Source organism: Coloeus monedula (assembly GCF_965178545.1).
Source record: "Coloeus monedula genome assembly, chromosome: 7".
NCBI classification, from domain to species: Eukaryota; Metazoa; Chordata; class Aves; order Passeriformes; family Corvidae; genus Coloeus; species Coloeus monedula.
Genome location: NC_138787.1, coordinates 26,212,252 through 26,339,023, shown reverse-complemented (window position 1 = coordinate 26,339,023; position 126,772 = coordinate 26,212,252). Strand labels below are relative to the sequence as shown.

The 126,772-nt window shown below is 39.3% G+C and overlaps 3 protein-coding genes across 4 annotated transcripts; all 3 read right to left on the bottom strand.

The window, feature by feature from the left end:
• Positions 1-10,682: 10,682 nt before the first annotated feature.
• On the bottom strand, positions 10,683-35,717 carry CYP27C1 (cytochrome P450 family 27 subfamily C member 1). Its single transcript, XM_082284587.1, has 9 exons — positions 35,225-35,717; positions 30,465-30,655; positions 28,612-28,811; positions 26,595-26,804; positions 25,148-25,311; positions 16,721-16,887; positions 15,882-15,960; positions 14,994-15,197; positions 10,683-12,533 (listed from the first exon to the last, which is right to left on the bottom strand). The coding sequence occupies exons 1-9, from the start codon at positions 35,546-35,548 to the stop codon at positions 12,417-12,419; spliced, it is 1,656 nt and encodes a 551-aa protein (XP_082140713.1). The 5' UTR covers positions 35,549-35,717; the 3' UTR covers positions 10,683-12,416.
• Positions 35,718-47,529: 11,812 nt separating this feature from the next.
• ERCC3 (ERCC excision repair 3, TFIIH core complex helicase subunit) lies at positions 47,530-67,664 on the bottom strand. The gene is made up of 15 exons (XM_082285353.1): positions 67,620-67,664; positions 67,332-67,537; positions 66,163-66,399; positions 65,484-65,533; positions 64,244-64,379; positions 63,870-64,034; positions 62,675-62,879; positions 61,371-61,685; positions 60,040-60,224; positions 57,150-57,352; positions 53,609-53,705; positions 53,302-53,419; positions 52,031-52,149; positions 48,826-48,978; positions 47,530-48,467 (listed from the first exon to the last, which is right to left on the bottom strand). The coding sequence occupies exons 1-15, from the start codon at positions 67,636-67,638 to the stop codon at positions 48,333-48,335; spliced, it is 2,343 nt and encodes a 780-aa protein (XP_082141479.1). The 5' UTR covers positions 67,639-67,664; the 3' UTR covers positions 47,530-48,332.
• Positions 67,665-68,749: 1,085 nt separating this feature from the next.
• On the bottom strand, positions 68,750-121,395 carry MAP3K2 (mitogen-activated protein kinase kinase kinase 2). Of its 2 annotated transcripts, none has more exons than XM_082285171.1 (17): positions 121,120-121,395; positions 101,886-101,955; positions 99,439-99,557; positions 97,832-97,872; positions 95,255-95,354; positions 93,340-93,453; positions 92,610-92,709; positions 91,623-91,753; positions 89,632-89,711; positions 87,676-87,743; positions 84,648-84,743; positions 81,910-82,116; positions 81,038-81,186; positions 79,085-79,216; positions 77,818-77,947; positions 76,569-76,746; positions 68,750-74,834 (listed from the first exon to the last, which is right to left on the bottom strand). In XM_082285171.1, the coding sequence occupies exons 2-17, from the start codon at positions 101,887-101,889 to the stop codon at positions 74,609-74,611; spliced, it is 1,875 nt and encodes a 624-aa protein (XP_082141297.1). In that variant the 5' UTR covers positions 101,890-101,955; positions 121,120-121,395; the 3' UTR covers positions 68,750-74,608. The 2 variants fall into 2 exon arrangements, with proteins under 2 accessions (XP_082141297.1, XP_082141298.1); XM_082285172.1 differs by having other exon boundaries at positions 84,648-84,740.
• Positions 121,396-126,772: the final 5,377 nt, after the last annotated feature.

The window sequence follows — 126,772 nt, the reverse complement described above, 5'->3', positions numbered from 1 at the left end:
CCCTGGCATGATCCACATGCATTGCCAGTGGCCATGCAACTGAATGACCATATAAGCCATTTCAGCCAGGTAATACATGCAGGAGGTTGTTGCTTTGTGAACAAGAGTGGCTTCAGTCTTGTATCTATCCACCATTGTTCTGATCTCAAGCTTACTGTGTTTTACAAGCTTATAAATGTAAATAATTTCAATTGGACTGCAGTCCAATTGTATCTGGTAATAAACATACAGGCTAGCACCATAATGCTTGTATTTGTTTATGCTTTGTGGCATTGTGAGACAGAGGCTCAAAGAGGCTTTTGGAAGCCATTAGTGACAGATTCTGCACAACTGGAGTTAAAAGAAATCAAACTTAATGCTTATGAGTATCTCCTGCAATGAGATTCATTAAGTTCAATATGTGCATATTTGTCTAATCTGTTTTAACACTGGACCCCAGAACACTTCATTCCACCTGACTGTAGCCAGCTAAACATATTTAATTTAAGCTGAGTCACCTTGGCTCCTTTTATAGTCAAAAGGGAGATATCAGTACCTACAAAGCTGAGGAAAGGTAAACTAAAACGTCTCCCTTCCCCCTTAGCTACAGAGGGAGATTAGCTGAATAGCTTAACTAGTTAAGAAAGCCAGATGGGTTATGAAACCCACCTGTAGTCCATCTCCCTGGTGACAGGATGACTCATTTACACAGTTCAGAGGGAAGAAGCAAATCTGTCAAACACTCTAGCACAAACAGGCATACTAACATGTACATACCCACCACTGCTTTTTTTATGGCTTTCTTAATTGATTAATACTCTAGTCAATAATGACTATGTTAGGCCTCAGCCCCATAAGTGTATTTCACTTCTCAGTTGTCTCATGAAAGGGAGATAAACTGTTCACCTGTTTACAACTAAACATATGCTTAAATGCTCACTGGCTTGGAGTCTATTATTTTGTAGCTTAGGTGCAATTTATTCCCTTCATTACACAACTTGTTGTTCCACCTCTTTTTTTCATTATTATTAGTAGTCCTGTTTTGCCAGTTTTGTCGATCTTGGAGCACGATGTTTTCTTCATGATTCCTAATTTAAATTGGTATAAAAATTTCTTTTTCCAAAAGTGATTTCAGCAATGTATCCATTAACTTATTTTTATTTTTTCTGCCTTGAATCTTCTAATTATAGTTCGTGTGTTTAGAACTATGAGCTGTGATAACCGAAATCTTCCCTGTTACTGGTGGCAAAATCTTTCATGTATAATCCCATTCATTTAACTAAAATAATTCTAAAATTACAAAAGTAGTGGTCTCTACCAGTCATGGAACTAGGAGTATATATTCTCTGTTCCAGTAACAAAGAAGATTAAAAGCCAGTTAAATTGATTTTTGTTTCTTTTCAGCAAGGAGTTCTGATTTTAAGATAATTACGGTTTTTAGAAAATATTTAGTAGAGTTCCGTTAATTAAATGTTTATGGAAAATATAAATATATCATTACTGAATTCTTTAAATGCTTGTATTTATACTAAATAATATTAATTGGAGTAAGCTCTTTGAAGCACTCTAAAGCCCTTCACCCCAAGTACTAATATAATGCAAGATGGGTCTATTTCAATCATAATTTCTTGTAGTATTCAAAGCTGAAATTCAGATATTAAACAACCTGGGTTTTGGATCCACAGTTTTGTTCTGGCTAACTCTGGCTATAACACTATGGGTCAGTTGGCCTCACTCCCTGCCAGCACCGCTGTCTTGCTTCAGTGATGTCAGGTGAAGGACTAACTTAAGACAGTAAATCCAGCATCTTGAGAACAACAAATTGCACAAAATATATTATGTGGCAAAATCTAATCAAGTTCTAACCCCAACCTTGCCTGCCTTTTTCTTTCCATTGCAGATCATGCATTCTTCTTGGGACAGCATTCCAGAAGATCTTGCAAAGGTGACTTCTGTCTTTTCTTTTAACCTGATAACATTGTCAAGCATAATTTGGTTATCAGTTTCACCATTATCTAGTTTGCCTTAGAATTCTTTTCTGACTAACTATATTCTCTTGTAAACTCTCCCTTTGTTCTCCCACAGAAAGGTGCAGGGAAGAATCAGGAAGTTTTTGCCTTAAAAATAATAGAGAAAACCTCTCTGATTATGTGTTCTGTACTTTAAAACAAGAGCAACATGAAAGAACTTTGATTTTAAAATAATGTCCTGAAGGTGTTCTCTCCCACACTTGTCAAACACTCAACTCCTGCTGGATCTCTCCATTATCTTTTATGAGAAACACAAGATGATACCCAAGTGACTCTTCTCATGCTCTAAACACACAAAAAAACCACCCAAAAAATTAATACCATAGCACTGGAAAGGCTCCAAAGCTGAGAGCTTTGCCTGTGTAATTCAGACTCACCTGCTCAGAAACAGGGAGAGGCAGGAAATAAAATGACAATAAAACTTTGTCTCATGTCTCACTGAAGACTGTCCCTTGATTGCAAGCTTGCTTGAATTCTAAGAATTACGTGGTATTCATGATGTGTCTTACTGGGACCTCCAAACTTTGGCAGATTTTTCACTGAACTTCAAAATTCAGATAATATTTCTTTTCGATCCACGTGCCCGTTTGGATGCTTGATACCCCTGCATGTAACTATTTTTTTCTCTGCCTTCGTGGATTTAGCCATCACAAACTGGTCTTTGGCCCTGAATTTGTGACAGATTAGCTACCCTTTGCTATTAAATGAAGTGAGTAAAGAATGGAAATGGTCTGTAAGCTTTGCACAAATATACTTCCAAGAAGCTTATAAAAATTTCTATGTACCCCATTGTGCAGGAAAAGAAGGGATTTGGTACATATGAAATAATTTTGGTTTTACTTTTTCATTATCATCAATCAGCAAGGAACAGGCAAGTGAATCATGTACTTCCTTTGGAAAATATTATGAGAATTCTTGAAGCCTTCGATATCTAAAACATCTAAAAAATCAGAAATAATTGTATACTCAAATGGATGGGCCAATTTATCCCCATCTATAGCTACAGTAGAACACATGGCCCATCTGGTAGAATCACACAAAGGATAACATATCACCAGGACGCCATATCAACAGCACAAACTGTCACTGAAATACAGGAGATATTTGATATTTTCTATCAAACATATGTCCACAAGGTTCCACACTTGTGATAACCGTGCCAGGTGGATTATGTAATGGTAACAGTTGTCCCAGTTGCAATGTCTTCCTCCTTACTTCCCTTTACCAGGAGCCTCATTTTATTTCCTTGGCAACAAAATAGGGTGACTTATTCACTGCACATTACTTACAAGAGCCATCTCTCCTTACTTTTTACTTTTTACTGGAAGCTTACTATCAGTTCAGATCTTTTCAGTTTTCAAAATTATCCAACGCTTTGCTTTTGAGGTTTGGGATTTGATTTTTCAGAAAAGGAGGATGGTAACTTTCCAGTCTGAGCAAATCCTGTTTTCTGCATATATCTAATAAAACATTGGATACAATTTATTCATACAATCTATTCTATTTAATAATTACTGACATTTACAATAATGTTTTCCTAGACCTGGATCAGGGCTGCAGAAAATGCAACACAGAAAAATGCACAAAAAATTATTCTTACCTGCAACAATTCAGCCATTTCCAGAGCTCTATCAATTCTGTAAAAAGGCTTTCATAAAGATTCAGCAAAAAACAGCGAAGGCCTCAAATTGTTAGAATTTGTTAGAACTGATATATTTCTCTTCACAAATTATGTGACATTTTAATGTATCATTCGATGCTCTGACATCTTCAAGTCTCCATGCCAAATTTAGCAGAAAACATTTACAGTCCAAAAGTAAGCATCCTCTAAAGTTTAATGAGTCACAGCCCTGTGTATACAGATATCAGGGTCATCAGCATGCTAGAAGAATAAACATAAATTTCAAGTTAAATTTCTGGTTTGTTTCCAAACTGTATTTTGAAACAAGGCAACACTACCAGATAAATCAACCAAACATAGTAAATTGTGAACATTTTTCTTAACATGTCACTGCACAAGTGATGGAAATACATGTTGTTTCTACTACTGTACTCTGAAAGCTGAAGCACAACTCTGGAAATGTTGCAGCATCTGAGCACCTTTACTAGGAATTTTTCAATACAGGATGTTCCCTCAAAACCCCACCTTTTGGAATCACAGGAATAGGTGTCCAGAAAGGAAAAAAAAGTCAAAATTTGAATCACAAAAACTGAAAACCAAAGAAGGGCAGGGGGAATTAAGCCATGACTTCAACATTTTCATTTATTTTAGGGAATTCACAGCCTTGAGTCACAAGCTAAGGAAAGACAAAACGTGACACTTCTCTCTTGGACATGGAGGTAAAGATAAATTTATTATATATGTTGCAGAGATGTGCTGCTTGTAAAACAAGCTTCTAGAAACTGGTAGCAAATAGAAACCCAAAAGGCAGCTATTACAAGAGAACAGTCTTTTTAGTCTACATAACACTGGTGAGCTACATCACAGCAAGACAGAGCAAACTGCCTGGATAAGAATAATCTTGCACAGCATTATCCTCTGGCTGTATGTGTGCTGTCAGATCTTTTGAGATCCTAGATTTAAAACAACCAACCAAACAAGCAAAAATACCCCTTCCTAGCATGTCAACGTGATCCAGATTTACCAAGACTTACATAGTAAACCTTTAGTAAGGCAAGCAACCCTACATTACCTAGACAGAGCAACAAATAGATGCAAGCCACTTGCAAATCCTACCAACACTACACCTACTCATAGCCCCATAGGGGTGTGGTAATCCTAGAAACCACACAGTTCTTTCCTTCTGAAATTACACATTCCCATTTTATTTAGAAAGCTTTTCTTTATGGGGGAGAACAAGAAGGTTTGACCTTGCCATTAATGAAATGCTTCCTGGAAATATTTAATTAATGATCCTATCCTATCCTATCCTATCCTATCCTATCCTATCCTATCCTATCCATTATCACAGCAAACAAGTCTTCATCTTCTTATATAAATACCAGAATATATATACAGAAACACACACGATTTGTGCTTTTATGCCATATAGGATGGAACAGTTCCTAGACATGTTTTGATAAAGATAATCAGATCGGTTTTGCTCTTTTTTATAAAAAAATATTTTACAGGTTCCTGTTTGTTTATATGCAATATTAGAGGCAGTTCTTTAGTTACTAGTTCCACATTATCTTGCAATTAGAAGTTGCTATTCATCCCACAGGAATGTCCCGCTGATCACAAAGACTTTATTGACTCACTGCTGTCTTTGATGTATTTCTCTTGGCCCCTTGGTTACAATCAGTAGTCACTAAAAACACCAATCACAATCACAAAAACCAACTGGAGGAAGTATCTTCTAGCTAGCAGTTTTTAACCTTTTATGAGTTGCCATCCCCTTAAAAAATACTCCAAAAAACATTAAAGCATGACAAAGTCTTCCTTGTTTTGGTCCTTCTTTACAGATCCTGGAGAAATAAATAATGGATTTTCATTGCTCCCTGGTGCTGACACTAAACATCCCTCTTTCCAGTCACACTGTTCAACATTAAACTTCCAAACTTTATATGTGAAGTACATGATGATAACCAATAAAGTGGTTGCTTCTATTTGTTGCCTAAAGACATCTAAAAATAATGAACTCTTTTCTCCTCTCTTTTTTCTTATCACTATGCTGTTGAATAATAGTCATAGAAGTAAAGCAAAGGCCTAGGAAAGATTTTCTCCTCTGAGAAGTAAGTAGTCAATTCAGTGGAAAAGCCTTAGGACCCTGACCTAACCCAGCATCTGGGAAGTGTAAGGTTATTCCCCATCCACTATATGTTTTTCCATAATTTAATTAATTCTAATTTTACATGAATTGAACAATTGATATTTTATCACTTCTCGTGTCAGAAACTCATTAGTAGCCTGCTATTTTCTGTGCCAGTAGAAAGAGGACAATGTGCTATTTATAGCCAAATAATAGCATAAATTTCGTTTGGTCTTGCCTATAGTATTGTGTGGTGAAATGCCAACATCAAAAATAATAATGAAAGTACTTAATACCAAATTACAGATCAACACAATTGCAGTAATTACAAGTGGCACTCTAGCATTCCGATGTGACCCAGAATCGTGACAGATGAAAACATTAATCTCTACTATGCATTTGCCAATGAAGCTTTGTCAATCAAGATGATCCAATCTCAGAAGATGCAGAAAGAGGAATTTAACACACTGAAACTGTTCATTGTGGGCCTAAAATTTACAGCTTTGAAAACATACAAACATTAGAGACATCTGCTTTGATACAGCAGCATGGCTGTATTAGATCTTTCCTACCTCAATTTAATCTGACACAGCCGGTGGATGGATAAGTGTAGCCATTCCCTGCAGATGTGATAATTGATCTCTGCATCACAATATGTGCTAGAAAGCTTTGCCAGCTGAGATTTATGTCTCAGAAATCTGCAAAGTTGGGACGTTTTGTAACCATCTTTAAAATACAATGTAGCATAGAGGTGAGACAAATGGCTGCCCACACTTTCTGGAGCTGATACCTATTTATATTGCGAAACTAAGCTGACTAGCAACCAGTGAATGATTATTTCTTGCATGAATTTGGTGCCTTCATTCTTTGTGAAACGGGTGTTTGATAGAGTTATCATGATTACTATGCATTTATTATTTATGAATTTGTGACCATAAAAGAAGCATCTATAACTGTGATAGTGAAATGCTGATTGCTTTGTCAGTGGTATCTTCCTAGCTGAAGATTTTTAACCAACTCCTTCCAGAGATGTGTAACTGATTCCCCACATACCTTTTTGATTCTCTAATCAACTAGACTTTATGCTTCTTTTTTGCATCTGGAATGAGACTGTCTCTGCAGTATTTGGGAATCTTCAAGCAAATTCAGGTGTTCACCCCTATCTGCATAAAGGAGACAAAGAGCTTATCAAGCTGAGCTGCTGAAAGTAAGGAAGATTTGTCTAAATGTTTCTTATCCTATACTTAACTGTGGTGGCAAACATTCTCTTGCAGTCCTTTATCTCTTAGGCACTCCTTTCTACAGTCCCTGACTCCAACCTTTTTTTCTGAGTAAAGTGGGCTGCTTCAGTGAGTTTACACTTCAAGGTAATTCTTTCCCAACTAGGTAAACACTTGACAGCAAACACTGTGTTACAAACATTGCCAATGTTGGTACAATACCATTTAAATGGTGTCAGATGATCTCCTGTTTACTGCAATGTTTGCTGCAATAGTGTCTGAAACACACAAATATCCCCCTCAGCTATTTCCGGTCTCCTTTACTTTTATCTCACCTAGACTGTGATCTCTTCAGAGTAAAAACTGGCTTTATTTTGAATTTTGCATGATAACAGGTAGACTGTCAAAGCTCAATGATTAACAAACTGTTAAAGACAAATCTCAGCAGGAGCCATACAGGACTGCAAAGGCTGGGTTTTCTATAACGAAACTTTTCCCACACAAAACTTTGGACAGAGTGTACTTTTTTCAACATGAAAATTCCCATTTTGAGCAAGGATATGCAAAAGATGAACAGAAATTGAGAATGTTTACACGTACAGGGGCTGAGAGTCCTCGTCAAACAAGTATAACCAAACCCCTCTACCTTTAAGAAGCCACAGTAAATACATTGCTCTTAGCTATATATATATATATTTTTTTTTTTTTTTTCCCCCCCGTAGATACATAATCACAGACTTTCACTTGGGAATACTATAATGGCAGCACCACCTAGTGGTACCAAAACCACAGTGTAGTATTTTCAGTAGTTCCCTGAAGAAAATCCTATTGGAAACATAGGGGAAACTCAGCTGAAATTATTTTTGAAATACCCAAACGACATCTCCATGTTTTGGTTTGTTTGTTGTTTTTTTGGTTTTTTTTTTTCCCAGAAAGAACACGAATAAATATTTGCAAGCTCTTAGCATAGATATACATATACAATACATATACATATTTTCCATTGTAAGTACCCTTTGAAAGGGCAAAAGGTATGTGAATGTGTGCATTAATCACAGAGGATAAAATATTTTTCTTTTTATTATACATACATATATATAAAATGAATAAATATATATATTTAAGTGATCATGTACTAAAATAATTAATACTCACACCTTCCCATCCAACTTTTTAATTTACTACTGCATGTGTAAGGTTTAGATGGAAACCTATACATACAGGAATAAGAAATACCTAGTGACTTTGGACCACTTCCGAAATATTTTCCAACACACATTCCAGGGAACCATAGTTTATCTTGCTTCAATATATATAGTCCATGGCAGAGATGATCACTTTGCATAAAACAGAAGGGTCCAATGTGTAAGAGCAGTTGTCCTCCCCAGTGGTTGTATTGGCTGGCATACATATTTACATCTGTGTTCAGTAGCTGTACAGCGCTGGGACTACCACTTGGTAGCATTTTAAATCATCCTGCCATCTGCTTTTCACTTGCCCCTGTAAATCCTCTATTGACACTTCTGTGACACTTCAGGAGGTGAAAAACCCTCCTGACGCATCTGCCACCGTGGGAGCCTGCCAGTGCAGACTAACATTGTTCTGAACACTGAGAATCAGTGATTTGTAACAGCCCTTCCGAATCTCTCTCTGGGCATGTACTGGGGAAGTTTGGCATTACCAAAGATGTAAACCTCTAGTAATTATATGATAGCATTTTTTTAAGTTATAAACATTATGTGACAACACAGCGTAGTAAGGAAAAAGCTCAGTGATAAAACCAGTAGTGGGCTTTTTTTTAATATGGTGCAAATAGTACACGTCAGGCACCCAAACCACTCCTGCCTCATCCCTTTTCTCTCAGTCTGCCCCATCCCACATGCAGTCCAAAGCTCACCTCTCCGCTTCCTGAACTTGCACCCCATGTGATATTTGGTATAGCCCCAAAGCCTCCACTCTGTGTGGCTTTCCCACTCCTCCCTTCCCAGCCCCAAATACCAGCATGGCTCTTCTGTTCCTAGCTCCAAACACACCCCCAGTGCCTACTTCTCTCATGTTCACAGCTTCCAGGCATCCTACTCTCCATCTTCAGTCACATCACTGCTGGGCTATTTAAGAAGCTCCTAAGTTTCATTCACTACTGGCATACAGTGTTGCTGGAGTTGTGACTATTTCACCACTGACCTCATAGATTCCTTCCTTGCCAGAAGGAAAAACAGAGAACAAAGTGACTGAATACAGTCATTCTAGTTAATACTTTAGGGAATTCTTTTTACCGTGCTTTATCATTTCATGGTTGGGTTTGGTTTTTTTTCAGTCTTCCCCGTGTCTCACAGTGACTTTATTCTAAACTCTAATTCTCCCGATAGCTTGAAACTTTCCACACCAGTTTATTTATTCATTGTTACTGGTGATAGTTGTTTTGAACAGGCATTGTCCTTTACTTCAAGGACTAAAGAGCTTAACCTGAAAGTATTTGAAGAGATTTATGATTTCTTACAGTATTCACTTTTCTAGACTAACTACATGAACTTTCTGAGGATAAATTTAGTCTCTTGCAGACATCCGTGTCTCCACTACCTGTTATCTAATCCAACTGGAAGAAGCAAAATCAACTCAGCAGTTTTGTGTCCAACAAACCAAGTTCTCCTAAGCCCATGGTTACATAGCTTCCAGGTGTGCCAGGGCTTGATCTGCCAGCAAACCACAGGGAGGCAGAGCAAAAACCATTGCATTTTAACCTGATAATCTTAGTGTTTCCTTACCTGCCCAAATCAAACTCCACCTTTCTTGAACACTTAAGCACACTGTACGTAGCACTTAAGAAGTATCTCTGATAGAAATTGGGGAAGAATAGGCGAGCTCCTCAAATAAATTATTTTTATTTCCTACATACCTATATTTTGCTATTAAATTACAGCCCATTTCTAGTACATTCTGAGTTCTGTTTTTGTCGTTGTTTTGGTTTGATTTTTTACACTTATGCTTTTTTTCTTTATGTCATTAATACTCTTCTATGTATTAAGCAATTAATCAAAACATTAACATTAGAGTCAGTCCTAAAGTATTTCTTGGATAACTTTGGCAGTAACTTTCCTCCACAATGACAGTACACTTAAAACAATGTTATCTCTCCTTCTGCCAGGTCATTATATACCTTAAATTCTTGTACGAATCCTCATCTTTTCTAGCTGAACTATTAAATTCCCATGGAGCAGTGAATCTTTCAGTTCTATACAACAAGTTAAAGGCTTTAAGCTGCTAAAGAAAAATGCAAACATAAGTAGTAATTAAAATAAGAACCAAGACTTGTAAATTCTGTATAAATATTTTATTATGTATAAAAGACAACTTACATGGATAGATGCGCTATTAGAAAAAAATACTGGCTGTTTTCATGAAAAGATTCAAATGTTATAAAAAGTATTTTAGAATGTCTCTTGCATCTTCTACAGTGATGTATTACTTAGGGACTGAAACCAAGTAACAGATGTACTGCAACATAGCAGTGGCTGGTGCTTCTAATGATGCTGTGACAAAGCAAAAGAAAGGCACCATATGGCATCCAAATTTGGATTCAACAAGTCAACAAAACCAGGCAGAGGTATGGAGTCAAATACTCAGTCCATAGACTTTTAAACAGATGTTTGAAAAACATCTCCTTCGGGATGTCAGCTGGCTCTGGCAAATACAAATCTCTTCATTTGATTTAAGATGGAGACAATTGAAAATAACAATGCGAAAGAAAAAAAAAAAGATAGAATAATTGGAAGACCTGGAAAAATCAGAAGGCAAATTTGTTCAAGGAAAATACTCCCAAACAGAATACCTGGTTTTCTTACAGTACACATATATGCTCAATACAAGAATAACATTTTAAAGTCCTTATGTAAGCATTTAATCCTCTCATAGATCAGATCAATTTGGTTTTTCTTTTGTCTAAACCTTGAAAAGGCACCACAAAAAGGAACAAAATACCACAACAGTGTGACTGTAGTAGCTAGCTATGTGAAATTTCATGTATACCATTAAAACTACAGTGTGGTATTTAATTTCTAACCTGTCTTTGGCTTCCAAAGGCTAGACAAGCAAAGAAAAATGTTGTCATTTTAAAATGCAAAACTTTTGCAAACTTTGCTGAAATATTTATGATTGTCAGTATGTAAACTACCTCCCTAACAACAGTCAGAGCCTGACATGTAAACAGTTAACGATACATAATTACATATGTATCATATTAGGATATGCAGGTTTGAGCACCATTCAAGGCATAACATGGACACAAGGTACAAGGCTTCTCTCAAAAATGAGAATGTAAGCTTAGTGCATTGATACTAAAGTTATCCAAAGTATCATGCAAAAGAGAATTTTCTGTTGGCTGTCATAGGAAAAATAATAGCATTTAAAAACCAACCAAACAGACAAAATAACCCCCTAAAAACCAATCCCAAATTTCCAGATGTCCACACTTTCTGTTAGGCACTAGACAGTAAAAAAATCTCTCTGAATACTTCAGTAGTCACATTTCCATCCTACAGAACTTTGTATTTGCCTATGGGTTCAGCAAGTTAAAATGGGAAGTTTCCAGTTCTTACTGTTGAAGAACTATGAATAAAAGTAGCATTTTAATTAAATGATAAAAATGTAACAACTACCTCCTTTTAATATTTACATTTGGGTTTGGCATATTAGCTAGAACAGTGACAGTGGCTTGTGCTTTGGTGATGAGAACAATGCCTGGCTACAAGCTCTCCAATGTGATATTTAAACTTTCATTTTTAAGACTTTTAATTTTTTTTAACAATATAGAAACATTTTATGGGGATTAAGTTTAGATAAATTTGCATATGTTCTGTATTTCAAGTCTAAACAATGTGACATAAGTTGTATTTTTTCTATCCTTGCTTTTCATATTACTGGAATTTTTTTTTTAATACATGCAGAGTAAGTGTTTTTACAGATTTTAAAAAAATCAGTGTTACATGGAAACTTTTAAAAAACACTGGAGGAAAAGAAACAGGAGAATACAAACTTATACATGCAGCTAATTTTCACATATATAGTAATCCCCTTGCTCTCAAATACAGTCACTGAGTAGCAGTTTAACAAAACCACTGAATGATACTGACATGTCTGAACTTACTTTTGGTTGGCTTTTTCAATGCATGTGTTGTTATTACTAGGAATTCTCCCAGATAAAAGGAGATCCTCAGTGCAAGAAGGATTTTTTTTTTTTGGTATATATTTTCATATGTGTAATTAGCTGTTACGGGAGAGGTAACTGCTGTTATGTACTGCTAGAACTAAGGCAGAACATAATACTTCATTATATTGTCAAATACCTAGAAACCAGAGAACAAACATGTTTTAAACTTCCACAAAATGCAAACCTGTTTCCATGAAAATTGCATAAGTACTTCCAAAACATTTGAGTTTCATTTTCTGTCAGAAAATCTCACATTGATGGAGTTTCCAGGAGTCAAAAGTCCATGAGTTTTGGCATGAACTGGTTCTGTTTTGGAAGAAATCTTGATTTCAAAATTCTGAAGTAGCTGTGAACATAAACAGGACAAGTATTAGAAAAATTGCAAAGTTACTGATGAAGATTAGCCTTTAAAAAAGAGAAGAGACTGTCACAAGCAAAATTTGCATTGCCAGTTCTGCAGAGTTTAAGTGCTATGATTCCCATCCAGGAAAATAAAATAAGGTATTACAAGGTAAAGATTATAGTTCAAAATCTTCCTCCTCTGACTGAGGGAGGACTGAGCAAGTCCTTTCTGAAGAACTTCCAGATTAAACAGTCTGAACTATCAAAGAAACTAAGGTCTCTTTCAAACCTTGTGAGGTTCCTCTCTATGTGTTTTTGATTTCACTTCCTTTAATATCAATCAATATGTGAAATTATTAAGAAAGCAATAGGAGTCCCAATCTCATCAGACACATTTTTCTGAACAAAAAATACCTCAGCTATCTACTTTTACACCTTCAGGAGGGAAATACTGCAACATCCTCAACTTTTCCTAATAATAAATCTCAAACAGTTTTTTCTATAAATTAAGTAATTGTCTCTTATCCTTCTCCTAGTATGACTGATGACCAATGCATTATTTTCCTATATATAACTGCCTTTTTCAGTGTCAGATGTTTGACAAAAATGTTATCTAACTTTTCTCTTTTTTAAGTCCTTCTTGTTATTCTCTTTGTCTTCCAAATTTCCTTGAATTTGCCTATATTGTCCTTAAAATGCAGTGTGCAGGGATGGCTGTTTATCACTGCTTAGTGAGGATGCATCAGTGTTTGGCAAGACTGAGTAATTTAGCTCATCTTTCTGACATACAAAATGCTTGCTAATGCTGCAAATATAATCTACAATCACATTGCCTTGTCAGAATTGACTGATTTTTTACTATATCCCTCCAGTATGTTCCTATGGTACTAATATTATCCAGACGGTTGTTCATAAATTTGTATTTATGCATTTATTTCTTCTCAAGGGCACTAACTTGCAACTGTCATTAGTGAATAATTTTATGCTGTTTCTGGAACATTTCTCCTTTTTATTTTCATAATTCTATATTTACATCCCCTGATTTTAACTTAATTCACATCAGCTTGGTATCCCATGCAAATGGTAAAAGTATTCTCTAATCCATCACTTACACTGTTAATGAAAATACTATGAATGAAATGCCTAAATGAAAATAAATGCCATAATGAAAATGCCTAAATCAAATGCAGGACAGACTTTTATAGAATTTTAATTAAATGCTTTCCCAAGTTCAACAGCAAATATTTGATAGCTACTACCTCCAGCTATTTCCTTTTTCCAACCAGCTGTGCATGCAATTTATGGACACTTCCATGTGGAACAAATTTTATTAATTTAATATAGAGAAAAACATACAGGACATGTGAAAATACTTCCTGAAGTCAGAGTACATGACTTACTTTATACTCCCACATTAGGTAAGTGATCAAGTCAAAGAAGGAAATCAGACTGGTCTGAAACAATTCCTCTTTGATGAGCTCTACGTGTTTCTAATTTTAAATCACTTAAATATCATCTCGATGTTTGTAAATAGGTTATGTGCTGGTTAGTTCTAGTTTCTGTCCAGAAAACAAAGCAGGTTCTCAATTGCTTCCTTGAGCCTCTTTCTCAAAGAGATGGAAGCATGTTTTTTAACCCAGCCCCCTGGGAGCTCTCTCACTCTCAGGTTCAAAAGACAGGTGCTAATTTTTCAGAGATTGCGCTAGAAATTTCCTGAAGGAAATCCAAAGACAAATTCAGTCAAGCTTTGCTTTGAATACATAAAATGGATCTAAATATTTTTATACTTAAATAACTATAAATAGTTACCAAATCTTCGAGATTTGATTGTACAATCTGGACTCATTATTTGAGCTGAAGGGGGTCTTGTAAATGACAAAAAATGTAGTAGCTGTTGGGAATGTTTTCTTTATTATATGAACCAATCTAAACCTATATATATCAATATGTACCAACTATTTATATAACTATGAATTATGTGTATCTAAAATGATAATGAGTTAGAAGAAAGAACAAGAAGAGACAGAAAAGCACAGAACACAGAAAAATTCTACTATTTGTCATCGCACTGTGATCAGTACAAGGATATAAAATCTATTTTACATCTTTGAAAGTTCTGAATTCTTCTAACTAAAAAATAGAAACTGAGCAGGTAACCATTCTAATATACATTAAGGAACACCTCTGGTTTTCTTACAAAAGCCTTCTGTACCAAATCCATATATTTCCTTAACAAACTTACCTTTACCATCATGTGTACTACACCATCTACAATGTAGTTTAAATACTATGCTACATTTCAAGCATGATTATTTTCAATTTTCCAAGTCTTTGTAGGATGAGTACATTAGACAATAGTCCAAAACAAAGGTTTTGAGCACTGTAGGGTATCCAGAAATGGCATACATAAAAAAAATAATACCAATTCACTTTTCTTCTTGAAATGCTGTCACATAGTTCTAACCTGAATCAGTGCAAGATGGATTTCCAGCTCTGCAATTCTTTTTCCTACACAACTTCGAATGCCATAACCAAAGGGGATGGAGCCAAAGTTGTCTACTCTGTCCAAATTATCTTTTCTCAGCCAGCGCTCAGGTCGGAACTCATTCGCCTCTGAGAAATTTTCTTCACTGTATGAAGTAGCATAATGACAAAGTGCCAGTTGAGTCTAAGGAAAGAAATGACATTTATGTTTAGCTAAATCCAATGCATATAACAAAATTTAAAAGCACTTGCAATTACTGTAATTTCTGCAATAAGAGGTGATAAAAATTAAGTATCTTTGAGTAATTCTAAAGACAAAAGGATACCTCAAAAATCAAATCCCTCTCTCAACTGGTCAAAGGAAATAATCTTCAAATTGTTCTCAATCTTGCTGGATACATTAGAGAAGATGCAGTGGGGAAGGAGATGGGAACAAAAGTCACAAGTATTGGGAATTGTTTCATGAAGTTGCTACGCGAAAAAGGAAGAAACTCTACAAAGGGAATTAACAGACAAAGAATTAGAAAACTGCAAGAATAATGAAATTCATGCTTTTTTAATTGAATTGTACCATTTACACAGAGATGTTATTAATAGACGCCACCCTCAAGAATATTAAGAATAAGTCATGATGATAAATTTCATTTGCCGGTGAGGACCCAAATAAAAAAATATCAAAACAACAGCAACAAGTCAATCATAACATCCATTTGTGGCATATAAATGGGTATTACTGAAATACTTTCCTCTTAATGTTCTAGCGTGGTGAAATCTTTTAAAATCAATGAAGTGTGTACATGTTGTAGCAGATCATATTTCACACACAGAAATTAAACTGCTCTCTGCAGAGGACTGCAACAGAACCTACCCCTTTAGGTATCAAGTATCCTCCAATGATCAAGTCTTTTTGGGTCACTCTTCCATTTCCTGGCAATACTGGATATAACCTAGAGAGAAATATTTATCTGAAGTTCAACAGTAATAACTAATACAATTTTTAAAAGTTTAGATTCCAATTTGCATTCACAAATATGCAGCATGAATGCCATATCCATTCACAGCAAAAATGTTTTTCAGAAGTACAGAACACCTTGGAGCTTCAAGGACTTTGAATCATCTGTGAGAACATGACCATCATCTGAGAGAAGTTATTTATTGTAACTGAAGGTTGAGTTATTTGGTCTATGCATTTATTTGCTTTACATATGTACAAGCACAAAGTTAGGTGGTCAACCTGGAGACATTTTAGCACTACTGCTAAAGCCAAAAAAGCCTTACTGATGCCTTCTTTAAATCCTCTTACTCTCCTCACCTCATGATGAACACTCAGTATAAACATACTAAAAGAAGGATGTCACATGCCTTTAATTTAAATCAAGAAGCTTAAAATTATTGATGTGGCACTGCAAAGTACCAGTGGGGGGGAGGAGGTTTTTACATTTCATCATACAGACTAAAGGGAAAAAATCAAGCCTTCGATTCCGGACCTTAACAGACATGCCATACATGTGTGATACCACTGAGAAACATTAACATTATATAATCTACCTTATTCACTGCTTGAGTATCCTTGGACACAATACTGCTACAAGAAATAAAAGTAGAAGCTGCAAATAGCAGTAGCAACAATTAAATAAAAATGCTAGAACCGACTCAAAATCCATTAGAATAACATGGAATTAAATCTTTCAGTTGTCTGCTACTTACCTCAAGGTTTCTTTCAGGACAGCCCTAATCAAAGGCAATTTTGGGACATCGTCAGCAACTGGAACTTGATCTTTCCTCATCTTATTGACTATTTCCTCATAAACACGTTGCTGAATCTCTGGGTGTTTCGCCAACAAGTATATTGCCCAGGACAAAGTAAAAGAAGTCTAAGGAAGAAACCACAATCATCATCATGAAGGCCAACAAGACTAAAAATCATTTCAAGCCAAGAAAAACAATCGGCTTTCAACTATGTGTTTTATATGTTATGAAACAGACTGGCAATGATTCACATCTGGATTCTGTGGGATGTTGCCAGACTTCGACATCTCCTCCTTCATCCCTTTTCCATCTAAAAGTCCACCACATATCAAAACAATCCATGTTGATATTTTCCCAGTGAAATATAAAAAGCAACAGACAAACCAAATGCAAACCCAATTATGTAAACAATATTGAAACATAAACACTCTAAACAGTAATGGATTAAGTTAGTTGTTAGTTTTCAATATGCATTTCACCATTACTTCCAATAAAAACACTTCACAGGAAACAAGACAACAAAATACTACTCAGAACATTTCCAAACCCTTTTAAGCATATGGTGGTCCCCTCATAGCATCCACAGAGCAGAACAGATATAATCTCTGCTAATATTATATTTTATCCTTTGGTAAGCAATGCTACATCACTATGTTGGGGTTTTAGGAGTTCTCCTTTTGTTTTTCTTTTTCTCCTAAAGAATTTTCCCCATATGTGTTGCCAGGAGACAGTAAGGGCTGGATACTTAAGAGAGACAAAAGACCTGGCCACAGCAGGATAGGTCCAGCTGACTGCTCTCTTTTACCTGGGGTTTCCTCATCTAGGGCAGAGATGCCATGAGATTTGAACTGGGAAAAAGGGATTGGGTGCAGCCCCTAGTTCTCTTGCTCTCTCAGAGTTTGGAGGGGAGAGAGGATGTGGTCGCTGTGGGGAGAATTCATCACTACTGTGGGGTTCTACCTTCTGCTGCCTTCCTTCTACCATGAGTGGAGCTTGCTCGCTGGAGCAGCCATTGCACTGGGACCTTATTTAACACCCTACCTCACTAAAAGAGGGACTTTTTCACCATCTGCTGGGGTGCCTCAGGAGAAAACCCCGGGATCCCAAGCCCGCCTTTCCCTGCCCTGCTGGGAGCCAGGCTGCCGCTGCCCTGCCCCTGCCATTCCTTTGCCACTGCTCTGAGCCTTTGCCACATTGTAGCTCCGCATCCCCTGCCTGCCCAGATGTCCTGGGCTTCCCACTGCAGCTCCAGAGTTTGATACATCTCGTCTACCACCCCAGATTTGTGCTCCTCCCTGATGCTCCAGCCTGCTGTTCCCGAGGGTCTGGCTGGACACCGGGATCGGCTGCCCAGGGGTTTGTGAAGCCTTTGTCCCATCCCTTCCCGGCATCCCAGGCCGCCAGTGCCGCGTGCTCCCCGAGCTCGCTCCGGAGCGCCCCCTGCAGCCGCGGGGGAACCATCGCACCTGCCCTGCTCACCGGGAGCCGCCAGCGCCCCTGCCGGCTGCGAGCGGAACTGCACCCGAGGGGAAAGGGCCCGACAGCCGAGAGGGATGAGACTGGGTTTGGGATTGTTTGCCGTTACTGCCATAGTTACTGCTGTTTGTTTGCCTTGTTATCTATATATTAATAAAGAACTGTTATTCCTATTTCTCATATCTTTGCCTGAAAGCCCCTTAATTTCAAAATTATAACAATTTAGATGGAAGGGGGTAACATTTTCCATTCCAAGGGAGGCTTCTGCCTTCCGTGGCAGACACCTGTCTTTCAAACCAAGACAGATCTTGGCACCCAATGTGGGGCTCGAGGGCATTGGGAGAAAACAGTGAAAAAGGAATAACAGATCCTGGATAACCTCATTTCTGTGTGCTGAACATTGAAACCTTGTTAGGCAGCACCATGTGGTCTAGCTTACCCTGGTTCAGGTGGCACGTGGTCGTTTCTCCCCTTTGTACCTCCTTATCTAAACGTGGTTCCTATGACTAAGGCCACTGTGGCTGTTACCTAGTTTGCACTATGGGTCAATAAAGTGAAGAATTCATGGGCTTTTAACTTCCTCCAGAATGTGGGTACATGGATAAAGGGCTATCACACACAAAGTGCATGTTTTTTGGGGTTACATTAAAAGTGGTACCTTCTGTGAGGAAATAACACCAGGGTAAGTTTTCTCCCAACCCTTCAACCAGTTCTTTAGGCCTACCCCACCAGCTTTCGAAGGGTTTACATTTCCTCTAGATACTAACCAAGTGTTTCTGATAGGCCTACTCTATTTAGCATTTTATTTACCTCTAGCAAGTATGGCCAGGGAGGGAATGATAACCATGGCTAGAAGGGTCCTTCCTCTAGCCATGAAAAGGCACGGGAGAATCAGTGTTGCAAAATAGAATTATTGGGATCAATAAAAGGACTGTACAAGCAAAAACTCTGCATGAGAAAAAGGCCTGTATGAGAAAAAGGCCTGGGAAACAAAGAGGGAGTTTTGAAGATGTACAGCTGTGCAGATAAGACCTGGAGAGGGGAGGTGAACTCTGAATTCTTTTAATCATAACATACCTGTAGAAGCTAGCCAATGTAAGTCCAATTAGGTAGAAGCAGAAATGCGCTTTGATAAGTTTTAAGCCACTTAAGAGTTAACAAGCTGGTATACTATATAAGTGCCTCTGGATTGCTAATAAACGGAGCTTGCTCTTATCAACCACATTGGTTTTGGACTGCAATTTCTCCTCCCGCCGGAGCCACCAGGCCTCTTTATCAATTCTAACAAATCAGATCTTTTGGATGGTGTGGATCCAATGGCCCGGCACATCAGAAATACAAAGAAATTGGTTGATACTGGTGCACAGTGTACCCTAATGCCATTGGGACACGTGGGGGCAGAACCTGTTTCTATTGCTGGGGTGACCAGGGATCACAGCAGTTGAACCTATTGGAAGCGGAGGTGAGCCTGACTGGGAAGGAGTGGCAAAAACATCCCATTGTGACTGGCCTAGGGGCCCCATGTATTCTGGGCATAGACTTCCTTCAGAACAGCTATTACAAAGACCCAAAAGGACTCAGGTGGGCTTTTGGGATTGCTGCTGTGGAGGCAGAGGGCAATAGGCAATTGAACACCTTGCCTGGACTATCAGAGAATCCTTCTGCAGCTGGGCTCCTGAAGGTGCGAGAGCAACAAGTGCCAATTGCCACCTTGACAGTGCATCACCAGCAGTATCGGACAAATCGAGATGCTGTGATCCCCATCCATCTGGAGATGGCTGGAGAGCCAAGGGGTGGTCAGCAAGGCCCACTCACCCTTCAACAGCCCCATCTGGCCTGTGCACAAGTCAGATGGAGAATGGAGATTGACTGTGGACTGTCATGGCTCTGCCATTGAGCGCTGCTGTGCTGGACATGTTGGAGCTCCAGTACGAGCTGGAGTCCAAAGCAGCGAAGTGGTACGCCACTGTTGACATTGCTAATGCATTTTTCTCCATTCCTTTGGCACCAGAGTGCAGGCCTCAGTTCGCCTTCTCCTGGAGGGGCATGCAGTACACCTGGAACTGACTGCCCCAGGGGTGGAAGCACAGTCCCACCATCTGCCATGGACTGATCCAGGCTGCACTGGAAAACGGTGAGGCTCTAGAACATCTGCAGTACATTGATGACATCATTGTGTGGGGGAACACGGCAACGGAGGTATTTGAGAAAGGAAAGAAAATCATCCAGATTCTCCTGGAAGCTGGCTTTGCCATCAAAAGGAGCAAAGTCAAGGGACCTGCCCAGGAGATCCAGTTCCTGGGAGTAAAGTGGCAAGATGGACGACGTCAGATTCCCACCGAGGTCATCAGTAAGATCATTGCGATGTCTCCACCGACCAACAAGAAGGAAACACAAGCTTTCCTAAGTGCCATAGGTTTTTGGAGAAGGCACATTCCTGAGTACAGCCAGATTGCGAGCCCTCTTTACCTGGTTACCCACAAGAATGATTTCCACTGGGGCCCTGAACAGCAGCAAGCCTTCGTCCAGATCAAGCAGGAAATTGCTCATGCAGTAGCCCTTGGCCCACTCAGGACAGGACCAGAGGTGAAGAATGTGCTCTACTCTGCAGCCGGGAGCCATGGTCTGTCCTGAAACCTTTGGCAGAAGTGCCTGGTGAGACTCGGGGTCAACCACTGGGATTCTGGAGCCGAAGATACAGAGGGTCCGAAGCCAACTACACCCCAACAGAGAAGGAAATCTTGGCAGCTTATGAAGGAGTCCAAGCTGCCTCAGAAGTAATAGGCACAGAGGCACAACTCCTCCTGGCACCCTGACTACCAGTGCTGGGTTGGATGTTCAAGGGAAAGATTCCTTCCACACATCACACCACCAATGCCACTTGGAGCAAATGGATTGCCCTCATCACACAGCACGCCCATATTGGAAACCCAAATTGCCCTGGGATCTTGGAAAAATTACAAACTGGCCGGAAGGTGAGACTTTTGGATTATCTTCTGAAGAGGAGGAGTAACTGACATGTGCCAAGGAAGCCCCACCATATAACGAGCTACCAGAGAGTGAAAGATATGCCCTCTTCACTGATGGTTCCTGCCGAATTGTAGGCACTATCTGGAAATGGAAAGCCGCTGTATGGAGCCCCACACGACAAGTTGCATGAGCTACTGAGGGAGAAGGTGGATTGAGCCAACTCACTGAACTCAAAGCCGTCCAGTTAGCTCTGGACATTGCTGAAAGAGAGAAGTGGCCAAAGCTCTACCTCTACACTGATTCATGGATGGTAGCCAATGCTCTGTGGGGTTGCCTGGAAAGGTGGAAGAAGGCCAACTGGCAGCATAGAGGAAAACCAATCTGGGCTGCTGATGAGTGGAAAGGCATTGCCACTCAGGTAGAGAAGCTACCCATGAAAGTCCATCAATATCCCATGTCCCTAAGAGTCAGGCTAATGAAGAACAGCATAACAACGAACAGGTAGATCAAGCTGTGAAAATAGAGGTGTCCCAGATAGACTTGGATTGGAAACACAAGGGAGAGTTGTTCCTAGCTCGATGGGCCCATGATGCCTCAGGCCATCAGGGCAGAGATGCCACCTATAAGTGGGCACGAGACTGAGGGCTGGATTTAACCCTGGACAGCATTTCCCAGGTTATCCATGATTGTGAGACATGCGCTGCAATCAAGCAGGCCAAGCGGGTGAAGCCTCTGTGGTACGGTGGGCGATGGTCCAAATACAAGTATGGGGAGGCCTGGCAGATTGATTACATCACACTGCCTCAAACCCGCCAAGGCAAGCGCTATGTGCTCACAATGGTAGAAGCCACCACTGGGTGGCTGGAGACCTACCCTGTGCCTCATGCTACTGCCCAGAACACCATCCTGGGCCTTGAAAAGCAAGTCCTTTGGAGGCATGGAACCCCTGAGAGAATTGAGTCTGAGAATGGGACTCATTTCAAGAACAGCCTTATAAACACCTGGGCTAGAGAACATGGCATAGAGTGGGTGTACCACATCCCCTACCATGCACCAGCAGCTGGGAAGGTTGAGCGGTGTAATGGATTGCTTAAAACCACCTTGAAGGCACTGGGTAGGGGGACTTTCAAAAACTGGGAGAGGCATTTAGCAAGAGCCACCTGGTTAGTTAACACCCGAGGCTCCACCAGCCGAGCAGGCCCTGCCCAATCCGAACCCCTACAAACAACAGACGGGGATAAGGTTCCAGTGGTGCACATGAGAGGTATGCCTGGAAAAATTGTTTGGGTTAATTCTGCCTCGAGCAAAGACAAACCCATCCGTGGGGTTGTCTTCACTCAGGGACCAGGTTGCACCTGGTGGGCGATGCAAAAGGATGGACAGACCCGATGCATATCTCAAAGGGACCTTGTTTTAGGGTGAACTACCCATGGCACTGTACTTGTATCTGTATCTGCATGTATATATGTATATAATTGGGGTAATGCATGTATGTATATAGTTTAAAGGTTTAAGTTTGATGTAATATGCTAATATGGGAAAAATGCAGGGTGGATAATGTTGGGGTTTTAGGAGTTCTCCTTTTGTTTTTCTTTTTCTCCTAAAGAATTTTCCCCATATTTGTTGCCAGGAGACAGTAAGGGCTGGATACTTAAGAGAGACAAAAGACCTGGCCACAGCAGGATAGGTCCAGCTGACTGCTCTCTTTTACCTGGGGTTTTCTCATCTAGGGCAGAGATGCCATGAGATTTGAACTGGGAAAAAGGGATTGGGTGCAGCCCCTAGTTCTCTTGCCCTCTCAGTGTTTGGAGGGGAGAGAGGCTGTGGTCACTGTGGGGAGAATTCATCACCACTGTGGGGTTCTGCCTTCTGCTGCCTTCCTTCTACCATGAGTGGAGCTTGCTCGCTGGAGCAGCCATTGCACTGGGACCCTATTTAACACCCTACCTCACTAAAAGAGGGACTTTTTCACCATCTGCTGGGGTGCCTCAGGAGAAAACCCCGGGATCCCAAGCCCGCCTTTCCCTGCCCTGCTAGGAGCTGGGCCGTGGCTGCCCTGCCCCTGCCATTGCTTCAAGCCTTCGCTACACTGTAGCTCCGCATCCCCTGCCTGCCCAGATGTCCTGGGCTTCCCACTGCAGCTCCAGAGTTTGATACATCTCGTCTACCACCCCAGATTTGTGCTCCTCCCTGATACTCCAAGCCTGCTGTTCCCGAGGGTCTGGCTGGACACCGGGATCGGCTGCCCAGGGGTTTGTGAAGCCTTTGTTCCTTCCCTTCCCGGGATCCCAGGCCGCCAGTGCCGCGTGCTCCCCGAGCTCGCTCCGGAGCGCCCCCTGCAGCCGCGGGGGAACCATCGCACCTGCCCTGCTCACCGGGAGCCGCCAGCGCCCCTGCCGGCTGCGAGCGGAACTGCACCCGAGGGGAAATAGCCTGACAGCCGAGAAGGCTGGGACTGGGTTTGTGCTTCTGTTTGCTGTTACTGCCATAGTTACTGCTGTTTGTTTGCCTTGTTATCTATATATTAATAAAGAACTGTTATTCCTGTTTCTCATATCTTTGCCTGAAAGCTCCTTAATTTCAAAATTATAATAATTTAGATGAAAGGGGGTTACATTTTCCATTCCAAGGAAAAAACTGTCACACACTAAAAATGGAAAATTAACGGTCCGAAAAATTAGATAATTAATGGGATGAATAACTGCTTTTCTTAACCAAACATCAAAAGCTCTACAAAGTCATAAGCCCTTGGGATATTTAACCAATGGAATAATATTCAGGACATAAAGATTTACATATGCTCCTTATTTTGGAATTCAAAAGTGATACTGTTGGGGTTTTTTTGTTTTCTCAAGAAATGTTAAAAACCTCCTTAAAACAACAACAAAAAATTCTGAATTCAATTATCCAGGGAGTTTTAATTTTCTCTAAGAACATTTTACTTTTTAACTTATTTTAAGCTTTTCTACTGTATGACTATTAAAGTTCTACATAGCACTTTCTTTATCAAATTAATATAATTTCTTTTAAAATTTTGTTCCATTACAATCATTATAATAGCAGCGTTCATTGATACATATAACTCTGTATACATTGTATATACAATAACTCATCTTTCCTTATTCTTCTGATTGTCATGCTACAGTCAGTACTGAGTTACACTGATTTCATATGATAGGAGTGAGAGGAGGGGAAGATATACACATGACGTTAATGTTTCTTCAAATGATCTATATGGCAAAGCAGAAGAATAAAGAATAAGAGACACTTAAGACACATTCCTAGATGTTAACATATTGGATGCACCAGCCCCATTAGTCCTGAACCCTTACCACAGCTCTTTGCCTCAACATGACTCTATGTTGCCAGCAGAAGCAGGGGTAGAGTGAACTTATGCCTTACCCACATCATTGCTGGCCTAACATCCCCCTCCTAATGGATCCCAGCAGAAATCAGGTATCTGATCCATAATGTGTGTCCCAATTGATTTAATTAGCCATACATGAAAATCCTTTACCAAACTCTACATAGGAGCTTGTTGATCAATTTTTTTCACACTACCTTTCAGCTAACTTTTCTATTGTGGTCTACCTAAAGTAGCACAAACACCAACCTGATAAACAAACTAGTAAAAGAAAATGTGTAAAATACAAGCTGAATGTAAAGACAATTGCTATTTTATCTGTTTAATAAGTCTGTGGAACAGACTCCCAAGTGATGGGTTCCTTCCTGCAAACCACAGCTAGAACAGAACACTGACTTCATTCCAGTGGAGAGATTACACAGTACAGGAAATATTTTGTATCACTTTAAAGGCATCAAGGCTTAAATGTGTTAAAAATTACATCCTTATAAACAACATAACCCCCCTGAAGAGAGCTGCTAGTGATACTGGTTTCTGAAAACAGCTATGCACAAGAAAAACGGTAACAAGCTTACTGTGTCCACTCCTGCCAGAAGCATTTCAGTCATGTTGGCATAGATCTCTTCCAAAGTAAGTTCCTTACGCCCTAGGAGGTCTGTAAGTAGCCCACCATTCACTACTTCTCCTTGGTCAAGCTGAGACTGAATAGCCTTCAATTTGTTGTCAACATGGATTTGACCTTTGGGATTCAAAATAATTGTTAAGCCTCCATTTTTATTTTTCTGCTGGTTTCATTCAGTAATCACATTGCTCACTTATGCTACACTGCACATCCAGGGGAAAAAAAAACTCTTTTCTTATGGAAAAGGTCTTAGAGTGGTGGTGGAGGTCCTTGGGTACTCATGGCAAGGAAAGATTGAGCTGACAGGAACCTTGGAAGCTCACAGCATGAGAATGCTGAGCACAAAGAAAGGACACAAGAGACTCCAGTTTTCCCTTTTCTCCAGGGAAGCTCGAGGCCAAGTTCTTACACCCACCTGGCTTTTTTTTCTGATGACTCTGCAAGAAGTGGTGAACTCTGCAGAACATGCTGCAACCCAGCACAGAGAGGCTGCTACAAGATGCTAGCAGCAACCAGAAGGTCAAAGCCACAGAACTTAATTACTCTGAGGACAAAGATGAGGAGCACCAAGTAGTAACAAAAATTGAAAAACTTCAGTGAATGACAAGCTGAGCAATTTCACCCACAGTTCCATGTATACCTTAGTGACTGCAAACAGCATCTTTGGTCAAACAATGGATTAAGAGGAGAAAAGTTCCTCAGAAAGTTCATGACTCACAGAATGATCTTACAAAAAACTGAAAATGCATGCAGCTTTCTAATATTTGAGAGAGAAAAAGGATTCAGGTTTTTTTAACACTCAAGAACATTAAAAAAAATTGCAAAGACAACTCCTTCTGCCTACTTACATGAACGTACATGAAAGCTGATTCATAAAGCAGCCTGGAATGTTTTATTTACCAAAAACCCCCATATTGTAGTACATCAATGTACTTCGATGTCAACTTATACACTTATATATATATAAAAATAAAATTTTAAACATGTTTAATTAGTTGCCAGAGCCTAGTTTATTAACTTTCTAGTCAGTTTTAGTGGTGATTATTTGTCAGGGTGCTTAACTAAAATTTTGCTGAAGTCAATGAAACTACCCTCATTAAAGTGGCTTAAGATAAAACCTTGGCAAAGAACTTGGACCTGGAGTGACAAGTGGGTACTGAAACAGATGGAAATAAATAAAGAAAGAGCAGTATAAAAAAGGAGAGTTTTGAAATGTACTAGTAAAATTTGTTTTCAGTAGAATATTTTTTAAAACAGTTCCCCTGTCCAGCCTGCATTTAATATGAAACTTCTGCCACAATATCTTCTTACAATTTTAGAAGAGAAATGCAGCTTGTCCCATTCAATCGCACACAGAACCTGCACAAATACAGCTGAACTTTTCTACTACTAAGTCTTACTAAATTTGAAGAGTCCATCCCAGGATCTGCAAAACTCTCTCCAAGGTTTTGGAATAAGTGGACGAAGCCATTTGGGAATAGCACCTGCATACATAGTGGTCTTAAACATGCTAAACATCAATTCCAGAGCCTCAATATATTCAACAGTCTGCTGTGGGACGTTGTTTTCCAGGCAGCCCAACCGACATTCGTACAGAATAGTCGCCACACCTGCACGTAAAAAATCAAAGAATTGGCTATACATATGCATCACTATGTATTAATAATTTAAGGAATTAACTAACAGAAAATTTAACTACCTTACAAGAAATTATTATTATTATTATTATTATTGTTGTTGTTGTTGTTGTTGTTGTTGTTATTACTACTTCAGTTGGGGAACAGATAGAACAGAAATTCAAAACACAGTAAAATAGCCCAGCTAAACAATGTAGCAAGAGAGTAGTTGCTATGTCAGTAATGTTCAGCATGAGAAGACAGCCAGGAATTCCATCAGAAGTAGAGCAGCCTCCAGCCTGTTTGCTGTGTTTTACATTGCACTACAAATCCTGAGCCTGCCCTGCTGGCCTCTGAACCCACAGGGACACGCAAGTCCAAAGACATTTCTGATAACTGGTGACAATGCAGGAGTTTCCACCAGTGGCTGTGTCTGCCATCAGCTGGTAGCAAATGAATACAGAATCTGTATAAATGGATAGAAAGCTTGCACTCCAGACAGTGCTTTTACTGCACACACCATACTCCACCCAGCCCTGAAAAACAGCAAGAGTGACACTGTTGCAAGTGATGATGTTGACTGTCTCTTGTTGTGACTTGCTGTAATTTTCACAGATGTTTTTATGCAGTACTGCAGGCACCCCCACTAGAAATTATCTTTACTGACAAAAATGATTTTAAAATTTGGTTATTTTCAACTCAATCTTCCTTCCCTAATTTTCCTCCCTGGGAAGATATTTTTCTGTGCCTTTTATTTTTTTTGTGCCTCTTTCAGAAACTGCTAGTTCTTATACCTCCTCTTGCTGCTTAAATGGTCCTTTTGAAGAAATCTTACATATTGGTTCCCAAAGAGTTACAGTGTAAGTTAAATAAACAGCAAGTCATATAGAAAACAAGTGTGTGCCAGGCACAAGTTATAAATGAAAAACTAAAAGAATGTGAAGAATTTACACTGACCCATCAGTTATAGTGAATCTGTAAGCTCACAGTTTGAAATTCCATAAACTGGTAGTTAAATGCCATTTTTAGACACTATTAATGTGAAATAGACCAAGCAGACAGCCAGCAATTTGATACATCTTCGTAAGTGAGCAATTTGGAAATTCTTCAAATCCCAAATTACTCAGCTGCCTGTCAGCAAAGAGTACCAATGTTTTTAAAAGGCATTACATATAACAAGATGGGGTTGTAAGCAGTCAGTTAAAGAAATACATGAAATAAACATCACCAAGAGATTTCTGTAAGAACACAGGAAATGCCATCCAGGCTCAGGCCAGGGTTCCGTTCAGCATTCCCTCATTAATGGTAGCCAGTAGCAGATGATATTAAGGCAAGCATAACAATCCCTCACTTGGCATGCATAAGCAGGGAAAAGCAGTATCTTTTCCGACATTAAGCCATGAACTGAATTTAGAGACATCACATGGGGATTCCCCATTGGAATTTGGCTGGTATATTGTGAAATTAACATGTCTTAGAAGTCACCTGTTAGAAGGTCAGCACCCTTATTCTTGAGAAATCAATACAGAAATACAGAGTTACTGAGACTGTTCAAGGCCTTGCTTGAACATTTCACCTATACAACAGCATTTCCATGGGAATTGCTCCTTAATACAAGGTATCAGGTCTTTGGACTCTGCAAAGGAATTCTACCGATACCCACTGCACTAACGAGGAAGACACACGAATGCAGAATATCAAACTTCCCTTTTCAGATTAACCACAATGGGGCACGGTCATTTGACAGAAATGCCTAACCACAACCACACTGCTTTTCTTTACAGATCCAGCCCAAGCTTACCTTCCATTGAATACTTGAAGAAAAGTTTGTTAACATTGGTCACCGTTTCTCCATCTTCCTCTTGACTTCTGAGGCTGTGGATTCTTTTAATTAAGTCTGCGATAACTTCATTGACTCCTTCAGAGTAAACAGCTACGTCTTTGGGTTTCAGAATTTTTTGGCTCAGTACACTTCTCATTTTTAGCCATTGCTCCCCCTCCCTAGAAAAAATTATCAATAATATCTATACATAGTTTTCCTTAACAATAATCAGCTGGATAAAAGCTCTGCAACCAAACCATTTGCAATTTTTCATGTCATATGAAAGCAAGTAGTAAAATGAAAATCATGATAATGTATATTTTGTATTATGCTCCTACAATTTTATTCTGCATTTTTTGCACATCCTCATTAAATTTCAGTGTTGCAACATGTATGTTCAGGTGTAAGTCAATCTCTGGGTTGAGTGACAGAACTTGCCCACTCGGTGCTCTGAATTTGACAAGTGTCCCTATGTTAGTCTGTTAGTAGTAGCTAATGCAAGAAATTAGTAGAATATTCTATTAAAATTATTTTAAATAAGTATTTGAATGGGTAGTCTGCAAAACTGCTTGTACACAGAATCAGTACTTAATTACCAAATAAAGGTATCACATTCAGATCTGACAAATCAACAACTTGAGCTGGTACCATAAATCCCATTACCGATACATCATTTTCAGCTACCCCAATTCTAAACCATCAAAGTAATAAGAGAGAAGATCTACCTGTAGAGAAACAACTTAGAGCTACAGATTCTGCTTCAGATGAGCTATGCTTGGAAACCTTTGTGCTGAAGACTAAAAATCTGAATTGCAGTATCTAAATGCTCAATATGAGCTGAGTATTTGGGAACAGTGGTTCCAGGGATACCTTTCAATTCCTTATGAAAACGGGAAATTATCTTTTAAATGTTTATTTTAAATTATCATATTTCCCATTACTTTTTTTACCTAGAGCAATGCCATTGCAAGGCACAGAAACTTACTGGCCAGCAGAAAAATTTGATCTCTTTAACAGGTATTTTCTGAGTCTCCTGATTTAAGATCTCTTTCTATTAAGTATCAAGGAACTGTTAGTTTGAGTCTCAACTGCAGCTTAAGATTTGAGTCTACAGTGCAATATATAAAGCCTTTTGCTACCATGAAAAAACAGACTGTCCATGACTCAGGAAATTATCTTCCCTCTAAATAAACATCCTATGTCAGTGGGGACTGTGAGTAGGTCCCAGTGGGAATTAACCACACCCACAGGCTCTGCCAGGTTATACAAGCTGAACAGACAGATAACTCCTCTGGAATCAGCCAGATTCAAAAATATCTGTGTGGGGATGCACTACGGTGTGAATTCACCATCTCTGCATTAGTCTACTGAGAGGGCACTTCGGTGGACAGTAAAGCCAAAACCAATCTGAGCCAACAATTCCGCACAGCACACTGCCAACCAGATGGAACAGTCTAGAACTGATGCAATAAACCCACATTCATGCAGTGCAGTGCCGAAGATAGTAAGCTCTAGTCTGTAAAACTGCTTGTAGGTGAGTGAGGCAGCTCAGACAACTCCTGTTTATCAACATTCCCAAAGATTGTCTTCATGCAAAGTAGCTCACTTTGTAGTGTAGTTCAACTACACATCATTACCATCCCTTTGAAACTTCACAGCAGAACAGACAAATTCACAGCATTCACCACAAATACCTACTCAGTTCCCCCCACTAGACACACTGATTTTCCCACACAGAGCAGCCTGATTTCCCAGATGACCTGTGCAGTCCTTCAGAAAACCACTGAACTTATACAAGAAAACAAGGCAAGTGGAGGAGTAACAACACTTACGCAGAAATGAGCCCCGTGGCTTTCCCCCGTAAATCTCTGTACTCCTGCCAGGATTCCATGTTGGCTCTTTGTGGTGCTCTGCCTTCTGCTCGGAGGACTTGAGCAACCATGTCTCGATCTGCAATGGATACAACAAACTGGGGACCAAAGCGAGACTTGAAGATCTTTCCATATTCCTGAGTGTGCTTTTGCTACAGCATCACCAACAAAGAGAAACAGAAGTCAAGTATTACTAAGGAAAACTATCACAAAAGGAAACTGACAATTTGTCATACACAATCTCTCACATCTCAAATTTTATCTCCAGCCTTCCAGTCAAGGAATAGTCTGAAATGTCAGGAGAAGCATCTAAGCATTACAGTGAAATATTCACAAGGAAGAGAGGTCACACAGTTCAGGACTCCTGACTGAAAGGACCAAAAGCTCTAAGGCACAGAGTGTGAGTGAAACCAAACACTGAGAAGATGAAAGGACCTGGTGCACTTAAAAATACATCCCTTCAGATCAAAGAGGTTAGAAAGAATGTCTGCAAAAATTAAAAACATGGAAGCATATAGGGTTAAATTAACAGCATAATACAAAGATATAATTTAACATCTTTTGTAAATCACTACTTACTCTACCATTTAATTGCTTATAGAAAAGCTACGTGTAAGTTTCTTACACCTAACCAAGAACAATGACAGCACAACAGCCTAGTGAAAAACTGCATTTTGGAACAGATTTGTCAGCAGTGAACTTGAGAGAGACGTATGCTAATTCTGCAAAAGAAGGAAAAAGGTGGGGTCTTATTCTTGCAGTGAAGTTTATTGAGTGGTTGATCCACAAATCATGTGATTCAAGCTGAAGCAAGAGGATTGGAAATTAATAAAGAAGATTGGAAAACATTAAACTGTGTATATATATTAAAACAAACAAAACCAACCCAAAAAGTTTTCCAGTCAGAATGCACTATCACTGTCCCATGAAACCTTACTGATTATTTCAAATAAATTTCATTTTGACATGGTCATGAAGTGAAATTCTCAACTCTTAGAAATCCACTTGGAGTTGAGGTACATCCTCATTTCAGAGGGGAAAAAAACACACCAAAACTGCAAAGCAGTTATTAAAAAGACATTATCAAAACTTAATCAGTTCTAAAGCCTTTATTTCTGGTTAAAGTATTAAGACGTAAACTGACCAAAGCTTAACTTTGACACGTTACCTACATTCTAATCCAAAGACATCTGCACACAGAGTTATGCTGAATATAAACCAAAGGTGGTGGACACCACCTACACTTGTGAAAGTCTAGTATTGACCCAAGATTAACTTATGTGAAATATATTTTATTCAATCTTAGTTACGGAGATGAATTGTTTAATTGCCAACAATTAGTTTAAGACACATTAATCACTCTTCAGAATATAATACCAAGTGCATATAAAAAATGTAACACTTTTTGTGTAGTTTCCAAATAAGCCATGAGTTCTGCAATTGTGGTCTCTGCCAGTCACCTCTCAACTACTTTTGGAACACAATGGCCAACTTAGACTGAAGTTCTAAAGGTCTCCCACAACGATATTCTTACCATTTTCGAAAGTCATTATCTGGATTCATGAGACACACAGTCATCCTGCTGAGGGAAATGCTACAGCAGGACTCAACTGCTGTCCTTTCTGCTTGGTCTGCTCCTAACCAACACCACGGGGAGAGCAATGTATGAACAAGCACTCCCAAAATCCAAAGTATCTCTTGCCTTCGAGATATTTTAGGGATACTGAACTTGGAGATAATAACTTTGAGAGTATATGCCTTTAAAGGAAGACATGAGTTGGGAAAGGAGTGCAGCAAGGAAAAATCAATGGAGTGAGAGGAATACTGGCCACCAGTCACAGAAAAACAGGTTCAACAAATGTTGCTATTTATGGAGCAGTTTGGTTTTTTTTCACTGATGGTGAGGTTTACATGGGACAACGAACTTCAACAGAAAATAAATCAAGTGACAAGCTATCCAATCAACAAATTAAATACTAGTTTTAAACCAGAAATGGATAGGGACAAAGTATTTGGACATTTCTTTCTTTCAATAGAATGAACATCAGTCTATCAATTTCACATATTAAAAAATGCCCAGGATTTCTTTTTCCATATTTTCCATCATAACATGGGTTTTCCTTTCCCTTGTTCCAAACCTTGAAAATGTTCCACTCTAGTGCCTCACATACCATTCTCATGCCAGTCATTCTTTCACACACCATAAATTCAAACTGCCAGCATCCAAATCCCTCCCTCCTCACCTTTCTTTTCTTCATCCTTGCATAGCATGAGACAAAAGAGATCTAACCCCATCAATTAAAAATACTTTCCCTTCATCATAATTGCAGTAGGCATTACTACTTTGGCCAGGACTAACTGGAACCATGTTACTGAGAACAGAACCTCCTTTGTGAAAAAGTGCTCGGCTTCCGCACACCTTCTGCATATAGTGCACAAATATTTGCATGCACTGAAGGACAATGTTTAAGTAGCTGTGCTGGTTACCAAAGGGTTTGGTATTAATTCATTCCTGACATTCACTGTATTGTTAAATTTAACAGACTGTTATTAATTCAGTTAATGCCTGCTTCCATTCTATGTGTAGGCAAACAGGGCATCTTGTGATTTTTGAGACTCAAAACAGAATAAATACTGGTATTATATTGCAACTTCTCCTTATCCTTCCTCACACTTTGCTTTCTAGGAAGAATATTCACTAAAGAAAGAAATACCCATATCAGCTAGTTGTAGCAAAAAGCATACACTATTTAGGATGTCTTACATTCTTTTTATTATTTTGAATAATTTTCACTGTTTTGACAGGGAAAGAACTTGAAACCAATGGTAACATCGTTTTTAGTGTTATGAAAATATGATGAGTACCTCTCCAATTCTGTACACCACCACGGAGTTAGAGAAAAAAAAAGAAAAAAGCTTTAGTTGTCTTCAAGTTTCATATGCATGTCTTGGCTAGCAAGCAATCAAATTCATCATCAGCAATCTTGTTTGGGTGCCATGGAACACAGCATACACCCTAACATTTCTTCTTAAAAATCTAAATGGTAAATAGAACAAAGCTGGACAAAACTAAGCAACTTATGCAATTCTTTTTTTTCCTGACTCCTGCTTCTTTCTGGTGTTTTTAGGACCTCTGTAAATCTTAACTTTCGAGTTTTGATTCTCAAACCACTTAAAAGTTCTGTTTTCTTTAGTTTCCCTTTTCTGTTTTTATCTCCCTTTCTCTCTTTTTCTTTCTGAAATTTCAATAATTTTCAGGCAGCAAACCTCTTGGGGCTGACTGTGAATTTCTTCCTAGCGATTTGGGAAAGATCACTAAAAAAAGCAAAATAATAAATCCGCCATTTGAGGTATTCTCAACGAGATCTGCACTGCCGGTGGAAAGCGTTATGGATCCACAGCTGCAAAAGGGTGAAACACACCTCTTTACTCCCTTATACACAAGTGCTTCCTTTAAAATAGCTTGGACTACACAGGGAAAGGGCCCCAGGAGACGCACTGTGGCTTTTTAGGAATGAAACCCACATGTTTGGCAAGCAACCAAAACAATTCATCTCTGGATAGCGACAGCCTTACGGTAAGAGTGCTGCCCATGCCAGCATCCCCGAGGCGCTGCACAGAGAAGAAGGATCCTTGTCCACCCAGCTCCCGCCGTGCCACGCAGGGATAACGCGCCCCACCCACCCCCACCAGGTGCGACCGACGGAGGGGACCCGCCGCGGCCCGCGGGACACCACAGCAGCAGAGGTGCCCAGACCACAGAACGCTTCTCAAGCCCCACCCGGGCTCTGGCTCCCTCGACCGCCTCCCCCCACTTCAGCACCGCCACCCGCCAGGTGACAGGAGCCGCCCTCCCCCCTTGCCTCCCCTCACGCCGCCATCCGGCCCCGCTTCCCGCCACCCGCTCCCCTCCCCCGCGCCACTGTGGCGGCCGGGGAGGGGGCGGCAGGGCCGGCAGCGCCAGTCGCCGCCACTCCCGGGCCTGTCCCTCACCCCCGGAGAGATTCAAACCGCCCGCCTCCTGCTGAAGGGACGGGGGCGGACAGCGCTGACGGCAGCGGGGCCCGGCGCATCTTCCGCCTCGTCAGGGGATTGATACAGGCAAAGTGTGTTTATTTAAGGGGAGGCCGGGGTAGGAGAGACAAAATGGTCTCTGAACACAGCGGAGCAGCGCCGGGCCGGGCTGAGGGAAGGGCAGCGGCGGTGGCGCCTCAGCCGCGGCAGGGCTGGGGCGGCCCCGGGTGCCGGCACAGCCTCACGGCACGGGTGGGTGCGACGGTCTAAGATTCCGGGAAAGCCCACGCTTCCCAGCCCTGCCTGCCAAAAATAAGCCCTCTGCAAGCTTGTGAAGCAGCCCACTTAAAAATAAATAAATTATACCTTTTTTTTTTTTTCTTTCCCCCCCCCCTTTCAGCCTGAGGCACCTCCCCAGCGGTTCAAAACGCGCACAAAGATTAGCGGGGAGCGCTCGCGGGCACCGGGGCACGGGGAGCCGGGATCGGGGATCCCCTGCGAAACAAAACTGCCGGAGCCTCCGGTGCTGCGGGAACGGGAGTGGGGGATCCCCTGAATCCTGCCTCTCCCCAGCGGGAAGGCGGCGCGGCGATGCCCAGCTGCGGTGCTGCTAAGCCGGCGATTCACCGGTGTTTAGGAGGGGAGGAAAGGAAAGGTATAAGTAATCCTGGCGTGATTAAAGCATTAAGTAGCCGAGTGAGCTGTACCTGGATTTCATGAATGCGGCCGAAGCCGTCCTTCCAGAAGAACTCGTAGAGGTTATAGAGGGTGTTGGGTCCGGGCATTTCGTGCAGGCTCTTCACCCTGCCCAGGCGGCGCGGGGGAGGCTCCAGCAGCTCCGCTCCGCGCCCTTCGCCTTTGTTCCCCGCCGCTGGCCGCGGGCTGCTCCTCATCTCCAGGGACTGGCTGCTGCAGAGCCGGGACAGCCCGGGAAACCTGCTGCTGGCTAAAAGTGCCTGGTAAAAGTAAGTCCTCTCACATTCAAGCGTCTGCTTGCATTTCATCGTCAAAACTCTGGTGAAGAACGACATGTTTTTTAATTTCAGAAGGGTCCAGTTTGCTCCTGCAGCTGCTTTTCTGGTTGCTCTTTCTTCAGTGCCTGCTTTAACTTGTACAAGCAGCACTTCTCTGTGGGGATAAGAAGCGAGCAGAGTCCTCAGGCAGATGCAAAAGGGTGCTCTTTATTGCCACAAATCAGGCCTCTTTAAGCAGTTAGGCCTTTGTAAGTTACATATTTTCAAAGGACAACAAATATAATTCAACCAACCACCATAAGCCATGATGTGAGCATGTGACGGTTATATAACTTGTTTTTTAAGGTTACGTAACTTGTTTTCTACCTCTGTTCCAGCTGAGTCAGTCCCAGAATCCTTTTCTACTTAGCTGAAGTACAAGTGATGCCTGAAGATGCCACCTAAAACAGACTAAACAAGAATAAGACCCCAAGATGGACGGCAAGTTCTTCTTCTTATAAGTTCGGTTCATTTGCATATTAGGGATAATTCTCCAATTAAAGCTTCAGTTAATGATGTATGAAGAAAATGAGTACAAAAGCTAAATTTTTTAGCAATATAGTATTGAACATTTATTAGTAGAACAAAGGGAAATCACAGCGCTGGGGTGCTTGGCAATATTGCCAGAGGTGCACTCCATTCATTTTACTGTGGACTTAAGTACTCTCTTAAACTGTTACATATTCATTAAGCCCAGAAAGTAATTTACACTTCACTCAACTTTGCCCCCCTCCGGTTTCTGCCCCTTCCGCCAGCACGACGCCGCCTCGGTCCTCTGGATAGTTTCAGAATTGAAGACAGGCACCCTCTCTCCGGTGCCTCCTGCCTCCCCAGTCTCTAGCCTAATTTGTAGCTGACAGTTTCCTTGGGAGATGAGGGCTTTGATGAGATAACATCTTCCTGGGATGCATGGGGTTTATTTTCTTTGTTTCTCTAAGATATCTTGCTTCCTGGCTCTATAGTTTCTCAGCTCAAAAGACATTTATTACCATGTGTTTATTAATACATTTCTTAACATATTACAACTATTTTGAAGTTACAATTTACGTTAATCTCGTTTCTACTTAACTACATTTTACCTTATTAACTTCACACAATTTCTATGTAATACATCGTCACTTATAAATGTTAAAAATCATATATGCGAAAGACAACATTTATCATTCACTCATTTATCACATGTAGTTTCCCCAAGCTTGTCCCCCCCTTTAGAGGCTTTTGGTTTATACTTTTTGGGCCTAGGACGGTCTGGGCGTCCTTGGAGAGCAGGCCTGGAGAGGCTTTGTTATGTCTACCTAGCATGAGAGAGCAGAAGTGAACAGGCTACAGGAAACTGCAGTTACACACCAAGCAGTACAGGATTTGAAAAAGATGGAAGTTAAAACCTGAGGCATCACAAGGAGTCAGCCATGATTTTACAAAGGCCACAGGACCCTTGTTCTGTAAGGCTTTGCCTGTCTGTAGCATCTCTCTCTTCTTTGTTTGTGTGTTCTCTTGCTGAAACAACCTGTACTCATAAAGCCATTATCTTAAGGCTACTATCAATCATTCGTTGCACACAAGATAAAACACATGGGATGCATATCACAATCAATAAAAATACACCAAAGATAACTGTGCCATACATTACCAAACTTTTAAGCCATACCCCGAAGCTGAGGTTGTAGATCCATGGAAACATCCCCCACCAATCACCCTCATCGTGCTGCTGTAGCTGCTTAGTAAGGTGCTTAAGATTACTGATACTTTCTGAATTGATTCTGAATGATCACTTAAGTTCATGCAACACATGCTGTCAAATTCTTTGCATCCATGGCCTTGAGGCAACAGCAAGAAGTCAATGGCTGCCCTGTTCTGCAGTGTTGCATGTCACACTGAGTTTACATAGATTAGCATTGCTGAAAGAGCAGCACTAGTGGCGTTAGCTTCCTTTGCAGGCCAGCAGCCAAGCGTGCTTAAGGAAGCCAAAGCGTGAGCAGTACCAGTTGATGGTATCAAGCTGACAGATGTGCTCCGCAGTGTTCCAAAAGATTACCTTTGCATCGCATTTCTTGTTAAGAACGTGTGTTCTGCACCGAACCCGATGCTGTGCTGCAATAATTAAAGCAGTCCAATTTGGATGAAAGAAGGTTAGTTGGCCTATGGTACATGGTCTGCCAACAGCTTTGCCTGGTATACCTTTCCAGACATACTCTCCACATATTAGGAACAAGTCTGAAGGGACAGCAATAGCACTGATGCCACATGCCAGGTGACTTTCCAAGGTTCGGTTGCACCACAAAGAAGTGTTGCTGAAAATACCTTTAGGAGAGACATCAAAGTTAACACTGTTCATATAAATGTCAGGTGTACAATCAATGTAGAAGCATAGCGAAGCATCCAAGGTCCCCAGCGTATTTAGTTCTTGTGGCTGCGAGGCCAAAGCCAGAAAGTCATGCATCCTTCTCATATCTTTGTACCATGTTTCATCCCATCCTGCAGTCTTTCACCAGGTGTCCTGGCACCACCACCAGGGCTGCAATATACCTGGTGCCGTGCAGTTTTGCAGCACGGTTTCATTATGCAGCTTGCCAAAACGCTTTTTGTCAGTGGGTACTCCTACCAAGCACGTGCAGAAAGGATCACTGGGGGTTGTCACAGAGATGCACATAGTATTGGTGCACATAGCATTGGCAAGGGTGATCAATCCATACGTTTGCGCTGTCCAGTGTAGGGGCTGCGACACTTGCAGTGCTCTCACCAATCAGGATGATGCAACCAATGGTCACACACACCACAAAGGAACCCATTTCACGTGGTGACCTGTGGAGACACAAACATAACCCCTACCCCACGTTAACAAATCTACAGGTCCTGCTCACTGCCCTATTAATGGGTCCTTTACAATCACTGGAGGCCTAGGATGAGCCCTTGTATCAAAAGACTATTGCCTTTCACATGCTGTTTGGCCAGTTTCATCTTGATTTAGAAAATTAAGAACATACAGGGCTTTTGCTAACCTGTAATGTGGGCAGTCCAAGTCCCCCTTCCTTTGTTTCTCAAGCATGGTTTTCAATGTTCTGTGGGCATGTTCAATGATAGCCTGCCCAGTGGGAGAGCGGGGAATACCTGTATTGTGGGAGACACCCCACTGCTGTAAGAATTGGCAAGTCCATTCAGAAGCATAAGCAGGATCATTGTCTATTTTAGTAGTGTGAGGAAGGCCTAAAGTAGCAAAGCACGTGAGCCAGTGTTGAGTAACATCACAAGTCTTCTCTCCTGTATGTGGCTGCCATTAAAAAGCATGAGAAAGTGTCAACAGTTACATGAACATATTTTAAATGACCAAATTCTGGAACATGAGTAACATCAGTTTGCCAGATAGAATTGGGTGAGGGTTAAGGATCATTGTCATCAGCAAACCACTGAAACAAAACTACAAAAGATTGAAATTTACTAGCTACTATGGCAAGAGAAATGTGTTTATCAGGGTCCCATCTCCAGCCTTGGCTCTTTTCCAGTGCCTGAGCACAATGCTCAAGGGCCTTTTTAGCCTCTGGAGTCAGCTGTCAGGGAGAATTAAGAGCAGGGTCACTTCTGAATAAATCAAATAGAGGATGCAAAAGCTCTGTGGATAAACCTAGAATGAGATGTAACCAGTTCAGGGAACCTAGTAATTTCTGCAAATCACTGGAGGTCAAGTTATCTTTAACACAAAGCTTTAGTGGCCGAGGGCAGATAGTCTGCTGAGTGATTTTCCACCCTCAGTAATGCCACGGGGCCTGCTGCTGCACTTTCTTGGGTGCAAGGATCAATCTGGCTGCTTGAACTGCCTGAATGACAGCCACCTGTATGGAACACAAAACAGAATGATCTTTAGCTGCAAGTAAAGTATCATCCATGTAGTGGTATATGGTTGCATCAGGAAATTGGCGGTGCACAGGTTGCAGAGTAAGGTCAATCACTCTTTGGCATACAGTCAGGCTGTTGCACATGCCTTGTGGAAAAACTGTCCAGTGAAACCTTTTCATCGGCTTGGCATGATTTAGGGTAGGCACTGAAAAGGCAAAACGAGGTGCATCATCAGGGTGCAAGGGAATGGTAAAAAAGCAGTCTTTTAAGTCTATAACTATGAGAGGCCATTTGAGAGGAATCATTGCTGGAGAGGGAAGTCCAGGTTGTAAAGCACCCATCAGCTCAATCCCCATGTTTAGCACCTGCATGTCATGTAACAGTCTCCATTTACCACTTTTCTTGGGAATGCAGAATACAGGAGTGTTTCAAGAGCTAGAGGATGGCTGTATGTGCCCAAGAGATAGCTGTTCATCTACAAGTTGCTGTAAGTTTTGTAGCCGTTCCTGATGTAGGGACCATTAAGAGACCCAGACAGAGCCATTTGTTTTCCATGTGAGTTTACATATGTTCAGTATCTGTGTTCAGAACGGCTGATCAATGGCTCCTATGAAAAAGATCTTTACATGAATCGAGTCAATGCTTACAGTGGTTCCAAACTGGCCCAAGACATCCCGCCCCCACAACGTGCATGGAGCAATAAGTGGCACAATGCAGGCAGTTTGACCATCAGGGCTGAGAGCAAGACAAAGGTGAGTGCTTTGTCTAGGGTGTTGCAGCCCTTCTACCCCAATCAGAGTCGAGGCAGGGTCATCTGTGGACCTGTGTAATTGAGATGTCAGCTCCAGTATCACCAAGTCCTTTGTATTTTTTCCCATCTCTAATACGTACCATGGTCGGCTGAGCTGCTGTGATAGCACTTGTCCAAAAAATTTGAGGCTGGTCAGTGCTGCCAAAGCTGCCAATGCTGCCTAATACACCAGTGCCATGCTTACCTTTTCCACCTGGGGTTGTGCTGGAAAATGGAACAAGCTGTGCCAAACGCTGGCCTGCGGGTATAGAGCAAGGTGGCACGGGTGTCCAGAGCATAATTTGTATCTCATCTTCAAACTCAGAATCGATGACACCAGGTAGCACAAAAAGTGCTAGTTTAGTGGTAGACGAACGTCCAATTAGCAAAGCATTTATGTTGTTGCCAATAGGTTCTCAGACCCCTGTAGGAACTAAATGGACCGAGGTTGTATCAAGAGTCACTGACCGGCTGGCGGCCAGGGCCAGCTTGGCACTGCCGGAGGTTGCGGGGACGAGCCGGCGTGCCAGACGCTGTGCTTCCCATTTGTTTGAGTGTGCGGGGCACGCCGGCTCTCCCCCCGCTGTCGGTTTCCGGACATGACGGGCTGACCCTCTGCAACCCGGTCAGCGCGTAATGCATGAGCATCAGTTTACACAGACCATCATTAAACACTCCTCCCCTAGGGCTGGAAAAGGGGGGTGGGTCTGGGATGACACTTGAAGAGAACAAACCTATTATTTAGTATAATTCAAATCAGATAAATATACCCATTATACATGCAACCAAAGTTCAGTTTTTGCCTCTTTCACCCATTAGTTTGGTGAAAAGCTCACACCATCTTTCTCCTACTTCAAAAAGGCAGGATTGAGCCTATTTTTTCCTGTGGCATTAATTCATTCCCGTGTGTTAGAAAATAGGGTATTTTGTGCAAGAAATTCTCTTAGAACTGCTCATTATCCTGTAACATATATGAAAAACATTTGTGCATCCACATGTAAGTAGCACTGGTCTTACACAGTAACCTTACAAACTATTCCTGTAAATTACAATAGTCAGGGGTGTTACTGGTAATTGCAGAATGATCCATCTTTTGGACAGGATATATTCCATAAGCAGCTCGTGTCAACTTTCATAGAAGTCTGCACAGTTTAAAAAGTATTTGTGTTGTTTCCATTTGTGTTTCTGTATAATTCCAAAGGTGTTAGTGATAATCTGTAAAATGTTGATTAGTTTCAGAAATTATGTAGAAGAGACTACCTTGGTTTTTAAGTGAATCACAGATAAAACTTGAGGAGAGAGTAAAGTCTCAAGGACGATCCACTTTTCTAGAACAGAATTATGAATAAACTGCTGGAAAAGCAAATCTAGTAAGCTTCAAAGTTAATAGCTTTTGTTTTCCTTATTTAGCTTTACTTAGATTTCGAGGCTGTATTCTGATTAAGCTGTGTGTACATGCTTCCTTTGGGCACTGATAACTCCACTGAAACAAATAACTCTGAAGTTAGGTGCATCAGTCTTTATAGATACCACAGTAAATCTTACAGGAACAAAATCTGTTAAAGTACATGCTGGTTTAAGCTAAAATCATGTCTTCAGAATGGGCTTTATTGTACTTGAAAGGGTCCAGAGAAGACCAGCAGGAAAAAAAATGAGAAGGTTTTAAAAAATCACATAAGAAGGTTGAGAGACTTATTTCATCTGGGAAAGACAACTACCACAACCATGACAACAGCCTACAGATGCTGACATCTTCTGTTAAATAAAGGTGCGTGTCAGAGAGAGAAGAAAGAAAATAATGGGCCTAGTTTGTGGCTACAGATTTCTTGGTTACTTTTTCAGGTAGCCAAGGCATCGCAGGATGTTACGTACTTGCTATCACTGAGCTTTTTAAGAACAAGTTTGAGAACATCATCAGGGAACCTCTGGTTTTCCTTCCCACATTTCTATGTAGTGTAGCTATGTTATTTCTTTGATATTTATCTAAAGATGCTTTGAGAGAGACAGTTACACAGATTTTAAAATTATATTAATATTGTAATTTCTAGATTGCTGGAGGGAATATGTGCACCCTTCCTAGAAACTCCTGCTCACAGCTATCAGTATGGTTGATTTTTATTTTTTTTTTTTTAAGTTTGAAATCAAATATGGTTAAGGTAAAGCATCTGCTGCTATTAGTATGCTAGTGAGATAAACTTAGATACATTATGCTGTAAAGGTTACAGTTTTGCAACTGGTAGTAGCTTTCTCTGAGTGTACTTTTTTCCAGTTTCCATATTTGGAATTCTCCATTATTTTCCCCTGTTACCACTTCTCCATGAAAATCATTGTAGGACATACTCTTTCTAGCCAGGATACTTGGAAAAGCTTCAGAAGCTTTATCCCTTAAGGATTTCACCAGAACAGTACCTGCTTTCCTGCTGAGGAATTTCTGGAGGTAGCAGTAGCCCCAGCATAGGAACTGTGTTGTACAACCCCACCTGCACTCAGTTTCTTTTCAGTTTACTTATTGTTAGATTTCTGTTTGTTTGCAATGAAATGGTCTGAAACACAGACTCCATTAAAAAAAACCAGCATGTAAAAACTCAGAGAATCTGCAATTTCAGTGAAGCAGGGAGCTCACCTGGTGCAGCACATAAAACAGCTGCAGGCATTCAGATCTCGTCACTGGCAAACCACAGCAGATTTTTAATACCAGTCAAGCATTCTGTGATTACTGGCTACCAGGTTTCTATGTGCAGCTTACACAATCACAGCAGAGCCAAATTCATGAAAAGATTCTAGCAATCCATTGTGCTATGGCTCCTGAGGAACTGGATGCATTCTCTGCTGTTTGGATAGACTGTTGTTGGGTTTTAATACGGCACTCAACAGTGCAAAGTCTAAAACAGTTTATTTCATTAGTCATATGCAAATATTTATTAATGTGAAAAAAGAAAAACAAAAATTACAGAAAAGCCTAAAAGAAAAAAACCCAGAACCCACCAAAAACCAAAAAAAAAAATTACCCCGACGTAAAAAATTAACTTTGAATAGGATTTTATACCCGGTCTAGTTTTAAAGAAAGAGTGGAATGTGCCATTTGAGAAGAGTCCTGACCCAGGAGTGTCTGTGAGACACCTCCATTACTATTTACCATAATTTTATTACAATGAGCCATTAGTGTTTTATAAGCAAAGCCAAACCACACCATCCTGAAGAATTTCCTGAGTACACTATAGGCAATAGCTGAGTATAACAGAAAGAAGTAAATGAAGAAAGCACAAAGTAGCAATGCATTAATGATGAAAATTACCAAATTACTTTGATATAACAGAAGGATTTAAAGGGGTGTAAAGGTGCCATTATGCAAATCTGTATAGAGCACCTTCCTTGCACAAAGAGAGATGAGTGGATTGACATCCACAGAAACAATTTTTATGTAGTGCAGGTGGTGGACCAGAGGTAGGTCTGATGACCACTGGGCCGAAAATATTATAAATAATAGATATTTCTAGGCAGTTTGCTAGATGGAGTAGAAATTCAGAGCCACTAACAGGTGCAGCTGTGGTGCACTACTAAAACACTGCTCTACAATAATTATCAGTAATACCATAGCAACCCATCAGTGCAGATACAAGTTTTCTAGATAAACTGTACAAAAAGAATACTCAAGACAACAAGAGCCAAATTGCAAGGCAGTTCAATAGCTGAATACAGGAAGGGAATGTTTATGAATGTGAGTGAATACATGTGGGCTACCACAACTTGGAACGTGTAATTAAACCATTTGCTTCTCTTTGCTATGCCAGATCATAATTGTGTGGTTCTGTTTGACTTTCAAATTAGAGTTTTAGTGAACATATGTGCCACTAATGTTCCTGCTTCACATCCTTCACACTTCACATCCTTACTACTGCAGAATCTCAATTGGAGGTCAAACTTGCCAACTGCAGGATGTTCAGTAGTCAACATTATGAGTAAACACCAAAATTTATGTGACAAGATAGATGAAACTGCAATAAGTTTCCTAGAATAGACTTGAAGAAGAGAAAGGAAGAGTGAAGGAAAGGAGCCAACAAACATTTGAAAGAGGAGCAGAGGGTGAAAGGTTTAGAAGGTAACCTAAAGTGGTGGAGGGGTTAGTATTGTCTGGTCCCATTTTCCTCCCAGATATGAACACTTGATACACAGATATGAAGACTTGTTTCAGGTAACAGAAGTCCTGTAGTAGTGCCACAGAATTCCCAGGAATAGTGGTGAGTATAATACCCATTATACAAAACTGCCTTCCAATCCAAAGCAAGCCACCAAACCATAAAGAAGGCAGGAGTTATGCCATCAGCACAAGCCAACCAAAACACATTTATGTGGCTTAAAAGATAAATATTTTCTCCTACTTGTACAACCTCTCGGTACATATATTTATCAGACATCTTAACACTGACTCGGAAACACACTCAGAGTTCTTTAAACAATGACATTTGTCCAAGCCTGTTGGTCCTTAGAGTCTGAAAATATGCTTTATGTAACAAGTCAGTTGGGACTTTTGTTATTTCAAACAAGTTGGAGCACATGTGCCTTCACAGCAGACATGCTTCAGTTTTAGTTAACTTTTGCTATGTTACAGGATCACAGTATAAACTAAATTTGGCTTACTGATAATTTAGACTATGTATTATTTTTGGATAGTATGTCTTCAAATCCACAGTCCCGCTGTTCTCCCAGTCTAGACCCCCTAATGGTCTGATTAATTATACTTTGTTACCTTTGTTTAGTTATTTCTAAATCCAATTTAAACTTGCCCACCTCTTTGGATGAACTCTGACAAAGTTCAGTCAAAGCCCTTTGTGTCAGTAACACTGGTATTCAGAGACAATGGTTACATTATCATCTTACCAGAAATTCTGTTTTCTTAGAATTATTCTCACCTTTTAACAGTCTTGGGCTATATCTGGTTTGTAATAATTTGAACATCATTTTATGATATCCAGTATAATATTGTACTGTATATTTTACATAACTGTTGAGATAGCTACAAGTATAAATAATTTCTAATTTATGGAAGTAAAAGAGATTTGATAGGAGGGATTTAACTTTGCCCAAGTAACACCTTCAGTTAAGACTACACAGACAGGCTCTTCAGAACATTTGCAAATAAAAGCTGAAAAAGGGCTGCATTGTCAGAAATGTAAGCAAAAATTTTCAGTGTAGTTTAAAACTTTTTCACTGAAAAAGCCATACAGTTAGTCATAATTTTTGCCTCTTTTGACTGTCCTCAAATCCATCTTCTGAAAAATCCTTTCAAGTTGTGGAGTTACTTCTTTGGAATTTTAAATGCTTTCTGAATTCTGATTTTTTTTTTTTACTTAAAACAGGACAGATTTGAACTTAACAGGCTAAATACTAATTGAATATTGTAAAGAAATAAGATATTTAAATCAGAACAAGCAATCCAATGCCACTGTGTGCGACTTACTGTTCAACCCTTAATAAAAACCCCATGAATCAACAGTAAAGAATTCAGCTCTACTTGCAGACTTCTCACAGATTTAGATCCTTGCCCTGTGCCTCTTGGGGCATATGACACTAAGTTATACTGAGAACCACTTGCCTTGAAGTCCAGAGTTTTTAAACACAAAGTATGGCATTACAAAAAATGACCATCAGGAGAGCAGAAGGAGCCAGAGAAACAGGAACTGGCTGTAGTTTGGTGCTTTGGTGAGCTGTAACACTGTGAAATTGCCACCCCATCATCACTGTGCCCTTTTAGTCTAGAAGGCCATTTTAATGAGTGACAGCAGCATCCCTCAGGGATTAACATCTTCATTCGGACACTTGCTGGTTTGCCACAAAAAGGAAGGGCACATAAACACAAGCTTCAGTATTGTAGCCTATCAGAAACACAAACAGCAAATATTAAAAAAAGACAATTCCTGAAGAAGATTAAGTTTCCTCAGTATGGAATTCAGACTAAGGAGGTGGCCAGGGAGCAGAGAAAAAGCTTTTCTTCCAACAAGGAAACCTGAATTACATCCAAGAAAATCACACCTCCTCTATCCACAGATTTCCAAGAAATAATTTACTTACCCCTGAGTTCACCTGCCTCTGAGACCACTCATAATCTGAATCACAGTTCTGCCACACTATCTGTTCTTTTATGGACAATTTAGTTTCCTAGAGGGCTGGGACTGCAGATCTGGAGCTGTGACCCTTGGGTGCACTGCCAGAGTGCAGGAGCAGCGAGGGGTCAGCAGTTCCTCAGTGACCAAGCTGCCCGGAAAGCAGAGCTGACTGACCCTGTTATGGTACAGGTGCTGCCATGTGCAGCAGCAACTCAGCTGTAGAGTGAATGTACCAGTCTGCCACTTGCTGCTACAGCCTGGAGTAACAGCAGGCAGCAATTACCATACTTAATCATAGCAAAGTAATGAACTCTGAAGTTTGAATACCAAGATGCTATCACTGATGCATGGAGCCATTTATACCTTGTAGAATTATTATGCTTTACTTGATGCTGAATGTACTGCATCCCACACAGACATTAATTAGAAGAGTGAGATCATTAATCATTATTTACTACACAAGAACTACAGCGCCATCCTAAATCCAGCTACTACTAGTAATTCCACAATTACAGGAATCAGTATTAAGCCATTTGCATTTTTAGAGCTGGTCCAAACTACTATCAGAAGTAAATAGTGCTTTAAACTGGGGAGAGGAAATCAGCACCAGAATACTGCACAATTATCTCTTCTATATAAGCCACTCAAGCACTGCCATGGCTGGTTCCAGGTTGTGAGGCAGAAGACTCAGCACAAGAGAAAGAACCAAGTATTACAGGGTAGGACTCAGAGCCTAAACAAAGTTTAAACTGAAGCAGATCAGTTTACCTGATTCTGATACAGAGACCAAAACCAAGCACCATCTGTTCTCAATTATGCTTCCAATATTTCTAGTCTTGATTTGTGAATTCATGCTAATAAGGAACAGAATTCAGTATTCTTTTGAAGCACATCTGTCATACAACCAGGATGGCTGTACCATGCATGCTCCTTCCAGTATGGTAAAGATTTATATCAACCTATTTTGAACCAACAGAGGTTGTTCCTAAAGCTCTACAATCAGTGAAATAACACCTCTTAATACAACACCAAGCATCATGTTACATTATTAAGTAGATGTTATTTAGAAAGCATTCTTCTGCCACAAACCACCACCATTTCTCCTATAATTTTCTAGAATTATACTGCAGCCTTCATTAAAAAAAACAAACTCAGGAATCTTTCCTTCACACATTCTTCCAACTCACCTTGTGAGAAGTCAAAATGCTTTTTGATTGAGTAATAACTTCTGTGGTGACAGTGCACTGTTTAGCAGTTACGAAGGTTTTATTGCATGGTTAATAAATAGAATATAAATAAAACAGAAAGAGCTTTTATTTGAGCAACTTCTCAACACTAGCAAGAAAAATGAGGAGAAAGAGAACAGAAGTTATTTGTATTTACTACTAATGCTTTCCTTGAGTTTACTTTGGAGACAGAGTCCCTATTTCTTCTTGTCTTCAAACTCTAAAACATTTCTGACCAATCTGTTAGAATTTTAATACAGGTTAAGTCATAAGTATAAATTAGCTCTCGATTTAAAAATATAATGTAAAGTGCTCCTCTTGGGATTTGTTCAGCTCATTGAATGATTTTATTTAAACATTTTGAAAAACAGTATATTGCTGAGCAGACACAATAGTCACATAAATAATATTTCAAATATCACTACAAACTTCATTTACAAAACCTTTTCAGGACTCTTCTGAAAAAGGATCTTCAGCTGTTAAAAATAAAATCTATTAATTACCCTGAAAACCAGACAAGTACTTCTCTTGAACAAAGTGGCCTGTATGCTTCTGCCCTCTGGGGATGAGGAAATGAGGGCATAAGACAAGGAGCCAGTGCCACACAAAAAAATATGTGCTGTGACATATTTGTATCCTAAAGTTTGTAAAAATATTTTCATGGTAAGATTTAGTTCCTTCGTTGCTTTCCCATTCACCTATAAGAGCACATACATTGGTAAGTAAGTGGCTATAGAGATGCATATAAAGAAGTCTTTTAAAGGACCTGTCATAAATTTCAACTCCATCTTTTCAGCTACAGGAACAAAGACATGGATCCACAGTTTCAACAAAACGCCCATGTGAAGATGTCACTTCCGGAAGCGTTTGAAGAGGGGGTGGATGTGTTTGTTTGAAGATGCCTTGCTCCGTGAGGAGTGGTATTCCATGTAAACTGTATCATCTGCTCCGGACATGGAGCTCATGGTGCCTGTACGACGGGACACCTGCAAGTACAAGGAGTGTAAGTACCTGCTTAGTGTGTGATCAGAGGTTTTAAAAGTATTTTCATTGCATATGACTTAAAGAATGACTTCAAAATCTGTAACACTAGATCTGTTACCTTCTTCTTCAAATATGATGGAGAAAGACATGAATTACATGTCTAATTTCTTCCAAGTGCCCAAAAAGTGAATTATTCCAATAGCTAAAGGCTAATGCAGATTAGAAAAATAAACCTGTTCTTTAATGTTTCATAAAGATACCAGGTCATCAATGACAACATCGCATTTAGAATTGGATGGAAGTGAAATGATCCAATTCTGCCCCACCTGTGGTCATCCTTTTCAAAGAATTCTTCATTACCTGAGCTGACTTTGAACCATATTCTCCAGCAACTACTTCCTCCTCAGCATCCAGGTCAGATGCTTGCAGGACTTTCTGGAGAAGCTGCTGCTGTTCTTCTTTGGTTGAAAATGAAAGTTCTTCCTCTTCCATGCCTGCCAGCTTTGTGATTACCTAAGAAACAGAGCACAGTACAAGGTGAGGGTTCTTCCTCCTCACTGTTAGCTATTCAAAGCCAAGACAAGGATTTCTGATTCCATATCCTGTTGGAACTGCCTTCAACTTTTATTAATGGTTAGAACAACTTCACACTACAGATAGCACAGACACATATAAAATCTTGCTAAGTGATGTACATATACATATACACACATCTCTTGTTATATTCTAGCTGGAAATGCAAAAGCCGAACCTTTAGGGGGGGGAAAAATGAAAAAGAAGAAAGAAAAGCTCTGGGGAAAGGATGTCAGCTAAACACTGTTTATACCAGCTTGACCAAGAACCTGACCAAAGCACATATAACTTGGATATGCATTCAGCTTACTGCAAAGTTAGTGTCATGTTGAAGGCTCTAGATTGTCTAGTTTAAGAACCAGCATTTTATATTTAACAAAAATAATCCACTAGCTCTGCAGAGACTGAGAATTTTAGCAAGAAGCATTCAGGACAATGGGGAAAAAAATCCTAACAAACTGAGATGTACAGCTGTTGAGAGACAGTGCAGTAACCTGCAACAGAGCATCAGCAGCAGAGCAAAAGGACTCTTCCAGCTTTTGAGTACATAGACACTGGGTAACTTCAGTTAGGTTTGCTCTCCTTGGAATTCTCAGTAACTCATCTGGTAACTGTGGGTACAGGGCACATGTGACCTACTGGCAATGCAGAGCCATGGGCTCCACCAGCTGACAAACCTCCACTTCTGAAGAACTGAAAAGATCTCAAGCTTCTGTTACAAAGCTTTGCAACAGGCAGCTTACTTTAACTAGAGGTATTTTGAAAACTTCACAAGAATTTTCCCTGTAGTTAAATGCATTCTGTAAGTATATGTTTATACATAACAATCAGTTTTCCCACTGTTCCCAACTTGACAAGGTTTTGAGAAAGACATTCTAATTCAGCCATTGATTATATGTAGTGTTTCCCCTCCTCGTCTTTCCTGCTTACCTCTTGAGTCAATACAATTATAAACTAATTACCTCAGCAGTCTCAGCTGGAGCAGATCACAAAAACACTGTACGTAAAGTTAAAGGTAAAACAAATCCATACTAGTGGCCAAGTACTGCTTTTAAAAAATAGGGTAGGGAAACACTGGAATGAATAGTCAGTGCTGTGAGCTGTTATTTGTGGCAATTTCTAATTTGAAAAAAGGATGTTTTCCTGACAAAATGTCTGAGTCTGAAGAATCCACTCATGGAAGCAATCTGTCCTACATGGCTAAAGGAACACTATGGTCCTCCTTGTTTATTTAGGAGGATATGTGCTATGGTCATCTCAAAAATAAAGAAAAAGAAGTCACAAAAATCAGTTTTAAATTGCATTTGCCTGTTTCCAGCTCTGGTTGCAAAACAGTACTAGCATGACTCATAGAATGGAAAGAATTCCCACTGCATCATCTTTCAAGCTGTCCAACTGATGCCCTGTTTAAAGTTACCACCAATTCTTTAATATACAGAGTTCTTCTGCTACTGGTTTAAAATTCAGCTAACCAAAAAAACCAGCTAGCGGTACACTCCAAGCAGTAAACTGTAGTAAGGCTGATATTTAAGAAGCAAAGACAAGATATGTGGACTTATCAAAAACATATTACTCCAGTTCTCTTTTTGGTGGAAGGCAAAGAATGGAGCTATTAAGAGATGGCAAGAAGAAAGTAAGTCCTAAACAAAAAGTGAAAACTGTTACCCCTTTGAACTAGTAATGAATTTTTAGTTATTTAGCAACACAAACTCTGATGGAGAAGACTTTAGCATTGAAATAACTACCTAAAGAAGAGGTAGAGTCTCCTATTCTTTGATGACTAAGTTTGGCAAACAGAAGAAAATAGATATTCTAATGTTTTGTTTCTGATCTGCAAATAAAGAACATTCCAGTACTGGTCAGCAAAAACGTTGCTCCAGATACTCAGCTGGCCACTTGCACTGCTTTTGTCCCACATTACACCAAAGCTCCTAGGACTAAGAGCTCCTTCCTTGCAAAATGAAATCCCTCTATTTTAACCTCTTAGTTCTAGAATCCAAGGCATTCAAATAAAAGTAAAGGGACTGCTCTCCTCTTTCTGGCTACAGCCACATAGATGCATTTGCTGTAATTATTTGCAGCTTAGTACTGATCTACAACTTTTGTTAGAACATATTCACTACAAAGGGAAACAAAGTTTTCACCTATAAAGACTCTGACATGTCTGTTTCTAAAGAGCTCTTTAATGGACTGCTCTTTCCAGAGCAGTGATTTACTCCAGCCCAGCAGTTCAGGGGGATGTCCTGTACTGGTGCCTCACACAGACAAGCTCTTGAACAGCCTTATTTTTTATTCTTCTCATCAATGCTTCTCATTGGGAGGACTTCAAATCAGAGCAGTAAGCTCCAGTTTTGTAAAGGAATCATTTACCTAAACCCAAGAGCTGTCATGACACTCTGCTGCCTTTAGCAGCCCAACAGATGAGCATATGGGGCAGTCCATGCATTAAAAGAAAAATAAATGAGATACACCATGAAATCTATCATATAGAGGAGCTTTGGTAAAATGAGATGTTATGTTTGGAAGATGACAACATAGTGGAATATTGGTCTGAGACTGGAGCTCTTTGGCACTTATTTGTCACTTCTTAAGTTTTGCAAGTCTAAATTGCTGCTGCCCACTCTGACACACTAACGAGAACACCCAACACTGCTTTATGCAGACTCAGTGTAATAACAAATAATGGGAGGCCTGCACAGATGGACAACAGAACAGCACAAACATAAACCATGAAGGACCATGCACTGCACTCTGCAGGGTGCCTGGTTTGAAGTTAAAACCCCTTTCCAGAAGCTGTACAAAGCTACCTGTACCTGCCCTCACAATAATACAGATAATAAAACAATACCTGAGCAGTTCCACTTGTGAGAAAAAACTTCATTAATGCATTCCACAACTGGAATTCTCAAGTACTGGATTAAATACTAACATTAAACAATATGAAAATTACATTCTTAGGCCCCAAGCATAATAAATAGAAGGGACAAGTTACCTTGAAGCTATAACCTTGATCTACAAGAAATCGTTGCCGTTTTGTTGAATATGCCATTTCCTGAGTGTCTTGGGATACAAGGGAATAAAAAAAGGCATTGTATTCCTCTGCAACCATGCCTAGGAGACAAAAGCACTCAGTGATTAGTTCCACTTGGAACACTGCAACAGAGAACAACAGTGGAATAAATACTGAAAACAGGTGTAATTTAAATTGTCCCCACAAAAACTATTGCATTGTTTAGCTGCACCCAGACCTTGCATAAACTGACACAGCACAGAAACCCCTACTTTGGTGCTCAGTAACTTAAGGATAGGTGAAAAGACAAAAACAGAAAAGGAAATGTAGACTAACACAACCACACAGGTGCTCTAAGAAGAACCTGCTGCTTTATTCTGGTAGGCAAGGTGAAAGATAAAATTGTTTTAAAGTCTATTATGTCAAGAAGAAGTGAAAAGCCAAGAGCAAGGTTGCTGTGCATGTCAAAAAAGCTCAACAGAAAAAGGGAAAGTTTTACCCACGTAAACTAGAATTTGCAATGGTTTTGAATTAAAAAAGTGAGACAAAGATACTTAGCTAAGAATTCATAGGACTATCTGAAGACCAGCATATACCAGGCTGTGTATAAATGATCTTTTTACACTTACAGTCCTAAAGGCCTGTTACCCCGGTAACAGGGTTCTCTTTTAAAATCCAGGGTTTCACCAAGACTTTGTCAATTCACTAGCATGGGTTTTGTTTGCATTTTCAAACAAAGCCTCACCTGTAACAAGCACAAACTGCACATGAAGTGTGTGCAGAGCTTAAGTGTGAATAGAAAGTATTTTAAGAATAATTTTTCTAAACAAAAAAAAATTCCTTTGGCCACGTTTTACAAAAACATACGAGTCAAAAACCAAATCCAATTTTTAAAAGCAAGTAGTCCGCAGTATCAAAAAGCGATTTCTACAGGCTTGCTTGTTAGAGTAATACTATGATTCTTTACAAACAATTTCATGTTGAAGGAAGTATCAAGGAATGAAAAAGTGAGAGAACTGTCAAAGAACAAAAAGTCAGTTTTCTTTCAGCTTTTTTTGTCCTTTGGAAGTTTTCTCATCACTAAATTTACTGACCCAGAAGATGCTTCATTTTCATTCACTGGTATATAGGTATATTCTCTTTGACTAAAACATAATCCAAGGACAGTATAAAGATACTTCATGAGCACCCAGTTTCTCCTGCTCTAGGATACGATGATCCAAGGCCCAGAGCCCAGCCACCACCTCCTTTACCTTTTTTGGCTCTCAGCACCCGTCCCAGTCTTTGAGCCTCCTGCCTTCGTGACCCACCATGGGATGAAATCTGAATGAGAACATTGGCTTCGGGCAGATCGAAGGATGTGTCCCCTACCTGCAACAGAGCAGCACCCTCTGAGCAGTCTTTTATTTCCACATTTCCCCAGCCAACATGAAATACAAAGCACAGCTTTCTTTGTGGGCTGTGATACAAAGATGTCAAATGCACACCATGCATGTGCAGCTGACTCTTAAAGTTCATTCTGAAGATAGGCACAAGGACACAGTGAATGTACTCACTCACCTTGGAAATGAAAATAGTGTTGATTTTTGGATTGTGCTTGAAGTTTTGTAGAATTTGCATTCTTTCCCCTTGTGCAGTAGGACCATAGATATAGGGTCTGAAAAGAACACAACATTTGCAAATTAAATAAATTCAAGATTTCTCACTCATTTCTTATGAGGTACCATGGCAGGGAGTGCAGTACACATTTAAGCAGATATGAAAACAAACCAGATTCTGGTACAGATTTCAGTTTACTTTTAGCTTATTTGGCTCTTCATGGCAGCTTCCCAGGGGTTTGTGGAACCCTCTGCAGCAAGCCAGTCAGGCAGAAAGAAATTCTGACAGTCACAAATGTTTTGCAATTACGTGCACCAATGAAGCTGTGTATCAACAGACTGAATACGTTTGCTAAGCTTACATGAAAGACTGAAGGCAGCTGTTAAAATAAGGAGATTTTTTCTCCTCAAATGTACTGAGTTAGCACACTGATGGCTGCAACCTTTGCTCCCTATTTAAACACTTGAAAATCCAGGTTTCTCTATCAAGGATACACTGGGTGTCACAACCAGGCTGCTGGGTGTTGTTCTGGGAAAATTATTTTTGCTTTTGAAGCTAACCTCTTGCCCCTTCTAATACCTTCTGGGCCTACTGAAATGAGAAAAAGGCCCCAAACATTCCATGAGCAGCTCACAGTGGCATTTCACCTGCCTTTTCTAATGTCTGACAATGAATCACATGGAACATTTAATGTCTCAATCCCAAAGGCTCACACAAACTCTCAGTCACCCACAGACTTCATGAATAACTTGGATGGCTAGAAATTTTCCAGGGTCTGTCTGTTTTATTCCTGCCTAAGCAGAGTTAAAAAACCAAAAAGCTAGAAAGAGCAAAGCCCACACAAAACCAGTCAGATGCATGCAGGATAGCACAGCCACTGCTTTGTCATCTGTTGCACTAATTTTCCAAATGCTGGTTTACCAAGCATCTCCGAACAGTACGAGTGAAGTTTTGCAGTTATTGTTTTGTTCACATTTCCATAAATTATTTCTAACACAAGGTACCAAGCTCAATTTTTTCATTTAGTATTGCACATACATGAATGGTAGCTGAATATAAACATGGCTGTGCACAGGACTAAGGTTTTCTATTCTTATCAACTAATTTCTGTGCACTGGCTCCTCTTGCTTTCTCTACTATCAGCTTTATTCTAGGGTTTTTTACCAAACAATCCTAGTTATCTCTGATTCTCCTCTTTAGTGTATTTAAGCAGGCTTTCAGAAAAAAAGCTAAAAAATGAAAGTGGCAAATGAGTCAACTCTGAAAAAGTACCATCATTATTCAATTAGTAGCATTCAGTAATATTTTAACTGTTATTTTAAATTTCATTTAGTATTTAAATTGTGAAGTTAAATGGCAGATTTAAACTGCACCTACAGCACTTTTGAGCCTTCTTTTTCTTAAGACCACCAAGAAAGCATTCAAACACATTTTGTACTAAGAACAGAATAATCCTCAACTCCTGGCTATCAATCCTTCATTTTAACTTGCCCTGATCCTACTTGACAGTAATTCATTGACACTCCTGAGTACTTTTCTGAATCTAGAACATTGAGTGCTAAATGGATTCTTTTTTTAATGACTCATTTTCCTTACTGCAAAAAGACACTTGAGGGATTTGCAAAGATAGATTCCTCTCCCATTAACTGGCATAACTGACAAAACGACAGAGACACAGTCCTTCAGAAACAGAGGTTTAAACATGTTCCTAACACCAGTAAAACCAGTCAGCACACGAGCTGTGCTATACTGGATGACAGACTCATGACAGAGGGAAAGCTGGCTAAGCAAATTTGAATTCTATGGCCCCAAAAATTGCAATCAAAATAATTCCTGTCATGTGCACGGTCTTTCTCTGACAGTTCCCCACTACCAAGGGCAAGGGGGTTAAGGGAGGAGCCAGCAGAGGCAGCCGGACCGTGGCCACCTCTGCCCCCATCTGGGAGCCCATTCACCCCGCATGCTTCCGTCAGGCCACGAGAAGGGCAGTGGGAGCTGTACTCCTCACGGGCACACAGCCACAGCACTCCTGCTGTACCCGCTGGGCTGCTCTCTCCTCCACATACAGAATTCCTGTCCTGCACAAACTAACAGTTCTCTTTGGTTTAGCCTGCTGACAGCAAACTGATACAAAACTCTCTAGTTTTGTAAAACAAAGGCTCCCTCACCTTTGTCCAGCACTGCAAGCCTCCTCTCTTTCTAATAGTGACAGCTGGATAACCTGGAGCTCCATAAATGATGTGAGAAACACAGAACACACGCCAAAACATAAAAAGGGGCCCCCTACTATTTCTTCAGCTGGTTTTCCTGCCACATTTCCACAGCATCTACACCACTTACAACTGCTGTGCGCTGCAGCATCCCCCCCTCTCCCATCATCACCTGTGCTAAAGACTTTGTCTGTGGTGCACCGAACAGTGCTAGGACATTCCAGAGGCATCATTACAGCTAATCTCGGTCCAGACAAATTAAAAAAATAATGAAAGAGACCATGGATGTTGGAATTCATCCACCACCATTAGCTCTGCTTGCTATTTAATGTCACAGCATGCCAGCACAACACAGCCCTTAAACTGCAGTCAGACCTGATCATGAATTTTGGAAAGTGCAAGGCTTGTTTGTGGTTTTGCTAAGGAGTACTGATGAAATTCCTAGACATGACATCATACACCATCAAAATGCCCCACAGCTTCCAGCAAGCAAGGCATTATTTGGGCTTGTCAAAGAAAGGATGAGGACAGCTTATATGGTTATGTTTCCCAATAATCACTCTATGCCTGACCCTGACAAACTCTCCCTGATCATCCCTCCCCAAATCCTACCAACAGACTGATGCTGACCCCTCATTAAAATCTGTTTGCACAGCCTCCTGTAACTGCACTCATGTTACAGTCATTTAAGGTAACCAAGGAGCTCTAGGGAGAAACATCCTCTAGTTTATTAAACAATTACTGCAGTTCTAGGTAGTGCACTAACACAGCACAGATCCCAAAAAAGCTTGTCTTAGGTTTTTTTTTTTTTTGTCAAGGGTAAGACCTTCTGAGAATCTGAAGAGGGAGGCCCTGGGTCTCAGAACATCTTGAAAGATCCAGAGTGTATATATTTGAAAACCTTTGTCTCTGAGAGACAGGGGAAGCTGCCATCCATTAAAGAAATACTTCTAGTGATATTTCTAAAAGCCCCTCATTTTTCCACTGGCTTTTACTAATACAAATAAAATAACTTAAAATAACATAACATAACATAAAATAAAATACTAGATCTTCCAAAGAAATCTTGGATGTAAACTTTTCTGAAACAAATGCTAAACAGAGACTCTTTTCAAACACTGAAATCATGTCACAGGGCCAATACGGTTCATCCCAAAATAGCCTCTTGAGCTTTTTATGCAGGTGGACTGGAGTTACAGCATTACAAAAAATATCAAAGACTACTGAAAGCTGTGAGATTGCAAGGAAATTGTCATGGAAGGAGGATGCCATCATTGGTAGCAAACACTTACTTCCCAAGTCTGACTGCATATTCCTTCAGTGCAAACACATTGTCAGCAAAGACGATGATTTTGTCATTCCGTCGCTCATGAAACTTAATCAGGAACTGACAGGCTCTGAATTTATTTGGGTTCATGGTGTAGAGCAGTATCCTTTTCTTTGTTTTGATAGCTACATATTCTCTGTAAAATTCAGGAGACATTGGGCACCAGACCTACAATTAGAAAACATACACACAAAGTAATGCTCCATTATTTACTTATTTAATCCCAGTGGGAATTGAAAAGATATTGGGGGATGATCATGCATTAGGACTTCCTGTATAGTGCAGGCCACAGATTTTAACAAAGTAATTTCTGTAGCAAAACAAAAGCTGCCAGTCAGTGAAGTCTCCTGCACTGCTAAAATCTGTTTAACCTCATCAACATTTCAGTGTTATGCTCTGGCATTGAGATCCATGACAGAAATAGACAAGGGGACTGGAGCAAGACTGAAAGATAGTTCCTTTATGTTCACACTTAAATAATGTACTGAATGCTACTACATTTTACAAAGCAGTAATTAAGGGAATGAACTGTCTGTGTAGTCTCCCTTTCACAGCAGTCAAAGCGTTTTCCAATAAAGACTAATTTTCATCCATATTCTGAAAGCTGAGACACATTTTGTCTTCATTACCGAACAAATTCACCCATCTTTCTTCATATACCCACATAGGAGTGACCTTTATTTTAACAGCTACTGAGTCTGGAATATCCAAAACACTAGGATTGACTAGAAGTTTTCAACAGACATCCCTAAGCAGTTCTTTCATTATGTAAATAACTACCACAGTACTTCAGTAAGTCTGGGCTTATTTTTTCTCCTGTAGCATGAAAAAAGAAGACATTATGAAGTTTAAGCCAATGAAATGAGACTGTTGATAATGTATGACACTATCCACAGGGCACATAATTTAGGAAACACTCACTGCTGTACACGTGTTAATCCCTCATGTCCATTACACAATAGAAATTAACAAAATACTGCAGAGAAAAGCCTCTTTCATAACCACCATTCAGCTAAGGAAGTTAACAACAATTTACAGGAGTTTATTTAAACAACATGAATTGTTCTGTACTGATAAGAACTAATTTTTGGTTTCAAAATATTTTGTCCAGTGAGTTAAATGCCAGATGATGCTTTTATTATCCTTTGACTACAATAAAAATAAATCCATGCACTGAATAGGCTCTATTGTTATTGTGTGCTGTCTACATGAAAGACTTAAAACTCTTGAATCAGAAGACAATCACATCAAAGCGACAGTGAGATATGAATACTGAATATTTGACTACAGTAAAAAATTTAATCTATTGCTCAGTGCCTCTCTGAGTACATGGCAAGCCCATGTATTTTGTATTTACACTCTCTTCTGGATTAGGAAATGGGCAAGATCTACTTCTCACCCCAATGATATTTTAATTTTTACATTTTGCAAGACATGCACTCCAATCCAAAGACTTGGTATGGCTGCTCAGAAAGGGATTATTTGTAAATTACAAAACACTGAAAGAACAAGTGAAGAACAGGCTTGTTGTCTGTTTTTAAACTTTGTGTAACTTTTTAAACTGTGATGCTCATTCTCTTTTAGAGCAGCGAAAGAGCAGCACCTGCAACAACCATGACCTGCCCTATGAGACATCAGCACTGCTCTCTCTGGCCACGTGGAAAGAACTGCTCTTAAAGAGTGAGCCAGACACCTCTCCTGGCTGTGGGGAATAAGCCAAGTGATGCTACTCCTTGACATGTGCCAAGAAAATCCAAACAAATCTGCAAAGCAGTTGTGCACGTAATGGACTCATCATTTATCAGTCATCAATACTGGGCTTTTTTATTCTTTGCTTTTGGTAGAGCCATCAAATGTTAGTTCAAAACACTGGCCCTAAGGAATATAAACTTGCAGAATTTTCCCATCATTCAGTACAAAAGGTAGCCCATGCTTCATTTTTCAATGACTAAAGGGCAGTTCAGGGACTGAGAATTATACTTGCATGGCAGAACTAACCAAAGTGTCTAAATGCAAACCTGAATTTGAGGACTGGTTACTCTCCCTTCAAAGGTTATTTTCTAGGTGCCTTTCACTTGCATTCTATGAGTTCAAAACAGTGGGGTTTTTCCTTTCTACAACCTCCAGTTTGCACAGTGGTCAAAAGGAGAACAGCTGACCTGCATCTGCATCTGTTATTCCAGTACCACAGCTAGGGAAAATTGCATGGAATTACCAAGACAGGCTTAAAATAAACCACCATATAAATAAACACCATAAACATCACAACAACAAAGACAAAAAAAACCCCCAAACCAGCAAACAAAGACAGAAAATCCCCACAAACAATGGAGATGAAAAACCCCAAACAGAAAAGAAACTTTTGTAAAACTCTACTGTAACACACTGCAGCTGCTAAAACTACTTCCATTCAAGAGACCAGACAAGTTCATGAAAAAGCAATCCACTAATGCTTACACGGAAACCTTGTAAATAACAGAGAGCCTGGAGAAATTTATACTCTTCCCTAGGTATCTTCCATGTGAATTACCAGAGACAATACATTGTGTTAGACTTTCCATCTGACCCAGAAAGATTACTTTAACTTTCGAATGTGCCTGTGTGAAACCAGATTTGCCTCTCACCCCTATGCTGGAAAGAACAGAGGTCACACCATTAAACTGGAAAGAATGGTGAGATCCAGTCCTATGTTTTCAGGTTTCATCCTCATATGTTCAGGCTTGAAATAAAGAGGTGTTTTCTTACAGTTTTTAAAATTCCTGCTATCATTCTTTGTTTTAAGAGCTGCAAGAATTTTTCTCAAAGTTATAAGCATACTAAATAAACACTAATAGTACCAAAAAGCAGAGCATCACCTCAGCACACTGGACTTTAGCAATGTAGCCACTGTTCTGCAGCTCCATCCAGTTGGCTTCATAGAGCTTTGGTCCAATCAGGAAGTTCAGGTCAACAATTTTATCATCTTCTCTGACCAGGGTAGCAGTCAGCCCCAGCTTACAGTGAGCTTGTACAATAGTGAGCACACGTCTGAACATTTTTGCTAAGAAATCCAAGACAAATTTTTTGTTAGCTTTCCTGAATGGTTTTAGAAGATAAATACTGCAACTTTAAAAGACATTTTCATCAACTCCTGAACATAAGGCAAGCACAGCATTTGGAAATTGTACCCCATTCCACATACACTCCTAACAAATCTGTGTTACAGCAAAACTTCACCGTGATTACAGCTTTAGTTTGCATCGTCAAATGTACTCTGAAAATCTCAGTAAACCTTCTGGCATCTTTATTATTTCCCATTCCCCAAGAGAAAATTAATATATTCAGAGATTACATGGCTTGGTTTAGGTCTGTATTATTTCCTGGAAAGAACTATGACACAAGGACTCTTGGCTGACTGCCACATTCAGGACTGGCAGGATATAGCAGAATTATTCATCTTTAGTATTGCTAGAGATCACAGAGGAGTTGCTATACCTTCATTTCTATAAAACCAAGTAAGAACAAAAGTGACAGAACAGTGCCAGCACTGTGCTACTTTGACAAAATGGCAATTAATCATCAAGGTCCATTTCTGAAATCCATTACTTCTGTAGACACCAAATTATATTCAAATGAGAATAAGGCAGAACTGCTAACAGAATCCTGGGTGGTATTTTTATCCAGGATCATTCCACAGACACTTTAATACTACATTATTACTTTCCAGTAGTATAGATATCAATTACGTTGCAATTTCAAGGACAACAGCTATTTCTGGATGACAATCATTACGGTCACTCATAAATATTAAAAGCTGGCCTGCAGTGCCACTGCATGAAAGAGAAGGCGGCAGATGAATTCCTCTCCTGTTCAAATATGTCTGCAGCAAAATTATGCAAATGTAATTCAGGTATTTTAAGAGCACTTTATCAACCCACACGGAGGAACTTGTACTTTACACTGCCATTACAAAAACACAGTGTCTAATTTGAAGGATTTCAGAAAACTAGTGGTCTGCTAAACTATGCAGTATTGAGGGGAAAAAAAAGAAGTAGAACAAGGCAGTTTACTTGTCTCAAAACCCTGAACCATGGGTTTACTTACTCCACTAATCATGAGAAGAACAGCAAAAAAACACCACTTCTAAAAGAACAGAGAGACATCAACAATGCGTGCAACGTGGAAGGTTTGCACGCCCTTTCCTTACCAGGAATGGTATGGACTTCATCCAGTATCATAAGGCCCCACTCTTGACTTTTAAGCCACTCCATTACTCTTTCTGCTTCCCAGGACCTTTTGGTCGTGTGCCCCAACATGGAATACGTGCTGATGGCAACAGAACAGCCAATGGGCTTGTCTTTGGCATCAGACGTGAAGCGACAGATCTGGCTGTCGTCGATGGTGGACCACATCTTGAACTGGGCCTTCCACTGCTCCACAGACACCGCAGAGTTCCCCAGCACCAGGCACCGCTTGCGCACAGTGCACGCAGCCGTCACTCCCACCAGAGACTTGCCAGCACCTGCAGGGCAGGAGGAGTGACACTCATTAGCCATCTCTCAGACACCACTGGAGTAGGAGGAAAACAAAACAAAAAAACAAAGGAGAATTGTGAGAGAATATGAAATCATGTAAGGGCAAATTCTTCACTGTTTCTCTGCTACAATAGCCTTAAAGAGATCAAGTATTTGCTTCTTAAAAAACAGCTGGATTGTCTACTAAACACAACTGTATTTCCTCAAGAAAATAACTGTAAACAATGGCTTTGACAATTAGAAGTAACCATTTTAATGCTCTTTAATTTCAAAAGAATGTTAAATTACAGTTGGCTACAGAAAGCTTTCCTAAGGGCAATCTATTCCTCTGTCCCTGCCAGTTATGCACATTCCCCTACAAAGCAAGTCTGTAAATCTTCCCATCCTTCACACGCCAGCACCCCTTACGCACTCTCAGGCCCTCGCCATATCCCATGTGCTTTCCCCTCCCCCAATACTGAGAGCACTGGCACACAATCTCCTGTTTGCTCGTTTTTTCCCCGTTTTCTGTAGATTGCCTCAGTCTGCATGTTTCTCATTTCTTCCTCAAACTCCCCTGCCCGGCACTTGTGCACACAAGCTCTTTTCTTCCTTGGACGCCCCTTTATGCCACCTTTGTATTGCCAGCTCCCTGCAATTTCCCTATTCCCAACCAAGGAACAAATTCCACTGCCAACAGCTTTACATTTCACGGGAAGATGAGCAGAGGTGGCAGAGGGCACAGTGGAAGCACAACTGGCAATGTGAAGGTACCACAGCTGCTCCCCAGCCCCTGCCGGGACACCGACAGCTCTGCAACCCAGCTCTCCCTCAGCACAGCCTCGCCACCTGCTCACTAAAACCCACCAGGACTCTGCACACTGCGACCAAAACAGTCCCTGCTGCTGTGTGAAATCCAGGCAGCTGTCATCTTTGGAATTCACTTTACTACAAGCAAATAAAGAACAAGTTGTCTAAGCACCAACACAAAACTTACCACATGGCAAGACAATAACACCAGACCTGGCTCGTCCATTCCCAAACATCTTCCTTAGGCTTTTCTCTTGATAGGGCCTGAGGACAGCAGTAGGTTTCAGATCTATATTAATATCAGGATTCACAGAATCATTTCTGAAATCATATTCTGCCAGCAAGGGGTACTCCAAATGGATACAACGCTTCTGAAGTTCTTCAATCATCTCCTGAAGAGGAAACAAAGCTTCAGTTAATAAATTCTCCACATCTGAATTAAGTTCTTTTTCCCTAAAAACAACTATGTTATATAGTACCAAGTGAAATTGCATTATTTTTTATGCTTATGAAGTCTGCAAGAGCTAAGGTTTACTCCGGAAACTTTACCTGTGATCAGCCCACCCCCTAAACATTTTAAACAACAGTTAATATTAGAGAGGGCTCTTCAGGGAGATGGAAGAACACAACACATTCAGCTCAGATTATTGCTTACCTGGCAATGACTAAGCTACAGCTTGAAGTCCTGCAACGAAGAGCTCAGTAACAGACACAAAAGGTTCTCTATATTACACAAAGTTGCACATCTGTTACCTTAAAAACATCCATACCCTGTATGGAAGTTATTCCAAGACAATGACAGGCTGAATCAATCACCAAGAGGTTGTTGGTCTGCACTGGCTTTTTTTCAAATAAAAAAAACAGCTACTAAGTTGTCCTTTTTTAAATTCCTTTTTCCCCTCCTAAGGCATCGTTAGAATCACTTACTCCAAAAACAACTTGAGAAATTCTATAGAAGCTCTCTGAAGGTCAAGCAAGGACTGTGCTACAACCTCCAGCTCCCTTTCTCAAGTGATGAACTTGGAACCACCAAGAAAGAGTTCCTTCTGCAACCACAAATTACAAAACAAAAGCAAAAGGGGAAAAAAAAGCTCTCTGAAAGCAGCACTCCACTGAATTCTCAGTTGTCTTGCACTAACTAATAGTCAGCCACATTTGACGGGAACCTCCCTGAGTCCCTGGAGCCTCTCTGGCCTGTGAGCATCGTGCTTTGCAGGCTGGGAAGGAACAATGCCCAGCCTACCACCCTATAAGATTCTAAATTTTGGAAGGTAAAAGGAAATAAATGTTAATGACTTCCAAGGATCTCCCCTACCAAACTAAGAGCCACAGTACTTCCTAGTAAGTTCTCATGCTTATGTCCTTCTGTGCAATATTCATACCTGCTTGACTTCAAAGGACACCGTCTGCGTTTCCTCCTCTTCCTCCTCATCTTTGTCCATCTGTTCATAAAACTCAAATAAGTCAGCTGGGACGTCTGGCTTATTCTGAGCATCTGTTCCCTGTGAAGTTGATGGACCAAGGCCACCTTCACTGGATTTGGAAATCTGAAATAGAGGAACATCAATTTTCATGAAAGGTTTCATTAGAGACACACTTGGGCTCCCCTCTTCCCCCCAGATTTGGGCTCATTAAAGTTTGTTGCTGGCAGAAAGAAGCTGATACAAAAAGCAAACAATAACCAGTCCAAACTACTCAAGAGTCACTGCGGTTACCTCCAGTCACTGCAGTAATTTCAGAATATGACTGGACATACCGCTGATTTACTTGTGAATGTCTCTGTAATGAGCTCTGTCTCTTCACCCTCAGCATTTCTCAGGCGGCATTCTTTAATCACATGGTCTTGCAGAAGCTGCTGAATGACATCAGGGTGGGTACTTTCCACAAAATACCTAAAATTAAAGAATAAAAGAAAGCATTTTTATGAACTCATCAACTGAATAACTCACAGGAATAGTGGCATAGATGATTCAATGCACAGCTGTCCCAGATCACTCTCAAGCATCCAATCTTGGGGTGCTAATTTAAAAATAAAGACATTATGGCAACCTAAACGTTTAAAAGATGCCTCATACCAAAAGCATCATGTACTGTGCAGTTATCCATCCATCTTGCTCAAATACTCTCTAACATAACACCAGTGGCGAAACTCCAGCAAAACTGCCTACACGGATTTCTCACATACAGGTCTCAGTTGTGACATGCAAGTGAAGTAAATTGTTTTGAAGCTGAACTGAGGCAAGTTTGTGAAAATGTTGCATCTGGTGTTTTCAAGTCCTGTCCACAGCACCAAAAAAGCCCAAAAGACAAAACCCCAAACTTCCAAAACACAAACCACCTAAAAACTTAGAACTAGTGCATTCTGGGAATTCCTCAATGATGATGCTGGTTGGAGATCATAGTTAAAATATGAGGCTTCATATTTTACTTCTCCAGGCCCCTTCCAGCATTATCCTCTAGCTTTAAAACAAATCAGATTCAATCCAGACACAAGCACCCACCTCTTGTCACTGGATTTGCTTATCTTTCCTGAATAACAGAACACATGTCAGAATACACAAGACTGCAGGACAGCTGTGGAAAGCTTCTCTAAAAGGAAGGAAGGAAGGAAGGACGGAAGGAAGGACGGAAGGAAGGACGGAAGGAAGGACGGAAGGAAGGACGGAAGGAAGGACGGAAGGAAGGACGGAAGGAAACAATTATTTGAAAACCCCAAGGACATATTGCAAATCCAAGCAATAAAGAAACAAGCTACAATATCAAATTTGCAAACTACTTTTAAGAATGTGATGACAACCAGCACTAGCTCAGGACAGCCAAACACAATTCACCAGCTAATGTATTAAATACTTCCAAAAGCTGTAAAAGTGATACCTGGGAGCTGTTACACTCAGCTGGCAGCTGTGAGACTCCAGAGCTCCTGAGAGCACTCACTCACGCACAAGTGTGCACTTGGAGGGCTTCCTGCCACAAGAGCTAAGGAAGAAGCCACCTACCTGTTATGTTTCAGAACCAGCTTCACCTTCCCGTAGCTGACGGTACACAGCTACAAGCAAAGAGAGCAATCATTAGGAACATGCAAAAGAGAGATTCCATATTTAGGACCAAACACTGCAATGGCTTTAGGTCTTTATGAGGAAACACCATGCCACAAAACATTTACTTGCAATGCTGGTATGCTCATGGAACAAACCTGAAAAGGCATTTTCAAAAGACACTCACATCATCTCATGCAGGAGATCAGGCACAGATATTCACTTTTTATACCTCATTTCAATCTACTTCCAGGACTGTGAGAGCACACTTGCAGGATAAGGCAGGCTGTCTTATAGTGCCCCACTATTACAGACTGTTTCCCACATTCTCAGTTATCCTTCAGGGCAAATCTGAGGAAACTTTCCCCATGTACAAGTCATACTGGCTTAAAGTATCTGCAAAGACACTTTAATGGACTTTTAAAAATAAATCCTACACAGGATACATTATGAAAACAATGCAGCAATATGCCATGCAAAAAGACAGGAAAAAAAAAGTTCTCTTGAAACAGTAACAGAAGAATAAGGCAGTTAAAAACGATGAATGATCAAAAAATAATAAATCAATTAGGCAGGGGCAGCAGGAAATGAATTCATTAGTAGCAACAGATGTATTTCCAATGCCATAAAATAGCCTTACCTTAATAAACTGAATTATTCCATCTGGGACACCAGTCTTGCTGAGTTTCTGCAAATACTCAGTGATGTCACTTGTCTGCAAGCCCACACTCACGGCAGCGTACAGGGAGTAGGCAGTCAGCTTGTACTCATGGATGTGGGTGGGTCTGCACACAGGCTCAGCAATGGCAACTAGAAAGTCCTGTGCGTATTTGTAAACTGGAGAAAAGGCTTCCAGAAATATATGGCCATCGGGAGCCTGCAGAAATAAAAAGAAATGCTGAAAGCACAACAGTGCTAGTTGAACTGAATCTTATAATGAAGTTACAAGAAAAAGAATAAACATGTAACTTTTGTCTTCTGAAATGGTCCAGGCATGTCCCAGGCATTGTCTGTGTCCCTTCCACGGCACTATGAATAAATCACACCTAGATCGATAAAGGCTTTTCCAGACTAACACGCTGGGGTATTTCTCCTTTTTTAATGCTAAACAAATTGCTTGTGTAGAGGTAAGCTTCCAGCCCCATTTGCCTGAACAACATAACTCCTTGCTCATTTTATGGTGAGTGAATGAATGAATGAATGAATGATAGCACTTGGGTGTCAGCACTAGGTGCCTGTACAGCACTCAGTGACAGGCACCCTGCAGACGCTGGCTGGGCAACCATCTCTTCCCTTGATGCTGCACCACTCGCCAGGCCTTGGGAAAGTTTACTGACGTCCCTTTCAAAGGGCAGAGAAAACAAACGGCTCCAGTTACAGAAGATGAGACCAGCCTGTCTTAAAGCGGTTTCACTCCAACATACAAACCCCGCTGCAGTGTCACTGCGCTGACAGATCCCTCTCGTGTCATCAGCTAACGCGCTGCTCTACAGCCCTCCCTGAGACGCGTGCCGGAGATGCTCCTGTACTCTGCCCGGTCCGCAGCGCACCCGCGACAGCGGGGGCCCCGCGGGGAGGCTGTTGAGGCTGGAGCAATTCCCTGGGCATTCCCGATGCTCCCGTCTCGGCAGCACAGGCGCCCAGGGGACGCACCCGCCCCGAACCGCAGCAAATCCCGCTCCAATGCGACCCCGCGGCTCTCCACCCGCACACCCCGGCCCGCCCTGCGCGTCCCCGCCTGACGCCGCAGCAGTCCCGGCTTCTCCACGAGAGAAGCCCCGCCCGGCCCCGCCGCCCCCGCGCACGCACCACCCAGAGCGGCCGCGAGCTGTGGTCGGCCTTCAGGGGCATCTGCAGCCGGTAGTCCTTGGCGCCGTACTCGTCCACCTTGGTGCCGCTCTCCTCCACCTGCTTCCCCGCCGCCGACGGCACCGCCTCCTGCGGCTCCTTCCCGGCACCTTCGTCCTCATCGTCTTCGTCGTCATCGTAATGGCGCTTCTTGGACTTCTTCTTATCTGGGAGCAGAGCGGGAGCTGTGACGAGCCCCCGCCCAGGGTCCCCCCGCCCCGGCCCGCGCCGCCTCCCGGCCCCGCTCACCCCGCTCCTTCCTGCCCATGGCCGCCGCGCGCCGCGCTGCGCCCGCCCGAGCGTCACTTCCGCAGGGCCGGGCCGCGAGGGGCGGGAGGAGACACCGTCGGCTTTCTGTTCCCGGGGCCACCCCCGCCGCGGGGAGACGCGCGGGCGGGCAGGGGCGGGACCTCGGGAACGGGAGGCAGCCGCACCTCGGGCCACGCCCGGAGCAGCGGGAAATGAGCAAAAATAATTAAAAATTAGTAAAAGGAATTGAACAGACTTCCGGAAAGCGGACTGTAAATAACAATAAAAAAGCCAACCCGGAACTGAGGTACGAGAGTGACATTGCGCAGTATTCTGAAGTGCAGAATTCTTAAAAGAGAAATCACACTGTTGTCCCTACAGAGTGTTTTAATATATTTCTAAGTACAATTCGTGTCTGATTTTGGAAATACAAATACATTTCGAATGGTTAAAAACAAAAATTAAAAAAATATTTTGAACATCAGCCAGCTGAAAATATATTTATCTAGTAAATCATCTCTCAAAGCCTTTATATATTTAATTATTCTAACTAAACATAGTACCCTTAAAAAACAAGTTCATAAAAATGTAGAAATGAAATTGTGGAATAAGATTACTGGGATATATACACACACACATTCAATGCATACACAGAATTACAAGGCAGGGTTGGTTGGTTGGTTTATAAGTTTGGAAGGTTGATGACAACGGAACTTGCAAGCAATGCCCAACTCCTGAGTTCCTCAACCATGATAACCATAAGCTAATTTTTTAATTGTTTTTATCTTTTTTTTATACACAAGATATTCCATGTAAAGCAGCAACAGCAGTGCAGTTACTGGTAGCAACATCTCAAAAGTAATAAAAAACCCCATACATCCAGACAGTAGTACATTGCACACACACGTGATTCTCATACACCCATCGACAACTGGTCAGAGTATTAAATCAGTGTACAAATTAAATATTTCCAAAAATGTGCAAAAAATTCAACGTTGATAGAAAAAAACACCTTTGTGTACATACATTACAAACTGTGCCCAGCATTCAACTGAGAGTAAAAACATTTACAGTGAGAAACTGATAGATTAAATAGAGAATTTAATGGCTACATAAAAATGTACATTAGATCAAGAGTAAATTTACAAATTTTTATTCATAGCTTCATGAAAACTAAAAGCCTACGTTCCAATTAAGCTAAGTCTCCTCCACGTATTTACAGTGATACTCCATTACACGACTCCTGCGAGGTCTGAGATGACAGACACTATGCTTTAATAAACCATTCCAATTTTAGGGTGACACCACCTTTTTTTACTGGTATTAACAAGAAACAAACACTACGGAACTGACAATCTAATGGCTGTTCAGAAAAGAAAATGGAATCCTTGTTTTTATATCCACATTATATAAACCTCTGGGGGAAAAGGATCATCTAGTTTTCGGAAAACAAGCACAAAAAAAGCTCAGATGCATTTCCTATTACTACCCACTCTGGAGCTGGAGTATCCTTTTCCTTATCTCTCAACAGAAGACCCTGACCTCCAATCCTTACCTGTGGACTCAACATACGGGTTGAACCACAAGATACAATTTTTATGCCATTTAATCCAGTTCCTCTCCCTTTAAAATAAGTTTATGAAAACTTAAGCCCTAGCCAAGGTGTGACTGCTCTGAAACTTGAGAAATTTCATTTCCTCCATCCCATCCCTCAACTCCGAATACGTATATATTGCTAGAGGACACCCAAGGATTGCACGAGCAAACCAGGAGCTGCAGCATCCCTGGTCTAAAGCTGAACACACACCTTTATTCAGGAGCTATCAGGGGCCACCACCTATGGAGGACTTAAACTTTGCCAGCTAGAAAGAAAAATAAACTGTGTGGGCCAAGTAGGGGAAATCAAATGAGAAAGAAGCTCCTTTGTTTCTGATCTCAGATTTTGATTCAGATATCCTGGGTTGATAGCAAACCTGTCTGATCCCTTGGTGTGCATTAGTGGCTCCTCCTGAAGGCAGCACCCACACCCAGGTAACTGTGGGTGACATCTGGCTGTCACATAAAGAGGACTGGCTGCTTCCTGGAGCTTTGGAACATTCTCACTATGGCACACAAAACAGATCAGGTTACAATTTTATCTTCATGGCGTTCTTTAAATGTCCCAAGGCTCAAACCCAGCTACAGAAGTCACCAGGTTTTAGTCACCAAGCTTATGCAGTAATTTTAGAATGATAACAGTAGGATTAAATTAGAAAGAGCTTTTAAAAAGAAAACTCTTCATTTTAATACAAGCATGAATTTTTGTGTACCAGAACAGCAACTATTAACACCCACATGTCTGAAATACGGGCAGTGTCTCACTTTTTACTAGTACCTGCTTTACTCAGTCAGCAACAGCTTACTGGTAGATATACACTATCTATAAGTGACATGAAACATCACTTTTGGCTATATGTATATGGGATATAAAAGCTTTGGTAATTTTAAGTGATTCTACACTGCAGACTTGTCATTGCCACAAGACAGCAAGTTACCAGGAAGAAGAAATGACACTGGCGGCAATACTTTCGCTTTTCCAGAAACACCATAGGGACTTACATTCAAGCACACACGTTATACTTCTCTAAATGCGTGACACAGTCTTTCAAGATTAAAAAAGTAAGAAATTGGTTATAAATAACTGTAGATCTGACCAATTTGCTCAAGTCTCTGAAGCTGCAATTAGACATCACTCTATGCTGTCCAAAAGAATGGCTTGCTGTACTGCAGTGTACCTACGGGTGCTACGAGGCTTTCAGTCAAGACAACAGCAGGATTAGGATTATCCAAAAGGCACAGGAAAGACATCTGTTGGTTTGCTTGGACAGATCATATTCCTGTGCATGAAAGTAAACAGAGCTTTTAATACAGTACCATGCTTACAAATGTACCAGCTTGGCTTTCAAGCCCAGTAAGAAACTCTGCTGCAGAGTCTGGTACCCAGAGCCAGGAAGCCAGATCCTGACAATCTAGTTACTTCTGTGCATGCAGACAAATCCTCTTTCTGGTATGTGCATCAGTGTACAATCTCCAGAACGCAAATACAAAACGTGTATTAGCACAGGAAGCCAAAAATCACTTTAAAGTTCTGAATTTGAATGTCTGCTGCAAATTATAATTCATGCACACTTTTCAGAGCAGTTAGGCGAACTCTGGTTTGGGCACTTTGAAAAAAACCATTTGCTAAGACTGCTTTGGTGACATGGAATTGTATGACATATTTCAAGATGGTGTTCTAACATGAACAAAATTAAGGCATACAGACAAAAAGGCACTAGCTAAAAAAATCCAAACTTTTCATTTTTTTGTACTGAAAGGACTGTTTAGTTGCAGATCGAATTGTAAATCAAGTTAAAGTTTTAAGACTATATTTAAACTGTCAAGAAAAGAAGACTGTAGATTTAACTATGCAATTATTAGATCCATACCTTTTTGAGTTCTTCCATGGATATTTCTATCACCCAAATAAAAAATAAACAACTTCCTCTAACACAGCACTACTGAAACTTTGAGTCATGCTCTAACAGGACTGTAATTACACCATTAATATCATACCTCAGAAGCAGCTTTTGTCACTTAATATGTGCAACAGACAGAATACTAAAATTCACTAGGAGATAAGAATTTTGAAAATACACATACTCACCGTGAATTCCAACCCTTATTTTTTGAGAGTATAGCTTCATTGTGGCGTTTACAGAAAAGCAAACCAACCCTGCAGCAGTATTGCCTTCGCTGGCATTTTCTTATAACTGGATTCAACAATTAAGACTAATTAGTGATTCTAAAATGCTGGTGGCTTTTTAAGTGAGATACAAGAAGTTGTGAGCAGGGATCTTGGCTCTGCAATCCTCCTGCAATGGAGTTTAAAGCATGAAGTTCCATGCACCCTCACAAATTCTAGACTGAGGGGTTGTTCACCATCACCCCAGGGGTCCCTGTAAGTGTCTAACAAACCCTGTATACAGCTCATTTTACTGCATTACCCCACTATGGGCAAGTAATAGCCAGCCTTCTGGTAAAAGTCTGATTTAGCTTAATAATTATCTCTAGCTCAAAACATTTGTGTTAATAACCAACTCATTTCCTGTAAGTTATTTAAGTCAGTAGAGAAATTCCCCTTAGGGTGAAAAAAACTAGCTCAGCCTAACCTCAGTTAAATTCGTAAAATTTTACTAGAATCACTCAAACTGGAAAATCTCAGCTTCATTTAAGAAGCACAGTCTTTTCTTGGCAGCTTTCTGACGTGCCAAAGACATGATGAAAAATGCATTCTGAAAGTTGTTTTCTTCCTGGCTCCAAAATGTTGACCGTTGTCATGACTGAATGCCATTTTTTTAGAAAAGGCACAAAAGCAGCAAACTTGATTGTTCAGTAATTAAAAATCACAATAAGGAAGTGATATTGCAATATACATGATCCAGCACTGTCTCACAGAAAGGACACATTATAAGAAAACTAGATTCTGAAAATTTTCAAGCTTCAGAGAGTGCAGTTTCTCTTTAGAATAGTATATTTAAATGTTATGAATGCTACAGATAAACCTGGTTACATTTTCCCTTTAATGTCCTTTTTTGGTAATATATAAAATTTTCTTACCTTTTCAGGTATCACTGACCACTACTGATTTTTATATACATTTTCAGCTTGGTTTTGGTACCTTCTTAGTCTGTTTGAAATCAATCATTTCAATTACATGATCTTTAAAATTACCTACATAAATGATCAGGTTCTATATTAAACTTCCCATCCCTACTGTCACTATATTTTGCTTATAAAGCAAAGGTCCCTTACAGCAGAGTACATACCAATTCTTCTTAAAGGCTGCTTCATAGCTTTTATCTAGTGACAGAGAAACAAACAAACAAAATAGTCAGTACAAGGTGCCTTTCCTTTCAGCCTTTTACACTTTTCCTGGTCTGACTAGTTCTCCGTGTGCTTAGGAAACCTTGCACAGCTGTGTACCCTGACCGAGAAAATTATAAGCTGGGTAAAATACTCACATAAGCTGAAGAAGTCACCACTCTCAGTCTCTGGAGAGATGGCCACAAAAAAGTCATTCTCACTCCACTACAGGTAAAGTGATTAGGATACATCCATGCTCCTGCTTATGCTCTGGTAAAACATGTGGAATTCAGCAGAATAAGTTCAGAAATCTTATCCATGAGTGACTGTGGGAATGGGTAAGCTTATTGTTCTGTCTCCATGCACTTTGTAACTCTGATAGTCCTCTAAAGATGCAGAACAGGTAGAGCCTTGTCAGACTAGACAAGGGTCACAGTACCAGCCTGCTCTGCCTTTACAAAACAACAAAAGCAAGTAATGAATCATCCAAAACAGTAAACATAATTTCAGTTCTGTAGTCCAATAGTTTATTTCCAAATGCCCTTTTAAATTATTTATGTTCTGTTCTTCTACAAAAATATGAGAATCTAACTTTTCTGTCATGAAAAGTCAGTTATTCACTACACCTGATCAGTACCTGGGCTTCTCAACTGAGAAGCAGTATTTCAGATTTTTACTACTTTTTATTATGCTCTTTCAGAAATAGAAAAAGTGATTAATGTACACTTTATGACAGTTGGAAATCTGACAAACACCAATCTGGATTATCAGGCTGGAATAATCACACTCGTTATTTAATTGCTGGCTCTCTCTGCACTTCTGGCCTATTCTTTGTACAAATTTCTGTGCTGTGCCTCCTCCTTCATAGCATTCCTCAGTGCTTCCTCATTAAAAATGTAACTGGAGTCTTAGCTTTCTCAGGGATTAATTCCTGATGTTAAGAGATGTTTGAAGATATTTGACTTTATTTCAGGAATTTTCAACACATCCTAGATGACTGACCTGCATTACTAAACCAATTTTTTTTAGTGCAGAATGGGAAGAATTTTATATTTTTCAGGCACTTGATGTTGACATACATTCCATCCTAGCGCCTCTCAACAGCTTTGAAAACACTTCTTTTATCTCATTCTGAATCAAGCAACTCATATACTGCACAAGGATTAGTCACTCCCTTTCCCCTGCAGCCAATTCATGGGACTGTGGAGGAGAATTGACTCTCAACATCACTATTTTTTCTCAGCTAAGATAACTGTCTCCCTCTAAGCTTATGCAACAGAGGTTCTCTTTGGCAGATAGAGCAGGAGGTGTTCTCCTAAGTATTTACATCCAATAGCTGACCCTTGTCTAGCATGGAAAATTTCCCCTTTGCAGTATAGTAGTTTCTACGAGTTTGGGCCCATAATCTGTTTACCTGTAATTATTTTCCTATTAAGGTAATACAATAATTCTACTCCAAAACCTCTAACTAGTACATCAGTTTTGAGCTCGTTTTTGTTATTTTCTTTTGGTCACATAGAAGTACCAGCTAGACATGCTGCTGTACAAAGAGTTCCAAGTTCTCCCAGCTTCGTTCGTCAATTAACTCTCAGAACCGCATGTTCCTGCTTAAACTGTAAATTCCAGAAACTGATTAAAATGCTAAAATATAGTAAGAACTTAGAACTCTCTGCTGCAAGTACCTACAATACAGAGAAGAATCACATAGAAGTAACCTTCTTGTCCTTTAGCTGCATGTCTATTTTTCCTTGCACCCTGAGTCAGTCAGCGGTGTCAGAAAAAGCCACACAGTTCCTGACTGTCCAAGCATTTGTAATTTTTTTCCTCTTTAAATAAGGAACAAATATGTACTAAAGTGCTTTATCTACATCAACCACATCAGTACATTATAGAAACAAAAAGTTCTAGTCCTGGTGTGAGGGGGGGAGAGAAGATTCTCATTTTAGATACAAAATTTAGATTGTTTACAATCTAAGTGAAACAAAGATTCAAGAGAATATTCTCTCTCTTGTCTTTTTTCTCCTTTTTCTTTGTAAAAAATAAAAATAAAAGTGCAGTCAAATAGAAAATAAATGCAGTAGATGCAAGCTGAGTTGAGGCAGGTGTTAGTGATAGTGTGCAAACGTGTGTCTTAGCAGTTCATCTGCAAACGGTCGCAGCTTGGCCTCGATAAAAATCCGTTTCAAGAAATCCCGAGCGTGGTCAGAGACGTGAGGTGGGAGCTGGGGGTTGGTTGGCTGAGTGGCAATTTTAAAGATGGCAGCCATGGCTTCGAACTCTGCCCACGGGGGCTTCTCAGTGAGCATTTCTACCACTGTGCAACCTACACTCCTGAAACAGAGGCAGAAGTGAAACAGCAGGTTACAACAGAGTCATGCTTTCCCAGGAACACAAGAAATAGCAGAGAGGAGCTAAAATATCACAAATAAGGAGTGTCCACTTAACAATACAGAGCAACTTCAGCTCAAAACAGGCATTGGAAAAAAATGGCATGTACTGGTATACCTTTATCTCAAAGTTACACAGATCACTACCTATGTCTCCACTTCATTACTCCCCTGGGCCAAAAGCTACTACCTCAGTGAAGGGATAATTAGATATTTATCCAGGCAATACCGACTGTGGTAGGGCTCTGCCAGCATCCAGTGCTCAGCAGGCTGACAAAGGCCACACACTCAGCACTGCAACTTGGAAGCTTTCCTGCTCCTTGAGGCCAAACAGAAATGCAAAGCATCAGGAATGCTCCAAGCATACCACGTGTGTTGCCAGCTCATTAGAAACGCACAAGTTATCACTAGTGAACAGTGTGCAAACATAATATGGCAGCTGAAAAACAAAAGCCCTACTTCATGTTAGCTTCTCTTTTAGTTAAGGATACTAAAAATATATTGACAAACAAAATTTTAAGTTCCTAACAATCTTTGTACACAAAACTCATGTTTAAAGAATTTAGGAAGGCAGAAGGGCATACAGCATACATATTGCTAGAGAAACTATTCTAGAAGCTCTGAAAGATCAGCATCTTCCAATAACAAGTGAATGATACTGCAAAATGGATAGGCTGGAATAATTTCCCAATTCTTAGAAAGTCTGACTGTTTTTCAAGATGCTTGCAAGAAGTTTTGTGGTTAAACAGAGGTACATTGCTTTACACAGTAAGGATTTACTGACTGACAGAAGTCCAACTTCAGTATTTTTTCTTAAGTTTCCACCAAAAAACACACAATAACCTTGGTACCAATACTTCAAATTTGAACAAGTCAACTGCTTGAAATTATAAGGTTTCTCTATTATTCATGTGTATCAGAGTAATTACTAAGTAATCTGAAGCAGCCTGAATTAATTTCCCTGAGGTTAAAAGTATTGCCATTGGTTGGCTATAATGTAGTTCCTTTTTAAACACGCAGTGTTACTACTCCTGCCTGTCTGCTGCTGCCAGCCCACTACTGCATGTTCACAGATCAGCTGCAGTGCAAGGAGTCTCATTGCCAAAGTCATCTGTCCACTGGGCTGGAGCCATATTAGACTGTGGCATATTAAACAATATTGCACTAACCTTCATTTTTGAAAATTACCTTTCTCTCTTAGTTCTTAAGTATTTACTAACAAAGCAAATTATTTTTTGATACTCCCTTTAAATCTGGCAAATTCACTCTTAAGTGTTCAGTTTTTAGAGGACTAGCATTTTATTTTCTGCCTTGCAAAGGTATTTCGGAGTTAAAGTTTCATTACAAGACACTGACTGAACTGATGTTTCAAAGCTTCACACATTGCTTTCAGCCAGTACCTCTCCAGAACTAAAGAACAGTTTGGTAATCCTAACTTCATGCAAGGCCAGTTCAAAGGATTCTCTTATGATCTCTGAACTGATGGGCTGAGAAATTGCCACATGAAAAATTAAATTTCAGTGTTAAGACTCTCCAAATATGACTGTCAGTGCTTACATTTGCCACCTTCTTCAGCTTAAATCCCAGAATGAAACACTGCAGCTTCAGATAACAAACACCTACTCTCTGTTGAAAATGAAATGACACTTCTCAGTAGAGAAGGGTTTTTCTAACATACCAGATGTCTGCTTTTCTGCCGTACCCTTCTCCACTAATAACTTCGGGGCTCATCCAGTAGGGAGTTCCTGTGACAGACTTCATTCCTGTACCAGAGAGACAGATAGTCTGCAGTCGTTTGCTGGCACCAAAGTCACCAAGCTTCACATTGCCTGCTGAGTCCCGCAGAATATTTGCTCCTGGAAGGAAGGGAACACAGCATTACCTTCATGACAGACTCAAGGTTTTGGTGTGGAAAACAGTAACAGAAGTTTGGATTCAGGGATACAATTCAACATCAACCCAGGATTTCAAGCCAGAGAATTTACTCTCTCTGCTCATGCCTACTGCACTATTCTGGAGTTCAGAAAATAATGAATTGTACACACTGGTTTGCATCCTAGGCCTTTTCTAGGAAGGAGCAGTCCCTTTGGAAAGCCCTCCTGACAAAATAAGGGATGTGCCATACATGGGAAATTTTAAAAAATGGGAAAGGAGTTTCCATGCAACTGAAAATGTCTCCATACTATTTTAAAGCAAAATCCCAGCTTGTGTTACACATTTATTCAAAACAGTTGTCTGCCCAAGATGCGCAAATTGACTGTGATATCTCAACCTCCTCTGGAACAAAGCACTGTTGATACAAACCAACAGGAAAATGGTAAAAATATTATGGAATACAACAGCACTGTGCTCAACACACCTATTGTGCACATCACCATCTTCCTACATATTCACACCTTGCTTATGCAACACTTGTTATGTCACCTGTACCTATCTGCAAATAGCAAACATTTCATCAGGCTTCCTAGCAGTAAAACGGAAGAAGTCTGCTCAGGCAAGTCACCTCTGCCGGTCACTTCTTGTACCAGTGAAGTGCTGGGTAATTTCTATATAATTAATGAAACGAAACTCTAAAAATAAGCTTTCGAGTCATGATGCTTCCCTCTGCACATTCTATTTCTAATGACATCATCCTCCAATATATTTAAAACTATTAATAGTAAAATAAAATCAAAGGAGTTTGTCCTGATTGTTTTGCAGACGGAGACTAAAGAAACATTGCCAGAAGTCTGCTAGAACATCCCAAAGTTGATTATTTTTCCCTCCCCAGGTTACAGCAGTGACAAGACTAAAAGATGGAAAGCAATCACACTGATTCTAAGTCAGTATTTCAGTATTTCAAACTTAATTGCATTTTAGCGCTTCACGTAAGACTGGAAAAGGATCAGTAATAAAGAGCACTGAATTGTGCACAGAACTATCATTACCTTTAATATCTCGATGGACAATCATATTACTGTGCAAATAGTGAACTCCTTCCAAAATCTGCCGTGTGTATTTACGAGTCACATTCTCTGTGAGTGCTCCATACGATTTCAATTGGTCTTTGATGGAACCCTATGGCACAGAAGTAAAAAGCGCTAAAACTTCTAGAATTCAACTGAAATTCAATTAAATTTATACCTGAAATGTAGACATTTAAAATTACAATCTGTCTTGATTTAACCTTAAAACTCACAAGCAGCTGAATAGTTCTAGTCCAATGTACAGAAAGAGAACAGCACCACTCCAACACCACCCTCGAACTTTTTGATGGGTAAGTGGTGATACTCAGGATGGACATAACACAGGCCCCCTTTGGGTTAGTTTATACTCAAAAAAACTACCACGTGCTGTAGGGTGGTGCTTTAGGTAAAAATTAAGAGGTAAGCAAGTCTTAGCTTAAAATAACATTTCATCAAAACCTCTTGGGTTTTTGTAACTATTTTTGTATAACCTGGCTCTGCCACACAGAGTTACAAACTGCTAAGATTACTTCTGTCACATTGCCCTCCAAATCTCAGGAAAACTCAAGAAATCCCCCAAAGCAAAGCCCAGAACTCAAAAAATGAAGAAGCAAACAAAAAACCCACCACCAAGAAAACAATGCTCCGACACTGCTTTTCCCCCGTGGAGTCTCATAGTAAGTAGACCGCTCTAACTATTCAGAAATACAGAGCCTCTGTTTTTATACGAGCACATTTTATTTAGCTCTGCTGACCCCACTTGGTGAGAAAATGAAAATCTACAGTTTTCTGACCTTATAATATTTCCTAACAAAGCAGAAGAGCAGCAGTTCAGCATGTACTAGTTGCCACACAAAAAGCAAGCACTAAGATTACTTTCTGTATGCACTTATTCCCACTCCCATCTTGGCTACCTTTTGTTTTCCTGAAATACTTGAAGCATGGCAAAACAAAACATTCAAATTCACAAAGATTTACATGTTTACTAATGATAATACTGTCTTTTCAAAGACATCGCCAGGCACCGACTTATGCCAAAACCAAACAGAAAAAGAGCTTTTGTACGAAGCACTGTAATTCTGAAAACCCAAGCAAGAAATGCAGAAGACAGGAGCCTGCAAGCAATTGTTAGTACCCATCTTTGGTGACTGTTTTTAACTTGGACAGTTTTAAATATCTGAGTGCACTTATGCAAAGCTGAATGCTTGGGTGCTCATCACACTACACACAACCAATGGCTCTTGCTTACCCCAGGCATGTACTCCATGAATATTGAGAGCGTCCTTTCAGGCGGATCTCTCAAGAAGCCATAATACTGAACAATTCTTTCATGCAGCAGATTTTTCAGCAACTGAATCTCACACTCAAGTGCATTTACTTCCTGAAAGGACAAAACAGGAAAGATTTACCGTGCTAGATGTAGTAAAGCTAAGATTTTGGATTTGATTTTCTTCAAGCAGAGCACTATGTACATAGTGAAGTGTTATGCAAACTAAGTAACAAAATACTCCTGCAGCTGATGTAAAGTTTTTGTATTTTATAACAAGAAAATATCAATGCTAAATTGAGGTAATTAAAAACAAGCAAAACTATGTCTGTTCTATACATTATCTTTGGGATTATTTTGCTGGTTTTTCATTGTTTCTCTTCTCTTGAGGTTATGTTTATTTCAGAGCACAGCACATATCAATACATGCGTGAGGTCAGTGATCATCATGCAACATGTCATAAGCCTCCAACTGGGTAAAAAAACAATGAACAAAATACAGAAAAACCTCTCCATTTTAATCTTTGTGGTGGAGTAATTAGCATTAAATCTTAACTTTTCCAGGATGATAGACTATACTTTAAAAATGCCTTTGAGTACCACTTGATATTGTAATAATGAAATACAACAAAGGAAAATACTAACAACTGCTTTCTCTGGAGCCATCCAAAATACTACAAATTTTGCAAAAGGAAGTAAGATATTTTGAAAGGGACTGTACAGTTAAATGCTGGAAAAATACCAACCCGCAAATTCAAACTTGACTACATTCCAAATTTCACCTAGAAGTTTTTCATCAAAACCTGAATTTTTATCTGTCATAGCCTATTACAGATACCCTCACTTCTGACACTAGAAAGAAAACTAATTTTTTTACACACAGAAGCACATATTACTACAAAATGCCATGATAAGTGAGATCACAAAACCGTTGCTTCAGGAGAGATCTACCATATTTTATATTTAACATTTCCAAAACATAATCAGTTGTTCTGTTACACATTTTAAAGAAGTAGCAACAACAACTACGCTAGGAATCTACAGCACAAATGATCCTTGACTTTTTCCTTGGTCCTACATCACTAATAGCAGCAACTATAACTGGCAGCCACTCAATTCTGCAATCATGCTTACACCCATTGTTTCCCCGGCCTTGCTCCCCACAGTGCAGAACGCAGTCACAATGTAGGGAAAGCAATAATTCTCTTCCCATCCTGTAAAAAGCAGCAAGTATGGTTTGGGAAAAGAAGAAATAGACGATTGGTGCTACCTTTAAATAGTTTATCTCCTTCAGCATCCAGTATTTAAAGATGGACAAGTTCAATTTTAGAGAGAGAATGAACTAACAAGGAAACTTGTGCTCTTTTGAGAGAAACATAGTGTGTAACAGCAGCTAATCTTGATGCACAACATTTAAAAGAAACAAAACAAAACAAACCCCAAAACACAGAAATACCCCCAAAAAGATGAAAAAATATGTTAAGAATCTCAAACTATCTTCATAGGCAAAACCAATTTGTTTTCAGGAATTGGTTTTCAGGAACACTTAAATTAGTACAGCCTTTTCTGTTTATAAATGGAACTTCTTCTAATTCCTGTTAGTATAAAAATTATGTATTTCAGAGCACACTTCATAACAGATTGTTTAATTTTAAAGACCGAGACTGCACCAAATCAAATTATGCATCTTTACAGCATAAGGATATGTCTGAAAATTAAAAAATGTGATGTAGTATTAAAATCAGGTAAGCAGACTAATTATCTGTAGTACTAACAAAACAGAATTCCTAACAAGGACATGATTTCCTAATATAACATGGTTTAAAACATGTTCAAAACATGTTCATCCTGTTCAAGGAAAGGAATGTGAGTCTGGTCAAGAACACCCCACTTCAGTAGAAGCCTTGTCCAAGGTCTCTCTTTCGTATCACTTACCTTGCTGGTTTCAGGACTATCGGGATCAAACTGAACTTGTTTAACAGCCAGTTCTCTTCCAGTATCAGCATCGTAACACAGATATACTCTGCCAAATGCACCTTGACCCAGCAGTTTACCAAGTCTCCAGTTAGTTGGAGCTCGTGGTGCTGAAAATATAAGTATGTTTTGGTTTTCAAATGAGCTTGTTATTCAGCTGATCGAGAAAAACTGGAATACACAGAAAATAATTTTTTAAAAGACTACTTTTTCAACAACAGAGACTGTGTGTCCTAAACCTCACCATATAAATTACAAAGATCAGTAAAACTTCCTGTAAAATGCAAAGTATGAGCTACTTAAATTTATTCACAAAATAATTTGTGGTAGAACTAGACATACTTAAAACAACTAGCAATAGCTAATCTGAAAAACAGAAAAAGCACGTTAAACAACTTTCTTTTTAAAAAATCAAGGCATAATTACAAGGTATGAGCTACTGAAGTCATCACAAAGTATATTTGCTCCTGAAATGCTACCACGAGTATGAAGCAGTACCACTAAAGATGTACAATTTAACTGAAAACATGACAAACATCTGCAAAAATAAATAGCAACTGCAACCTACAAAACCCTTCTCAGGTCCTAAAGAGTCTAACAAATCACTTTTACAATGTTTTGTTATCACAGATGTAAATTCCAACTGAAAGTCTACATGAAAGCTGGCAAGGTAAGCAATTAAAATACTGATGAGCATAGTCTTGACCTTTGCCTATTAAAGAGATAAACCATGTTATTTAATGGCATGTATTTGGATGACATGGTAGGTTTTGACATGATATACTTGAAAAGTAAGAGTTTTACAGCAAGGTTCACAAAATGCCAGAACTTACAGCGGCTGGGTGGGCTGATGTCCATGACTGACAAGGTAGGATTGTCTATGTCACTGCCCCTCCTCCTCATCCGGTTATCTTCGTATTCTGGTGTAAAGACGCTGCTCCCACTGCTGGTGCTCAGCGAGTGGTCAGTGGGACTGAAACTAACTGGTGATCGGAAGTTGTTCCCCTGAGTCCTTCTGGCTCTTGGAAAAGTTTTACGACCTTCAATGATATACATAGAACATGAACGTTACACTACAAAAAAATACTGCAATGCAAAGTGTGCATGCAAATACTTCATGAATTCTACATCATCTCGTTCGAATCTGCCACAGCGGAGGATAGGATGCAATCATCATGAAATTTACTGGTTTAATTTTCCACCTAGAAGAAAACAAACATTCATCACAGATGTATATAAGGACTAGACAGAATCAAAAACTTAAGAGATGAAAATTGGAACCAAATTCTGGAACTGTTCTGAAATACGATCAACATGCTTCAAAAACCTGGAGACCTGTAAGAGGAGAAAAGAAAATGCCCTGCCTCTGCTTTTATTGCTCTATTAATGTGTAAATACCAAATTTCTGATATTGAGGAGAACAAGATACACATTTACAATCATGTGGTGCCCAAGTAGCCTCTTCCTTCTGTAAGCTATTAAGAACTGAATGACACGTGGAATCAACAGGAAGACCACAAAAGTACTTAAAAAACCAAAACACGAGCATTGCAAAATTCAGAGGTGGCTACAGCATCAGAATAAAAAATACAGAGCACTGATCTTCAACATATTAATTACAACCAAATGACTAACAATTTATGTTCATCTATTTAGATAACACAACTATTTTTAGGATAGCATCTCTTTATTAAGTTTCATTCTACAGAACTCAGCATTAACTGAAGGAGTCTCTGATTCTTTAGGTATTACACTGGAGGAGGAGTTCTCAGAGGACTGAAGAAAGCAGATTAAAAAAATCTTTGAAATAGTAGACTCAGAGTTATATACTAGTCTGGACAATTTAAATTCCAAGAAAGATATGCAAACAAGTTATTAAGCAGTTTTATTCACCATTGAGAAGATAAGAAAGGTGATAAACCAGTCAAAATTGGTTTGTCACTAATCCAATTTTTCCATTTCAATGGGACATTCTCACAAGCCAACTCATGAAGTATTGCAGACCACTTTACTACATAGATTATACCCAAGACAGATTCAGAGCAGCTATTAGTGATTTCTCATCACTAAGGGGAAGATAACTGAAGTGGACATCCCCAACAGTTTATCTTTAGTCCATTTCCATACACTGTTTTAACTCATGATGTACATATGATGGAATTTAACACACTGAAATATTGCAGATGACATCATATTAAGTGTGGGTGAAAATCCATTTAAAGATAGAAATCAAAATTCACAGAGGTACTGGAAGTTGGAGATGATTCCAAAATCAGTAAGATGAAAGTCAGTAAGGAACTACAATATAAATACTTAAAGAGAAATCTAATGTAAAAACTTACGAAGTGTAAAGCAATTGGTTGGCCTAAAGTCATGTAGAAAAGGATATAGGAAATGTAATCTCAGACTGAAGAGCAGCCAGAATGGTGACAAGAAAGTAGGGTCATTCTGCAATATATTACTGTGACTGCTACATACCACGGTCTGCTTATATCCTATGTTATACAAAAAGCAGCCATGAGAAAAGCCTCAGCTAAAGCAGGAGAAGAAAACTAAGGAGAGAAAACAGGTATGTGTGTGCTGTCGTGTTATATAAGGGCAATGACCAATTCTTCACTGCATTAAAATGGAGTAACTAGTTACTACTTTCATTTGCAGGAAAAATGTCTTGGGAGACAAAGAAAGCTAAGTTATAAGACAAGCTATCTTGGAAGTTGGTTACATAAAGAGAGTGACTATGTCTTCTGCTGAAGTCAATTTAGAGTTTACTTAAAAAGTCAGTGTGACAGACCTTCGCCTCTTTAAATCTTGCCTTAGAGCAAGGGACAGGACTGAAGCTGCATTGCAGAGCTTCAGTTTGATATTTCTGTGATTCCTGTAACATAATTCCATTTATTGTTGTACTCATTCCACACTGCAAATGAAGCCATCTGGTCTTGGGAGAAATTTCTTCGTAATACTTCTCAACTAGCACTTGACACACCCTGAAGTATGAAAATCCTTCAGCTGCTTCTCTCTACTTCCCTTAGAAATTTAACACATGTTAAATTTATATCGATGTTATTACTTCCAAACCAGTTTTGCAGACACATTAGCAGGTGCTGCCTCACATCCAACAATTTATTTTACCAGCTAATTGTTAATTCTCAGTTTAAATCACTGCTCTTAAATTTTATTTACTCTTTTAATCTAAGAAACTGTTAACAGGAACTCCACCGTACTTGGGATTTCGTAAAGCAAAACAAGAAGTGACAAAGTAACATACCTCCTTTAGATAGAAAAGGGTCACAAAGGTCAAAAGCTTATACTGGATGACTTGTGTGTGGCCAAAAATAGCAAACATTTCCACGGTTGTGCATATGAGTCAGGAATTCTGTAATCCATAACTTTACCAGAGATAAAACTACTCAGAGGTTCTATCAATCATTAGAATCTTAGCAAGTGAGTTTGGGGAAAGAATTTAAGCTTTCAATGTCTTCAATATTTTAATTTCATTAAGATCTTAAAATTTTATTCACATTTTTAGACAAGAAAAACAGATTAATAAAACTGTTGCAGTGTTCATACTTACCATCATTGTAGTCTTGTTGATGATATGAAATATGGTATCTTCTGGGATAAGTCCCCCCCTTTCCAAATTTCTCAAATATTGGGATATCATACTCTACTAGAAAATAAAAGGATTCATTTCAAAATTTAAAATGTGACAAAAGCCTGTCAAATTATTCATTCTGGTAATACAAACTTAAAATGGGGGAACGTATCAGAGGATATGAAGGGTTGAAGCATCAGAGCAAAAAGAGATTATAGAACAAAATCACACAACTCACAAGAACTAAAAGGATGTCAGTCAAAAGTCCCAAAGGATCAAGAATTCAACAGCTCAAGTGGTTTGTAACCTCTCGCTTAAAAGAATGTTGGAGGACTGAAGTATGCCTGATTACTCCTGTTTTAAAATCTTTCTAGAGGAGAAACTATTCCAAAGAATATAATTTAAAGTTGTATAGATATGAAAAACTGGTGAATGAATCAACACAGCTTGAATTACTAAAAACATTCAATAGATCCTCTTTCAAAAGTTATTGAAGGAGAAAAGTATAAGGTAAGGGAGAAAGTCCCTCATGCATAAATAACTGGCTAGAAGATAAGTACATAAGGGAGGAAACAGTCAACAGTTCCACAGGAATCTGGGCTAAAACTCATGCAGTTTAATTATCCATGAACTCTCAGTATAGAACAAGGAACAGTGAGGTGACAAAATCACTCTGCAAAATAAAACCAACAGAAGAATTAGAGAAGGCCTTTAAGAGTCTGTGTGACTGGATATTAAAGTTGCAGATGAAATTCAGTGTAGGCTTCAGTAAAGGGTTGTGATAAAGACTTCCAAAAAAGCAGCAACTGAACTCTTTATTATCTGAGAAGAAAATTAAACCCTGTAAGATACACTGAACAAAGTTTTGGTCTAGACCATACCAAAGGACTTAGTAAAACTGGAAAATATTTAAAAGTACAGAGATGATCAAAGATACAAAATTGCTTCTCCATAAGGAATGTAGGCCTCTATATACTAGAAAAGCAACAGGTCAAAGGCAGACACAGAGGCCCATAAAAAACCCAAACCAAACCAAACAAATCCAACTGAAAATCTATAACAACAAAAAAAGCCTTAAAAAAAATCACAAAACACATACTTCTTCATAAAACACAATAAACTGCACAACTTTGTGTTGCAACCTACAGTTGATGCTGAGGGACAAGAAAAATTTGTAGAAGGAAAAAATCCATCAAATCATAGAAGAACATCTTGCATTTGCAGAACCCTTGAGCAATACGTGACTAGGAATATATTCTGAAAGAGGAACATTACACACCCTTCTATAGAAGCCAAGTACTGGTTGTGGCAGGAGGAAAGACTGGGCCAGATGGACTTTTTTTCTGCTTCTGTTACACATCAGATCATGAGAAGAAATATTGAATATGGAATTAATGATTGCTGTGTATCCCACTGTTAACTGGGACACCAGAATATCCCATGAGAAAAAAACCCAACAAGCCCCCGTTAAAAGATATTGTAAAACGATCTTATTAGAAAAGTAACTGTAATGAACACAAATAAACTAGATTAGGATTATACAAAAGGCAAACTAATTTCTGACACTTTCAACTCTTTTGGTACTTATCTCTGCCACCTATATGCTTCTTACACATAGTTTTCATTTAAAAGTGGTGCAATCTGTTAAGCACTCTAGAATTCTAAAAAAAAAACCCTCACCCTCAGACATTTATCTGGATAAAGCTTCAAAATCAAAATAAAAAGAAGCCTCAAAGTATGCAATAAACCAAAGAAACAAAACCCTTTTGATTTTCTGGAAGCTAATCATTGTTCAACAGCAAAGTTTTGTAGTGAGACATCACTGTGAGAAGACACTTCAGAGCCCTTTCAAGGTTACCCTCTGCACTTCGCAGCCTGAACCCTGCACAACAACTTGGATTCAAGCCAGGGTATTGCATGAAAAAAACATTAGTGGTGATGATTAATTTATAGGCACAGCCCACAGTTCTCCATCCTTTCACTCTGCAGTGCTTTCAATTACAGAAGCCATGAGCATTTCAATATGATCCTTATTTCACACAGAAGAAAACAAAGGCTCCATGTACTGGTTTTGGCTGAGATAGAGTTAATTTCCTTCGTAGGGGTCATGTGGTGCTACAGTTTGTATCTGTGGCCAAAATGCTGTTACTAACATAGGGATATTTTAGTTATTGCTGAAGCACATTTACACAGAATCAAGGCTTTTTTTTGCTTCACACACTGCCCAGCCAGCTGGTAGAGTGGGCTGGGAGACACAAGAAGTTGGGAAGGAACACACCTGGGACAGCTGGCCCCAACTGACCCAAGGGATCTCCCATACTACCTGAAGTTGTGCTCTGCAACAAAAGCTGGGAGAAAGACAGAGGAAGGGAGGACATTTGTAGTGATGGCATTTTGCTCTCCAAGGTAACCCACAGGGAGTGATGAAGCCCTGCTTTAGTGGAAATGGCTGAACACCTGCCTGCTAATGGGAAGTGGTGAATGAATTCTTTGTTTTGTTTTGTGTGTGCAGCTTTTCCTGTACTATTAAACTGCCTTTAACTCAGGAGATTTCTTACTTTTCCCCTTGGATTCTCTCCCCAGTCTCATGTGGGGGAGTGAGCGAGCAGCTGTGTGGAGCTTAGCTGCCTACTGGAGTTAAACCACACCACCTCCAAATGAAAACAATTAACCATGGCTATACACCAACTTAGAGCTGGATATTACAGCCCAGTTTAACTAAGTGTTGCATGCCCCTATGCACTGCAACATTTGTTCTTTTTACAGAGGCAGTTACACTATGCACACTAAGAGTGCTGTCACACACGATAACCTGGAAGAAAACATTTGGAATTTCTTTTATTTCCATGGTACCTTTTACTGTGTGTATTTGGTGTTGCTTTGCTTTCTTCTACCATATTGTTTGTGTGATACAATACTTCTCAATGTGAACATCCCTTCTAAGCCTTATTATTTGCAAGAGGAGCAGTTCTGGAAATCTAGTGTGTCTCCAGTGATTTTTGCCTACCTGAGAATTCCTGATGATTATCTGGATAGCTCTGTGCTCTTGGCATCCGAGACTTGGGATAGTTGTCCCTGGAAGTGTAAAAACATACAGCATCTAAATACATACTGTTAATCTACTATTTAAAACATTTAATCTTACTGTCCTCTTACTGATGAAAAGCCACTGCTATACAGGTTGCTGCACCAGTTTACAAACGTAGAACTCAATTCTAGTAGGTCTATCTATAACAACTGAAGATCAGTAACAATGGAAAAGCTTGCTTGTTGAGCTTAATGTAGTAAGAAAGCAACAGACTCTGTTAATGAGCAATGATATTAGTAAAAACATGAATTATCACAAGTACGGCCACAAAGGAACACTGTAATGTTTAACACCTTTATGGCAAAACACGAAGGTTTACAGACTGGCAAAATCTGTTACACAGCCTACAAAAACTCTTGAGGAAATTTAACCACAGAAATGTAGAACCTTTTAATGAGGAAAAATATTTCCTCTTCTCTCCATGAAAGTCATAGGATTAAGAGAGTGATTTTATTGAGTTATAGAATGATGAAGAGTTTCTTGGTTCTTACATGATCACATTGTTTCTTACCTACAGTTGGTATGTAAGTCCCAGCCACCAAAAGGAATGGATGGGATTGCCAGTCAGAGTAATCGATTACAGTTTATTTCCATAAACATACCAAAACAGTGTCCTCCTTTTTCTGGTAAGAATTTCTCTAACGGGTAACAGAAGCTAAATGGAGACACAAAACCTACATCTTTGTAGGAAATATTTAAATGGAAAAAAAAAAAAAAAAAAGGAAAACAAACTAAGTAGAGGTGACAAATTAAGTAAATAAAAACAACCAAAAGAAGTTCTGAAGAAGAAATATGAGTTGCATTAAGTTTGCTTTCTTTCCCCTTCTTCCACTCACCCCTACCCCACAAAAAACCTCAATTTGGCAATTGGGTAAAATTTCTTTTCTGTGGAGCTACATTAAACACTGCATGTATAAACTATCACACTACAACCACAAAATACTTTTCATGTCTATTGTCTTCTTGCTTGTGAAATGCACACTAACTATTTAACTCAAAACTGTATTTGTTAGACCAAACGTATTTGTGTCCTCAAACCACATCTTCTCAAATGAAATGGTAGTACTGAATAATACAGCTCTGATTAATTGCCACAGGCAGTGACCTCCAACTTTTTACCTTTCCACAAATTAAATAAATATTTAATTAGCAGTGTTGTTTCGCAGTTTGAAATAAACAAAGAGGAAATCTGCACATTAAACCCAAGGTTATTTGCCTGACTACCATAAATCAAACACGAATATGTTCTGCTTGGCTTGACAGTGACCCCCTCAAAACACAGGAGTCTCCTCAGAGGTCAATCCAGAAAGACCCCCCCACAACACACACTGCCTCTTGCTGACTGGTGGGCTTTAACAAAGAAAAATAAGTTGAAAGATTGCAATAGGAACAAGGGGAGAGGAACGGAGAGTAATTGCAAAGGACAGGACGTCATTGCCTGTTGAAGCCTTTAAATGATTCTACCCTCCTTCTGGAATTGGGTACCCCCTGCTTTAGCAAAGGAAAGCCTACTTAATATGGCAGTGCCTAAGAACTGTAAATTTAATGGAGTGGCTCTCTGCCAGGGAATATACACCACACATATGTAAGACCTAGCAACATGTAGTAAAAACCTTCAGTATACTTCTTGCCGGACCTTCAGTCTAAATTTTTGCAGTTTAAATACCAATTCTTTTTTTAAAAAAAGAAAGCTACAGTATTTTCCATGTATTAGTAAGCAATTAAGTTTCAATAAGCTTTTATAAACATGCTATAACTTACAAAGGAATTTCTGGAAGAAGTACTGTCACTGGAGAGAAGTTGTATTTTACAGCTGAGACATTATGCAATCTAATAAAGATAAATAATGAAATAATGAATATAAATAATTTTTACCCATCTAACGGGCTGTCAAGTGAGGGGCAGCTTCCCGAGCCAGAGTTTTCAGGACTGCTCAAAGACAATGGATCCAGCATCTAATAAATAAAAAACAAAGGAAGACCAACAAGTTCAAGGGTTTTTTTTCAATTTTTTTTCTAAATAGCCAAAGAGTTTTGTTATTAAACAGCTAATAAGAAACAAATCCAAATCAGATAACGACTGGTAAAAACAGAGTGGGAAGCTTATCTGTTGCCTTCCTAAAATTAATGTTTTGGTATATTATATAACATCTATTATTTTCTATGAATTGGACACCAGTCTTTTGCTGTAAATTAAGCAGTTATGCCTCCAATTTTTATGGTCTGTGCTGCCTCTTAAAGGTCCTTGGCACATACTTTGCCATACACCAATCAAGGACTTATTAAAGAAATTGTGTCCCAAAAGTGAGTTTGCACTCTGCAAACTCAAACACTTTCACAAACTCTGTATTGGGGAGAACAACATTTATCACAGGCTCAGCATTTTTATAACTCTTGTCTCATGCTGAACAGTGTGTCTAAACAAGGCAAGAAAGGGAAGAAAGCCAATCTGAAGCCACACTGATTACCTCTCTAACCCAATGTACTATGGTCCAACTGGCAGCCCATGGGTTTTACCCAAGCCCCCACCATCTCTTATAGAAAGTGTGGGGTCTGCTGTCAGAGTGCAAATAGCTGTGCTCAGGCTGATCAACAGCAGAGCAGAGCAAAACCCTCCACTCCCAAATTCCCTTCTTGTCTTTGTTGGGCAGGCTGTGACAGATGAAGGCAGCGTGGCCAACACTTGCCAAGGTGATGTGGCAATGTAGGGGGAAGGGAGCAAACAGAATTTGTGAGTTCTCATCCCTTCAAATTGGCCCTTGAGGCTGCTTAGGTTGAACTAACCTGGCTTCCTATGAAAGTAAAATTCATTAATTTAAACCTGCTGACAGCTCACACAGCTATGCATACACGACAGGTTATATACATACATTTCTGGAATACTTAGGAGTGAATGGACATCCCAGGCTTCAGGGATCATCTGTCTGTCTGACCAGTCAGTGACCAGAAATTACTTTGCCCAGGCCAAAAGTAATTATTTCACTGGAATGAATCCAAACCTGGGCTGGATTTGACCACATGGCTATGATAATGAATAGCCCTGGTCTGGAAAGTAGGAGATTCAGCCTCTATTCCCAGCTCAGCCATTAAAATTGTGCAACAAATTGCACTGTCCCTTTGCCTTTATTTTTATTTTATCATCTGTCTCTCATTTAGTCAGCTCATAAAAACTGTTGCCTCTTGCCATTTGTAAATACACTGCCAATGTCAACAACAACTTGAAGAGATTTCGGTATGCAGCATTATTTTTCCTTCCTCCTTGAAACATCTCTTTCTCCATTACCAATTCTGTGAGCAGTTACATTCCTGCTTCTTTTCCTGCTGTTTTGAAGGGCAATTTTTACATTCAGAGAGCAGGATTTTTTTTCTCACACAGAATTACAGAATATTCTGAGTTGGAAGGAACCCACAAGGATCATTGAGTCCAACTCTGAAATATCAACTGAGTCCAAATAATTCTGACAGATCCAAACTCTTTCTTGTATCTCCTTTTAATTACCTGGAAAAGCTGTAAAGCTGGTCTAGCTTACATATCATTCTCATTAAAATAAAGGGGCTTTTGCTTTCTAATGTAGACATCTCTGCAGTTATTCCTATCTAGCACTATCTCACTCCACTATTGTGGCAGTTAAGAATATTGTCTTTCTCCTTGTAACAATATATTTAAAAAATTGAAGAGACATAAAAAAACCCAACCAGGTTCTACAAGACTAAACAGCACAATTACTTCAACCTTATGTCATCAATCAAGTTTTCAGGAGTTATCACAAATTTTTTTGCTGTTCTTTCTAATAATTCCATATCCTTCTTGAACAGCAGTATTTCATAAATCAACAAAAACTTTAATTTCAATAATCACAGATGTACCTGATCCATGCTTTCTGGAATGAATTCACCCTCACTGTTGATACTGGTGAAGGACCCATTTCGAGCCACCTGATGCAGCTCATCTGGAATGTATCCTGGGGGCGGTGAACTCCTATCACGAGTATTAGAACCTTTTGAAAGAAAAGGGCCAGTCAGAGTCTCTCCATTAACCCAGAATTCAAGGGCTTTATTCAAATGCTTCACAGGCACTGAGCCTACCTAGATCCTTTATGGCTTTAGGAATTCCCCAAATGCCTGTGCAATACAAGACTTAAGTATAGCATTTAAAATCTGCAATTGAGAAATTACGAACTTTGGGGCAGAGTTGCCTCAATGACATTAATGAGAATTTTCATTATACAGGAACAGAAATATAATTTGCCCACACATCTAGCTGGCTAAATTCCTTCTTTTGAACAAAATCAAAATTGAAACCCTTCCACCCATGTCAACTAATCCTTTCCAGCTCTTGAGAATTTCAGTTTTTCTTTGTCGAATATTAAGTCTGTAAGAACATAAATACATACATTCATAATAAATGCATAGTAAGTTAAATTGCCCGGAAAATTATTCATTAAGCTCTCTAGTTTCATAATTAGATTTGGAAGTTAACATCACACCAACTTTAAAACATGAATAAGCAAAAAGGTTCTATCAATCCCAAAATCAGTATCTTAAACAAATGCTCACACATGAAAAAATATGGAGGTCCTAAACTGAGCAAGGAAACACACTGCCATATAAGCAGATTTTTCAGTAGCTCATTCCTGTATCTGAAAATACCCTGAAATAACTCTGAATACTCTTATTTACTTGTGGGGTTTTTCTGATAAATTTCTGTATTATATATATTTAAAACACTTTTGTGTTCTGTACTAGAGTCATTAATGAGTAGAAGAGACATTCTGTGTTGAGAGCAAAATTCTCTTGAAGAGAATGCTATAAAAGATGTTTTTACAATTAAAGCTATGGAAATGTGCAGCTTACCTATTACAGACAGTCGCCTTTTTCTGTCTGTCACACCAAACACCGTATTATCTAAATCTTCCAGTGAGGGCAAGGGTTCCACGTTATTTACGCTGGTTGACTGAAAAGGCAAAAGTATTACAACCTGCAGTTACCACTTAACCTTCTGGACAATGAAAGTACTTTGTAAATTTTATATACTTTGTGCGGTACATTCTGTTTTTCAAGCAGTCAAAAAAGCAGCTTGCTGATTTACGTCACAATTCATCTATTTTAGTAATTCATTCGTACTCTTTAAAATTTATTTTCAATATGCACCAGTGTACAAATCCTATGAATATCAATGCCATGATTTGTTAGATAATGCCAAAGTACCTCAGCATTTAGTCTATAGACCACTAGTCTTTGCTACAACAAACACTGAACTTCCCACAAAGAAGTGTCACCAACCTATGACTTAAAGAACAGTTTCAAGTAACTACCATTACTTAAATTCTATATGCTTTTTTAAAAATCATTCTACTAAGGCACACTTTTCTACCACTGCAGGGAAGGCAAACAAAAAGACAGGAACAGGATCTAGGAAAGAGTTAAAACTGAGTCAGTACAAAATGCTAATAGATGCTTAAAGTGAAATGAAGAAGCAATCAGTATTACATTCAATTGGAAAAATGCCATCTTTAAGAAAAGATACAAATTGTACTTTGTTTTGAAAACTGAGGAAAAAGATATTTAGCATGTCAACTCATACCTGTGTATTTCCATGTATTACAAGCAGTATCTTGAGACTTTTCATATGTACACTACGGTCAAGTAGTTCAACAGCTTTGTCCAGGTCATCCTGTGTGGTTAATGGAATTACAAGCTACAACAAGAGGGGGAGGGGGAAAAAAGTCTTAAACAGGACACGAGAAAGAAATGAGGAAGTCAAGTGCAGAGTAAACAAACAGAATCTCTTCTTTCATACCAAACAACTTGAAAATAAACTTCATTAAATGATCCCCTTAAGTAAGTATTAAAAGTCTGTAGTTCAATCTCAACACTTCCTTCAGATGCCTTTACTAAGGACAGCATGGTGGAACAAGTCCTCACAAGAAGCAACCATTTTGCATATATAGAACTTAATATCCGAAAGTTTCAGCAAAATGGGTATGATTCGGTCAATGCCTAAATTAACACAAGTCTGTAAGATAAATAAAAGTCCTATTTTATAGAGCATAAAGCACATTTTTGTATCCCAACTATTACAACTATATTTGTTTAAAATTGCATCACTAACAGAATTTCTCCATTGAAAACCAGAATTTGTTAAGGATCCACGTGCAACAACTATAGTCCTCACTAGAATCTTACTTGGATCTAATTAATTATAATTAATTTGGCATACACGTATCTTTAGAACGGAAAACTATGCCATTAATGTGCAGCTGAGATCTGAATTCTGTTACAATTTAAACTGGACTTGTGTTTCAGGAGTGTAAATTATAGCTTCTGCTTGCAACAAAGGAACAACAGAATACAGATTTTAAAACCTATTCTACTTGTAAACAGCCTCAGTCAACGATGCTTCAATGCCAACACCAGTCAAAATACAGGACTTTTATACAAAAAGAGATAGGAGTGAGGAAGAAGATCTTGATAAAACGAAGAGTGTGCTTATTTGTTAAATTGCACTTTTAATGCCAGTGATACATTTTTACCATCCCATTTCTCAAAGGTGATGGGATGATTTGCCAGCTAGTGCAGAAGTTAAGAAGCAGAAAACCTACTCAAATGCCTAAAAATCTACCAGTGGAAGGAGCTGAGGCTAAAACATTATGAAGTGCCATTTCTTCTGGCCATCCTAATCTCCAAAAGCCTTCTGTTGGAATTCTTCGTTTTGAGGATCAGTTTCACAGAAGTGCCTGGTAATGCAGTGAGTAACCAACAAACAGCAATCACTGGCATTTTCTTCTGCAAAGATGCAGAATACATACAGCAGTTGCATTGTGCATAACCAAGCACATGAATAATCCTTCATGCACTTTGCTGACTCAAGACAAAAGACAGATGTAACCCCTAAGAATGGATCCTGCATCTGTAAATACGGTTGCTATTAATAATTCCATGCCTACTTCTAAAGGAAAGCCAGAAGTAATACTAATCAGGCATAAGTGCTGGACAGGGCTGGCCCTGTTACCAAGAAATCTTTGGGAACCAGCCACTTTAAGAGGAGCAACAGTTAAGCCTAGTTGTCCAATCTACACATTAACTAAATGCAGCATTCTAGCAGCTACCTAGCAAGATTAATCCTTGAAGAAAAGGATTTACAAGAAAGGATAAATGCTATTTCAAATTGACAAACATGACAAAGCTCAAGGAGGTGAAGACTTTTCCAAAGACACACAACAGAGCTGTGGCAGATCAGGAAGACAATTTACCCATTCCTAAACAAGTCGGAGACTTCATTATGATATAACACTACTCATTAAACATTTCATGCATTTCCTGCCTATCCAACTTTGGACAAGACTTTGAGAAAAAACACACACACATACTAGAAATCTGGGGTTTTTTCACAGGAGTAAGTTTTGTCACAGAAGTGGTTCCCACTACTTACAAGAGCAAATTTCAGCCTTAAAATGATGAATGTCCAAGGCAAGAATTTAGAGGACACAGAATATTACCTCATTATTGCTGTAATGTAAATCCATAGTCTGTCCAAAAGCAACTTTAGCTTTAGCTGCAAGATCTTCAAGTTTAACAGGCCTCGGTAATTGCAGGATCCTGAAACACAATTTAAGTTATAAAGAATTTCTGTCCACTACTTATGAAAATCTGGCAACTCATTACTTAAGAACTATCTCAGAACTAAATTTATTACTAAAAAGACTGTAAGAGGCTATACTTTATTCCCTGTGCTCCATATTCTGAGACTTTCAAAAAAGAAAGAAAAGCAGTGAAAAAGCTAAAAGGGATAATCAGACACAGAATTAGATTTCATTATGACTATTTTACTTGCTTCCATATGGCATGCTTAAGGTTTTGCAAGACTCAGTTTCAGAGGGGAATTCTTAGAAATTTCTACATTTTTCCACTTGAGAAAACTAATACAGAGTACCACAGGCTGACAAGCATAAGCATCAGAAAGGAATTACTCCTGTAGTCCCCATTTTTTGGAAATCCAAAAGACTATCTTACCTGAGGAAGGTAACTAAATGTCACCATCTTTACCATAATGAACTACACACTCAAACTGCCCAGTCCATCACTAACTGTGCTTCAAGTGTGCTCCTGAAAGAATGGTGCAGTTGTAGGTCAACAACTTAGATTTTCTATTAACTCAATGTCCCATCAAACCGATTAGCCCAAACTGCCTATAACTAACCTTTTTCCTATAGAAAACCATTGTCTTTTTTGAGATACTAGAGCATTAAACAAAAAAGAGCTTTAAATAGTGACTAAGCTATTAAGGTACATTGAATTCACATTCAAAAAGAAAGAGCACTCAAATTCTGTGAAGTAGAAAAGTTAGCAAAGGGGACCTGTCTTTTTCATGTGTAGATCAGTTTGGTTTGGGGGACAACTTTTCTCACTGAAATGAGGCTAGAAGCCAGACCACTTCCAATTAAAAATATTTGTTAAAAAATCTTTTTAAAAATACCCTAAACAAGCAAATAACAAACAAAGCCCCCAAAAAACCAACCAACACCAATTCTCACTGTAGTTAACAATCTGGGCAGCAAGCCTGCAATTCTACCCATCACACTCCTTGGAACAAAGTGCCACATTCACCACTAAAAGCAAGTCTAGAATCACTTCTCTTTTCCACTTCCCATTTTAAAAACTAGTTAAGCCATTGCGTAACTTTTTTTTCTTGCATCATTTCTTTACTTGATCTTCAGAGCTACATGCTCAGGCAAACAGAAGTATTACAACACATGCTGAGCAATGAGCCTAGGCTGCCCCGTACCCCTGGGCAAGCAGGCTAAAGTCACTTGGGACAGCTCATAACAGAGCTAGGCTCATGAGCTTAAAAACTTGGGAAAGGTATTTTTTCACACACTTACTTTATGCTTGTATTAATAATGAATTGATTAACTTACTCCACTGTGAAAGTGAAATATGATGAACTGCAAAAGTACTGTCTATGCAGACTGGCAGCAAGTAAACATTTCTCTGTTTTAAATTCATGCTTCCTCTTATTTCACAAGAAATTGTTAGGTAGAAGAGACCTCAATTTTCAAAGCCTTCAAAAAGACTTATTCCCTCCAAATTACTTAGAGCACTCAGCCATTACTGATGTTCGGAGGAGTGATAGGAAGAAGCTGAAGAATGTTGATACCTAGGGAACACTGCTCTTTCACTGCTCCATGTGAACGGAGAGCACATCCTATAATCAGCATGGATACACACTCAACTACTGCCTGTCACACTAAGGGCTGCCCAGAACTATTAAAGGTTTTATTTGAAGCCTATTTTATTTAAGGAATTTATTATTTCTATTAAGAATAGCATGCCCAGGATATTATTTCCTTTTTCTGTAAGTATTTTCAAAGACGTTATTCTATAATAATTTCTCTGTAGGTAGAATGAAATTTTGTACTTTCAGAGAGAGACAGGCAAAACAAATTGTCAACAAACCAGTTCTTCGTGGAATTATACACCAAATTCTGTAAAAGCTTTTGAGCACTCACCAGAGAGGAGATTATATAGAGACAGATGTTTATATACTTTAAGCAGGTGCATCATCCACCTCTCATAAACAAAATACAAATAAATTTTAACTGACTAAATGAAAACAATCTGAGTCTAATAAATTTTCCCCTTACAGTTGTCAGACTGGCACCCCTGAAGTACAATCCAAGCTCTCCCTCTGGGTATTACAGTAACAATAAATTATCATGCAATTATTACACACACGGTGAAGGACAAAAATTTATTTTCTGGTCTGTTCAAACTTGAGATCTATTCTAGAGATCTAAGTAATTGTTCAGGACTACAAACATCTATCTGAAGGGTAAGCAAATGAAGGATATTACATCCGACATAGTTACAGTATAATATTTAGGTATTTATGCATACTTAGAACCCACATTTTAAACAGTTAATTCTCTTTAAATTGTGTTCATATCAAAATTAAATTTAAGCTCAAACAAAAAAAACTTAGAGAACTGAAACACTTCAAACTGTCAATTTGAAATTTTATGACAAGAGCACAACAAAACTCTGTAAATAATTAAGAGACAAGACTGTTTCCTTACCTCTTTTCACCTCGATGTTCAAATTTGACTCTAACATCGTTCTGTAAGAAAAGAGATAAAGGAACCACTATTAGTTTGTTATCACCTCTTTTGATGAAGCCCATGAACTCCCATTCAATAGTCTTACACTAGAACTAAATTCCCTATTAATTTTATGTCCTTTCCAACATATCAAGTATTTTAACAAGCTACTTCTGCTGAGGTACGTGATAGAGGCTTAAAGAGTTAAACCAGAAAGTGTTAAAAATACAAAAACTTATTCTGAAGTACAATGAATGCTTCTGTAAATAAACACATTATTTTCTATCAATATATGTTAATATAACAGATTTATGACTTTAAATTTAATGTGGAACTGGTTATCAAAGAATTCTCTATCCTGAACAGGCAGATAGCTCTAGCTACCAATAAAATGTTTTTACGTATACTTTGCAGCTGAGCACTCCAGGCCTAAGAAACATATCTTGTTTCATAAGCATTACCATAGAAACCCACATATGCAATACATTTCCCAATAACCATATCTGTATATATTTGCAGCTACATGGAAATAAAATTGCTTTGCAAAATCATCATTTTAAGAATCAAATTGTATTAGCAACTATTGCAGGAAAAACAATAATGCCTTCAGCCACAAAGTTTATCCAAGTAATAATGTTTCATCTTCCAAAAGAACTGATTTACAAATGATTACTTCCAAAATCCACAAATTGAAACAGTGATAAACATGTCTTCTAACTTCCTAAACATGCATTATACTCAATTCATTTTGGATCATACATGCATGTTACCACTATGCCTAAAGGCACAGCTCAGATGTGAGTTCCACAACAGTAGCAAAGCTCCACTGTGTTATACACTGAACTCTCAAAACTTTCAAAGCACAGAATGAAAAATTTATAGCCATCTGGTTTTGCCAGTTTAAGAGGCAAATATATCTGAATAGTTTGATTTTTAAAAGGTTAAAGTAAGCACGAACTGAAGTTTATTGAACTGTAAACTATGGATCCAATCAAATGAACATACAATTAACTCAATTTGGGTAGAAGTCTACATCCTCTCCTACTCTATCTACATAGTAGTTCAAACCTATCAATTAAGTATTTACTAGTTTTCCATTTGTGTTCAGTATGTACAGAAAAAAAACACAGCTGGAAAGAACTCTCATTTCCAGCACATGAACAAGAAATTGAGGCCAAAGATGCAGTAAAAGAGTTTAAGCATATTTCTGCTTCTGTCCTGACATTCTTTGGTATGATATAGGTGACAACTGGGTAATCTATTAAACCCATAAATTTATTCCTCAGTATTTTAAAATAGAATCATTCCAATATAATAATAGCAACAGCTATAAAATCACTTTACATATAGTGAAAATACCTCTATAATCTTCAATTTATTTATTTAAGCATACACTATGACCTGCTCTGAAATGCCACCATTTCATTGTGCTGCTAATAGAAGAACATGAACAAAGAAAATGGCAGCACATGTGGGAGACTAATAGCTCATTCTGGTATGCTCACTGGTCTGGCAAGAAAAATAATTACAGAAGTCACAGCAGGACATCCCACGTTTAGTACATTAGTGAGGATATTGAAGATTACCTGTTTCTTAGGCGAAGATGACTTTGGTTTTCCTGTTTCTTGCTGGGGCAATACAGGACGACTGGCCTTATGAAGCACAGCCAAATCCTGCATGATTGAATTCAAAGCTTGCTGCTCATCTGCTCGGGGAAAAAGACCAGACAAGTGTAAAAGACTGTTACTTTTGAAGGGCATTACTGTCTAATTTCACAATTAGACAGGCATTAGTCTAAAGGTCTAAAACCTAAGAGTCTGCATTACACTTCAATACATAATTGCCAAATTTAAAAAAAATTGTTGCCACATTGCAAACATTTTTATTTATCATTAAGAGTGCTTAAGGAAATAAACAGCTTAATCAGTAACCGTAAATTCAGTAACAGGTATAAAAAAACTGAAGTCATAACAAAGACTAAACTTTATACGGCTACAGGCTGTATTAATAAGAGAAAGGGGATGCAGGGGAAAGCCTTGTCTACTTCAATTCAAATAATATCCATTGATTTTTACTAGAAATAATACTTCCTGCTCCCTTCCATAAAACAAAGAATAAAAAGCAAGTTCCTTTGAACTATTTCTCCTCTGTCCTGAACAGGTATGATCATGCCCACAGGAAGCATACACAAACTCCCACATGAACACCTCAACTGCCTGAGCATCTGCTGATAGCCCATGGAGCATTATAAAAATCCAAAACAAAAACCCCACTGCAACAAAATACCAATCCACAAACCAAAACCAAAATACCACATAACTTTACCAGGACTGAAAATACAGACAGCTTTAGGGCTTAAAGGAAGAATTCACACGGAGAATCAGAAGCACTGAACCCAGGGGACAATTTAGGGGCAGGAATGCTACATAACTTAGGCTTCAAGTTTACAAAAAATCCTAAATCTGACCATCTGCTGCAGCTGTGATGTCCTGATGTCCTGTTAGACAAGATTTGCCATAGAACTGCAATGCTCCTTTAGCCAGGAAAGCACTTAAGAACTCAAAAGCCTGTACAACACTAAGAGAAATTTATTTCTATTATTTTGTATTAATTTCTTGCCACAGCAATAGTACTGCACTCAGTATGTATCAAGAACACTGGATAACGAAATTTATCTCCAGAGGTGTTGACTGTGTGCCTTCATGCTCCTTCACAATGGATATGTTTGTTGAAGAATTCATTGCTAAATGCTGTGATTTACAAAGAACCATATTTCTCAAACATGGACCGGAGAAAAGCTCAGCATTGAAAGCAGCAAGCAAGCATCCCATGTATGCAGCAACAATGAGAATTCCTACACATTCGATTAAAATATAACCAAATATATTTATCATATAAGGAAATTGTGGGTTTTAAGAGTTCTAATTTAACAAATTCCTTACGGATCAGAAAGCTGGTCTGAAAATTAGTAACTTTGATAATCACTCCTGCTGTCATTATTCGTAACTCTACTAAGATGTGCAAATCTATAAAAGCAAGTTTTACCAGCAATATTTAATGGCAGAACTGAAGGTGGTCTTGCAGCTCAGTTACTCATTTCTCACACTAAAACACACTTCAAAATTTGCCAGAGTTAAAACAGTTGAACTATTTTATTGTGTTATGGCCTATTCTAGTGTTCAGCAATGCAAAAAGTAAAATAATGCTTTAGCAGTTGGTTGGAGTTCCCAGTGGTCACTAGATTGCATATTTTATACAAAAGAAACCAAAGTACTGTGGCAAAGCATCTACAGTTACTAAATATCCACTATGACTCAACAATCATTTCTCTCACACGAAACATTGGATAATATCAGAAATCTGAAGAGTGCTGTATTCCTAGATTGAGCAACTTGATTGTTAAGCATAAAGTTAGAAAAAATAAGCATAACATTAAAAGATAAACAAAAGCAATACAAAAATGTGTGTGGTGTAGTTGGTTGGTTTGCTGGGATTTTTTGGAGGGAGCAGATAAATGATTACAGTAACATGGTCAACTCACTAAAAACAAACAACCTGAAAAACTGACATACAATTTAAAGTAAAACAAATGTGCTACATAACTAGAACAACACAGGCCCTCTACACAGAAGTAGCTTTGCACTGTAATGACACAAGGCAATAAGATAAAATTCTTATACGCAGACTTTGTGTTTTGAGTTTGGTTCTTTCTAACAGCCATTACCACTCAGAGCACAGTAAGTATTGCTCAGTACCCTAATACCATGAACCTCAATTTCCTAAACTTGAATCTGTAAGTTATCACATAATGAGGGAAAAGTACTATGTTGCAAAGAAGGAAAACAAACAAACGAAACCCCTCAAAAAATTAACCAAACAAAAAAATCCAACCCAAACCCAAAAACCAAAAGGAGAATTTTCAATACTAGCAAAGCTGCTGAACACTGCCTTTCATGTAGTTGCTACACTGTGTTAAACAGCCAAAGCACATGTTTCGTAGGAACAGTAGTAAATTTTTGTACAGAAGACTTACCCATTATGGCAGTGAGTCTGAAAACTCAAACTTCAGGGAATTGGTTGCTTCATTAGCATTATTTTATTTCCTGAAATGCAAAACCAAAAAGCCCACAATTACTAAAGTTGTCAAAGCCATGTAAAACAGTCAACTTTTCATTGTTTATAGGCAGTTTTTCTAAAATTCTACATAGCAAACACGCATATAAACTACAAATAAGCTTGCATAAACACACATATGATGGGTGGAGAAAACAGATATTGCCCCCAAAGCCTCACCAGCCTGAGTAACATCTATAATTTCTGAATACACAAAGCCTGAGCTAAATACTCTTCTAGACTTCATCTGATTTTAATCTCTACCTACACCCCCAAATGATGATTAGATTAGTAGCTTAATTAACAGTAACACTCTACTACATGGGCTACCCACAACTCCAGATTATTAAGAACCAATTCTTTTTCTACAGGTCCCTGTAACTGCTGTTCAAAGTTCTGTGTTCAGAACTACATACATATAGTTCATATCTATAAATACACATGAAATTCACAGCACAGATCAAGAGTCGTCAATACCTACTGATTATATAAACTAGAAAACTTCAAGTGTTATTTTTCATCATAATTCAAGAACATAACACAGATATCCTAACTTCCCTGAAAGCAAATGCCTCTGGAAGACACCAGGTACTAACTTTTAATATTCAATATATGTTATCCAGAAAAGCAGAAACATAAGGGCCACATTTATGAACAAACACAGTCTATCACAATATCTTCAAAATTGACCAATTGAAAAAAAAAAAAAACCAATAATGAAGGATGAATTAAAATAATCTTTCTATAAGATGCCATTATGGAGCTTAACAGCAAAAAACTAAACACATCTCTCTAAACAGAGAAGATTTGTTGTAATACAGACTAACACAGCAAAAAAAAAGTAGTTTTTTTTTTAATTCAAGATAATAAAACTCTCTAATTTCTTAAGCAGTCACTGTAAAGAAGTAAGGAGGGCCGGTGTCCGTCCTCCTGTTTGTTGGCTGCAGTGGACCATCCTTCCTTCTGACTCAAGAGACAAAAGATCTACCCTACTCTGATAAAACAGATGATTTCCCTGCAAGTTCATTCAAGAAGCTACATCAATAGAGAATGACTCCTTTTTTTCTCCTTTTTTAAACAAAAGTTATTTTCTTATGGTTTAGTTTCTTACCAGTGTGAAATGACCCCTGATGCCACCATAGGGCAACCAGTGGGAGCACACAGCTGAGAACAGAGGGGAGGTGGGCCAGCTCTTTCAGCACCAGCCAGGTTTCTTGCTTGAATATTCTGCCAATTTTGTAGGTAACAACAAATTAATTACAGTTTTCCAAAAGATTGCTGAGCATCTTCAATTAGGCATATAAGAGTTTTCAGCACTGTCTCTTACATCCTTATTTCATGAAAACAGTCTTTTTGAGCAGCATTCATTTCAGTGGAACTAGAAAGCTTCAAGTACTTATGGCATATTTTTCAGAAAGAAATTTGGACTTGAGAGCCATATGAAGGTCTCTGCAGGATACTGCCTTTTACCTATATATCAGATGAGTCACCTACTACCATCTATTACAAGCTCCATAATAACCAAGAGCAGCTTGGGCTTCTAAGGAAAACCCAGAGCTCCCACTACGTAATCAGAAACCAGCTCCATTAAAGAGCACACAAAAGAGCACATGAGAACGAAAAGAAAGCTGAAAATACAGTTGATGTGTATTCTGAGTTACATACTCCCAAGTCTATGGACAGCCTCACAACAGTACCTGAAACAGCTTCCAAGTACTGGGGGAAAGAAACTCCCATCTAATGCTTTGTAAAGTATTAAAACCTCTAAGAGTGTGAAAAGTAAACCTGGCCTGGGCTGCCAACAGCCTCAGACAACTTTTACTACTAATGGGGTCTTCAGCCTCTTGATACCACCACAGCAGGAGACAGAAAAATCTGTTTCAAAAAAAAAAACAACCCAAAACAAGCAAACAGAAAAAGAAAACGGTTCTGCTGCTCTGTAACACAAAAGGAAACTCATGAAGACAAAAAAGCAGGGGATTTGTACTAATCTTCAGAGAGGAAAATGGGCTGAATTTTCACTTATTTGCTGAATGATAGTGGCCCATATCACTCAAAATAAGGACTGTATCTTTGGTCTTTGCTCTCACTCAAGATGCCAGGAGGTCTGATTTACTTATTAAACTGGGATTAATTGCCTTTATGGCCTTAAATATCAGAACTAACATTTTTTCCCCATGAGCGATTCTTTGCATCTTTTGCATCCCCAAGAATTCAAAAAAAAAGAACATATATTAAACGATTTCCTATGTTACGTTTTTTGTATCAGCAATTGTCTTGGAGAATCTTCCAAAAAATTATTCCCTAAAGTGCTTATAAAACATCTTTTTAATTCTGTATTTGATCCAACTGTCTTAAAATGAAAGCTAATGCCATTTTCATAAAATGTCTGTTTTAATTAGCTGTCTTAATACATAAAACATAACAATGTATTTCATGACTTTGGATGACGTACTGCTGTAGTATTTCTTTGTAAGCATTTCAAAGAAATACAATAGTTCTGTGAGGCATTTTAAATCTTCTACCACACCTGAAGAAAGTAAAACCAACTTACATCTCCGCACAAAAACACCCCTCACGTTCTTCCTCAACCTAGCTGAAAAAAACCCCAAAACTTGGAAGCTGAAAATATTTGAGCTTAAGGGCTCACACAGGGCTGAAGAACAAACATCTTAGGAAACTTCTCCTCCAAGTTCCTCCAGCTACAAGAACTCATTCTTTAGTATTAATCTGTGACATAGAACATAAGATAATAAGCTAGCATCCATTTATTTCCCCCTCCAGTTCCTTCTTATTCCTTAAAAGAAAAAAAGCCAACTTAAGAAAATTAAATTTGTCTGAGTAACTTATGTTTCTTACTTTATCGCTCCTTTTAACCAAAATTCTCTGTTCAAACATGAAGTATAATCAGTCACCTTAACAACCTCTGTGTTAGCATTTAGTGTTACTTTAAAAATAAGCTAGCAACATTAAAATTTCAATTACAAACATGATTCTGACCCAATTTCATGAAGACCTTTATGAATTCACCTTGGGAAGTGAAAAAAGACTTCTGTTTTTAACTGATCATTTTCACAATGGGCTATAACAACACGGTGGTTGTGGAGAGTGAGTAAAAGCAAGCTAACAAAAATCAACATTTTTTAAACAAGCATATATACATTCAGTAGAAAGGTAAAAAAGCATACCCTAATCCCTGGTTGCAAAGTAGCATCAGTACAGCGCACACACAAGAGTAGGTTACAATCCAAGACAAAAAAAAAGGAAGCGAAATAAGAAATTGAAACTCGGAGAAAGACTCAGGAGAAGCAAAGGCTGCAAAACACAAAGAGCAGATGCAAAGGTAGAATAAAATTATGTCAAGGTCTTGCAGAGAGACACAAGCAGCCTGAATTTGAATATAATTAAAGAAGGGATGCCAGAGTGAATTTCAAAAAGGTGTTTGCTACTCTTATCACATCATCAAAGAAGAATATCCTAGCAACAGAATTTTGGATATAAGGGTGGAGAGATGCTGATTCATATTCATGATTCACTTCTCACCAGCCACCTTCCATAGTCTGGAAGTCTTTCAGAATCTGAGAAAGCTAAAAACAATTTCCAAGAATCACCTGGATATCTTCTTTCTTCAGTGGCTTTCTCAATGCAAATGAAACAAAGCCTGAGGACAAGTAAGTCATGCAGACAATGTAGCTGCTTCAGACACTCTGAGCTAATTGCCCATTCACACACATTTCTATAATAACCACAACACAGTGCCTCTGAGTTACTAAATCAAGAACAAAAAAACCCCAGTGAAGCAAGCAACCTAGCTTAGCCTGATTTTGTAAGGAATTCAGACTAACATAGTAACACTTTACCTACATAGAAAGGTGCTTTACATCTTCAGAGCCCAAGCCTGTTTCAGTAGTGGGGGGCAAGAATCTCAAGGACATAAATTCCCTCCACTAAAGTTTCACTAAAATAAATGAGTGCAAGGATAAATGGTTTCCAACCCTTATACCAAAGCAAAATGACATTATGTGAACACACAATAAGAAAGATGCACTGTAATTATTTCAATCCCAGGTAAAGATTAAGTCAGATTTACACTGTATTAGACATGAGCAAGTTAAACCAAAACAACATGAAAACAGTATCTGCTCGCATTGCTATTCAGAGACACTTGTCTATAATAGATGATGCAAAAAGAGCCAAGTAAAAATGAAGACTGAGCTTTCACAGGGGATTTTTCAGACTGTAGAATGGACAATCAGAATACAAAGTAAGACTATAAAATTTTATTTCATAGCAAGAAGAATGAGCCAGATAAAATGGTTTTACTCTAAAAATGTTATTCTTAAACAACCAAATGGTTGGTCTCACACAGCCAGCCTCTTATAAATCACAGCAAGCAAGGCTGACAAAATCGCAAGTGATCACCTAGTCAAATATACCTACTTAACCTTTAACCAAAATAATGTGCAGAACTGCTTATTAAGGTTTTTATTAAAAAAAAAAATAAACACAGTATCTGTGAACAAGACAAAGAGTAATACCTAAATCTGAACTTCTGTAGCCATTTTCATAACTCAAAGCAACTGTTGGCATAAATGACAATAATGACACTACCTAGTGTGACAAGCATAGCAATCAGTATTGTTACAAGACATTAGAAGACACCTAAAAGAAGGTAACTCCATAGAAATGAACATAAAGAACAGGATTGTATATGGACATACACACAAATGAACACTGGACAAAAAGCCATCCTTTTCAAAGAATATGAAAGCAGCAGCAGTAACACAAAATCATGAATGATAGAAAAAAAGAGAATTGAAGAACGGTAACGAGAAAACGTCTAACAGTAACACATCAGATGTGAGATCAGCTTTAGAAAAACCTGGATCTTTAACATATTGTAATAATACATAAAAAAGGTATTCACAGGGAGAGCAGAGAAGGGAGAAAAAGATTAAACTAATCCAAATCAAAAGCCAATGACACATTGCTAAATTAAGGTAACATTTGCAAAACAAAACAAAAAGTAGGACTCAGTGGGTCAAATTTGGAACATTACAAATTACATTTAACTGGGTGAATTAAATAAAAGAAATATTATTCCTGTCACAGTACTATGGGACCTTTTTAAATTAAAATATACTGCAAGGGAATGAATGGATAAATGCTTCTTAGGAAGTATCTGTTACAATGTTTGATTCCAGCCTTCTTTGCACATCTCGAGGAATCTTTAGGTCTGAAAGCTAGCAGGGAGAAATCCTGTCTATCAATAGCATACCAGGAAGGGCATGAGCCACAGAGCAGTAATATTCTCCTCAGTTCTTTCTCTCTCATGTGCCCTCTTCTATTCTGAAGCACTTTCTTCCCCCCTTCATTTATCCCAACTTTGAGGTTAACTGCATTGGACAGGACACACTGAGAGCATTCACTGAGAGCTGTGCTGTGCTAGGAGAGACTGGCAAACAGCAGAACCAACCAAGCCCTGCCAGCTGACACCTCAGAGCAAGGAAGACAATCTAGAGCAGCATCTCTCATGACCAGGGAAGTAATTCAGGAATGACAGAGTCCTGTCCTGGACTTGAGTAGCATCAGACAGAAACAGCATTCCCCTCTATTTTTACCTTATAGAACCACAGAATCACTAAGGTTGGAAAAGACCTCCAAGACCATCAACTCTGGAACATCAACCTTTAAACACCACCACATCAACTAAACCAGAGCATTAGGCGTCACATCCCGCCATTTCTTGGACATTTCCAGGGATGGTGACTCCACCACTTCTCTGGGCAGTCCATTCCAATGCTTGACAACCCTTTTGAGGAAAAAGTTCTTCCTGATGTCCAACCTGAACTTCCCCAGGCACATCCCCTAGGCCATTTCCTCTCTTCCTACTGCTAATTGCCTGGGAGAAGAGGCCGATTCCCACCTTGCTACACGCAGCACCTCACTACATGTTTTTCCATAGTTACCATCATTCAACAGTTCTGTCCTGAACAGCTGAACTAAACCCTTCCAACACTAGAATGACTGTTTGACAGGAGAAACATAAACATATCAAATACATTTTCACAGAAAGAACATTTCTGGCTTATTTCCTGCAAAAGTACTTGGATTTATTTTAAAAAGTATTTTAATTCTTGTTTTGATTGTATGTAGCTTAGTCAATATACATCCAAACTTTGCCCTGAATTTTCTCACTCTCTTCTAATTAAACCACTTTATTCAGCACCCCAAGCTATTTTAACATATTCTACAGAGACCAAACAACCTTAAAGAGTACCATGAGCCACCAACCTCTATGAGCATGATGGGCTTCATAAAATAATAGCAATCAACTCACTCATAGTTAACACCTTAAAAAAATTTTAATAAAAATATATTAAGGGGTAAAAAACCCCTCAGAAGTATTTACTGAATTAAGATAGTGAAAGAGCAAGTGGTGATAAAAAACCAGAAAGAAATAGCCAGCATCCATTTTTTGTTCTAGTTTTGAGAAAAAAATCAAGAGGTTAAGTGCAAACCACACCATAGTGTTACTGGAATAGAAATTTCAGCACCAACAAGAACAAAGAGATAAATGCAGTATGTAATATGCTCCAAATCAAACATTTAAAATTCGTGATCCAGGAATTTTTAAGTCTAACACTCTTCACAAAAGCAGTGGGTCTGTTTTCTGGATCATTCTTGCAAGTATTTGGAAATGCCTGGAAAACAAGAAGATTCTAGCAGATTGTAAATATTGTATAAATAACTGAGAATGATAAAGGAAAGGGTCCAAAAGCTGCCAATTGTTCTTATCACAGCAATCGATAATAAAATACTGCAATACTTAGCTTGGTTTCCACCACAGTAATAAATGCAAAACACAGCAAATGCCTCAATTTCAAGGTTTATTACTACTGACAAGCAAAATATGTCTTCTTGAAATAATTACAGATTAGTTAACAGAACTAACTGCAGCAATTACCCTACTTAGGTTTTTTTCAACATATTTGGTTAAGTATCACATGATATTCAAGTTATTTGCTTTAAAACCTCAATTAAATAACAGGAAATTCAGCTGATAGATTAAAAAAAAAGAGATCCATATTCCTACTTAGCAGAAAACACCAATGAACACGATTCCCACTGCAGGCCCCTGGAGACTGACAATGATCAGGCAGGCAGAATGAGATAGACAAGTTATGGCTTAAGGAAATTACCTGAATCATGTTTGGAAACAGTTGCAGTCCAGCAAAATGTATTTAAATACCATTAAGTGTTTTAAATACATATAATAATTTATTGTGATTACTCTCCATTTGTTATTAATTAAAAATAACACTAAACACTTTTAAAATGAGATGAACTGCATTTATGGTGCTAAAACTGACAGGACTGCCTTCTGAACTTCTATCCTTCCTGTAACCAGGAGGGCACCACTCCCAATTAGAAGCTGTATCTCATGCAAGTTTAAATATTGTGGTTTATTACATTCACTCAGTAATGTTTTTGCATTGAATGCATTTTAACATAAAGACAAGCTTTTAGGAAATTGGAAAAAAAGTTGCAGCTACAAGATTGGACGGTCTCAGCAACAAACAATTGAGAAGAATTATTAAATCACAATGTGTAACTATCTAATGTAAGTGCAATACAGCATTAAAGAGTCATAGTGGAATCCTTGTGTGCATAAAAATGCAGTGTATGCAGAAGCCATCTTGCTTCTGTACACAACCTACAGGCACAGTGCTCTGTGCAGATGGCAAGTGTGGGATGGCTGAGGCAGCAGAATCTTTGTGGCTGCTACAGAGGTATCAGGTATCTCTATGATGTGCAGACTTGAGATTTCTTACCCTGAAGACTTTTAAAATCTTCCTGGCAGGCAAAAGAAAGTGAATTAATGTCTCACTGAGCCCACAGGAACATGCAGACTTACCTCACCTAAACAGCTACAGACGTGATTCAGTATTTGTTTATTTTATGAAAAGAAAGGTTACTAGCTGTACTCCTTCCAGAGTCCAATTTAATATACAGACAAACAAAAAAGTAACAAAAACCCCCAAACCAATAAAACAGACCAGACTTGCATAAAGAACAACATTTATGGATGGTGCCTTCCCAGTTCCAGGAAGAATAAAACCTTGAAAATCAGTATGGTCAGTTCTAGCACCCTAAAAGCAGCTCTCACTCAAATTACCTTGAGAATGAGATTTCAGAATTAATTGAAAGATGCAGCATGCCCAGTGACAATAGCAAAACTTCATTCAGATTAAATCTTTAGTTCCTGCTGTTCTATAAACTATAATTTGACAGAGTCATGTAACATATATCATCTTGATGAACCATGATCTTGACTTGAAAAACTTACAATGTGCTGGAAGGATGGAGAATGTAAAGCCAGAGATTTTAAGGCTTGTTCTCATAAAAATGCAAAGCAGCAGTTCAAGATGAGTTAATAGCAAAATTAGGCTTTTGAGATAAATATCTTAACACTTACAGCAATATTCACAAAGAGTAACCGTAGTCTAGGAAAGCTAATCTCTCTACACTTCCTTTACAGTTGATAGGGAGAGATAAGCATAGAGAGTTTCAAGACACTTAAATGCAAGTTTCCTGCTTTGAATGAACCTCTTCTTTCCAAGCAGTATCAAGAGCCGCTATTAGCTAACCCTTCATAGGCCCACTGCATTTCAAGTACACAAAAAAGATAAGACTGTAATTGGCCTCAAACAGAAAGACATCTACTTTCCTCAACAAGATCACTTTCCTCACCTAATTCGAGTTTTACAGAACTTGTCTATTTCCTGTATGTCACTGCCTCTGCAGCAGCCAAAGCACTTGACAACTCATTTCTCAACTTAACTGAAAAATTACTTTGCTGATACATCAAGCAAATCTTTCTTGAAAGTCATTATGCTTTCTCAAGATTCACGATTTTTAAATTTAAAAATTTTAAATTGAGGAAGGGTCACAGCAGCTGAAACTTGCAGACAGGCACCACAGTGACACCTTGCGAAATACGTTACCACTGCCAATTTTGCAACAGAACATACTGGCTGGCTGCAAATTGACTGCCCGTCCTCCTTGCTTATCCAGGACCAGATTTTCTCACAAAGGTATGTCCCATAAAAAGTAAGAGACACAGTTAACTGGGCTACAAATAACCACATCACTGCCTCCAGAGCACTGTGACATCTTGGAAATTTATCAGCAGCATCAGGGTGGAAAGCCTCAGAGCACCACAACACGAAGATCACGTTCCTTACCACAAGCTGGGCTATATGCTAAACAAACTGCTTAGTGCTATTCACATCATAAAAGTGTTTAAAGCTAACTCAATAATTACGATAACATTAGAGTGTCCACAAACACACACAGTAAAACACTTCAGTGATGTTTGTAACTTTATCCTAATTTACTATCTTATGTGAACTGAGTAGCTGTATAGAAGGTGTCTCAAACAAAACACATGTATGAAATTTTTAGACTCCAGAATGCCATGAAACATGCACTACAGTGAGTGTCATAATCAGATTCAGGTGCTTCTGTGTCTCCTTCCAAAAATATCAAGTGGTGCTCTCAGCTCAGCACTTCTTGCCACCATTTGGAGCCCTTGCGCAGAAGCTGCCATGAGCAGCATCAGTGTTAGCTTTTACCAAACTTAAAACTAACAAGTCCAAATATTTGGGAAGGGCTAAAGGTGTTACAACAAAAACCATTCCTCACTACAAATCCTCACAAATCTGCATGTCCTCTATCCAAGATCCTATAGGAAGGTAACTGTTTGGAGGGGGTTTTGTCCAACAGACAGTTCAGAGCATATATCCTAAAAGAATATAGTTTAGTTCTCATCCTTGTGAGACAGTTCAGAGCATATATCCTAAAAGAATATAGTTTAGTTCTCATCCTTGTGACAGCATTCGAGATCACCAGTTCAGCCAAAGAACTAACTGTACACAGTACACAAACTTAATCCTACCAGTACTACCAGTATTGATGATTCCACCAACCTTCACTACTCTAAGAATGGAAGACTGTGCCACAACCAGCGACAAATAAATGAATTTTAAGAGTAAACCCGTTACAAACTACTTCTATCAACAATATTCTATGAGCAAAAATAAAGTACATTAGAAAAAAACTGCAGTCTTCCAGTAGAACTGAGTATTGCAAACAACTGGAGAATTTCAACTAATGTACAAGAGCGATGACGTACGAATCACCAGCCAGATATAGCTTTTGAGGACATACAGAAGAAAGCACCTCCAGTAACTAGTTCTATCCTTTTCAGTTAACCTTCCAGTTTTGTGACTGCGATGGGTTGAAATAGAAGCATTTTGGGAAACAAGCCAGATTAATAAACCCACTCTCCATTTCTACACTTAGTTTTAATATCTATCTTCAGGTACTGAAACTGCAAAGCTTTGTTTTTCTTCAGTATAACAATCTTATTTGACAGAATCTTCCACTCAGAGCAAAACTCAACTATTTCAAAGTTGCAGCAGTTGTGAGTTTTAATCATGGCTGCAAATCACATCACCACTATTTCAAATCAAGTACCAAAAAAAATTAACACAAGGATACATATGAGCCTTTCTGATTAATATGACCCACCTGGCATTTTGCTGTGACATCAGTAAGAACAGAATCTAAGTCTCCAAGAACATTTTTGTGTCTTCACCATGAAGACATCTCAGTCTCAATTACTCTCCATCTTCCAAATTTTGCAAGAAATAAAGGAGAAATCCTCCTCAGTGAACAGTCTTTGTTATATACTATCTTACTCATTCCTCAAAGCACAGTTGTTCCTCAAAGCACAGTTCTTCCTGCACACTACTCAAGGCAGTGATACACTGAGGAAATCCAGAGTACAGTAATATAAATATGAATTTTCTCATCTTCTGCTGCCTTGCTGTAATGTTTTCCTACTCCAGTGACGCACCAGCACCTGGAGCTTCTGCCTAAAATGCATTTCCTGGCTCACACTCAATTATTCCTCATTAAGTACCCCACCTGCTCTTCTCATCATAATTCAAATTAGCTTTATACATTCAGTCAGCTCATTTTTTCTATCCTCAAAACAAGCATAAAATGGAAAAAAAAAAATCTCATAATTCACTAACATGGAATATTTAAGTAGATAAGACATTCAAGAGCCATACAGATTTCCAACACAGCATAGAAAAAGCACTCCTGAATCCATCTCTAATTCAAGAATAAAACATGCAACAACAAATAGCTATGAATTGAACCAGGGAGCCCCAGATATGGACAGACTCAGACCTGTCACACTTGGAACTGTACAGAGCTCAGTAATACCACCAAGAAGACAGGTAAGTGTGTAATTAATATACATTAATGGAAACTGAGAAAACCTTGTGCACATGCATAGGTAACACATACTACGCAAAATCCAAATATTCTTTCACACGATTGTGCAGCATTTTTGTAGCGAGCAAGTCTCAATGAGCAGGTCTAAATGGACAAATCTGTAAGCTTTTACCCATATGCAACAGGCACTGTGTTTTAAACTAGATGACTCACAGAGGCCAACACATTAAGACATTGCTAAACTACCAAGTGCACAAACTCATCACTTTACACTTTTAATAATAATCTTTAGCTCCCTGTGAATCAGAAAAAAATCATAATTCAACTCAAACCCTCATATTAACATTTAAACCAAAATGTAAAAATAGAAACCTAGGTTTGTCAAAACACTCCAGAACCAAATGCAAAGACACAAAGACAACGTATTGTCATGTTTCCTTCTTGAACCTGCCCTAGCACAGCCCTTAGCAGTGGGTACCACATTACAATGAGATCTATGACGCTTTATTATTACACTTTTACCTCAAGTGATAAAAATATAAGAATCCTCATAAACACAGATAATAAGGTGAACTAACTACAGACTCAGAAGTTCCAGAGAAAGGATTACTATGTTTGTGCCCACTTCTAACCATCACCTTTAAGACAATTGGTCCACTGCTAAGGTTGCACTTGTGTCAAGAGACTAGTCCTGCTAGTCTACAGCAACTGCTACTGTCCAGCTGAACTTTAATGACCAGCAGGAGATCTGGAGCCAACAGATGATCCAGCTGAAAACAGTTATTTTACGTTTTAATTAATAATCAGCCTATCTAACTAGCCTTACATTTCTACAGTATCAATGCCAACACAAAGAAAGGAGCAAGAACTCATGCTGGAATCAACCCTCTTAGCCACTGCACAGATCTGGATCATTGAAAAAGATTCTCTAAAAGATGACATGCATAATGCAGGGATTTCAGGAAATTACACAATATTAAGTGTGACATATAACAAATAAACTACAATAACATGTATATGCATAATTGTGATAGAGCAGGGAAGAGCAGATATGGCTGTTCCAAAAAGAGATCCTCACTTTCAAATCTTGGTGCACTATGTGTACACGTATAAAGAATTGATTTCACTCAGTACCATGGTCTACTTGGATTTATGGTGCTGGAGAAGTCTCACCAAAAGCCTTCTTGAAGTCACAGAATAAGAAAGAATGTCTACCCTTGCATGAATAAATTGGTTGAAGTATAGAAGACATAGGACAAACAGTTGTTTTCACAAGGAAGGAAGAGGATACCAGTGGGCCTCCAGAACAGTGTGTGTTGTTCAACATATTCTAAATTATCCAAGAAACAGGAGCTTTCTGAAATGCCTATTATTTGGGAGAGCAAGGAGAGGACTGACTACAGTAGAGGTGGTGGTCTTTATCAGAGAGAGGACTGAGCAATAAAGCAGGTAATTACCAGCATTGATGAATGAAAGTGATGCAAGTTGGGTGGAGAGGAGGAAGGAGAGCAATAGGTCCAACTTGGCATGTAAGAAACCAGTGGGCTTTGCACTGAATACTGCCAACACTGAGAAATAAAGCCAGCGTTAGGAATTATGAACAGAAAGTGCAAAACAGATCACTGTCTTCACATCTTTAACACCATTAGCATTCCTGAGACCTTCACTTCCAGAAGATGTAGCAAACTAGGAAAAGGTATAATCAAAGGCATAGAATGGGTTCTACAGGGGAAAAGAAATAGGCAAGTTAGGACTCCGGTTTCAACAACATTTGGGTGTGGGGAGAAAGTGACAAAGGGCTACAAAACTGTACAAGGAACAGAGAGATGTATTGTTATAATAGACAGAGAATGTCCACTCTCCTCCAAAAGAAAGGTGGTACCAAAGGAACTCAGTACAACTGTTTAAGAAGTTTTTAAAAAAGAGTAGTTTTAACTAGAACCACTGACGTACCTACAGAATTTCTTACAAAAGGATATTTGGATGCCAGACATTTATTTAGCTGCACGCAAAAAAAGTCTGAGAAAAAAAATCCTAACATTACTAGCTACACAAAAACTACACCAGATTTAGAATCAGCCTTTACTAAAAATAATTAGGGATTGAAAGAATATTCAAGCTTAGTATGGTTACACTGTTCTCACTCTTCCATAAGCATTCATTCATGCTCATCATTGAGGGAAGAATACTGGATTATCTTTTCTTTGATTCCATCACGGATTAAGATTTTATCTAAAACTTGCCAGACAGTTCACCAGTAGCTTCTTTTGAAAGTCTCATTCAGTATTCATGATAGTGCCGGTATCACAGACACAGAAGCATAACAGCTATTCCATAAAGGAACTTGCGGTAGCAAGGCATTGGTTAAGTCAGTCCTTAAGAAGTCATTACATTAGCCACCTCACCCCTGCCTGAAGTTACTGTGCTTACTGCTACCAGCAGTGGAAAAAACACTTTTCTAAACCCAGCCGTATACCAAGACAGTTATCATCAAGCCATTATGGAAAAAATAAAACAAAATTCCCATGGAGGTTTGCTATTCAAATTGGTTTTTATTTTTAAAAAAAAGTCTTATGCTGAAAACACACACAGTCAGTGTAACAAAAGAACAATTAAATACAGGTTGAACTTTCCCAGTTTTCAGCCACTGCATTAATAAAATATTTAGGGTGGCAATTCTCATGTTCCTCAATAGAATGCTGTATTTTATTGAGATTTTCCTTTAGAAGTTTAATTTCTGCTTGTGTCAGTATTTTAGCCCTCTGTTCTCTTTTTTTTATTTTTATAAATTTAAACAGCTTGATCTAGATTTTTCCAGTTTTCCAATGTTTGTTCAAAGATGAGACTATAGTTACGTCTGGTAACATGGCATTTAAACTGTTAGCATTTACAGACCTCCTGCCTAAATTATTTTTAAATAATTTTAAGGAGAAGTAAGAGGTATTTAACACTGACTCCTTGAATACTTCTTCCTGCAAGAAACTAGAAAAGGTCTTCATTAATACTCATTATTGGTGTCCGTTTAATTTTTTGTGAAGAACGCACTGCTGAAAGAATTGCAAAATTTGTCCCCTGTGTGATCTAGCCTCAAGAATTATGGATAAAATCATTTACATAAGTCAGATAAAATGGAGTGAAACCAGGGAACATGCTGAACACATCTGTTTCATAGCTGACTCTGCAATTCTTCCAATAAAGTATGCTTATAGGATAAAAATTTCTTCTGCTACATCACTGGACCATAAGACATCTCAAAATGGCAAAAGGCTTGTTCAGGTACAGTTACGCTGACAGAAGTTACCTCAGCAATATGATTTACTTCAAAAGGCAGCACATGCATAAAACAGACCAGTAAGGACACGTTTTTGCCAACAGAAGCTGTGTCTAACCCTAGGAGAACTTGTCCTCAATCAAATTTCCTGTTATAGAGCAGGCTTATGTTCAAAAGCCACTGGGATTGCATGTGCTGGTAAAGAGATACGGAAGAGCAGCAAGTGCATACTCTGCTAAGTCTAAAAATGCTTAATAGAAGAAAACTAACCTAAAACAAATATTGAATTCAATACAGTATAAGGTTATATTCCTTGGAAAGGTAACTCTAATACATATATATGAAGAAACAGATAACTAATACAACAAACACTAGTACGAGCTCCTGTGTTAGCAAATGCAGGAGTCAAGAACCTGATGGTGTTGGCAAGAAAAAAAAAAAAAGCCCCAACAACAAAACAAAAACAAAACCCAGCCGTACCTGCATGCACACACCCTAGAATGACATTTTAATAAGGCCGTCATGTTACTTCTGCTACTTACAGAGTAACTTAATTACTCTGTTGCTCAAAAACTGTCTGTAGAACTCTGAAAAAGATACAGACAGATCACACAGAGCACAGTAAGAGTGAACAACAAAAACTGTTTGCACAGTTCAGTAAAGTCTGAAATAAAAGGAGACAGAGGAAGTCTTCAGATATGCAAACACTTGGTGAAAAGAGCACAGAAATCATTATCCTGCATGAGTAATATGAGTTGGATGAGAACTAAGTGGCTTAACTAGCACCAAGACAGAGTTAAGTTAAATGTTAAGAGAAGTCTCCTTACAACAATAATAGTCATGTACTAGCTATAAATAGACCAGTGAAGAGGTGTGGTATTCCCCTCTTCTGAGTTTTTTAAGAGAAGATCAGACAAATGTCTGTCACACATGATTTCAGCATATTTCCTTCTGCCTCTGGTGGGGGCTGACCTCATGAAATCCCTTCCCTTCTTACACATCCATCATTTCTTCCTTCATCCAAATGAGAAATGTTCATCAGTGTTATCATACCTGAGCTTCAAAAGTACAGTCTTTCCAATATAAACATCTGAAGCACATGAATTTTATTACATTGCTGTTGCCAGATTGCTAGTGTACTTGGCACAAATCACCGCAGGAAAACAAAAGCAGCATCTTTTACTGCTGCAGATAATCCACAAAAATGGACAAATGATAAATGGAAATACAGAAAGAGAAGCCAGTGAGAAAGATATTGTGAAGGATGCAAAGAAAAAAATGGCTGGAAACAAAGTTACAGCAAAGAAAAAATACTTTAGCCTAAAGAAAATTGTTTTCCTTTCACATGAAAAACTGAGTTAAAGTTTGCTGGTATATCTTAAAAAATATGCAATAATTTGAGATACAGAAATACACCTAAGTAAGACTTCACAAACAGATGGGCCAAAGACATGTCTCTACAGGCCTCCCTGCATTACCAATTCCCAGCTCCCGGTTTTTAAAGGACAGTGCAGATACTTCTGCTTCGGCCTCGCTCAAGTAAGTCCAACCTCAAATAACCTCATCAAGCTGGGCGCTAAACTGTGCCACGTGTATTTGTGGGTCAAGTATCTCTAGAGCAATAGTTCCCATTTCCCAGGGAAATCCCTGCAATATCACAATACAGAACTCCATCTTTCCTTTTCTTATTGTCACCAATCTTCCTGCAGCTTCTAAAAGATTACATTTAAGGTGAATATATTAAAACATCCCAGAAAAACCTGCAAATAAGCATGTTTAGTCTAAGAAAATGGGTTTACATACAGCCATAAACTGCATTTGTCATGTTATTAAATCAAGATGTCATGTCAAGAACTAGAAGTGAGAAATGAATCACAACTAACACAACTAATGAATAACAACTAACATGTTCCCATGTGTCCAATGTTATTCTGCAAGCTTTGTGCAATTATAGCATGCAGGATCTATTTTGACCTTAGCACTACAAAATACCAAAATATTAAAATAGCAAAAGTAGTATTTATCCCTAAAGAGATTTTTCTTTCTTCCCACAGAAAAATCAGTGTGTTCAATTGAATTCACAGATTTATTTTTTTTTAATTTAATACTGTGTCAGTTCTACTTCAGAATCTTAAAAGCTTACATTTAGAAATTAAACTTTCAGGACAGCAAACCTAATAGCTTGCTAATTAGATAAACCTAGAGTCACTAGGTAATATACATATTTACATTAGCTTGTCATGCATATGAAAACACATGACATTTTCTGCAAATGTATTTAAGATATATTTAACTACATCAATCAGTCAAATTTTCATCATTCATTTCTTTTTCTCCCAATAGTCTAAATAAAGGATAATGTTAGTAGTATGAAACATCTAAGAAGTTATTACTAGAAAATACATTCATTACTCCAGACTAAATGGGTACCTCTCCATAGATCAGAACACCCTCAGCTGTGCATTGAAGAAGAGGAGGAACAAATGAAGGAAATCAGTCCATTATCATACTCAGGCTGCATTTTACAAGAAAACATTGCTTTTAAGCTTAGAGGATGCCCAGTTAGAGAGCCACCGAACAACTTGTCACAAAACCAGATTATATGTAACTCATTACTTTTGGTTTAGTTTGCTGAAGTAAAAAGTCAGCCTGCGGTAAAGAGGACAGAAAAAAATACAAAACTTAAGATTACCAAGATTGCAAAGCTTTTTTCTCCATAGTTCTACATAAATACTTATTATTAATGACAAGGTTTTAAAAAGCAGTAATTCTGATTTGTACCCAAATATGAACAACTTCTTTTAGGAAATGATCAGGAAAAAATGTGAAGTAAAAACTGTAACTGTGGCCTAAATTTAGAGCTTGACCAATTTGCCTTTTTTCTCCAGAGACAACTTTATAATAAAACAATTTCTCCTGCATTTAGCATCACTAGGCTTTAATTCCACAAGCCTGGCACTGACTAGCTCTCCCAACAATCATAGCAAAGAACCACTGACACATCTATGACCAAAATCGAAAGGTTATTCATTTTTACCATAAATTAGTTTTATCAACACAAAGCAAAAACAAAACAAAAAAGCTTGACTACTGATACTAAACAACATAATGCTCATTTTACCACATTAATAAATTCTGTCACAGCTCTCTACCTACTAACATTTACTATAAAAACTCCTAAGATTACCAAGCTATCTTGAAAAAAAAAGGTTCCTCTGACTATTTAGAAATCTCAGCAAGCCAAGGTAAGCAATGCAAAAGCATCTGTTTTCTTCACCTTAGTCTTCTATAAGTGCCAGGTAAACCACCTGTTCAAACACCAACACAGAGCTCATCAAACCAAACTCTACACAGATTTTTCTTCTCAAGCAATGAGTCAATCTGACAAACGTTATCTTCCTATTCTGCTTTATCAACATACAAAAAAGCCCTGGGGAAAAAAATTAACTATATACAGCTTCACTACCTGAATCAAATCTGGGTTCAATATATATTGGTGGCAGTCGTAATAGAACACAGTGTAAAGAAAACAGCAATTATAGCAAGTTTTGGTTTTTAAACAGATTTCTAAGGAAACCAGTTAATTACACAGTCACTGTAAGGAAAGGTATAGGTGAAAGCAGGAAAAAATAGCAATGAAAAAAATTTATTCTAAGGTTTTTCAGTGTGGCATTAATACTAGCTCACCAATGTCCCTCCCCTTAAAAATATCCACAGGGAACTCCATAAGAAAGAACACTTTCTAGGGTTTTCCATTAGTAAGTGCTTTGCCACGAGAGAAGCCAAGGATGTTGTACAAGACAAGCCTATAGACGTTCACTCTGCTAATATGTCTCTGCCATACACACAGCAATGCAATTCCGAAGGCCTCTAACGCTCTGCAACGTGCTGCATTGTTTAAAGAAACGTTATAGTTAAGAGACATTTTCTGCACGGACTAGAAATCCCCCTTATTTCAAGGCAGAATTCTATTATCTTTTACCACCTTCTTAGAGGACACTTCATGATACAACACAGCTTAGAAGTGCTCAGCTAATTTAGCGCTTTGATCTTCAGAAATGCCACAGCCAAAAACTAAAACCAGATTTATGAAGCAAGAGAAACCAAGGGGGGAAAAAAACCCCAAAACAACAACAACAAAAACCCCAACCTTGCGAGTGCTGCAATGCACTTCAAAAGCGACACGGGAATAAATAATCCGACGTTCACTTTTTCCCCTGACAAAAACATCTCGCAGAATCTGACCTACATACCCAATTCACAGCACTACCACTGCAGAGCAATTCAAAGACGACAAACCACAGCATCAGCGAGCAATCACGGGAAAATTCAGGGTGACATAGAAAAATACTCGTAAGGCACGTAGAACACTTAAGACACTGCAGCGGCAATACAAGTAACATTAACGTGTGTCTCCCGGCACCGCAAACAACTACACCACCGCGCAGCTCCACCTGCACCGGGCCGGGTTCGTGCTACCCCCAGCCCGGGCACCTCCGAGACGCCGGGGCCGCCCCAAGGCCCCCCAAGACGCCCGGGCAAACCCGCCCCGGGGTTCCCACGCACCGACCTGTGTCACGGCGGAGGCCGGGCGGCCGCCGGGGACCCCCCGCGCTGCCCGGCGGCGGCGGGCGCAGCCCCGGCTGGGCGGGCGGCGCGGAGGGACCGGCCAGGATTCCGGAGCGGAGCCCACCCCCCCCCGGGGGAGGGGGGGAAGGGGCCCGGGGCCTGCCCGCGCCGGGGCACGGCGGGGACGGTGACAGGCGGCGCCGAGGCCGGCGCGGAGGGAGCGGCGCGAGTCGGCGGGCGGAGGGGAGCGGGGCAGGTGCCTCGGGGCGCTGCGGCCGCGGCGGGGCCGGGCCGGGGGTCCCGTCGGGCGTGAAGCGCCGCGGCCGCCGCTGCTGCCGCCCGCGAGCTCCGCCCCGCGCGCGCCAGGCCCCGTGACGGAGAGGGAGCGCGAGGCGTCACCGCGCGGCGGCGTCACGGCGAAGGGGCGGCGCGCGCGCGGCGGCTGTGGGGGCGCGTGCGCGCCGGGGCCCCCCGCCCGGGTTCGAGTCCCACCCGGGACCCTCCGCGGCAGCCCCGGGCTAAGCGCACCGGGGCCGTGTGGCTCCTGACGCTGCCGCAGCGCCGTCGGGAGCGGCTGCCGGTCCCAGACAGGCGAGCGTAAGAGATACCCAACCTAGAGCCGTTCCGCGGCTGCGGGATCTGCGCCGTGCGAGAGTAGGATGGGAAGGTGCACGGCCGTAAAACCATTGCCAATGCTCACTGCAACAAATCCCCCGCCTCTGCTAGGCCCCGACCACAGTCCGGCGCAGGACACGCTGCTTTTGACTTGACTCTTACGGGGGCTGTGCACCCTTTTAGGACAATTCAGAACGGCGCTCTGCCGCCTTCAGGTCGCCCATTTCTCCCGGCAGAGACTGACCGCTCTCTGCAGGAGACACCTGCTTCCCGCAGGAAGTCAATACATGCAAGGAAGAAGGATGCTATCCCCAATTAATCAGCGAGGAAGCAGTCCCTGATACGTAGCAGGACAGCTATTACAGCAACCCTTGCCGTCTAAGTAGCCAATGACTAAATAATAGCATGGCACTGTAATTACTTTTGTACCGATTTAACAGTAACCTTACAGGCATGAACCATTGTGTATGAGATGCATAAATGACCTGTGCGTATTTAGCGGATGCTCTCTGAGACACTGCCAGGCCGTGTGTGTTCACACAGAGCTGTACAGAGGCAGCAGTGACCTGTGCCGGGGCACCTGACTGTAGAGCTCAGTAATCCTCGCTGAGCTGCTGCTCACATGCTGCTTTCTGGGCACGTGGTAAGAGGTATTTAACCAGTAAGACATCAAGAGGTTTGCAAATCCTGGACAAGCCCTCAAAATCTTACCAAAACAAGGGTTGGGGAGCTACTTTGGTCACTCTTAACAAATCTGTGAAAGAATACTTGAACAGAAGTTTAAGATTCACATGTTAGCTTCCAGTGGGAACCACATATGAAACTAAATAATTACCCACTAAGGTCCATAACCTGATTATTTTGAGATCTTCAACCAAAACAGGCTGCAGAGAATGATAAAAACAAATACCCTCAAGTTTTTTAAAAGGCACTGAAGAGGACAGTGCTGAAGACCAACTGATGAAGCACATCCAAGAAAGGCACAAGGCACTGAATCACTGATTCCAGAGCCATCATGCAGGAGACATAGTCATCTCAAAGCTAAGACACTTTGCTCCACACTTGGGAAAATTGTCAGTGGTGTTAATGAGACACTTGCCATGACCAAGAGTCTTTAACTAGGAAGTTAAAAAGGTGACCTTTTCTGCCAAACGATAGGGAAACAGCCAAGAAAATGCTGACTGTGATGCTCCTGCACCATCAAGCAAAATCAATGAGCCACAGCTGCTTACACAGCTTTGAAAACACATCCAGTGTTTCCCCTGCCTTAATGTTCCATTTCATGGCCGTTTGTCAGCTTTAGCATCTTGCAAATGGATTTCACTGATGGAGGAGGGGTTAGTGAATAGTAGGCTTTGAAGTCAAAGTTCTTTCCTACAGAAGAAGCCACCAAGGATTGTGGAAAATCATCCCACATTCCTCTACCCATGTGATCCTCTGTATTGCTGCACAACGCCTGTGAAGCACAGAGCACCATCCCAAGAGTGCCTTGCAGAGGTGATGTACATCCTGACAGGCATCAGTGCTATCATGCCATAATCCTGAAATCAGAGCATCTTCAATACCAGGATAAACAGCTAAATATTGACTTCGAGATAAAAAATACCTATCAACACCAAGGACTGTCAAATTTCCCGCACAAAGGACCAGCACTTATGACACTGGTTCACACTGAGCTCAGCCCAAACCCAGGGGCATGGTTCTGGGATCACATGTCATGCTACCAGAGCAAAATAAATCTTATAGGAACAGTGTAATTGCTGATATGGAAAATAACAGTAAAAAAATAGCTGACAGGAGTTGCAATAAAGTATATTAGTTATTTATGCATTCAGTTCAAAGCCGGTACAGGTGACAGAAGCTGGGAGGTGTGGGGGTGGAAATTATAGAGTAAGCACATCTCAGGATAGTGGACTCAAGCAATTGACTGAAATCTGGCAGAATGGCTCTCCCTGAATTCCAGAATCAATACCTCATTGCAATGAGAGGTTCTCACCTCCTACTTGTATTGCTTGAGGCTAACAAGTGCCTGTATTAGTTAACACTAGAGCCACTGCTTCCAAACATTTTAAAAAGGAACAAACCAGCCCCTTTTCAGAGCCATGCCATCATTCTCCTTTTCTTTGCCTCCCCACCACTCCTTCCTATAGATGGCACCGTATTACCACATTTTGAACTACATCCAGAAAAGGATAAGTTAGTGACTAATTTAATATATATTTAATCAAATGAGGGGTTAACTGACAAACGAGCAAGCTGCTGGAGACAGCGCAGATAGGAGAAGTCAAAATGGCTTCTTCTGGGAGCTGCAGTAGGGTAAAGTTTGTGATGCTAGGATGTTAAAACACGATCCAGTCTTTCCTCACCAGCAGGAGGGCCAATGGTCTGTTTATAAATTTAAATCCAGCTCACATGCATTGAGCAGTATTATTTCAAACCTTTGCTAGTTATGTCTGCTATGCTCCTCTGCCTTCCCGTGACAGAAGGAAACAAGTGCCTGCATCTCAGTATTTCCACTTCTACCCAATACAAATGTACCATCACTGTAAGGCAGATGCCAAAAGAAAGGAAGAGCAAATAGTTTGGGGAGGACAGTCCTAAATCACTGCTGGAAGATTCATAAAAATGTAAGATACACTATAAGTGATCTTGCGCAGTAGTACTGATAGGTTTGTCTGCTCCAAACCCATCACTAAAGCTTATGAAGCAACTAATTTACCTTTAGGACTCAGCCATATTCAGTAACCCAGAATACAGACACTGTTGACTTTACTAATAAGACAATTCCCCTAACGTCTGCAGCACTCAGCCATTTAACACAAGGCTGCTATTTGAGATGGCAAGGGGAAACTGGGACATGCTGATTAGAAATATATGAAATTACACTATTTTGCAAAGAGCACACTTTCTTAAAGATTATAGTGGATATTCTGTGTGACTATTCAGAAGACTAAACGCAGCCATAAATGCTTGTAACAAGCAATGGTTGCCTCGTATTTGTTCATTTACATCTTAAAGCAGACAAGCACCTTACTGCAGAATGACACTGGACAGACTATTCTCCCTTTAGCAAACGTGACAACTGTTAATCTTTAAAGAATGAAGATTTTTACTAAATAGACTTCATTTTACACTAAGTAAACCCACAGAATAATCAGACTTTGTTTTATGCTAAATAAATACCCTAAGTGAACAATATTCTGCTGAACACAGAGTATCTGTAAAACATACCGCAAATGCTGTTGACAGAAATTGACAGAAATTGACAGAAATTCCCCTTCATTGAACTACACTGCTGTCACAGATGTAAAGTTCTGTGACACATATTCAGATATAACACCAGATAGTGGAGCAGAGTAGCAGTTGGTAAGCACCTATTCATCCATCAAATGAACATCTGATAAGAGATAGGCAGAATAGGCACAGGCCTACCCAGAGGTAAATACTAAAGCAAGCAAAAGTGATTTCTAACAGAATGGTAAATGTAACTGTCATTCTAACATCCTTCTCTTTGCTTATTACAATTATATAGTGCAGCAAATGTTCAAGTTTCGGTGTTCGGTCAGTAAATCTCCTTGATGCTTCCTGAGTTCCTTAGCCCTTTTCTCACAGTTGCTTTCACCTCCCTTGTAAAATAAATCAAATAATAAAGCCCTGTTCTCTGAACTCCAGATACCCCAGTCTTATACAGGTCAAAGATGTTTTTGTTACCACACCCATTTCTTTTAACCTCTCAATGCCCTTTGATCAAAGGCTGTTGGCATAGGAAGAGCAGCTGATATTATCTGCAGAACTACAGCAGAAACCTGAAACATTCTTGCTGCCAGCTGACACAATACTGGGTTTCTGCAAGGTACTGCAAAACTTTTAAAATAATTTTAATCTGCATAAAAATGGACCAAAGAGACAATGAAACATTTCATGTAATCCATGGTGGAAGACAAAAACCACAAAAACAAAGTAAACCCCCCAAAAATACAAATAAAAACAAAACAAACAAAAAAAAACCAAGCAAAAAAATAAAGGCTGTGATTACTGTAAAACCATTACAGCAAGGGAGTTACTATCCTAATATCTAACAAATTGTGATAAACATTTTAATATTATGCACAGTAAGCTTCAGCTCATGGGGGAACCTTGGTATTATTACTGGGGGGAAAAAAGAAAAAGCAGAGAACACTGATGTATGCCCTTCTCCTTCTGAGGATGTATTTTCTGTATTTTTAAAGCAGATTTACCCCTGGAGTATTTTGAGTATATTCTCCTATTGCACTAAGCTGAGCACATTATGGCTTCACAAATGCTGCCTGTTTCAACTTCCTGCCAGTTAAAAAAAAAAAAGCACACACAGCCTCTTCTAAAGAACTAACTTAAATTTTCTTAGTACATCCATTACTTTGCTGAAGTTGAAGAAGGCAAGGTCAAATTGTATTCAGCACAAGCAGAAAGGTTTGTTATAGTTTTACTTGTGAAGGAATTTATTAATTGCAGACTCAACCTGTCTCCCATACAGGAGAATGCTCACCTATCTAATGTTCTCATGATTTACTGAGGTAAATGACGAATTTCACCACCATTACATATAAACTTCCCTTCTTTATGAATATTCACACTCTAGCATAGTTAAAGAGGAAATTTGCAAGATTAAAAATTGATTATTTCCAAGTTTGTACTCAAATCTTTCAGTGAACATTTCTGGGATATAATAAAAGTAATCAATTCACTTCCCTTTAAATTCACAGTGCACATGTATCATAGAAACTCACAATCAAACAAAGTAAGTTCCACAAGTCTCAAGCATGTTCATGTTTAACCTTCTTTTCCAGAAAGACATTAAGAATGTCGAAATAATGTGTTAATAAGCTAAATAATTTCACTTGAATGCAATGGGCTAGAGTTCTAGAGTTAGTTATCTAACAGGTGCATTTGCTTCCAGGAATCCTCTTGCCGAGTACCCTGAACTAATACTTGCAATAATCAAAATATACCTTGCACAAGAGGTTTGAAAAAAGTTGGCTTTATCTCTGTACCAATTTCTC

Bases quoted from the DNA above. Each gene is read 5' to 3' on its own strand.
- ERCC3 (XM_082285353.1), bottom strand. The intron at 64,035-64,243 runs GTATGTCCAGTC...CCTCTATTTCAG, and splicing joins CATTCACAAGTAAATCAGCG to ATTTCCAAATCCAGTGAAGG. The intron at 61,686-62,674 runs GTAAGTTTTGTG...CCTGCCCTGCAG, and splicing joins TGTTATTGTCTTGCCATGTG to GTGCTGGCAAGTCTCTGGTG.
- CYP27C1 (XM_082284587.1), bottom strand. From the start codon at position 35,548: ATGTCGTTCTTCACCAGAGTTTTGACGATGAAATGCAAGCAGACGCTT. The intron at 30,656-35,224 runs GTACAGCTCACT...GTGATGCTGTAG, and splicing joins GCCGCATTCATGAAATCCAG to CAAAAGCACACTCAGGAATA. The intron at 25,312-26,594 runs GTAAGACTTAGT...TGAATCCCAAAG, and splicing joins GGATGGACTCTTCAAATTTA to GTCAAATCCATGTTGACAAC.
- MAP3K2 (XM_082285171.1), bottom strand. The intron at 89,712-91,622 runs GTACATCTGTGA...TTTATTTATTAG, and splicing joins TTCCAGAAAGCATGGATCAG to ATGCTGGATCCATTGTCTTT. The intron at 84,744-87,675 runs GTAGGCAAAAAT...TTTATTTTCTAG, and splicing joins TAATCATCAGGAATTCTCAG to TAGAGTATGATATCCCAATA.